General features: G+C 31.4%; 4 protein-coding genes across 4 annotated transcripts; 3 read left to right on the forward strand and 1 right to left on the reverse strand.

Annotated features, from left to right (window-relative positions):
* Positions 1 to 31,123: 31,123 nt before the first annotated feature.
* LOC132737990 (prestalk protein-like) lies at positions 31,124 to 51,722 on the forward strand. The gene is made up of 10 exons (XM_060725402.1): positions 31,124 to 31,279; positions 40,955 to 41,024; positions 42,658 to 42,807; positions 43,569 to 43,721; positions 44,034 to 44,159; positions 46,861 to 46,986; positions 47,411 to 47,533; positions 48,635 to 48,751; positions 50,594 to 50,709; positions 51,123 to 51,722. The coding sequence occupies exons 1-9, from the start codon at positions 31,274 to 31,276 to the stop codon at positions 50,683 to 50,685; spliced, it is 963 nt and encodes a 320-aa protein (XP_060581385.1). The 5' UTR covers positions 31,124 to 31,273; the 3' UTR covers positions 50,686 to 50,709; positions 51,123 to 51,722.
* Positions 51,723 to 58,229: 6,507 nt separating this feature from the next.
* LOC132737976 (uncharacterized) lies at positions 58,230 to 61,583 on the forward strand. Its single transcript, XM_060725375.1, has 2 exons — positions 58,230 to 58,969; positions 61,051 to 61,583. The coding sequence occupies exons 1-2, from the start codon at positions 58,309 to 58,311 to the stop codon at positions 61,518 to 61,520; spliced, it is 1,131 nt and encodes a 376-aa protein (XP_060581358.1). The 5' UTR covers positions 58,230 to 58,308; the 3' UTR covers positions 61,521 to 61,583.
* Positions 61,584 to 66,419: 4,836 nt separating this feature from the next.
* Positions 66,420 to 69,083, forward strand: LOC132737977 (uncharacterized). Its single transcript, XM_060725376.1, has 2 exons — positions 66,420 to 67,113; positions 68,117 to 69,083. The coding sequence occupies exons 1-2, from the start codon at positions 66,453 to 66,455 to the stop codon at positions 68,584 to 68,586; spliced, it is 1,131 nt and encodes a 376-aa protein (XP_060581359.1). The 5' UTR covers positions 66,420 to 66,452; the 3' UTR covers positions 68,587 to 69,083.
* An 8,618-nt stretch (positions 69,084 to 77,701) lies between these two features.
* LOC132737978 (gamma-aminobutyric acid type B receptor subunit 2-like) lies at positions 77,702 to 99,670 on the reverse strand. The gene is made up of 18 exons (XM_060725377.1): positions 99,156 to 99,670; positions 97,194 to 97,334; positions 93,730 to 93,900; positions 91,902 to 92,018; positions 90,280 to 90,345; positions 89,725 to 89,916; positions 88,360 to 88,468; positions 87,296 to 87,414; positions 85,514 to 85,577; positions 84,684 to 84,785; positions 84,058 to 84,205; positions 82,383 to 82,506; positions 81,835 to 81,942; positions 81,538 to 81,660; positions 80,499 to 80,834; positions 79,971 to 80,067; positions 79,173 to 79,276; positions 77,702 to 78,598 (listed from the first exon to the last, which is right to left on the reverse strand). The coding sequence occupies exons 1-18, from the start codon at positions 99,384 to 99,386 to the stop codon at positions 78,455 to 78,457; spliced, it is 2,496 nt and encodes an 831-aa protein (XP_060581360.1). The 5' UTR covers positions 99,387 to 99,670; the 3' UTR covers positions 77,702 to 78,454.
* Between the last annotated feature and the right edge of the window lie 44,509 nt (positions 99,671 to 144,179).

The raw sequence follows: 144,179 nt of genomic DNA on the forward strand, positions 1-144,179 counted from the left end.
AGGTAAAGGTTGACTTTACAACCATAACACAAATGAATCTTGAAGGAGTTTAAAGTCATGTTTATCAGATATTACAAAAATACATATATGTGGCTGAAAGAGATTGGCTCTTTCGTCATTATTGTTCTTATAAGGCCAATACTTTGCAAAATAAATGTAAAATTAAACATAAAGTCTGGTAGGGTAAAAAATGAAAGCGTTTCTATTGGTATAGACATAAAAATAACTAGCTTGGACGGTATTCCAAAACATCTTTCTGATTGTTGTAATTCTAGACAATTTTGGAAAATGATTGGCAACGTTGGTTTAAATTCATATAAAAAGCTATTCCAATGCAATTTACTTTCTTTCGGGGATTGTTGAACATCGAATGATGTTAAGACAGTTCAGTCAAAATGGTAAAACGACTTTTCTCTTACATGGTGACTGTACGCCGCTTTTCATGAAATAAGACAAACGTGTCACATTGAAGGTTCCATGATAACCGCCGTATACACACATCTGTGAATGTTCTAAATTATGAATTTCACCAATTTCATGTTTGAATGTTGACTCCTGCTAAAGCCTGTGCCAAGGGGGGCATGGACGGTACTTGCACTTTCCATAAATAGGCTCAATCAAACCGAGCCAGCAACATTTTTGTCGTTTTGAGCGTTCTTTATGGAAACCGCTTTTCTCTATCTTAATTTTCTAAATCTTTAATTCTGCTAATGAAATAATTAATTTTAATGATTTTACATATAATATTAATTATAATAAACTCACAGATACAGAAAGCCAAAACTTAGAAGGTGAAATAACTTATCATGAGGCATCATTTGTTTTAAAAAACATGTCAAACAACAAAAGCACCGGCTCACCTGGTTTTGAGCCGATTTTTTAAAAGTATTCTGGAAAAAAAGAGTCATTTTATTGTAAGAGCTCTAAATGAAGCATATAATGTCAATTAGTTATTCATTACTCAAACACAAGGAATAATTACATGTTTACCTAAGGTGGGGAAATCTAAACTTTTTCTTAAGAATTGGAGGCCAATAACTTTGTTAAATACTATATATAAGATTGGATCTGGATGCATTGCAAACAGAATTAAAATATTTTTAAATAAACTTATTAGCAAAAATCAGATGGGTTTTTTTATGAAAGGAAGGTATATCGGAGAAAATGTTAGACTGATATATGATATTATGAATTATACAGAAGAAAATGATATTCCTGGATTACTTCTTTTGATTGACTTTGAAAAAGCATTCGATTCGCTATCTTGGGATTTTGTACAGAATACCTTATCTTTTTTCAATTTTGGTGCATCAATTAAAAAATGGTTTAATATCTTTTATAAAATGCAACATCAGCTGTTTGTCAATGTGGATTCTTATCCAAATTTATCAATGTACAGCGAGGCTGTCGTCAAGGCGACCCTCTTTCATGTTATATATTTATATTATGTGCAGAAGTTCTTTCCCTTAAGTTGAAATCCGTAGAAAATATTAAAGGAATACGTATTAAACAGACTGAACATTTACTGTCACAGTTTGCTGATGATACCACTGTAATGTTAGATGGAACAGCACAATCTTTAAATGCCACTCTTGATGTTTTAACAGTTTTTGCTCAGATCTCGGGGCTCAGGGTGAACTTTGAGAAGACAAAGGTTGTTTGGATAGGCATTAAAAAGTACAGCAGTGATAGCATAAAAACTAGATGGAAACTCAATTGGAACGAAACTAGTTTCAAAATGCTTGGTATAACATTCCATGTGGATCTTGAAAAAATGGTAGATCTTAACTTAAAAGAAAAAATATCCAATATAGAAAAAATGATTAAACAATGGAATAGAAGAGCTTTGACTCCAATCGGAAAAATAACAGTAATAAAAACAATACTTATCTCACAACTAAACCATTTATTTATAATGTTGCCGAATCCTTCGGATAAATATATACAACAAATTAATGATACATTATATGCTTTTATTTGGAATGGAACTTCAAAAATTAATAAAAATGTGTTAGTTAAAGATTACATGGAAGGGGGTTTAAGAATGGTAAATATAAATGCTTTTATGAATGCGTTAAAACTTACATGGATAAGAAGAATTATTTCAAGTGATGGTTGTTGGATAAGTATTTTAAAACAGGGTATTGATGTACAAAAATTAGTCACGTGTGGAAAGCATTATGTCGAGAAAATGTCAAAATCTATTAAAAATGAATTCTGGAAACACACTTTAAATGCATTTTCATTGTTTATTGAGCATCAGAAATTTGATAAAGAAGACATTTGTAACTTACCTTTATTTTACAATCAGAACATTACTATTGGCAATAAAAGTATTTTTTGGAAATCTTGGTATGATAAGGGAATTCGTTGTATTTATGATATCTTACAAGACAATGGCCAGTTTTATACACCAGAAGAATTAGGCAAGATCTACAATATAAATATCAATCATCTTTTATATTTAGGAATTAAAAAAGCAGTTAAAAATTTTTTCAAAATGTCTGCTTCAACCCTTTAACTTTTAAGAGAGAAAAATTGCCAACAATTCCAATACACATTAAAGGGATACTTAAAGACCAAAAAGGTTCAAAATATGTATGATTCGCTTAATCTCAATTTCAGCAAGCCCGTTTGTCAGGTCAAATGGTCACAAAAACTATGCCTCCCAAAATAATGATGAATACTGGAAAAATATATATAATTTACCATTCAAATTGACAAAAGATACTTATTTACAATGGTTCCAAGTAAGACTTATCCATAGGATTTTAGGTACAAATAATCTTTTGTTCAAAAAGAAATATATTAACAGTCCCTTATGTAGCCTTTGTAATCTTCATGATGAAACTATAGAACATATCTTTTGGGAATGCATTCACAGCAATAAATTAATACACGAAATTTGTATAGATAAACTAAACATGCCAAACTTGAATAAAGAAACTATGCTTTTTGGTTACACTAAAGGAAACAATACAATAGATATTGTAAACAATTTAGTTCTTTTATATGTCAAAATGTATATTTTTAAATGTAAAACTAATAAAACAATGCTCTCTTTTGCTGGTGCTATAAAGTATATTTCATATGTTTTAAAGGTAAATGAAGAAAAAGCTATCCAATGTGGAAATATTGATCAATTTAAAAAAGACTGGCATACTATTTTAAATATATGTCATCAATCATCATAATATAATAGAGACCTATCCAAATTTTTTGTTCCAATCTGATAATGAATAATGTGAAAAATCATCGAAATACTGTTTCGTATGTTGATGTTAGGAGCGACCTTTGTCTTTTCAGTTTTCATACCTAGCTTTGTTTGAGCATACATGGAAGAATAAATTCATGTTTGTAGTATTTTTGAACGTGCCCTGGTCGCAAAGTATTTGTCTTTGATGTTTTTGTTTGTATAATATTGTTTTTTTCTTTTGTAAATAATCATCCTTTTTCGTATGTCTATTCATTCTATCGTCAAGCCTCCTAGCTAACCCCATTAGTATCATTAGTTTGTGTATTACTCATAAATATTGAAAAAAGTAATTATGTTTCTGTTTAAGGCATAATGTAGATTTAGTAATATTTTTCTATATCTTGAACTTATAACCTCCTTTACATATTCAATTTTTCAAAAAAAAAAAGTTTTGCCGTAAATTACTTTATGCAAATACTATGTTAACTTTTCATGTTTTAACACATTATTGTAAGACTGTTAAGGGATGGACCTCCGACCCTTAAATAGTCATGCGACGGAGGCAATAAATGGGGTCACCTTCGGGCCCTGAAAAAAAAAAAAAAAAAAAAAATTCTGCTGAGCGGAACATAATGGTCAATGATGTTTTTGATTGGAATATAACATTTTAGAAACAGTAAAGCTTTTAAAATATACAAATTAAACATAAACAGGGAGTATTGATAGACTCAGTGAGGGATAATTAACTACAAGCAAAATAGAAAAAAGGGTATTTTATTACAAGCAGGCCTAGTAGACCTACTTGCATTTGATTCAACAAATATTTCAAGATTGAAATGATAATGAGAAAGGCAAAAAGTCAAAAAGGGAAATTATTAAGAAATAATGGCTTTCAGGATTATCTGCCCCTTAGAAATGCATTTCAAATATGATTGTGGACGAGTGCTTATACTTACAGTGAATATCTTTAATACTTTTTGAGAAATGGCACTTAATAAGATTGCACAGTGGTGTGTATTAGTATCAACCGTCATTCTGATTTGTTTGTTTGTTTCATTTTACGCCTTTTTCCAATAGTATTTCAGTCATATAGGCGGGTAGTTTCCTAACCATCGTTCCTGGAGAGTTACACCAGTACTAGACTACCTTCCTCCGCGCTAAACTACCAAAGGATCTCTCGGGGATCGAACCCACGCCAGAGAGGTCACTGGCTTAGAAGTCATGGACTCTAACCCCTTGACCACGGAGGCGGTCCGTCATTCTGAACTCCACCTCAAATATTTTAATGTCGCAGATCGAAAATAAGTCAGTACTCGGTATCTAAGCATAACTCATATGACATCTTCAGAACTTTGGAACCCAAAACGCGTTGATATGTAGCATATAAACGCACTTTGGGGGTCAATATTTCGATTTTGACAACAAAGTGCGATGTTTCAAAGCAGTTATGTTGCAGTTATTCAGTGTCAGTGAATCTACTCGGGTGATCATGATCCCGATATTGTCTGATTTTTCCTCAACCACATTGATAAATTGAGTAATCACCCATTAAAGCAGTTATCTGAGCCAAAATGAAAAACAAATTATCAATTATTTAATAAATCATCAACCAATCAATCAATAATCAATCAACAAATTCAGTATAATCTAATGAATGATCATGATACTCAGAATGGACATAATATTTTCAGACGGTTAATTTTCAGAAGTCTTGTCTTACAGAACATACAGATATTTATTACAGAATCTAATAAAAGCTTTCAAAACAGTTTCAATTTCATGGCTGATGTTTGCTTTGTATAAGTGCGGTGTCAAATACCGCCACATATGATAAACTATCTATAGTGAATTCAGTGGTTGGTTTTAACGTCTCATTGTAAACAAGACATATTGTTATCAATGTTAACATTGTGAAATACGAGCAAAATTACCAGACACATCCTTGAAATATTTGTGCAAAAACTACAGATTCAGAGGAAAGTAAAATATTATCTTTTTTATTACCATTATGTATTCTTTATTTATATGATGTATTATCTGTGTATTTTAGGAAACCATGACCTTTAATTGCATCTTAAATCCAGAAATTTATTTAAATTTTCTATTTTAAATGTGATATTTAAGATTATATTGAATTTCACCTTAATTCTATCCATAAACACAAAAAGGTATCTAACCGCATCTAAATATATAACATCAGATTGTTATATATGTAATTGTGATAATTTTCATAGAAATATTATCATCAGATTTCAAGTAAAGGTGAACGAATATATTACTTATAGACGGACGCCTTTTAACACCTTTCATTAAATCAAGAATATTTTGAATCATCACTTTGTGGCATTTGATTTAAAATTCACAAAAGACCTAGGTATAAATGTATATTTCACATTTTGTAAAAAGTATAAATAATTCAGTGTTTTTTTTTTTTTGTTTGTTTGTTTTTTTTCTGTTGTTTTCTTTTTTTTTCTTTTTTCTTGCTATGGAAAAAGGAAAAATTTTGATTCTTGAAGTTAAAAAGCAAGACCTAGAAAAATTAGAATGAAGGTATTACATGACATATACAGAACCTTCTTTCTGAAGAGTATATATTTTCTTTAAGGATACTGTGTTCACGTGGGGCGTTTGTTCAACTTTGACGGCTAAGTCGGAGCCATTTTTCTACATGTACTTTTTTATTGTTTTTTGTCTGGTCAGATTACTTTTTACTTTTTTACTTTATTTTGTTTTCAATTTTCATTTTTTTTTTGAAAATGTTGAATTATGAAATATTTACATTTTAATATGGTTTTTTTGTGAAAATAGTTTTACAACTTAAAAGGTTGTATTTCCAAATTATGATGGAAAATCCCCATTTTTGCACAAATGTTCAGATTCGCCTCTAGATATTTAATATATAACATGTATAACGATAACCAGGTCTGAATCCACCACCTTCTTCTCTTTTATCAAATCTGACAAATGCCTGTCTGGATTAACCTCATTTTGTTTCTGAAATTATTTTGTTTTTATTTTAAAACAACGATTGTTTCTTACCACTTCTAAAATCAGATTTAGATGAAATTAGTAAAATTCATTTTTATTTACATGTTAATGAAAACAGTTTTGTTGTTGTTGTTGTATATAATTGATACAAAAGTTTAATTAAAAAGTCAATATATTTTTAAACAAGATCAAAAACTGTAATTTTTTGTATATGTGTGTAAAGAATATGATAAAGGTTTATAAATGTACAATTTTAGACGCTTTTTGAAACATTGTCGATAAATCTTACAGCTTACCCCACCTGTCATCAGTTTCCAAAGTCAGTTAAATTATTGATAAGTTCATACATGAGTTCTGCTTTGAAGTAAAAGCCTGAAACGAGAAGAGACACAAAGGAAAAGTTTCCTATTTGTATATCAAATATCGTTTTTGTAGTCACGTTAATAAAGATCACCTTTATAATGATTGAAAATCTTAGATTGTAGACATGAAATAGAAACCACTCAACTAAATGAGCAGAAAAACGACCGTTACACTTATAAAATAAAATACTTCACCTGTTCGAACTGCTAAGAATTAGCCTATCTTCCAACTTGCGGAAATATGCATAAAGTCAGACCAAACCTTTTGCTATTGGACGCTCAATATTTGTATTTTGATGTTGAAATCCCTAAAACATTATTAAAATGGACTTCGCTTGATATGCAAGAATTCCCTTCCCGAATTCGAGTATGTCGTTACAGTTTCACGGTGCAGTAGACTTCACAAAAGAAAAATCTATGTAAACACCCGTTATAAATTGCTGAAAAATACCGTTCTGACAACTTCTTACAGCCATGTTTATTAATTGTTCTCAAGCAAAAAGAATTTACGACAATGAGATTGCAGACTCATGTAAAACTCATTTTGGTTAATAAATACGGATGTCGATATGAAACCTGTATTTATGACTTAATGTAGCTATTCCTTGTTATTTAATGTAGAAAATACAGCTTTAATCTAACCTGAAACATGTATGATGTTTGATCGTTCTCAGTATATGATTGATTATGTACTACTGTGTACATGTACACGCCTCATGTATGATGCACTTAGATAACAACTTTGATTTGATTTGTTATAGCATATAAGCAGCTGTTATCTAACCTTTATTATGTAAATATAATGGTCAAAAATTCTATATTGAATGGTTTATTGCACACAACTACTATATAAAGTAGCGATATTATTGTATAATTTCGATAAACGATCAAATTACATAAAATATTTGCAAATTGTTGTCTTTACTTTTATTATGGTTATGTATTATTTACTAGTGATGTTTATTGAGCACGTGATTTTCACTGTATACGTTGTTATAGCACACGTCACCTTTTTTCACTGTGATTCTTTATAAAAGAGAGTCGTAAAGATTGGAGTTTTCCACTTAATTTGCTGTTTAAGTTGTAAAAGAATGTTACCATTTGAAATAGAAGACAATGATTATCATGCCTATCTTTATAGCTTTCAAAATTTCGAACAGTTACTTGATTTTATGTTCTTATGATTTATATTTCAAAAAGGGTCAGCAATTTCCCTACATTTTATTGCTTTATTTCTCCACCTGACTAAAATTTAAGTAGAAACTATGTTTAATTTCAATATATATATTTTACGGTTATATACGACATCCGATCTATTTTATTATTGCACTTAAAAATAGCAATTCTAAACGTAAAATACAAGTTTTATTGTGTCTATAGCATTGTCATCTCATTATCATGCTATTTGTTTGTGTTATTTTGGTACGATAATGGACTCTGGAAAACAAGCAACAAATTGTAACTTACCCATTGCTAAAATATAATCTGTTTAAGTCTTTTGACTGTCGCTGCATATAGGGTCAGGTTAAGCCCGGGGTCTTTTGATTCTTTCATATGAGGAAATTATCCAGCAAGCATAAATAGGCTTTTGTTCTTCTTGTACATTTATTTTCTATCATAAGTATGTGTCTAGTGCGGTGGCACAGAGGTGACATGTAAGTTTTCATTCATTGAGTATGCACGAGATACTCGAATTAAAAATGTAAAATCATTGTCCATATAAGAAAATTCATATATGTAGTGTAATTTCACTGGTTAATTATCTCGTTTGCATTACCATATTATCTCATGCGCACGACTTAGTAACTTGTGGCCACGACAAAGTATCTCGTGCGTACCACTTAATTATCTCGTGCGTACCACTTAATTATCTCGTGCGCACGACTTAGTAACTCGTTGCCAAGATATAGTAACTCTAGTATCTCGTGCGCATGAGATATAATAAAAGTGCACAAATGTGCATCAGTGCAACCGTAGTCTAGACTAAAACAAATTCTTCGGAGGATGGTATAATATAACAGTAAGTATTTTTGCAGAATTGTTCATTATCTTAAAATGTTTAGGGTTGTTTTTATTATTTTGGATTTTTTTATATTGAATCATAAAAATTTTTATTATCAATTATTGTTCTCACAACATAAACTTAACAAATCCTTTGAAATATATCACTAATTTAATTCAACTTGCCGGTGACATAATAAACATCTTGTCACTGTAATGTAAAACCAGTCGACAAGAAGAGAACGGATGATGCTTTTTCCGAGAACAGAATTTTTTTTTCATATGAAAATGAAAGTAAACATAATGTTAATACTATTCTTCAATATATAGGATGTGACAATGAATCACATTTCAGGTTATTTCACTAATAATTACTTTACATCATGTTTATTTACACGTTTTTTTGCATTCTTCAGACTATTAGATATTTATATCACAATTATTAACGGTTTTAAGTGGAAAGAGATGATAATGTTGTTATTGAATATACTCTTTTAAGGTAAATCGTGTCACAGTTTCGCAGGGCTATTAATAATTGTAATTACAATGAAATCAATATATTACTGAGGATGCTGTTAGGTTTTATGACTTGTTTGCAAGCCACTGTTTACAGTCATGTATAAAATGTTTCCGCCGCAATAAATGCCAAAGTTTATATTATGCAGTGAAAATTGTAATATTATCTTCAGAAATATTACCTTGAACAAAACGGCATAGCGAATTTTATTAACATATTCAGTGTCCGTTTTTAGGTTAATTGACAACAAATAAAACATTCGTTATGAAATTGTTTTGCAAGTCCTTATATTTATGTTGACAGACACTCCTCCATTCCAGGAAGTAAGCTGAAAAAATGTGAATCTCAGTTATAGCTTTTATAATTAATTTATTTAACGCAATTATTTTTTGTTGCAACAACAGCTGCAGGAACTTTTCTATCACACGTCGAAGCATGTTTTAAGAATTTATAAAACAATGCAATTTTAACAAATGTTATTTAAAAGTATACTCAACAATAGAACCTTTCAATACCAAGTGCATTTGATATTTCATATAAATTAGTAAAATGCTAAATAGGATAGACGAGTGAAATATACATTGTTATGTTATAAATACCAATCGGTAGCATAATTTACTAAGTTCGAGGTATCATTATTGGTTTGGTTTTACGTTGACAAACACATTAATCAGCAAATTTGCTACTTTCGAAAACCTCAGGTGTTCCTACACGAGTTATAACAGCCTTTGTAGAACCACCGACGTTTCGTTGATTAGCTTGATACCTTTCACATACGGAAGAATTCAAAGATCCTGGAACAGCGGTGATGGGCAATCGGTTTGAAGTAAACAACTTTAATCACTCGCCCACGGACGTCCCTTGTGTATCATAAAGGTTAGGCAACCATAATATGAACAAAGAGCAATAGACTATTTTTGTCATCTCACTGTCTTAATAAGATTTTAACTGAGTTTGCTCAATTTTCATGGTTATAAAAGAAAGTGTTGGTGTGACGTATAGCGACATATACGGACAACATTCACGCCATGTGATAAGTGGTAGCGGAGTAATCACTGCTACTGATTAACTGTTACAGTAAAACCTTTACATAACGTATCGTTATGAAAATTCATTGCCATTTTCCCTCTTCTTCAAAACTGAGTATTTTTTATTAGGCATAGGAAAAGATGAGTGCATTTTGACATTAAAAATCATATAAAAACTGCCCAGAAGTTATGCGCAATAACTGATTATATTTAAGCACGAATAGATCTTATATCACATAACATGCAATGACATTATACAGTATTAATAGTAAATGTTTATTTATAACTATGAATGCATGCAGCATAACTGTTGCACCCATCCCCCAAAAAGGAAGTCAATCCTGTAACAGCAAAAGGTGTTTTCATACAATTCTAAAAATAACTTAATGATACACCATAATGTGATGTTGATGTTGAACGAGCTAATATTTATTGTGAAATACTATGATTTATGAACTTATCGAAAAAGTTTCAAATGAATAAACAAAAAATCAATAAACATATCAAAAACATAATTTAATTTATATTTTAGTATTCAAAACATTTATAAATAAGATTTTGAAATGAAATGTTAGATACTGAGAAGTTATTCAGTAGGGTAATCATTTATTTGTCAAACTTTAACAAATCATCCGATATCAACAGTGTCTGGCCGAGTCTAGTAAGATTTATTATATTCGGGTGACTTTAAGAATTCTCTGAAATAGAGAGACAATCTCGGAAACAAGTGAAATATATAGCCTTTATCAAATGAAATCAATGTGCGCGAATATAAAGTTATATATATCTGCTGCAAGAAAAATGTTTTATGAATTTCCAAAAATAATACTTCCAAAATACCTTTCTGAAAGAAATATGTATATATCTTTCCTTAGGAGCGAATTATCCATGCAATAAATCGTTGTTAAATAGTTAAACGCTACTTAAAATAGTTGCATAATATTTTGTTCCAGAACATTTTCTGTCTATATGTGTTAGATAACCTTACATCTTATTCTACAATCGACCATAAGGTTATATAAACAATATAATTTTACTATTTAAAAATTAAGACAATTTTTTGCAGTAGATACAGCTTTACATCATTTAGATTACGTGCCCGTGCACTGATTGTACGATACTTTAGTACGATACTTGCGTTTATTAAACGCCGCCTTGTTTATCATATTTTACTCATTTCTATTTATACATGTAGTATTATGCTTTGGTGACATTTTTGTTTTATTTAATGTGTCTAATTTAAAACCAATCATTTTACACCCAAAATAAAATATCTCTGCTCCATAAACAAACAAAATAACATACTCAGCTACAAAAAGAAATATATTCATTTAAGGGGGCAGGGGACATATTCGAATGATGGCCCCGGTCAATTTTTTCAATAACTCAGACATGGTGTTTTTAAGGTACTGATAACTTCTGATATTTCTCTGTCATTGTAATTCTTTCTTGTTTGTGTGCAGGAAATGAGAAGTTTTTTTGGGTTTTTTACCCGAAACTAAGCATTTGTAGCTTTGTATGTATTTCTGACTCTCCGAATGGAGGTGAAAAAGTTAAAAAATCAAGCTTTGACAGTTGGCGCCAAACATGTAAGAAATTTCAGATAAATTTTGTGAAAAATCTAAACGTATGACAGACACTTTATTGGTCATTTCTGAAAATGCCATAGCTTACACTGCGTGTTACTGATATTTTTAAATGAATCGGGCGGATTCTCGAGTATGCTGCACCTTCATGAAGATTGCCCATATTGGTATATTTTAGGTGTGATTTTGGCTGGGTGGGGGTATATATAAATTGCTGTCAGTCTTTTTTTGAAGAAGCAACGCATGCAAACTATCATTTTCTTCAATGTATGTCATATATCATTGAATAATGCTGTACAACTGGTTATTTACCTGTGAAACAGATTTTGAAATATTTGGAATTGTGTTTCTGGTCACACTAAAATACAATTTTTTTTTTCATTTTAAGGTCCCCTGCCCCCTTAAGTAAAGATGAAGGGATAATTTTACTTGTTCAAATGAAAAAAAAAATCCCCCCCCCCCCCAAAAAAAAAAACCCATTTGAAGCATACCATAAAGTATCAAATGAAACGTTGAATTTCATTTATTTCATTTGTATTTAGAGTATCTGAATTGGTTTTGTTAATGAAATCGGAAAGAGCGATATAACAGCACTTAAAGGCACTTAATGCACCATAAACTAATAATCTTTTACCTTATTAAGATAGAACAAACCTTATTATATAACATTTGAATAACGGTTTAAGAGCATGTAAATGCTTATCACTGTAAGAAAGTAGAAGTTAACGAGATATTTGTTGTCTTTTGTGATGAAGGAAGCAAAGTTAAATTCTGACTTCATACAAAATATTAAATTACTTTGGACGAATTGCCAACAAGCAACAGAAGCAAAAAAAAAAATATAGATAAATAAAAAAATAAAAAGAAATACTACAAAATGTGAAAATCTACAAATCAATCAATAATCAATCAACAAATTCATTATATTCTAATGTATTATACTAAGAATAGACATGATATTTTCTGACAGTTAATTGTAACTAGTTGCACCTGTAAATCTTATTTTACAGAATTGACAGATATATATATAACAAATCTTATGAAAGCTTTCCAAACAATTTTAATTTCATGTATGATATAATGTACTTTTGCTATGTTAAAATAAGGTGTCAAATACCGCCACCTATTATACACTATTTATGATTATTTCAGTGTTTCGTTTATATGTCTCATTGTAAACTAGACATATTGTTATTAATGTTAACATCATGAAATACGTGCAAAATTACCAGACACATTCTTGTAATATTTGTGCAAAAAAAACTACAGATTAAAAGAAAAGTAAAATATATTTTTTTTTAATTATGTATTCTTTATTTATATGATGTATTAACGGTATATTTTAGGGAACCATGACCTTTGATTGCATCTTTACTCCAGAAATTTAATTTATTTTTCTATTTCAAATGTGATATTTAAGATTATATTGAATTTCACCTTAATTCTATCCATAAACACAAAATGGTATCTAACCGCATCTAAATATATATCATCAGTTTGTATTATATGTATTTGTGAGAATGTTTCATAGAAATATTATTATCAGATTTTAAGTTAAGGTGAACGAATATAAGACTCACAGTCTCCCTATAATACCTTTCTTTAAATCAAGAATAGTTTGAATCATTTAATTAAAAATTCACGAAAGACCCAGGTATAAATATATATTTCAAATAGTAAGTATGAAGTATAAATAATTCAGTCTTCGTTTTGCTAGGGAAATAGGGAAATATTGATTCTTAAAAACATAGGAAAATAAGAATGAAGGTATTACATGACTTATACAGTACCTCCTTTCTGAAGAGAATTCAATTTCAGTTCACGTGGGGCGTTTGTTCAAGGCTAAGTCGGAGCCGTTTTTTCTACTTTCTTTGTTTTTGTCTTGTCAGATTATTTATTTTGTTTCCAAATTTATCTTTTTTAGTGAAAATTAAAAGGTTTATATTTCAAAATCAGACTGGAAAACCTCAATTTTGCACAAAGTTCAGAATTGACTCAAGATATTTATTATATGACATATATAACGATGACCAGTTTATTGAATCCATCACCTTTCTTTTTTATTAAATCTGACAAATACCTGTTTCGTTTAATCTTATTTTTTTTTCAGAAATTATTTTGGTTTAATTTTAAAACAACGATTGTTTCTTACCTCTTCTAAAATCAGATTTAGATGAAATTAGTAAAATTTATCTTTATTTGATGAAAACATATTTGTCATTGTTGTTGTTGTTGTAAATATTTGATATAATACATTTATCTTAAAACGTCAATATATTTTAAAACAAGATCAAAGACTGTAGTTTTTTTGGTAAAGATGATAAAGTTTATTAACGTACAGTTTTAAATGGCTTTTGAAACATTGTCGATAAATCTTATACCTTACCACACTTTTCTTCAGGTTCGAAAGTCAGTTAAATTATTGATAAGTTCATATATGAGTTCTGCTTTGAAGTGTGGCTAAAAGCCTAAAACGAGTAGAGACACAATGTAAAAGTTCCGTACATGTATATCAAATATCGTTTTTGTAGTCATGTTATAAAGATCACCTGTATAATGATTGAAAATCTTACATTGTAGATATGAAATGAAATCCACTCAACTCAAATGAGCAGAAAAATGACCGTTTCACTTATAAAATAAAAAACCTTCACCTGTTCGAAGTGCTATGCATAAAGTCGGACCAAAACTTTTACTGTTGGACGCTCAATATTGAATTTTGATGTCGAAATCCCTAAAACATTATTTAAATGGACTTCTTTATATTCAAGGCTTGGCAAATCCATTATACAAAATCAACAGATTAAGGGTCTTAAAGAAGGAAGGTAATGAAACGAAACAGATATAACATAAAAAAAATTTAATGCACGTAACCTTTTTGTCAGAACATCCAGAATGACCTTTTACTTAAGATATTTCTCATTCTTATGATTACAGGAATAAATGAAATAAAAAAAACTAAATAATGTTATAGTATGGCCAATTTATATATATAATAGAAAATTAATAGACAGCAATCCCGACTATTCTCAATACTTGTCAGTAAGAATAGGGTTATGACTCTGTATGGCTCATAGTGTAGGAAACGAGGACCGGTTTGTAGGACCCTACCGGTCTATGTCTAGGAACAGTAAGTTTTATATACCAAAATGTTCACAAGGGTTCACAGAATACGATACGGTATTTCGTTTTTACCCAAATGGTCGGACAATCAAGAAATCAAAGATGGCGTCCAAGATGGCCGCCAAAATTCCCTAAAAACAGTAATTATTATAATTTGGCATTTTTTAAAACATTGTCTATGTCACTTTTGTCTTTACATATGAATATGACAGACAATACATGTTAACTGTAAATAAATTGGTTTTTGATCACTTTTATGGGAGAAATGTAAAATGTTTGAAAGATTATCATGGAAAATGTGTAAAAAAAGACCTAAAAATTAAATTTGATATAAATTTTCATTTCCATGACAACACATTTCTATTTTTATTTCCATATTGTACTTTTGTGCAAAAATATAACTTCAACTATTATCATTTATGACAGTTTTGATGTTTATTGACACTTCTGCTATGGACGTATTATGATTTTAAACGGGTGGGGTATAATTTAATTCAGCTAAAATTTAACATCTCTAAAATTGCGCCTATTTCTGATAATTTATTTTCCATTTTTTTTTGTATTTGTTCTGTTGATGACTGACTTGTTTTCTCTTAAATACATATAATAGAAAGTGTGATGATAGCAAATATTGAAATTTTGATCAGTTATCATTGTTGCCATGGTAACATTTTATAAAAAGATAACATTTTATAGAAATATTAATCTTACGTTATAGAAATATTTAAGCAGCTTTTTACAAACTATGAATGATTCATAATCACAAAATTTTTCAAATGACCATTATAGGTGTAATAATAAATTAATTGGCTTCTCTTGACACTTTCACGATTTGTAATAATAGGCCTAGATCTACTGCAGATTACATTAATTGGTTTGCATAAAGAGATGATGCTGTAAAAGGTTTCATAACATAAATCCAATTAGTTATTATTATTAATGTTGTTTTATCATTATTATATGTATATACCAAAATAAATTGAAGGCTATGTTTAAGATTAAGTACAGTCTGCATGAATATTAAACAAGTGTCATAGTACTCGGATATGCTTAAATTTTGCCACTTGAATATGTTTAAAATCAAGATAATGTGTGTCCACACTCAGATTGTTTATAATTATACAATATTCTTTCAGAGCATGAGTACTAAGACCTAAAAGTTTCATTTTTACGTATTCAGACATCATTGCTCCAGTTTAAATGCCTTGAGCAGGTCAGTAAAATGTTTGCATGGGTTCATAAAATACAAAACGAAATTTTGTTTCAAACAAAATTGTCAGATAATCAAAAAAATACAAGATTACATCAAGATAGGGATAACAGGCAAATACATGGATTGTAACTTGTTGTTTATTGCACAAATCTTGTGAAAACATTTGTTTATAATGGTTGCATGCATATCCATCATTATTTGACACATCAAAATTAGCACTCTTTCTTTTATATGAATATTACTCAGAATAGTATACAAAAACATTGTCATTTACATACACGTGCATACCATATACATTCATTTAAACGCATGTTAAACATTAATCAACAGATTCATTTGATACAGTGTATTTCTAAGATGTTAGACCTGAACATTAAGCAACAATATCATATCAAATCACAACAGAGCCGAAAAGTGAACATAACCCAATACACATTTGACTAAAACTCGCAGAGAGATATCCGGTGATTTATTTTTAAATACACAATAACATATCATTTTTTTAAGAATTTGGTTTATAAATTAACATGATTTACATGCACACATAGAATTCATCGGCAGATTTATCACAATATTTTATAGTATGTTAAAAAAATCAAAAAGAAGTATACAGCATAAGCATAAGAATAGAGAAAATAAGAATCTATAAAGAAAGCCCAGGACGGCAAAATTGAAAATATTGCAGGCTCGGTTTGATTGAGCCTGTTCATCGACGGTACTGTCAAGTGCAAACTACTGTCCACGTCCCCTAGCACTGGCTTAAGCAGAATTCAACATTAAAAAGTTTGAATTTAGAAACATCCGCAGATGTGCTAAGTACTATTTACAATACATTCTTGAAAAAGTTTTTTCATGCAATATTTCAATTCATGGCTTCATATAGAAATTTGGCAAGTTTTAATAAGATTTACTTTTTATAAGTTGAAAGCAGAAAAGAAACTTTTTGATTAAAGGGCAAGAAATTGGCATTAAATATCTATAGCGTATATTTTTTAATCTTTAAAAGTTCTCTATAGACAGGCAAATCTGGTACTCCCAAAATATTTATGCACAATCCGATATCCAGCTGGTCGATTTCTTTCATTTTATAAGAACCACATAAAAATATGGAACAACAACACAATTAAATAAATGCAATTTAGTTTTGCTATCTAACGTGATTCAAATGACTATAAAAGGATATGATAAGCTCTAAAAACTTGGTCAGACAAAATCACAACTCTTGCTTCTTAAGTACCAGTAACCATGATAAGTGAAACTATCTACCCGATCAATCTAAACACACCCGTACTAAACGGTGGCTCTTTTGGTTATGTGTTTTAATGCTATCAAAACATAGTTGGAAAAGGTAAACACAGTTTCTAAAAATATCTGTTGTTTAAAAAATTGTTTTAGAGCATGTAAATGAAGGTTATGACACATAAAAGTAAGAAAAGCTAATCAGTAGAACTTTTTTATTTGCTTAAAATCCGTTATTTAAAAATATACATGTACATTGTACTTGTTTTTCTAACATCGAGGAATACTTTGCCACGTAGAACATATTTCTTATCATTTTAGATGCAGTTTAAATACGAAAAACCTCAGAATGACGTTGCTTTAACACAATGTCAAGATGTTGTTTTTTTTTTGTTTTTTTTTTAATATTTCCACAAATTCAAATGTGATGGTGCCATCGATATGGTGTTTGCGCAATCAGGAATGTGATTGAGCCAACCCAACCATTCAGTAAGAATAGGTATTGTGCAATTATGCCAATTGATGTTCATGGTTAAATTAAAAAAGACTCTTCAAATTGTTTGAGATAGTATCTGCTATATTCGTATATCTGTAAAAAGTATAAAATGTGCCATTTTCAATTACTTCTTCATCACTAATTGGACTTTCTTTTTAATGATTTCCTATGTGTAGAATGCTTTATTTGCAAACAAAGCGTCTTTAATCTAGATTATTAATATTTGATTTATCTTTTGCAATGTGTTTTCTTATATTGGATTTCGACGGTGTGGTACGTCAACCATTTATCCTTTTGTTCAATGTTTACAGTAACTTTTACATCGTGTTGAATTGCTTTGGCAAAATTCACTTCTTGCTATATGCCACACTTAAACATTTTATATGAACACAATGAAAGTAATTTATATTAACTAATGTAACTTTGTCTATAAATGAATATTAATGACAAACTTTCCACAATATCACCACTGATTGAATGGTTGGGTTGGCTCAATGATATTCGCGAGGGCTCTTTCTCATTGCAGATGGCGCCAGCACCGTCTTGATGGCTCGATCACATTTAAATAAATGTTAGCCTAGCTCTGTGAAATATTATTTGTGTTGAGCCAAAGGGGGTGTTGGTTCAATGTTACATGGACGGTTAAGTTGGTCAACATTACCTTATTTGTAGAGAAATCACTCAAAACATGTATCCTTGTAAAAGAAAACATGTGAGTTGATATTTGACAAAAACTCTTGCAACGTCATGTTGCGGTATTTCGTATCGATATTGCATCCAAAATGATGAGTAAAATTTCAGAGTTATGAGAACTGTGCCCATCATATAGGAACAGGTATGTTATATGTTCCGACCAATTCGTTTCAGTAGTATTTGAGAACAAACCTGTACGCTGAAACGTAATCAAATTGTGACGGCCGCTCCGACACATTGGTGTGTATATATGAATTTTAACATTCAAATTTCAGCTATAATTATCGCGTACAAGCGCACAGACAATCGAAACGTAACAGTATGAAACTTTTAAAATTCAATAGTTGTTATCTGGGACACGAGTTGGCAAATACGAGATTAATAATTTCTATCATATGTTGCGAAAAACTTGCAAAATTTGTTTATCTGGCCTTTAAAGATTATCTGGCTTTAAAGAAGAGAAATTAGAGTGTTGTATGTATTTCTTTAAACCATTTGCCATATTTATGATGCATATTATTAGATATGTTAAATATGCCATGACTTGTATTGTATGTGTTTATGTGTACTTAAATATGCCCAACTTTTGTAAAAACACGAAAATGAAACATGATTTATATATTTTCATACTCTTCACTATTATATTACTGTTGTAAATCTAACCGCCAATTATGTGTAGCGTTAAACAAGTATATATGTTTATGCTAATAAATACTTTGACTTTGGTTCAGATCGGAAAACCCGTCCCGAGGTGACCTGCCTGATATGCATAGAATAGAATTCTCTATCCAATTTGGGTGTGCCGTTACAGCTTCAAGGTGAAGTAGGCTTTACAAAAGAGAAAGCTATGAAACATCCGTTATAAATTGCGGAAATATACCGTTCTGACAGTTACTTACAGCTATGTTTGTTAATTGTGAAAGTGTACTTTCGATTTTACCACAATAAGGTTGTAGACAATTACGCATATAAAATTCATTTTGATTGTCTTGACATCAAAATGAATACGTGGTCGATATGAAACCCATATTAATAACTAAATGTAGCCATTCCGTTTTTTATGTAATTTATGACATGCAGCTTTAATCTGAACTGAATTATGCATAATGTGTGATCGTTCTATATGATTGTTATGACCTGCTGTATACATGTACATACCTCATGTACATTGCACTTAGATAACAAGTTAGATTTGAATTGATTTGTTATAGCATATAAGCAGCTGTTGTCTAACTTTTATTATATCAATATTATGGTCTCCTACAATTCTATATAGAATGATTGGTTGCAGACAATTACTATATATAGTAGAGTTTTTATTGTACAATTTCGATAAACGATCAAATTACATATCTTTTTTGCAAATTGTCGTCTTTACTTTTATTATGGTTATGTATTATGTACTAGTGATGTTTATTGAGTACGTGATTTTCACTATATACGTCGTTATAGCGCAAGTACGTGTCACCTTTTCTCACTGTGATTCGTTACATGATCTGTCAATAAAAGCTTTTATCAACATAAGTAAAGATTGGAGTTTTCCACTTAATTTGCTATTAAATTTGTAAAAGAATGTTACCATTTGAAATAGAAGACTATGATTATCATGCCTATCTTTACAGCTTTCAAAATTTCGAACAGTTACATGATTTTATGTTCTTATGATATACGATATATATATTTAAAAAAGGGTCAGCAATTTCCCCTACATTTTATTGCTTTATTTTCTCCACCTGACTAAAATTTCAGTAGGAACTATGTATAATTAACCTTATATATTTTACCGTTATATACGCCATCTGATCTATTTTATTATTGCACTTACAAATAGCAATTCTTAACGTAAAATACAAATTTTATTGTGTCTATATCATTGTCAACTCATTATCATGCCGTTTGTGCGTGTTTATTTTGGTACGATAATGGACTCTGGAAAACGAGCGACACATTGTAACTTACTCAGTGCTAAAATATACCCGTTTAAGTATTTTGCATTTTTTGATTCTTTCATATGAGGAAATTATCCAGCAAGCATAAATAGATAGGCCTTTTGTTCTTCTTGTACATTTATTTTCTATCATAAGTATGCGTCTAGTTCGGTGGCACATAGGTGACGTATGATTTTTTCATTCATCGCGTATGCACAAGATACCATGTCGTTAGTACGAGTTACTAAGTCGAATTGAAAAAGTAAAATCATTGTCCAACCAATAACTTGTAAATATGGCACTGTGACAAGCAGCTGAAGCAGAGACCTCATATAAGATAATTCATATATTTAGTTTAATTTGCTTCGTGAATTATCTCGTTCGCACTATTAATTATCTCATGTGCACGACTTAGTAACTCGTGGCCACGACAAAGTATCTCGTGCGCACCACTTAATTACATCGTCCGCACGACTTAATAACTCGTTGCCTCGATATAGTATCTCTAGAATCTCGTGCGCTCGAAATAAATGAAAACGCACAAATTTACATCTGTGCAACCGTAGACTAGACTAAAGCAACTTAGAAATTCTTTGGGAGGGGGATAATATAACAATAAGTCTTTTTGAAAAATTGTTCATCAACTTAATAAGTTTGGGGTTGTTTTTATTATTTAGGATTTTTTATATTGAATTACAAAACATTCTTTAATATCAATTATTGGTATCATATAATATATATAATAACCAATCCTTTGAAATATATCACTGGGGAAATAATGAACATCTTGTCACTGTAATGTAAAACCAGTCGACAAGAAGAGAAGGGATGATGCTTTTTCCGAGAACAGAAATTTATTTTCATATGAAAATGAAAGTAAACATAATGTTAGTTTCAACTTTTTCTTCAATATATAGGATGTTACAATGAATAACGAACATTTCAGGTTATTTCACTAATAACTACTTTACATGATGTTTATTTACACGCTTTATTGCATTTTTCAGACTATTAGATATTTATATCACAATTATTAGCGGTTTTAAGTGGAAAGAGATGATAATGTAGTTATTGAATATACTTTTTTTAGGTTAATCGTGCTACAGCTTCGCAAGGCTATTAATAATTGTAATTACAATGAAACCAATATATTACTGAGGATGCTGTAATAAAAACAGAAGCTTATATGACTTATTTGCATGCCACTGTTTACATGTATAAAATGTTTCCACCGCAATAAATGCCAATGGTTTTATTACGCAGTGAAAATTGTCATACGATCTTCAGAAACATTACTCTAAACAAAACGGCAAGGTTCCTCTACACGAGTTATTATATGCCTGAACTGGCACCGTAGTAGAAATACCGACTATTCGTTAGTTAGCTTGACGGAAGAATCCAAAGTTCCTGGATGGATTTGAACTCACAGCGATGTTGGGCTAAGGGTTTGAAGTCAACAACTTTAATTTCTCGCCTACGGACGACCCCGGTGTATCATAAAGGTTATGCAAGCATAATATAAACAAAGAGCAGTAAAATATTTTTGTCATCTCACTGTTTTAATAAGAATTTAACGGAGTTTGCTCAATTTTCACGGTTATAAAAGAAAGTGTTGGTGGAACGTATAGCGACATATACGGACAACATTACATGTGATAAGTTGTAGCGGACAAATCACTGCTACTGATTAACTGTTTCAGTAAATCATTTGCATAAAGTATCGTTATAAAAATCATTGCTATTTTTCTTCTACTTCAAAATCGAGCATTTTGATTGGGCATACGAAAAGATGAATACATTTTGACGATGCATTTTATAATAAGAAATCATATCCATAACTACCCAGAGGTTTTGCACAATAACTGATTATAGTTATGTATGAAGAGTCCATATATCACATATCATTGCAATGACATTTTACAGTATAATCAGTCAATGTTTATTTATAACTATGAAACATGCACCCATCCCCCAAAAAGGAAGTTAATCCTGTAACAGCAAAAGGTGTTTTCAAACAATTCTAAAAATAACGTAATGATACACCATAATGTGATGTTGATGTTGAACGAGCTAATATTTGTTGTGAAATACTATGATTAATAAACTTATCGAAAAAGCCCCATCCGCTCCAAAATGAATAAATAAACAAATCAATAAACAAATCAATCAACACACACATAATTTAATTTAATATTTAAAACATTTATATGAACGATTTTGAAATACAATGTTAGATAATGTGAAATGACTCAGCGGGGTAAACATTAATTTGTCAAACTTTGACATATTACCCGATATCAACAGTATCTGGTCGAGTATAGCAAAATATTTTATAATACCAGTCAAGGTGACTTTAAGAATTTCTGAAATAAAGAGGTAACTCTGGAAAACAAGTTAGAAAATATATATAGCCTAAATCAAAAGAAATCAATGTGCGTGAGAATAAAGTTATATATACGAGTATCTACTAGAACAAAAAAAAATGTATACATTTTGAAAAAGAATACGTACAAAATATCTTTCTGAAAGAAATATGTATCTTTCCTTAAGAGTGAATTACCAATGCAGTAAATCGTTGCTGAACAGTACAAAAAAGCAAGAATAAAGATCAACAAGGCAAAGGCAACGTTCAAAGGACGCAGCCCCACCCCGCCTGACACACCCAAGTAGGGCACCCAGAAGGCACCAAACCCAACCCGGGATCCTACTTAAAATAGTTGCATAAAATTTTGTTCTAGAACATTTTCTGTGTACGTACCATATTTTTACGTGTTAGATAACCTTACATCTTTTGCGACAATCGACTATAGTAAGGTTATATAAACAATATTATTTTACTGTTAAAATGTAGACAGTTTTTTGAAGTAAATATAGCTTTACATCTTTAAAATAGTTAACATAATTTACGTGCCCGTGCACTGATTGAACGATACTTTAGTCATTTCTATTTATAGTACTATATTGAAACATGTGTTGTAAGGTATGCTTTGATGACATAAATGTGTCTAATTTAAAAAGTAAAAGTTGTCCAATCATTTTACACACACAAAAAGATAAATATCACATGCGCCTTAAACTTACAAAATTACAAATTCAGCTATAAAAAGAAATATGTTCATTTAAGTATAGATAAAGGGATAATTTTACTTGTACAAATGAAAAAAGAAGAAAAATAGAAAACAATTGAAGCATATCATGAAGTATCAAATGAAACGTTGAATTTCATTGATTACATTTTTATTTAGAGTATATGCATAGGTTTTGTTAATGAAATTTGTATGTGTGAAATATCTGCACTTAAAGGCACTTAATGCATCAGAAACTAATAATCTTTTCCCTTCTTTAGATAGGGCAAACATTCATATTATAAAATTTGAGTAACGGTTGAAGAGCATCACCATAAGAAAGTAAAGATGAGTGAGAAAATATTGCCATTAAATAAGCAAATAGATAAATACAGAATCCCTAAGGAAAGCCCAACACGGCAAAATTGAAAATGTTGCAGGCTCGGTTTGATTGAGCCTGTTCGTCGACGGTACCGGAAAGTGCAAGTTACCGTCCACGCCCCCTAGCACCGGCTTAAGCAGAATTCAACATTTTTTCAAGGATCGAAAATATAACATCATTGATTAAATGTACGGGTAGAGTTTTTACAGCCGCCACACGGCACAAATAACACGGATGTGATCATAAAATAGATAAATACAGAATCCCTAAAGAAAGCCCAACACGGCAAAATTGAAAATGTGTCAGTTATATTCTGACTCCGTACATATTTTTAACCACTTTGTACGAATTGCCAACCAGCAACAACAGCGAAAATATCTTACAATGGACAAGTATGTATCTTTTTGGATAATAATAACAGGACAGCAAACATAATATGCTGTTTTGTAAATTAAGATTTCAAGCTTTTTTTTTTTTGGAACATATAAGGCCTTTAAATTTAACAATCTAGTACACTTCTAAAGGTTTCCCTATTAGCTATAAGGAAATTTGTTTTAACATGAAACCAGATATATTTGCCTCTTTGTGGCTAAAATTTCAGTTATGTTTCGTATAATTATTAACTTTTGCTTTAAATTGCTCTCGACATATTGAATATGAGACGTAGCAATATTAATACTGAGCCACTCGTCGTGTCTTTTCTATTCATTTCTTTTTCTTCACAAAAAATTATCTTGTTCTGTAAAGAGTTTTTTTTCTAAATATTGCTATATTTCATTTCAAAGAGTTTGTATGACTTTTAGAGTGACATTATGCATTATTTTCATTGTCACGTTGCGTTAATTTGTCTTTCAAAAGATTAACTGTTATAATGTTGATTAACTAACAGTTGGAAATGTTTATTAATATTTATATTAAAATCTGCCCTAAAAGTAAAAATACTATACCCAACTCTTTTTTATAAATGAACATTACCTGAAGTTTTTGATGTATATTTATCAAAATTTCCTTAGGCCATGTGAGTTATTTGTCGTTCATGCGAAGTAAAATAGAGAAAAACAGAATCCCTAAAGAACGCCCAAAACGGCAAAATTAAAAAAAAATGTTGCAGTCACACAACATGTATACACAACAATTAAGTCGTGCTGAACGATCTCCAAGGATCGGAAATATACATCTTTGATTAAAAGTACGGGGAGACTTTTTACAGCCGCCACCCGGCACAAAGTAAATTGATGTGACAATAAAATATGGAAAAAACAGAACAAGTTTTAAAATTGAAAGGAATTATGGAAAAATGCAAACTTATTTTGACTTTAACCTGAGAACTCACTTTATACATTTCCATGGTCATAATGCCACATTAATGATTATACTGAAAATATGGAATCAGGCAAAATTTGTACTACATGCTCACTGGCTATCACACATTGTTTCATCTTATATTATACTTCTAGTATAACATGTGGTGTTCCCCAGGGTTCAATCCTTGGGCCCCTCCTCTTTTTAATTTACGTCAATGACATGTCAGCAGTAGTGAAAAATAGACTATTGCTATATGCTGATGACTCTGGAATACTTGTTTCTGGAAAAAATTTATCTGAGGTGGAAATTTCTGTATCTGAAGATTTGTCCCCAGTAAGTCAATGGTTAATTGATAATAAGTTATCGTTGCACTTAAGTAAAACTGAGTCCATTGTGTTTGGGTCTAAAAAGAAACTCAGGTCACATTCCAAATTAAACATAAATTGTAATGGCACTGCAATAGAAGCATCCACATCCATCAAATATCTTGGGTTAACTATTGATCAGCACCTGTCCTTTGGTTACATGGCAGACTCAGTAATTCAGAAGGCTAACGCCAGGTTAAAGTTCCTTTACCGTAAGAAAGATTTCCTTACACAGCATACCAAAAAACTGCTTGTCAATTCATTAATTCAGTGCCACTTCGACTATGCCTGCTGTGTCTGGTATAATGGTTTAAACTCAGGTCTTGATAAATAAATTACAGACAACACAAAATAAAATGATGAGATTTGTTCTAAACCTTGATTCCAGAGTTCATATTGGCCCTTCCCATTTTAAATCCCTTAATTGGTTACCAGTTTGTAAAAGAGTTGAACAAATCATGTTATGTCACGTTTTTAAGGTTAAAAACCAAATGACCCCAGAGTACTTAAGTGATTATTTTGTTTCTCAGGAATCTATGCATTCTTATTGCACCAGACTGAGCAAAAAAGGAGGGTATTGACTTCCTAAGGTTAAAGGTTCCGGGTCAAAGTCTTTCAGTTTTATTGGTGCTAAACTATGGAACAGTCTTCCAACTTGCATAACTGAAATTAACAAATTTCATCGTTTTAAGGTAGCCGTCAAAAGTCACTTTTTAAGTAGCATCTAAGTGTTTTTCTTAAAATTTCTTGCAAGAAATTTTTATGTTTTAATTTTTTTTATTGTATTATTTTTCGGCTCAGGTTTACTGTTTCATTTTTTGATATTTGTTTTAATTTTTTTATTAAGACTTTAAAAACTTTATCTTTTTTTTAATAGTGCAATCTATGGAATGTTCTTTCCTTACATACTCATAACAACTGTGATAATTTTTTTTTATGTAATGCTTACTTACTATGCACATACTTATTTTTTTAATGTGATAATGACTTTTTATCTACAATACCTTACATCTTAAATTGTGATGATTTCAAATGATATCCTTCATTAATGTGATTAATCTTATAATTTGTGATATTTTTGTTCTTTTATGAAATACCTCTCTATGTCATGCCACCAAATGCTAAGGACCACAATGGAAATAAGAGCTTGCTCTTTTTTGTGTTATCCTTGGTTTTGGGAACATGTCATGGTTTTACACAATATAGTATTAATTCATTTATTTATTTTTTATTTGTAATTGTGTTAATCTATATTGTATTTGTTTGTTTATCATGCCTGCCTGCCTGCCTGCCTGCCTACCTACCTACCTACCCCTCCCTCCCTCTCTCTCTCCCTCTCTCTCTCTCTCCCTCTCCCTCTCCCTCTCTCTCTCCCTCTCCCTCCCTCTCTCTCTCTTTCTCTCTCTCTCTCTCTCTCTCTCTCTCTCTCTCTCATCATCTTGCTAAACGATGCTAAGGTGTTACCTATCTGTCGGCGGCAGACATACAGTTAAAAGTATCACGTACAAACGCCTCAGTTGGGTATAAACATTTAAATGTATCGTGTATATAACTTTAAGAAATAAAAGAAGTATTCAATATTTTCTACTCTGATCTTATGTTACCACTGATTCAAAAGAGCGGTGCTAAGTGCAGCGCTTGTGTGGTTGTGAACATGTTTGCCTCTCAACACAGGAATTATGGGTTCGAGCTCTTTTTGTACACACCATGTTCCCAAGTATGGCACTAGTACTGGTTAGTTCCAGAAATCATGATAAAGGTGATAAATAATAAGTTGCAAGAACTTGTTTCACAATCGAGATTTAATAAATATTTTTAAACTTTATGAAAAGAATGGCGCTTATTTTTGTCCGCTCAAGCATATATATTAGTCAAATGTCGGGATATAATGACCTCAAACTAGTCTTCAATTTCCACAACGGTTTGTTTGCATTGATCTCACGGTATCTCATTTATTCAAAAACTCCGATTACTGATAGGAAAGCAATCAGTGGTGTGATATATGACATGTTTTTAGTTACTTTTTTGTATCTGACAATAAGGCACGTTTCTTGATTTCAACCGAATTAAAGAAGCAACAAAAGTATATAAATTCTCACAAGTAGCAATCTTCTTCCAAGCATATTTTTTATATAACATGTATTGTAGTCCTTTTCTTGTCATATCCTCAGATACACCTAAATGTCTGAAATTGCACAAACTTAACAAAGCATCTTTTAAGAACATGGAGCTAAACAATGGTTTAAGAGTTGCAGGAAAAAGAGATTACATTTTCTTAAGCATTTAAAAGACTCATAATATATTCATATAGCTCTGTAACACACACTTCCTGTTTTTGCCATTATTATTCATCAAGACAAATGGTGATATTCGGCCGTAATTATACCAAGCCGATTTATCTTATATCTTTATTCTATATAATTATACTCAAGATGTGAAGCATGTTCAAATGAAGCATCCAGTATATATTGGAAAACAGATGTTCATAATTTTTCCTAAACGTTTAACTTAGGTGATAATTATCGTGATTATTGAGTGACCTTACATAATTTTACGTATAGGAAAAAATACAAACATTAAACCTAGTTAAAGCAGCATGCCTCCAGACTCATGCTTATTTTCATGAAAATTTTAGAAAAAAATAATGTATTGAAAAGTAAAATATTGTGAGGTGAACAAAGAAAGTAATTTTCACATTGCAAATGGCACTTACAATCCAAGTTTTACTTTAATCTTTCTTATAACTTTATGAACAGAAAGGTTGCAAAATTAGCATCTAATATAATACTTTTGAATTCAGTAAATTTTGTCTTCTTTTGTGTTTGTTAAGATCAACATTTATAGATAATGTTTACTAGGCACCTTATAAGCTGATGATTTTTAAAACTGAGGATAGTATCAAAATAAATCACAGCTATAAGCGCGTATAAAATAGGTATATTGTGATACTTTCCGTACGTTCTGAAGCTCAAATTAGATCGATACGAGCAACACTAATCAGTAACGGAAACAACAAAGGAAATCAGTTTGAGAGTGATAAGTAGATCTTAAGGTAGCTACATTTAATAAGAATATGTTTTTCTATTCTGTTACAAGGTAAAATTAAGTTATTCTACTTAGAGAATTATGAATGAATATAGTTTAAAGCATTAGAATCGGTTCATTATACAATTTACCCTGACTTTTTTGAAGATACTTTGTTAATAGTATCATTTTTTAAATGAACGGTTTCAATGAATATTTCATACCATTCTCTTTGTTGGGTTGGCCTTAAATCCAAAAATAAATCAATGCTCTTTTCGTGTTTTGGTAACCACTGTAAACAAAATATTACAATGCTTTAAGTCTCTTATTAACGTTGTCAAATATATACTTGTATGTATTTGTGGCAGACAAACGCCATGATATATCCCAAATGGTTCTTATCTTATCTCTATTCAAACACTGTATATCAATTCGTAATACTTTCATTACCATACTAAGATACTTTTATATCAATTTCCAAAACCTTTCATTCCTATATTCTCTTTCACTTTCAATTTTCTTCTTTTTCATGTTCAAACACTCTCATAACTATTAAATCCGATTCCTCACACTTACATATCTATATATTCAATTACTTTCAAATTTAAAAAAAAACAACATTCATTCAATTCCCAAAAACTTACATGTTTATTTTCAAATACTTTCATATCAATTAGCAAACACTTTTTATCCAAACACTTCCAAACTTTCAATAACTTTTTCATCCATTGTTATCAATATTCAAACACAGTACATCAATTTTGAAATAATTTCAAAACACTTCCCTATCCATTCGTATCCATCTTCAAACGCTGTACATCAATTTCCAAACACGTTTATAACAAAATTCAAACACTCATCAATTTCTAAAAGAAATTCATGCCTATATTCCAACACATTCCAACACTTTCTAATCCATATTCGAACACTTTCATAACAAGATCTTAACACTTTTGGATCGATTTCAAATATACACATATCTATATTCAAACACTTTCAAATTTCAAAACACATTCATATCCATTCTCATCCGTATCGAAACACATTCAAACACTTTCTTATCCATATTCAAACACTCTTATAGCCATATCTAAACACTCTTATATTGACTTTAAAAAAACTTACACATCTATATTCAAACACTCAAATTTCAAAACAATTTCGTATCCATTGTTATCCGTATCGAAATACCACTGTACTACAATTTCTTTAAAGGCCTCACAACTATATTCAAACACTGATCAATTTCTAAAATATTTCATTCCTATATTCAAAAACATTCAAACACTTTCTTATCCATAATCAAACACAATCAAACACTTTCTATTCCATAATCAAACACATTCAAACACTTTCTTATACATATTCAAAAAAATTCATTACAAGATTATCTGAATCGATTAAAAAAAACTTAAACATCTATATTCAAACACATTCAAACACTTTCTATCCATATTCAGACACTTTCAATACCATTTCTAAACACTTTTATATCAATTTCCAAACACTTTTATATCAATTTCCAAACACTTTTATATCAATTTCCAAAAAATTTAATTCATATATTCAAACAATTTCAAACACTTTGTTATCTATATCTAGACACTCTCATAATCATGTCTATATACTTTTATATCTATTTCCAAACAATTTTATAGCTATATTCAAACACTGTCAGTAGACCATCTAGCGGAAACCTTTGACATGTCGTAGTTGCCTCAACTGAACCACAGATCATACCCACTTCCCTAGCAATGCTTCGCAGGTCTCGCTTCTGTCGCACCTGGCCATATCGTGCACAGCTTCGGCAGTTTCATCGTTGGTGCCCTTTTTTGGTCGCCTAGGCCGCTCATCATCTCCAATGCTCTCTCTGTCCCTCTTTAATTCAGCAGCCCATTTTTTTCACAGTGCTATAGGAAGGGAACTCCTTTCAAAGAGTATCGTCTTGAAGTTCATGGATTTCCTTGGGTGACATCCCTTTCTTACAGAGGTACTTAATAACGGCTTTGATTTCAACTTTCTCCATCCGGTCTAAATGACACACCCCTCTTCTTATCAAAGTGTGTTTTACGTCACTTAATATGTGGTGTAAAATCGCGTGTTACTCGTCAGTTATCCTTAATAAGATGTCGGTCTCGACATATCGTGTTTTGATGTCAGTATAGTGGCTAGAAGTATATCGGGCCGAGAACATCGTAAACCACCGGTCAATTGAAATTTCTGTCCCCATTGTGTGATATAGGGCAGTCGGAATTTTGAATGGATAGCTAAAGCCATGTCAAAGGTCCTGTCAGAAAGTTAATTTTCCATCCAAATAATGGGCGTATTTGTGAATAATTTTGCACCAAAACGAAACCACACAGTAACCCTAAAAAAGGGACATATTACAGGTAAAAACTTCCACCGCACTTTCCCTTGTTTCGGATTGGAGCCGGGTCTACAATATTACATACTGGTGCATTTTAATGTTTTTTGTAGCTCTACTTATACGTAAAGTAATTTACCTAGTATAAAGTAGATATTAACTGTTTTCACAATTTCGTGATCATGTCACATTTCGTCATTATTGACTTAAGCTGATTCATTTGGTTTGTATCTAAGAATCAATCGTACACAGATGTCGCCTAACCTGCATAATATAAACCCCAGGTTAAAATGAGACAGTCTGTCACGTGACTACTCAATTAGACGGGTTTATAGCTTTTAATGCTAGGCGACATATTCTTACCTGGCGTTCATTAGGATTGGTTTGACATTGTATTATGGCGGTAAGATGATTTTATTTACAAGTATTATTTCTTTTTTATTCATTTTGATTACTCTATAAGACTTAGCGTAGAGAAAGCTATTTGATTTTTATCTTTTTGTTGGATAAAATATATCATTAATTTGTGAGTTTCTTAAAACTACACGTTCATAAGTTTCTGTCAGTTGCCGATGTTTAAACGAGAAATATGTAAAAAATATAAAGCATTATATAAACTTTGCAATGACAGTATGTTACGTGCGACAGGCGGTTAGAATGATATTGATTTAACATTGCGATTTTATATAAAGTAACATTATAGAAAATAATACTAGGATTTTTTCTGTAAAATGAATTTAATTATCTTCAAAATTTAAGTTATTGCAATGTAGGATCTTGTATGATGGAAGTGATTGTTTATTTTTTTTCTTTCTTTCTTTTCTTTTTTTAAAGTATACATATAATTATCATTTGTTTAGGTCCATGGCTATTTGATGATTGATGATTTATGTATTGATTTCTAAAATGATTATTTGTGGTTCAGACCCGTTCTTGATTTGATTTCTTCGTAACAAAAATCCCAGTTAATGATATTTATATCAATGATATTTATTTTTTGGATATGAAAGTGTTTTTTTAACCAAACTGCTTTAATTAATACCCCTTCTATGCACAGCCGGCAGTATCAGTGTTTGGACACCCCAAAAACAACAGCACTACAGAGTGGAAGGGGGGTTTATTGGGGGATTTAATCACTTGACTAACAAGCTTAGGGTATAAAAAGAAAATCCCAACTATTGCTGGGGGATTTACTGATAAATAAGGAAAAAAAACAATTACGGTGACTCAACTTTCCGACTTCCCGGATGACTAAAAAAAAACTTAAACGTCAATCATTCACGGTTCAACGTATTAAATTTGACAACGCAAACCATTAAAATTCCGGGAAGTTGGGAGTATTCTTTTTCAAGTAAGATACATTTCTAAGATCTAAGGAATTTCTAATTAGAGCTAATGGAAACATTTTAGTGGACGGAAACGAAAGACATGTTCACCAATAAGCGACATATTGGAAAGAAACGTGCTCACTAATAATTTCCGTGCTTGCATATTTTTATTTTTTTCTGCCATAAATTAGATAAATTCTAAACGGAGTCTACAAGGTTTTTTTTTATTGAAATAACGTGACTATAAATATTTTTTCAAGATTTGTGTACCATTTGACGTTGGTTTGGAACAATAACTTGAGGGCAAAAATTTCAATTATTCCCTCATACAGTTTTTCAAGAATAATCATTTTAATTCTGCAATGAGACCCGTAAATGTATAGCGTTGGAAAGATTTTCACTCCAATCGCGCTAAAATTTTCACACAAGATGGATATTCAATTTAATTCTGAATATATCTCTGTAGTAGCATATGCAGAATTTTCCCCCATTGAAGTGCCTCACTTAATCGATATATAAGAATTTCAAAGTTTTGTGTTTCGGGAATGTTTGACCCCAATGGAGCTTCTTTTAATTGAATACTTGGTCTATTCAACAATAATAAGAACGAGTCGTATGTTTTACATTTTTACCGGATCTGACTTTTTTCACTACATTATTTTCCTCAATACTCCGATTACATATGTGTATGTATGATATTTTGTTCACTAAATCTTTATTGTTGCGATGTTTAAATAATGAAAATTGCGGAGTATGGTTTATGCACGTTAAAACAGGGTTTTAACAGAATATCAAGTCCAAATTTGACTAGTAGACATTCAGGAAAACAAAATTCACAAAAATGGTATGGAGAGTGGTATAAGTCCGAATGAAATGCTGTAGTCGCAAGTTCGAACATTATTTCTTTGTAATACAGCTCATTATCTTTTATTAGCGCGCGGAATTCTTAGCCTTTTGGGATGAAAGTGGCCTGTAAGTAGATATATGGAAGAGACTGAGTTTTCTTCATGAGAAATGAAATACATATAAAGATACCCAAGATCGCAAAGGTTGAAGCTGAAAGGTCGCGACTAAACAGTCAGTTCATTTGACAATTAAAGGAGATTTTTTCAGAATATGATATTCTGCAACTGAAACCAGACGCCAACGGACGTCAGGGATGGCCAGTAAATAATGTGAATGTTTATGCACATGTGGTATTCTAGCACATAGAACAGTTGTCTAATTGTGATTAGTTATATCGCCAGGCAAGTGTATGGGATGCTCGTTATTACACCCGATTTATTCAATTTCTCCGGACCATAATATTAAAATGTTAAAGGGACGAAACTCCCGGTAAGAATGTTGCTAAATAAAACTTTAAATTATTTTGATATGTTACAGAACTGTCACAAAATACAGGTTTCTTCATAAAAATGATTTCATACACGCAGGAAAAATATAAGCCTGTGCGGAAAAATGCGCATGCGCAAAAAATAGCAAATCTCGTTTTATCTGCTGTTGTGAATTTCAGTTGTCAATCTTTCCTCGGAATTTGCCATTATTTCTTTGAATTAATTGCATACTGTCGTGTAGACATCGTGCATCAAACAGAGAATAATGTATCTTATGATTTGAGAAAACCGAATACTTAAAAGAAAAAAGAAATACGCCATTGGAGTACTGATCAGCCAATGACTTGTTTCGTGTATATATAAAATAACAGCTACTTATCAAATAAAAACTTTACTGTAATGTCGCAGGTGCACTGAAATAAAAGTGTAATAATACAAAGATTTATAACGTCTTTATTGAAAATCTTGCACGTGTGAAATAGAAAATTTGTTCATGAACATCTGCAGGAGTAAAGCCAGGGCCCACATGGCGATGCATTGAATAATATCGGAGGCTTCTGTAGTTGTCTACGTGCGCAAAAATGTGCAATATCTTTGCATAAAAATACTACGCGTTTCGTTCATTGTTTTTCGTATGTACAAATAAAGAAACCTTCAGATATCTTCAATATGTTTGTTTTACACGTATGATTAACTTTGAAATTACAGGAGCCGTCATTGCAATCCAAGCCGCGCCGAGTCAAGTATATTGAAACATGCAAGCCGCCCCGAGTCAAGTATATTAAAACATGCAAGCCGCCCGAGTCAAGTATATTAAAACATGCAAGCCGCCCCGAGTCAAGTATATTAAAACATGCAAGCCGCCCCGAGTCAAGTATATTAAAACACGCCAAAAGAAACGTCGCATGCTCCCCTGATGTTATACGTTAATGTGAAGCTTCGTGCGCATTTTTATGCAAGAATAAAGAATTATCATTCATTTAATCGTTGGATCACTTTTGGCATGTACATGTACTGAAGACGGCGTAGCTTTGAGTAGACGACTTTATTATTCTTGTGCCTGCCAATATAAATTAGGTCAGAATCCACCGTATTTTTCCCCTCCCATTTTATATAACACCGAAACAAGTCTATTTTAATACATACAACTTCAAGATGCCCATTGTGTTTCGCAAGTCACGATTCTCTTATTTAACATGCATTTAACTTTGAAACACGGGAGATGAAGACCGATGATAAAGGGTTAAAAATAAAGCATTCCCGTTACCATGGTTATTGGAAAATCATATAGTTTATCGCTAAATTTATACATAATTACACTGACTGCTATTTACAATCGCTCAATAATGATAAAGCGGACAAGAGCACGTTATTTTCCTATATTTTATTGCTTTCCACATGGGAGATGCAGTTGATGCAATTTAATCAAGTGGTCATATTTCGCACAATCATTTCTAAACCTGAAATTAAAACAAAAATTAATCACAATTCTCCCTCCAGATTGCTGTTAGATAATCAATACAACAAATTTACGTTTTAAAAGCATATTAAAATATAAAGCTTACATCTTTTTTGTTGTACACTGATAACATTACGTCATCACTTAAATTCAGCCAAACCGGTACATCCAAATTAGTTTGTCCAGACTTGTTCGTGTTGGCATCTTCAACTTGAAATACCTTAGACTTACATACAAGTAACATTTCTAATGAGACAGGATTGGACTATTAATGAACAACTTTGTTTTTGTTTTACAGACATGTAATATTTGCTAAAAGTTGTTTTTGACCTTCCGGTTATTTTAAGAAAACTAGATTTAATATATATCGTAGTAAAACCTTCCATTTAATCCAATCATGCCAGGAATAAAAATAATGACGGAGAAATTCTCCCTTATTCTTCTCTTCTTTCTGTCTTTCTTTTTTATGCTCCCCGAAAAATTTCGGGAGAGCATATAGTCGCCGGATTGTCCGTCCGTCCGTCCATCCGTCAGTCCTTCCTTCTGTAAGTTCGTACGTCCCGAATTCGTGTCCGGCCCATAACTTCGTTATTTGAAGTCGGATTGTACAACTTTTTCACACAAATGATCACAATATTGAGACGACGTGTCGCGCGCAACATTTGGGTCGCTACCTTGAAGGTCAAGGTCACAGCATGACCTTGCAGCAAAATAGTGTCCGGCCCATAACTTTGTCATTTGAAGTCGGATTTTACAACTATTTCACAGATGTGATCACCATATTGAGACGATGTGTCGCGCACAATATCTGGGTCGCTACCTTGAATGTCAAGGTCACAGCATGACCTTGCAGCAAAATCGTGTCTGGCCCATAACTTTGTTATTTGAAGTCGAATTTTACAACTATTTCACAGGAATGATCACCATATTGAGACAACGTGTCGCGTTTAACACTTGGGTCGCTACATTGAAGGTCAAGGTCACAGCATGACCTTGCAGCAACATTGTCGAAGTTGAGGTAAATCAACATAGAACGATTTAAAGAAACTTTCTTGGGCCACATGAGATAGTCGTAAATCATAAAATTTTAAAGGATTTTTTTTATTTTCACCTGTTCTATTACAAATAACATCTTGTTGGGTATTATGTCACTTTAATGTTGGTTTGTAGCGGAAATAAGCTTCGAGAAAACTTTAATTTGCCGGGTATATGATAACATCTATTGTTAAGCAACAAAAAATAGTTCCGTTTAAACGTAAATTTATACCATTATTTTTCCCAGATTTTCTCACGCATAGATTTTATTTATTTGTATGCCTTTAGAAGCTGGTATAATGCTCTTATATATACTTTGACGTACATAACAGACTCTACTTATATCTGCGAATGTACGATAAGTTGAGAACTAATATGCTAATAAGGGAAATTACTTTAAACTGTTATAACTTTGATCAATTTAAGCGACGATGTGAAGATACTCGTCATTCGTTGTAGAAGTTATTTAGCTAGTTCCTTTAACAATACAGAAGTTATTAAGCTAAATTTATATAACAATGTAGAAGATACTGAGCTTAATTACTATAATTACAATGTAGTAGTTATTAGTCTAGTTTCTTTAAAAATGTAGAAGTTATAAGGCTTAGTTTCTATAACAATATAGAAGTTATTAAACTTAGTTTCTATAACAATGTAGAAGTAATAAAACTTGTTTCAATGACATTATGGAAGTTATCAAGCTCAGTTTCTATAACAATGTATAAGTTATTAAGCTTGTTTCTATAACGATATAGAAGCGATTAAGCATATTTCTACAACAATATATAAGTGATTAAGCTATGTTTCTATAACACTGTAGAAGTTATAAAACTTAGGTTTTATAACAATGTAAATTGTTAACCTAGTTTCTATAACAATGTAGATGTTATTAAGCTTAGTTTTAATAACAATGTGGAAGTTATCAAGCTTAGTTGCTATTTCAATAAAGCAGTTCTTAATCTTTTTTTCATTACGATGTAGAATTCATTACGCTAGTTGTTTACGATATGTAGCAGCTATTATGCTTAGTTTCTATAACAGTGTGGTGTTTTGAAATATTTAAAAATGGTACAGCTTATTTTGTATAACAATGTAGTGTATAACAATATGCAGAAGTTATAAAGCTTATTTACTATAACAATGTAGTGTATAATAATATGTAGATTTTATTAAGCTTAGTTTCTATAACAATGTAGTGTATTACGATATGTAATTTTTTTAAGCTTAGTTTCTATAACAATGTTGTGTCTAATAATATGTAGATTTTATTAAGCTTAGTTTCTATAACAATATAGTGTATTACGATATGTAGATTTCATTAAGCTTAGTTTCTTTAACAATGTAGTGTATGACAATATGTAAATTTTTTTAAGCTTAGTTTCTTTAACATTGCAGTGGTTTACAAAATGTAGAAATTATAAAGATTAGTTTCTATAACAGTATAGTGTATTACAATATATAGATGTTATTAAGCTTTGTTCATACTTAAAAGTTATTAAAATTTATTTCTTTCCCAAAGCTGTTTTTCTTGCAACCTATATGCATTATTCACATAATGTGAAATTCTATGGCATTATTAACATATATCGGTAATATATGAATTGACTCAAAATGATATATGTAGATAAACCGTTAAATGTGTATAACACACAATGATTATTATCATTATTACAATGTTTAAGATGTCTGGTGACTTATAGGCCCATGGGGAAGAATGCTAAGTTATTTTCTCTTGTATATATGTAATGTAATAGATATGCATATCTCACGATAATAAAATATTTACTTTCTTTTTGCTATTGCGATGTAAAGTTATATGATACAAATATTTTTGCGTAAACTTTTAAATGTAAGTACAACTAAACTGAAGTTGCATATATTGTAAAACTGAACTTCCCGGTCAAAATAATGTTAGAAAATTCAGTAATAAATACCTTACAAAGCTATGAAGCTACTAGCATTGGCATTTATTAAGTATTAATTACATTCACTATTGAAAAAAACAACACTTTTCACGGCAAATATTTTAAAGCTTTATACTACTTCATCGAAGAGTTTCATTCAGGAAGTCTCCCCGACGGAAATGCAAAAACCGGAACTGATATTGACATGTAGATAACTTTGATTAAAGTTAACAAAGAAAAATTCTGGTCAGGCTGTTACCTGTGTAAACTAAACTGCTAACTTGAGACACATTGCATTACTATGGATTACCGTTAGGGCCATCGTGGTTACACTTTATAATCCAGAGAGCGACAATTCGACAGTGCGATAGTGCGATGACGACATTACGACAGTGCGATGACGACAATTCGATAGTGAGATGGCAACAACGCGATATTACTGTCGCACTATCGTAGCATCGCCATCGAATTACCGCACTGTCGCCATCGCATTTTCGCCATGGTATTATCGCATTGTCGAATTATCGTACTGTCGTCATTGCGTTATCGCACTGTCGCCATCGCACTATCGCATTGTCTTCATCGCATTGTCGTCATCGCACTATCGCACTGTTCCATTGTTACCCTCTGTATTTTAACGTATAACCACGATGGCCCTAACGATATTCTGTGTATTGCTGATGTGAAACAAGTAATTGCTCAACAGTCCGTCATCTGCTGTGATCTGATAAGATAGAACATACTACAATATTATGGTGATCATTACATGTTTACAGGAATTGTATCTAATCGATACGTAGCCGTATGTAAACAATGACGTGAACTATCATGTTAAAAACTATGTGTTCAGGCAATACGCAAGCTGTGCATCTTAATCAATTTAGAACACTAAAATAGATATTCAGTTGTAAATAAGATACATGTATATCAGTTTGAATTATTTTGTTGTTGTTCTTGGGGTTATTTTTAGGGATTATTTTCTTGTTACATTTTTTTATTATTTGATTTTTTATTGGCGGGCGTTTGAGGGTTTTGTTGTTGTTGTTGAAGTTCGTTCGTTTTGGCTTTAAAACAAATAACTATGATTTACTAGGTTCATTACAATTTGAAGGTGAACAATGTTATCTATGCGATTGCACCAACACGTTTCTGTCATTCTTTTTTTTTTAAATTCACTAACAGCTTCACATTTATATAATTTATGTCAACTCTTTATTTTCTTAATTTTTAGGATTTGTTCGTAAGATTTATAAAAGTTTTGCTTTCTGAATTTTCATTTGTTTTTTTTTTCTTCATCTGTATTAATCTTGAAAGGTTTTGCTAATTTGTATATTAGCATTTGATATTAATCTATCAGTACTTGAAAGGTTAAAATTTAACACTCGCCTTCTGTAGTAGCAACAATGGATTTTTTTGTCTGAGGATCGAGCTAACGTGTCTTTGGTTAATGTGAAGACATCATCTTATTTCCTTGTATATCAAACAATTACTTTGAAAATGTTGCCCTTTCTCAAGGGACTTTTTTATTTATTTATTTTTTATCATTTGAATGCAAGTCCTTTTCTCATAAACGTTTTTTTTAATACCTTGTGATACCTTGTGAAATATGGGAAACTTTATTAGTATTACGCTATTAGGTCTTGCGTAATACGATTGATTATGAAGATTAAAGTAATGACTATTGTCAAGAGATTGTGTTGCCTAGCAACTGTTTTGCGGCGCTATGTTCTATGATGTGATATAATTGCTTTGTGGTACAGAGCCACGATAAAACCTTCAAAATAAGAGCTCTGGAAAACTTATAGTCTTTGTGTTGAGATCTGTTTTGGATAATTGTTTCATACAAATTTCATATAAACAAGCAGCTTCATTTTAAAACCAAATGAGCCACGTCATGACAAAGCCAACATAGTGTGTTTGCAACCAGCATGGATCCAGACCAGCCTGCGCATCCGCGCAGTCTGATCAGGATCCATGCTGTTCGCTTACCAACAATATTACAAGTAGAGAAACTGATAGCGAACAGCATGGATCCTGATCAGACTGCGCGGATGCGCAGGCTGGTCTGGATCCATGCTGGTCACAAACCCATTATGTTGGTTTTGTCGTGACGCGGCTCAAATAAGTATTTTCCCAGTCTGTTCCTGACGTATGATCATAGCATATTCTCTTGCGACAGAAAGCTAAAGGGCAAGGTCACTAGCACATATGGTTGGTTTTTTGTTCTTTATTTCAACTATTCACATAAAATCTAACCAAATGAAAGGAAAGCCTTCATTCACAGTTTGATATTTTCTCTCCACTGTCCAATTTACTATGTTTGAAGTTGAGTAAGTGAAAATAAATCTATAAAGTGCGTCGTAATTTCCATACATTTTAAAAGTCGTTGCAAATATACACGTATATCACATATCCTATAATGAATAAATAAGACATAACCCTTTGCGTTGCACATAGGGTTTACATTTTCATAAAGCTGCATTTTTGTAACATCAAGTGTAATTCGATAATCATGATTTATATTAAATCTTTATAAAAAGCTTCTGTAAGTTTTGTGTTTCCCTTTAACAAAGGAATCTTGGTCTATAAAAGGTCTCTGACAGGTTATATGGCCAATATTATCGGTTGCATGTTTATATGATCCGAGGATATGAATGAAATGTTATACAATGCAGAAAACAGATATGCCTAACAAAGCAAGTGCACAAATTAGTATTTAAGTGACATTCTGCAGTGCATGCTTTTCTCTTTCAATCGGCTTCCGCTTTAGTTTACTTACCTAAGAACTGTGTTTTGTGAGATTTCGGTAATTGCATGTACGAATGATTAGATTTATCCACATGTAAGCCTAGAACACATTAAGTAAATAAGATTGGATTATTATTTAGTGGATCAAACTTTCCTTTGGACTATGTTTTGGTGTTATTGTTTGTGTAATTTGGAAAGTATGTTAAAATTGCTTTTGTAAATCAACAGGCAGAATAACTAACTCATATAATTCATTTTAATGTATTTCAGGGACAGGTATTAAGACAGAGTTGTGCTTTACTGGCAGTGTTGTGTGTGATATATCAGGCAACGGCTGAAGGTAATCACTCGAAAATGAACTTTATAGCCACTCAATGACACTTTGTTATATTTTTGAACTTTTTTTTATTTATATCATCAAATCTTATAAGAACTATAAAGTTCATATGGAACGTCAAAACTGCCTTTTGTTCACAGGTACTGATGTGATTGCTTTGTTTATCCATTATTTATGTTTGTTTGATATGTAAAAAGTTATAAGCTTAAGGACACTCTCGATTCCGTTCCTGAAACCAACCGGTAGTAAAAAATAAATGTACAATTTTGTGTGTGCGTGTGTGTGTGTGTGTGTGTGCGTGTGTGTGTGTGTGTGTGTGTTTTTCTTTTGATTAAATGAACAACGACCTGCCCCTTAACGGGTCTGAACACAAGCTTCTCGTGAACCTTGAATTTCAATTCAATATCGTTAACCACTCGGGAATGCCGCCACAATTTTGTTACTTGGCAGTTCGTTGAGTCGAGCCGGCATTATGTGGAGTAATATGAGAATTATGATAGTAATGCTATAAAGAGGCAAGTCTACACTAAGTCTAAAAAAATTTATGATATGGTTTTATGATATTAGTCAAGGTGGTGGCTGTATATTGGGTCAAACTGGCTTAAGGTCGATTCTTAACTGCTGAAAGTTGGTTCAAAATTGCATTTCGTTTTGTCCGGATGGTATAATAATAAGTCATATCGACATTATGTTGGTGAAATAACCAAAATATTGAGCTAATTACGGTTAAAGGTGAGCCAAGTTGGCATTCTGTTTGGTCAAAAAGCAATTTAATTGTATTAAGTTGGCCTAATAGTCGGTCAAATTATCAAAAGCTTGAGTAAGAATCCCATTAGTTTCAGTAAAGTTTTTTTATGTGTCAGATAAGCATTATGTTGAATCATTTTGAGTCAAGTTTGCTTAAGGTTGTATCCATTTTTATTTTGTTTGGCAATTTATGATGATACATGATGCTTAAATTGCTTTCAAATGCTCAGGAACGATGCCAGAATATGCAAACTGGTCTGATTCTATTCTTTAAACACATAACGTCAATAGCCATACATCAGTACTAAGAGAAAAGATAAAGTATCAGTAATTTAATTATAATTACGTGTACTTGTATACTTTGTTTTCTTTTTATTCTAATTTCTTATCGCATGATTATGCACCTTCCCAAAATTAAAATATGAACCAAAATGATTAATGTTTTCAATTGACCTTTCCAGTGTTACATGTTCATGCAAATTGGCTGAATGGCTTCCCTTGGACAACACATACCCTGGTTGACCTGGTTTACACAAATGACACAATTGTTTTTTGTGATAATTTTAGTGAGAAATTTACCTGGAATTGGACAGAAACGTCGAGGCTAAATTTTCACAGTACTTTAATTCGAAAGGGAGTAAATGCGACATTTTTTATCAACGCATTGTTGTGTCGTCATCGCATCGTTAATGATAACATAAAGAGTATGTTAGATTATAACGATGATGACGATGATGATAATGATGTTGTTCATGATAATGCTAATGATCATGATGATTATAATTGTGATGCTAATAATAATGGTTATGATGGTATTATAAGTATGCATAAGAATTAAATACAATGAAAACACACGCAAAAGAAATAGATAAAACACTTGTTGTTTCAGATATCAGCGCAGTGGCCTGTAACCCCGATTCAGGTGGAACAGCCGAGTGCGCAGCTAAGGACTCCAACGCAGAATGTAAAACTGGCGAAGTCAAGTGCTCGTGTGCTGCTAATTACATTTTCAAAACTGATAAATCAGCATGCACAGCAAGTAATGCGGACTTTTCATGAGATATGATCAATTTAAAGGGTTACATTATGACTTTCAATATATCGAGATAGCACACCATCAGTTTGCATATATATTCAGGCTAGAAATTGCACCTACCTAGAAACCACAAACCTTCCGTTTATCATGAATGCTCTCTTATGTGTAAAAGTAAAAATACTATACGACGTGATTCGAAGTCATAAAAGATCGAGTCTGTATTCTTCAACTCTTTTTTCCGATTGGTTTATAGCGAATTTATTTTAGTTCGATTGTATAGGATGCTATAAGCTTGTATCCGTCCCTGGAACTAACTAGTACTGAGCAATGAGTAAAGTGTCTTGCTCAAGGAAACAACGGCTTGCCCCTGATTGGGTTTGAACCCATGCAGCTAGCGATCATTAGATTACTAGTCCAACACGTTAATCACTCAGCCCTGCCGCCACTGAATTTGAAGGATATCTTAATTTCTTTACTCTCAACAGCAGTAAGTAAGTGTTATTCAACTGTAAAAAGTAGCCAAATACTTCATACTTTTGTTGTTGAAATATTTTTCTTTTCCAACGGGAAGATTTATTCCAATAGTTATTGCAGCAGTGTGAACATTGATTAACCCGGTGTTGGAGGGTATTAGAGATATTTCACCTTCAATTATCTTTTATAAACATGCCCTTCAATACATTTTTTCATACTCTTTGTTCAGTTATCTCTTGTGATATACCCTCTCCATTATAGATATTAATCTATGATTGCATCTATTGCAGCAATTAGTTCGGTGTCATGTAATCCTACCAGCGATGGGACTGCAACTTGTGTAGCTGTCAATGCCAATGCTGAATGTAAAACAGATGCTACGACATGCTCGTGTAAAGATGGATATGTACAAGACCCAGACACAGAAAATGGTTGCATGAAAGGTTGAAATATTAAAAACAACATTACAGTATTGATAAAGAATGTCAAAACATTATTATCATTAATTGTGTTATAACAAGAACATTCGAGGTGTTTATCAAATATCCAAATGATCACCGTATGCCTATTTCTCACTTTGTTTTCTTACGTTTTAGTTATATATAAGGAGAAAGGTATGCCGTTGCCTAAGACCCGGGTTCTTCAAAACTGAAGTTTAAAATACTTAAGATCAACATAGGAATGATACAAATTTCAAGATGTTTTCCCCGAATTTTAATCATGATTTTAACACTGACCTTTTATCATTTAAATAGACACAGCTGTTGGCAAGGCATGCACGAGCAATGCTGACTGTGCCGCTGATACTAACTCTGAATGCACGGATGACACCTGCTCATGTAAAATGAATTACATGGAAATGGACAGTATGTGCGAGAAAAGTAGGTGTTTTTTTGTATTGTGAAAAGAGTGTTATTTTTGATTTATTGTTGCAGCTAAGTAAATTCTTTGTAAACTGTATAAAAAAGGTGCATAAGCAAAGAAAATGCTTTATCAACTGGAAAAAGGTTCATTAGCAAAGTAACTGCCTTATTAACTATAAAAAAAGGGTGCATAAGCAAAGTAAATGCTTTATTCACAGTATAAAAAGGGTGCATGAGGAAAATAAATGCTTTATTAACTATATAAAAAGGGTGCATAAGCAAAGTAAACGCTTTATTAATTGTAAAAAGGGTGCATAAGCAAAGTTAATGCTTTATTAACTATATAAAAAGGATGCATAAGCAAAGAAAATGCTTTATTAACTATAAAAAGGGTACATAAGCAAAGTAAATGCTTTATTAACTGTATAAAAAGGGTGCATAAGCAATGAAAATGCTTTATTAATTATAAAAAGGGTGCATAAGCAAAGTTAATGCTTTATTCACTATCTAAAAAGGGTGCATAAGCAAAGTAAATTCTTTATTAACTATATCAAAAGGGTGCATAAGCAAAGGTAATGCCTTAATAACTGTATCAAAGAGGGAACATAAGCAAAGTAGTCCTTTATTAACTTTATCAAAAGGGTATATAAGCAAAGGAACTGTATTAAAGAGGGAACATAAGCAAAGTAAATCCTTTATTAACTTTATCAAAAGGGTGCATAAGCAAAGAAAATGCTTTATTAACTATAAAAAGGTCACATAAGCAAATGAAATGCTTTATTAACTGTATAAAAAGGGTGCATAAGCAAAGAAAATAAATGCTTTATTAACTGTAAAAAAGGTGAATAAGCAATGAAAATGCTTTATTTACTATAAAAAGGATGTATAAGGAAAGTAAATTCTTTATTAACTATATCAAAAGGGTGCATAAGCAAAGGTAATGCTTTAATAACTGTATAAAAGAGGGGACATAAGCAAAGTAAATCCTTTATTAACTTTATAAAAAGGGTACATAAGCAAAGAAATTGCTTTATTTACTGTATTAAAAAGGTGAATAAACAATGAAAATGCTTTATGTACTACAAAAAGAGTACATAAACAAAGAAAATGCTTTATTAACAATATAGAGCATTGTATGAGCACTGTCACTTACTGATCGTCCATGTACAAATAATCAAAGAGTTTAATTTATAGTTAAAAAGTTGGTTCTGTTGTTTGATATTTTAGTAAAATGAGTTGTTGCTCTACTGTTAAAACAAACAGTGTGCATTATCAAAGTGAAAAACTTGATAACTGTATAAATATTTGGCAAGCAAAGTAAGCGTCTGCTTAATTGTTTAACTTGTTAGTAAAGTAAGACCTATTAGGGACACGACTATATTTCCTCATATGATACCTGTATAAGTTAGTTCAAGGACGTGTTCAAATTAAATTAAAGTTTTTGTCGAGTTTTAACTTCTTTGAATTTACAATGGAATTGTCAATGTTACAAAGTGACTTCCGTGCTTTACTGGCGGAGATGCTCCACAAAGTGTCTGTTTTCAGTGAACACTATTCTGTACTAACAGAATGTGCGATTAACTTAAATGTCTGTCCTACTGTACAAACAGTATGTGCGAGCATGTAAGTGTCTGTCCTACTGTATAAACAATACTTGCGTGCAGAAAATTGTCTGTTCTACTTTTCTAACAGTGTGTGCGAGCAGATAAATGTCTGTCCTACTGTATAAACAGTATGTGCGAACAGGTAAGTGTCTGTCCTACTGTATAAACAGTATGTGTGAGCAGATAAATGTCTATCCTACTGTATAAACAGAATGTGCGAGCAGATAAATGTCAACTGCATGTGTGAGCAAACGAAATGATAATATTATCAACGGTATTTGAGATCAAAATACATGATATAAGCAATGGTATGTGTGAGCAAAAGAAATGATATGATAAACGGTATGTGTGAGCAAAATTAATGATAATATATGATAATATTATCAACGGTATGTGCGAGCAAAAAGAAATGATATAATCTAAGGTCCAAGGTCTGTGTGAACAAATACATGATCAACTAAACGGTATGTGTGAGCAAAAGAAATGATAATATAATAAACGGTATGTGTGAGCAAAAGAAATGATAATCTAATAAACGGTATGTATGAGCAAAAGAAATGACAATGTAATCATTTGTATATATGAGCAAAGACATGATATGATAAAAGGTATGTGTGAGCAAAAGAGATGATTATATAATTAACGGTATGTGTGAGCAAAATAATTTTATGTGTTTGCTTTACTGCGTATACTTAGCTCTTTTACCTGCTTTTAGAACACTCATGTGAAAGTGTAAAAAATTTCGATATACAAAACATTACAAGATTCAAGCTTTCAACAGTATAGAGTATTATTAGACTGTACAGATATGCAAGCTTGTCTGGCTTTTTGCTGCTGGCAAAGGGTAATAACTTGAGGTTTTGGCAGATTGAGGGTTAACTTCTTATAGCATGTTATTTTTATTATAAAAATATATACATATAATGTGAAATGTTATCAAAAATAAGGCAGCAAAAGTATTTCTCTATGTTAATTACATTAATTGAAATTAAAGTGGAAAAAACACACAGTTATCTTGTCTATACAGAAGTAACCCATGTGTTCAAGTGTTGTTATTGGTCATATAATTAGTGTTGTTGTTTTTACACATTTTCATGATCTGATTTCTTTTACAGTTTTAGGAAAAGCATGTACAGCTGCTAACGAAGCCACCGTCTGCAAGGTTAACAATTCAAAATGCGAATCAGACACGTGTCAATGTACGACAGGATACACTGAGGCAACAGCAATGTGTTCCATGGGTATGTTTCTATAAATAGTAACAAAAGAATAGGTTAAAGGAGAATCCCTATAAAAAGTACAAAACAACAAAATTGAAAATGTTGCAGGCTCCTGTCCATGGACACAGACGCTTGGGGGTCAGATTCTGCCCGCTCCCCAACGTGATACGCCCCTGTAAACCCTCTATCAAAACTATTTTAATATTTAAACACGAATGGGACATCTATTACATCATAAAACTGGTTTTCAAACAATGTTTACATATATGAAAAAATACAGTATACCATCAAGTCTTATGTGAAAAATGATGAACATTTTTATACGCCTGTGTCGAACATTTTTAAGACTAAATGTAAGATAGGTCAAACTAAACTTGAATGTATGAATAAAATGGGCTATGTTTCTGCATCAAAATTAAAGAAATAATTTATTTTATGTTTACAGTTCTGGATATGACATGTGCACAAGATTCAGATTGCTCCACTAAGATGACAAATACCGCATGCAAAACCACCAAATGCGCATGCGCAGATAACTACGTAAAGGAAGGTGTCTTCTGCAAGAAAGGTATGTATCATAAGTCTGTCAATCACAAGTATACGCACACACTTAAGAGACTATTTCAAGTTACCTATCTGATATTAATGATTAAGTTGGTGCTTATACATCTATTATGCTTTTGTTGTTTGTCTTTCTCAACGTCTGTTGGTCGTTAGATATCTTCATTTAGTAAGCTAAAAACGACATGACAGTTGTGTCTGTGCATATCTTACTATCTATCTCCCTTTTATATACATTTACATGTGTTTGTCTATTTAATGGTCACCAATTATTACCAAAGTTCCAAGTTCAAATTTTAATTACCAATTAGGATATGTATCCTGCTTTTTTTTAAATTTTGCCTTTTGACGACTGTGATATATAATTCATAACATCTGATCCTCTCATAAAGATCCTATAACTCAATTTGTTTATGTTTTTATATGATAAATATAATGATCAAATGAAGATTTATCAATATTGTAAGTTCCAAAAAGCATTATATTTGTAAAGATATTACTGAATTTACATTTCATTTTAATAAAGGGAGGTAATTAGAAATTTATTTTCTATAAAGTCCATGTCAAATTTTCAATAAGAAATGAATGCATATATTTTAATGATTACACATAATCTGGACAAATAGTTTCAGTACATATTTTACATATTCTTCGATGTTAGAAGCATAATTGTATACATAAATAAAATTTCACTGAAGTGTGGTAACAACCTTAATTACAACATACAGGATCTTTAAAATTTGATGACCACACTTATCCTTTTCCTGGTCGGACACTGTTCATGTAATTGCAATTACATGTCCTATTGAAACTTTTATAATCATCGACGTATACATAATCTTTGGACGTTTCACGTTTCTAATTTAATCATTTTATTCTGTCGTCATGCCCATGCATAATTGTTGAATACTGCTTAAACCGGTGTTAGGTGGCGAGGATTGAAAATTTCATCTCCCAGTACTATTCACTAACAGGCGCAATAAAACCGAACAGGCGTTGCCGTTTATTAATTTTGTGTTCTCAAGGAATTCGGTATTTTCTATTTTAGTTTCTGATCAACTGTATAGATAGAATATTAACCTTAGTTTGTTCCTTTATCTCTCTGCAGCCATTGGTCAAGCCTGCACTGCAAATACTGATTGCGTCGGCAATGCAGAGTGTGGTACAGACAAGAAGTGCATGTGTAAAACTGACTATATGGCAAATAGTGATAATAGTGTTTGTGGTAAGTCTGTTATCAAATGTTGTAATTGTTTATCAAAACATGTGATGATGATGATGGTGGTGGTGATGATGATGATGATGTTGATGATGATGATGATGATGATGATGATGGTGATGATGGTCATGATGATGATGGTAATGATTATGATAATGATGATGCTACTGATGATGATGGTTATGATTATGATGATGATTATGATGATGATGATGATGATTATGATAATGATGATGATGATGATAATGATGATGATTATAATAATAATGATGATGATGATAATGATGGTGATGATGATGATAATGATGATGATGATGATGATGATGATGATGATGATGATGATGATGATGATGATGATGATGATGATGATGATTATAATATAATAATAATGATAATAATAATAATGGTAATAATTATGATGATAATAATTATAATAGAAATACTGTTCTTGTTTGATGCAAACAACTTTTACAAAAATGCAGTTAGTTAAGAAAAATACAGCACTTGATATATATCAGAAACACATCTTGTTGACTATTATATTAAAATGTATTATTTTATTCATTGACTGGAAGTTATAATAATGCAAGACATATTTTCTTGAGACGTGCTATATAAGTCTAGTTTTATAATTGTGTTTGTTGCTGTCGTTAGTTAAAAATACGTTTGTTTAAGAGAAAACATTTAATTCAGATTCATACGACTATTCCCCCAAGCAGAGCTATTCAAAAGTGTCTTCTTACGCCTGTAAGATCCATGTAGATTTAGTACAGTTGAAATAGAGGTTACCTGCTTTGGCCACTTATTGACATGCAAGATTTTTTTCTAAAAGTCTTGCCCTGCCTTTCTATATTTTAAAAGATAAAGTAGCAAGATTTTACATTCTCGTATGAAGTTCTCATGCTTAACTTTAAACCTTGCAAGAATCAAAATGTAACAAGAGCCCGGTTTGAGCCGGGTGATGCTCCCCGAATAGGTTTTGGACACAGGAAAGTATACCTCTGGTAGTTTCAGAGTTATGTCCCTGGAAAAAGTTCAAAGTGCAATAATTCAAAAATTAGGCAAGGCAGAGTTACTGTTCTTTGCATTGCACTTCTTATCAATGTGATCTATCAACCTACAAAGATTCTTGATAGTCTATATTCTTGAAGTAATAAACCTTTATGGACTGCTCTAAGATTGAGACTATTTAACAACTGGTTATATACATTCATATCGTTTACAAGCAGATCGTAACGTTTACGAAATTGACCGACTAAAGGGTCAAATGCAAGAGTGCCAGATCAATATTGCTGGACAGGTCGCAATCAAAATATGTGGCGACAAAGGTTTATTCAATAAATATTCATATAAAAGATGAATGTTTCTATTTATATTGTATTTTGTTGAATAAAGTATTATTATGATGCAAAATATATACAGTATGTGTAGCTATCATGCAGTACATGTGGCTATTTCAGGCACATTTTATTTTTTAGCTATCAAAGTATTTCGTGAAACCTTTCGAAACTTTAACAAGCAAACAATAATATAGGTTATGCACGTGAAGGCTTGTCTTAGATTTTCGCGGGTTCTTATACTTGACTTGAATTCTTTTTTAATGGGTAAATTATGATAGCAACCCCTTTCATTTGAGTTATTCTTAAATAAGTGATTAAGATCTAGAATTGATATCATTTTCCTCTGTCCGAGTGTGTTTTTGAATTCCAACATTCACTTTAGAATCTTTCATGAGAGGATCTACAAAACTGATTAATGACAGACCGATGAATTTACTTAAGTGGCTAAAAAGATAATTCTAAGTGGCCAAAAAGATAAATGATTTTCTTACAATTACACGTCTTTCAGAGAAAGAGGACTCCAATGCAGCCGAGTCAATTGCTGCTCCAGGCGTCTTGTTGCTGGCATCAGCCTTTCTAACATTAAAGGGCATTTGTTAATGGAACAAAGGATCGGCTAGATAGGTATATATTATAATACTTATATTGCTTTAAGAAATCATTTCGCTAAGACTCAATACGCCAACAGTTCATGAAAACTTCATTAATGCATTAAATATTGCAAATCACTTTTGTTTTCAAAATATAGACAAATATCCAAGTAAATTATAAAGACAGTATGAAATGAAAAGAAATTAGAATAAAAAAGATTAACAAGGAAAGTTGGCACTTTATAAACGCAACCCCCAAGACAACCCAGCAACACCGGACTGCCGGAAAGGAGCCCAGCAGGGCACAAGGGCAAAGCGCACTTAACTATATGTGATTTAAATCTTTATAAATTTGTGTCATTGTCATATGATAACAGACATTTTTATTTTTTTGTTTGTTTTTTTTTACAAAATATGTACTTGAATTGAAGATTTTTTATTTTTCAGATCGCTGTTTATCCGCATCCGAGGAATGAAATTCTATTATACTTCTTTTCTCAAATATAGCTCAACAAGTGAAATCCATTTTTACTATTTTTACATTTCGGTGTGTTTTCTATCCAGATTTTGTTTCCATAGTACGTATCTGTAACATTTTTTTTGTATTCAACAGCACTGAAACAGAACTGTTAATTTTAATAACGACAACTTATTTCTTCAAAGGTAATGTGTACTTGTAAGGGTATTTGTTACAATTTTTCAAATTCTAATCGTCGGTTTCAATGGAAAAGGTCTTAAAGAAATGACGTCTGCTTATTTCTTTGTTGATGAAAGTGAATCACGGTCACATGATATACCAAATGCATATGACATAGGCCCGTTATATTTGTCATTTTATTTGTTGTTTTTTTGTGTCTAGATTTTACTTTTTAAATGTATTCTTGTTTTAATGTTTATATGTTTTAAATGTGTACTGTAGAAGTGCTTGAATAATTTGGGTTACAATTGAAACTTTGAAATTTCATAACCATCATGTCTTGCCATTATGACGGCACGTTTACATGGAACATCATATTGTGTAACATTAAAGCTGCATGCCTCCATACACCAAAAAAGTAAAACAACAGCAACGACAAAAGAAAAAACTTTTTTTTAAAGATACAACCTGAATATGAAATGAATACAAACTAAAAAAAAACATAATAAAGGAAATTCCACTCCATGTGACATTTTTTTGAACTTTTAAGTAAATTTTGTTGTTATTTTTTACTCTTAGTATTTAATAATCATTTTTACACCTTAATGAGTAGTGACTCTTTTTTTAGAATATTTGAATACCAGAAAATTTTATTCTAATCTTATTGAATAACCGACACATTATATGTGACTTTTGGATTTTATGATCCTAGCAAGTGCCTTAGATTAACTCTAACTACTTAATTTCTTTTCATTTGGGATTTTGGATACTTTCTAAAAGTTGTTTATAAATATTTGCTGTTAATAAATATTTTTGCATGAACTTGGAGGCGTGTCGCTAGAAGCTTAAACATACAATGTGAAAGCATATGTTTGCGTGTACATGTGATAATAGTACATGTTTTATATCTTTCAATATATTTATGTTATAATGTATATAATACAATGTAGAAAATTGCTCCAAGTGATAAATGCGCCATATTGTCTGTAATTGTAATTACATTAATTGAAGATAAAATAGGACTTATTTAAAAACCATCTTATTTTTTCAGAGCTTAAGCTTTATTTAAATCATTAATTCTTAAAGTCGGTATGTAATAGAGAATAAGATTTCAAAATAATTTTAACACTTGCAATGTAGTAGAAAAATGCATGCGATGCAACTTCGAAATGTAATTGGATGATATCAAATTAAACTTTGAACCATGTCCCAATGGACTATGCCCATCATACTGATGCAAACTTAGTTTTGGAAAATTATATTTTGTTAAAAAGAAAATGGACATTTACACACCTATGTGAAAAGTGCTTATTTTTATGATTTACAAATTGCGCATTTTTTTGTGTGTAAAAATGTAATGATAAAAGCACGCGTGAGTAAACGTGACATTGAAGAATGTTTATATTTGAGATGTTTTTAGGTTCTTTTCGTCTAATTAAAACAAAATCATTGCAAATAAATGTTAATTCAAAATGCTGCATAAAACATTTTGTAATTTCAATGCAGAGAACTTCGCAGAAGAACTTCAACCTCTCAAAGTTAAATATTTTTATTATCTCCGAAACGAAATCTTGTTATGTTCGGGTATGGGTATGTGTTTGTGAAATATTTACTAGAGACATTTTGATCGCCCATTATTTTGTAAAAAAAAATAGGCAAATTATTATATTAAAATGACAATTTTATAAAAGTACATAATTTCATTGAAATCAATAACCCATGTGAAAATAAATGGCTAATATTTAAATAAAAAAAAATGCTAAATTAAAAATAAGATTTTAATAATTGATTTTTTCAATATCGAATATTACATGGTCTGCATTACAAGGATGTTACTTATTGGCATTATTATGAAAAGTTTAATACCTTTACTTGGTATAACATGTTTCAGTGGAAGGAGAATATGTTATGAAATGTTCACGTTGAAAGCTGTATGACCGTAGGTTTCTGGAAGCAATAAAACATTGAAAAATTAAATACAGACTTTTTCTTTTGTTATTTTAATTACTCTCGAGTTATGTTATAAAAGTGTATGTACAAGAAAATGTGTGTTCTACCGTAATTATAATCAAACACTCTTACACGAACAACGTGTAAAGAAACGTGTATAAATAGCGAATATATATATAACGTAGCTGGTATCTCTCACAACATATTTCCCTTTATAAAGACAACAAGCATGTACAGGATTTGTAATAACTGGCAACACTCACATCGATCTTCCCTTTATATAAATCAAAACACGTGCACATGATTGCTTAATAAACGGCGTTCTTTATTACAATTTAAACCCTTAAAGGAGGTGATAATTTGATTACTGGAGTCTCCTGAAAATCTTTCTATTTTACATACTTCACGTATGTACTTCATTGTTTGATAAATGACGTCTCACATTATAATCTTCGCCTCATATAGTGTGCACATATGTACACATAAAGGGTACATACACGTACATAATTAACTGATATCTATCACAAAAAACTACCCCTTAAAGAGGCTACAACATGTACGTAATTATTTAAAAAATAAAGCGTTTAACAATAACCTTCTGGTTAAAGAAGCTACACGCATGTATACAGACCTCATGCATACACATAATTGATTGATAACTCGTGTCTCTCATAACAATCTTCCACATGTACGCTATTTTGTAGTCTGTCACAACGACGTTTATTAAAAGCGGCTACTAACCCTACTGTTGCATCCAGGTTCTGTCATGAACACATATTTACCCCATCATTTTGCATTATGTTGATATACATATATCGGACTGGCGTTGTATAATGCTATGTTCTCACCGCCGATCAGATCAACTCGAACGTCCCGATCACATTAATTCCCCGATGAAGCCCGACCAAGCTGGATTGAATGCACATTCACAATTCCTACACGACCCCAAGTCGACCTACACGACGTTTTACGACTTCTTCTCGACGACAACCCGACCAGCATCCCGACTTCTTCTCGATCACCCAGACCTATACGCGAGTCATACACGATCTCAACTAGACTAACTAGACCTATGCTGGATCGTTGCCAGATTTCCGACCGACCGGATCGTAATGATCGTAATCAAGTCGTGAATAATACTCGAGTAGAAGTTAAGATGATCGTGTACAGATCGGGTAAGAGATGTATATCCGACCAAACTAGATCGTTAGACGATTTATTCTCGATCAACTAGATCTTCTACTCGATCACTATACGATCGCTTCTCGACGCTTATCTACTCCATCGCTTCTCGATTTTTTTTGACATGTCAAAAAAATTCGGGTAGGAAGCCCGATCCATGCCGACCAAGGTAAACCGCTCCGACCACCCCCGATCACGCATGCAGACCGAGCTAGACCGGAACCCGATCGCTTGATCTTGCTTGATCGAGTTGATCTGATCGGTGGTGAGAACACAGCATAAGGAAGATACACCTATTTTGCATTTTTTCTGTATGGCACACACACACATTTTGCAATATTTTCGTTCATTTATAATTAACTTCGGATAAACGTTAAATAATTTACTTGGCCCAAGGAAATATCGTCCGAAATTTACCTGTGTTCAATTTATCAGAAGTGGGACAGTCTTTTTATATTATACTCAGATTTATAGTTTATCCTGATAATTTTCCTGTATCAACTATTGGTCTAATACCATAACAACAGTAAATCTTTTGAAATATATAGGCAATTCAAATACCTTAAAAATACAAAGAAAATATTAGCATAATACCACTTTTATGTTTTAATAGAAACGGAAATGTTTCATTATTAAGGGAGAAAACTACCAAATACACTTTTGGAATAGATACGGATGAATTAATTTTCTTCTTTCTAATATATAATGTTTGAACATTTAACTTTAGGTCTCCATTTTTCGAAAATATGTTTGTCATAAGATAAATTAAATGAACAAAGACTTTTACTTTCGATGAGGTGGAATATTCTGTTCTTAAATTGTATTTAAAGAGCAATAAAACTAAACTTTAGATGAGCCAAACACTAAAAGTTCATGTTTTATATGAGTATAGAAAAAAATGGAGTATATGGGCTAGTGTTAAGGGTGGTAAGCACATACAACTAAAGCTGTATTACGAAATTTATAAAAGAAAACAAGCCCTTTTTATGCCATTCATGTACATTTTTATACCATGTGACATGTCGTTACAACAAATTTATGGTATTACTTCTTTTTTGATTGAATTGACAAAAGCCGCATTCTTCAATTCAAGTACTACTCTAACCTTATCATCCGAAGGAGACTCTGAACAAGTCTACTCCTTTTAGGCAAATCTGTCCCGAGCCTAGAGACTGGTCGTGTTTACCATGCACATGCCTCTTCTTTTATGTTTCTAACTGCAGCACACATTCCTTTACCGGTTTTCTTTTTACATTTGCATATTTTTATCACACCATCCAGTCAAAATCGGAATCAATTGATGTTTTGCAGGATGTACATGCAGCAGATGAAGATTGTTACAGAGTATAGGATTTGATTAGAACGGTTTATAGATTCACGTTATTACTATAAGTGCTAACAATGCATTTGTTTCTTGGTCAATTAACTTTATACAATACAAGCGAATAAGTCTTATTATAAACAAAACCTAACAATTTTAATATACAGAAGGACCATACAATTGTTTTATTCCAAAAACCACATATTTTATTCATCACTTCTAATGTATTTAAAGTTTTCACAGCGAATCAGCCATTTTCTTTATGGTTCAATATTTCATCTCGGGTCTAAAAGACGTTCCATGCTTCTGGCAACCAAACGCTCTCCGCTTCTACATACACAATACTGTTTTATGCTCTCCGGTCCGTAGAAGGGAGGGGGCATATTGTTTTTGTTTCTTTTTATGTCTCTATGTATTTAAGTTTACCATAAATCCTTCCACTTACAAGTGCATTGATGAGCTAAACAAACGAGAAAAAAGATCAAAAAGGCAAAGGCAACGTTCACAGGACGCGGCCTCCTGACACACCCAAGCAGGGCACCAAACCAAAACCGGAAGCGGACGCAAGGGCGCCGAGAGGAGGGGACACGTTATGTGTGAAATGATAAAAACTAAAACGGGCACATTTGCGAATTAATGGATTCAGGGCCGTTATGGTGATATTGGGAGGGGGGGGGGGAAAAAACGGGAGGGGGAGGGGTGAGAAAATACCTACCGTCAACGACAATACAACAAAGCAGACATCACAAAGCATGTAAACATTCAAAACAAGTAACAATACAGACTTGAAAAACACGTGAAGAAACACACAGAGGGGTACCGCCTTTGAATGGACAGTGGTGGCGCCAAATCTCACTCTTAGCCCCAATATGTTCCGAAATGGCACAAAGTGTAAATAAAATACTAATAAGGCCTCCTGCAAGTGCATAGGACCAGCGATCAGGATCATCCCGATCAACGTCCAGGTCTGGGACTTTGCTTTCTTTAGAACATATCGCACATGTGCATATAACCTCAAGCATATTGACGATTTAACCCCAGTTCCAACCAGAACAAAAACATGTCAAAATAATGTCTTTCCTCTAAATATTTGTACCTGGAATATTCTCTTCCTGAAACTCGTAGATCTAGTCCCACTGCAAGCTCTTTAAAGACCAAAATAAATCAGAACATCAAAAGTTCTCAGTCTTACTATAATACAAGCACACGCAAAGATCAAATCCCTCACACAAGATTTAGAAAATGTTGTAGTTCATTGAATGAGGATTTGCTCCGAGGGTCTATTGCGGATATCTCTATAGCGGATAGCCCAACATCGGCATGCGGAAAGAGAGAAAACATATCTCATATTTTTATTGTTAGTACAGAAATTTACGTCAGATATTTCTCATTTATTTAAATTGTACGGTCACAGTAAATAACTTTCTTTACGGAAACTAACATCTCTCTTTTGTTGAAAACATAATTACCTATTTCAGAATGTCCAAAATTGTTTCACAACCAACACGCTTTTTGTAAGAATTTATATCCGTACGCTTATATTCCTTATATTCCTTCACATATTTATCTTTAAGTTAGGTATTTAAAATTCGACTAAATTCAATCATATTTCTCCTCAATTTTTTCTGTTCTTCTAGCTTTTCTCCATAAGTTAACTTAGTTACACATTCAAAGAGCTTACATCAAACCGCCACATTTTTGTTTCTTTATAATGAAAATTTACTTATACTGGAGAGGAACTGATATAAATATTACATTATTTGTTTTCGAATCCAGTCGGAATAACTTTGTTGTTAAATGTTTGAAAATGTTATTTCATGTATAATTTTTAAATAAATAAGATATAACTCATATCAATGAGTATTAAAACTTGTTTTAGTCAATACAGTCAGAAAATTATTTATGACAATATTTTTATCCTAAAGATAACTATACATCAGCTAGCAGCTACAGGAGAGCGTACATCCTCAATTTGAACAATTTGTGAATGTCAGTAATTTCGTAACACTCCCTAATAGTTTATTGAAGATTGTTTGTAGTAATTTGTGCAACTTGCAAGACCACTTTTGAGATAAACAAATGCCGAGAAAATATCAGATATGCACACTATAGACTGCACAGTCTGTTAAACATATTCATCTTATTTTGTTTAACTTAGAGAAAGAAAATGTTATTTTCAAATGTTATAGATTTTAGTATTATAGAAACTTAACAAAGTGACAAGCGACGATATGATACAAAATGAAATAATGTCTTATGTATATAACAGAAGTGATATTTTATATTCAGAATATATACATGTTTAAGTTTCTGTTACAGTTTCAAGACATAATATTGTCCTTTTACTAAGTTGAACAAAAGATAATGTTTATAGTTCATTTTAGACCTATAAAATAATCAGGTCATTACGTCAACAATACGTCAACAATACCTTATCTGACATGTCACCATAAAACATGTATAAGTAAAAATAAAATCTCATTATCAACGAAACAGAGCCAATTAGAATACTTACACGTATTTTATAGTCTTGAACCGATGAAATGGTTTTTGACAAATTTGTAGTTTTACTTGTTTTATTCGCTGGTGGCTTCTCGACAGCTGTGGAAGATGCAACAGGACAAAAGCCGGAAACATCCTTGGACACATGGCAGTTAAAACCTGGTTTGAAAACGAATAATCAACGAGAAAACCAGCTTCATATGCGTGTAGATTACTTTGAGAAGCGAGAGGATGATATTCTCAAACGAATGGACCATCTCGAGACACTAGAAAAGAATATTCTTCTGCGTATGAAAAGCCTAGAGATTCAAGAAGAGAATATTCTAAGGCGCCTGGAGAATTTAGAGATACGAGAGAAAGAAATGAAAACTCGCATGGAACGTATCGAAATTCAGGAAAATGAAATCAATGGTCGCATGGAACATCTTGAGACTCGAGAAAAAGAAATAAATAGGCGATTGAATCATCTTGAATCACAAGAAAACGAGGCTCTCTCGCGGATGGAACATCTTTTGTCACGAGAAATAAATCACAGCGAACGTATGCATACCCTCGAGGCACACGAAAAAAAGACAGGTATGAAGGATGAGTCTATAAAATGGCACAATGACAAGGTAGTACAAACGTTGCTGAAGAACCCCGGTGATGAAGAAGAAATCATTGCATCGAGAAAGGACAAAGACATGCCTGTAGTTGTAAGAGGTATATTTTTTGGAATTTATTATACATACTTATTCAAGTATTTGCTTTTGCAGAATATATAAAAATTTCTTTTACTTTTGCTCGTGTCATTTCTCTGCTAAGTAGGGAGAGTATTTGTAACTCAAAGGTCGATTGTTCTATCCTCGATCGAGGCGAAATTTCTCCTTAACAATTCTTGATCCCTGACATTGTGTCTAATAACCAATTGACTCTCACCGCTTCTTTAGAAATCAGGTGGGATATCCAGGGATTCTGGTGATATATTTTGATCAAACACCGAGATATGAGAAAATTAATCATTAAAATCGACGTTATAACAAACAAATGAGTATCAATTGGTATTTTTGATTTTGTGAACCTTATTTGCCTTTTCAAACATTGTAAAATAAGTCAAATGCACAATTCAATACTTCGATAGAGTTACAGACCTTTCGCAAACTTTACCGCGCGCAATTTCCGAATCATGAAAAGACTATTTTAAATAGTAACCTAAAGTACACAAGATTAGGTTTAACACACTGAAGTATGAAAGGAGCAAAGTTTAATTATTAACGTTTTCTGTGTATAATTGTGCCTACTTATCTTAGCGCGTCACATTTTAGTGGTTACGTCACACGCATAATGATTATGTCACAGTTCTAAATATAGAACGTCAACAGTGATTTTATTGCATATTCTAACACAACCCGCAGTTTTCCCCGATTGAATATTGAAGAACCGAAAGTGTGTGCTATTTGAGAAATAATATATCGCAAACAATGATTTTATCACTAAAAATCACTGTTTGGAGATCGGATGTGAGGAATTGTAACACGAGGGCGCAGCCCGAGTGATATAATGATGCGCATCCGAACGACAAACAGTGATGTTATCAAGCGATAAAACCACTGATCTTGATATATAATTTCGATTCTAACACGACATCAACAAATAAATGCTACCGTACATGCCGTACCTGACATTTAGCTAAATTGCGTCTGATTCGTTTCCGTACTTATTTTCAGCGCGTCAAATTTAAGTGGTTACGTCAAGTGTATAATGATTACGTCACATGTCTATGAACTAAACGTCAAACTGTGATTTTATAGCATAATAACACACACTTTCGGTTTTTCTATATTTAATAGGAAAAAACGCAGAACGTGTTAGAATATATATTCTAACATGACCCGCATTTTTCCCTATTGCACTTAGAAGACCGAAAAGTATATATTAATTTAAGAAATAATAGTTTCTATAGATCTATCCCAAACTATGTTTTTATTGCTCAATGAAATTACTGTTTTGATTTCGGATTTATTATATCACGAGGGCGTAGCCCAAGTGAAATAATGATGCGCATTCGAACGACAAACAGTGATCTTGATATATTATTTCGATTCTAACACGACATCAACAAATAAATGCTACCGTACCTGACATTAAGCTAAAATGCGTTTGATTTGTTTCCGTACTTGTTTTCAGCGCGTCGCATTCACATGTCTAATGATTACGTCACATGTCTATGTATAGAACGTCAATAGTGATTTTATTCCATAATAACCACACACTTTCGATTCTTCTATGTTTAATAGGGAAAAATTTGGGTCGTGTAAGAATATGCAATAAAGTCACTGTTGACGTTCTATATTTTGACATGTGACGTTATCATTATCCATTTGACGTTACCACAGTACGCAAACAATTTAAATGCAATTTAGCTTAATATCAGGTACGGCAGCATTCATTTGATGTCGTGTTAGAATCGAGATAGTATATCCAAATTGGTGATTTTATCGCTTGATAAAATCACTGCTTGTTGTTCGGATGCGCATCATTATATCACTCGGGCTACGCCCTCGTGATATGATTCCTTACATCAGAACTCTAAACAGTGATTTTATTGAGTGATAAAATCACTGTTTGGGATATATTATTTCTTTGGGACCTGTGAAACACTTGGTTCTCAATATTTGGATTTATAAATTTAACAAAATATGTTTGACGCCATTTATATGTCACATCAGTGATATTTGAACATGTGTTTATTTGTAGAACTATTTATCATTTATAAAGCAGTATTTTCATGTGCATTTTTTCAGATATAATACAAGCACCTTATATAAAACAAAGAGTTCGACGTGATCAAACTCCTCAGGCCTTTTTTGCAACCCTCAGCCGTGATGTACTTCGTGCAGGGGTTCATCAGATTTACGTATTTGACAACGTTATCACGAATCTAGGCCATGGCTACAATAACCATAACGGCAATTTTGTCGCGCCCATGGACGGAACTTATGTTTTCTCCGCTACACTAATGTCTATGTATAAAAGAAATACGCGTGCCGCGTTCTTCCGAAATGGGAAACTTGTAAGTCAGATGTACCTCACCGGAATTGACTCCGCGCATGCAACAGCAAGTCAGACTATCATACTTCAGCTACGTCAATGGGATGACGTAAGCATCCATAACCTAGATGCTGACACCGGCCTGGCTGGATCACACTATAGTGTGTTTTCTGGATATTTACTCTACGAGGGATATCCCACTCCACCGGTGGTAGGAAAGTAGTATCAATTGGACTTGTTATATTTATTTCATACAACAATACAAACGAAAATAAATATTTTCATATAACAATGGTCTTGAAAGTATTTCAAAATATAGTATAATTGGTCATATACTTGAAAATAACAAAATCCCGTTCATGTTTTGATAGTGAAAGATTTATTGACATAGATAATATTAATTTTATTATTTATGATATTATAATATATCTATTAATTTATATGTATATAATATTTATGCAAAACAGAAAAAAGTACAATAATACACTATTGAGCGAATGATTAATCGTGAAAATATCATGTTACATTTCGAAATGAAATGAAGTTAGTAAAAGAAAATAGAAATTAACTTTTCGTATCTTGAGTCGTAAGACAATAGACAAAATGATGTGCCGAGAAATAGATAGCGGGAGTTTTGAAGAAGGGAGACTACCATTTTTTCCGAAATGTAACTCTTATTTTGGTCATAATTGTGATACATACGAGTGGCTTTCCAAAATTAATTTTACTTTTTGTTTTCTCTTTGATGTAAGTCGTTAAGATCACTTAAACTTGCCCTGCCGCTCAAAGTACTCCTCATCTACCCGAATGCACTTTTCAGCCGATCAATCCATTCTGATTCAGTTTTCGTACTGTTCAATGTATACTCATAAGATACTGGTAAATGGCAGAGCCCAGAGCATAACTTGATTTGTATTTTTTTCCAGACAGTGTAATTTTAGTTTTTGGAACAAGAAATAGTCACAGGAGGCTAGGTCTGGTGGGGAGGACCCCTTCAAAAACTCCGTAACAATTTGTGCCTTGTGAGCTGTCGTATTGTCATAAGCCTTAGGTACTTCAAACCTGTTTATGGGCGGCGGCGTTTATTGTGTTTCTTAAGTTTGCGAAGTACAACGTCTCTGTAGTACTTGCCTGTTTCGGCGCAAGGATTTGCACGACTGGGCCCTTGTTATCAAAGAATTTTACATAGAAAACCTTTCTAACGGTTCGTATTTTTTTAGCAATGCTAGGACGCCATGTGGTTTTGGTGGCCCAGATTTAATTAGAGCATTTTCTTTTGGGTTCGGAAAAAAACACCCCTGTTTCGTCATCTTTGACCTAGTTGCCGAAAGCCTTTTTTCTGTATTTCGGGTATTTCTTTAACAAAAGTTGATTAATCTTAATCTTACTAAGCCCAAAATGTTTCTTTAAACTGCAATAAACACGTGCTAAAGGCAAGTTTGTCATTCTAGCTAACTGCCTGACAGTGTTTCTTGCGTCTTTCTTCAGGATTTGTCGAATTCTTTCAATGTTCTGTTTTGTCGTTGTTGTTGTAGGGCGTCCTGTGTGAGCAGCATCTTTCAGCTGCTAATGTCCCGATTTAAATCGACCAACCCATCTACAAACAGTCATATACGACATTTGACCCTCCCCATAAATAACACACACTCCGCGATGAATATCATTCGCTTTAAGCCAAGCTGAGGCCTACCTTTAATAAAGGCCCTAATTACAACCACGTTTTCAGCTCTCTTTCCAACCATATATGTGTGGGTGTAACGAGTACGCTGCAAAACAATGTACACAGTACCAAGGTTAGTGTAATTGTGAGCGAGATATTGACCAAAACTACTCTCCAGGTATCACGCTATCGACATGTATTGGATTTGAGTTCCTATAGCACGATTTCGACGAGATAGAACCCGAGTAACTTTAATTTTGGAACACCCTCGTAACCTAGTTGCTAGCAGCTAAATTTTCGTCATTAACTAGTGCATTTACACATTTAGAACAGCGCGTTACACTCAAACTGCACAAAGAATAAATGACCTTGCTCTTTACTGATAATTCAGAAACGGACATTTATAAGGGGAGAACACTCGGATATCCTTCTGCAATAGTTAAGGGTTTATTAATTCCCTTCCGATGAGCCAAAAACGAATAGATCACATATATATTAAGACGGTGTTACACCGACTGTTGGTTTGGCATGTATTTTTGCCGGAAATGCGAATCCGTCACCTGGTCCGGGTTTCTTACAGCCGAGTCGCTAAGTGCTGAAATTGGACTCGTAGATTTCTCAAATCTTAAAAACACACAGTTATAATTTTTCGTAAAATCGACTCCGGGATTCAGGATAGGTAGCACAAAGGCACAGTATAATAAAAATGATAATTACATGTAAATATTAAATTGCGCTCCAAGAAACGTTCTCGGTTTTCTACAGTCAGGTCGCACTTTTAATTAAAAAGGCCGGTCTCAGTTGGAGTATAATTTTTGCAAAGCTTGAGCTCTGTACTAGACCAATAACGGAATCACGTAGAAACACTGTTTTAAATTAGAAAATGATTGCTTTTAAATAAATGATAGACTAACAAGGGACTCCACTAACGTTATTCTGGAGGGGAAAAAACATTTCTCAAAATTTGCATGTTATTTGATGTAGCACTAGACCAACAATTTGTGTGCATAGTTCATGAACAATCATCAACTCCGTTTCCAAAATAATCATAATAATGATGATTTTAATTGTGAAATTAAAAGGGTTTTTGAAAAAAAGAAAACAAACTAAATTTGGACTTAGAAACACACAAAAATGATTTTAATTTTTTTGGTTTTAACCTTTTTCCGTTTTAAGTGCCTCTACGGATGAATTGATTTTCTTTCGTCTAAACATTTAATTTTAGTTCAACATTTTGCGAAAAGATATTTTACATAAAATAAATTAATTGAACAAAGTCTTTTACTTTCGATAAGCTACAAAATACTGTTCTTAAACTGTATTCAAAGAATAAACTAAACTTTCGATAAGGCTAAACACGAATAGATCATTTTTATTTGAGCATAGAAAAAACACGGATTATATGGGCTAGTGTTAACGGCTGTAAGCATATACAACAAAATCTGTATTACGATATTTATAAAGAAAACAAGCCTTAATATGGAACTGTTGTACATAATTTTATCACCTGACATGTCGTTAAAACAAATTTATGGTATTGCTTTTTATTTATTTTTGATTGAGTTGCAGAAGCCGCATTTCTTAATTATAACATTGCCCTATCTCAAGCAAAGTACTACTCTAACCTTTAATCCTACGGACTGAAATGCTCCGAACCTGCTTGCTCCTATTGGGCAAATCTGTCCCAAGGTGTATGAATATTCTCTGAGAGACTGGCCGTGGTCACCATGTACACACACCTCTACTTTTATGTTTCTAACTGCTGTACACAGACCATTACCGGTTTACTTTCTACAATATCACAGATTTCTTTTAATACACCATCCAGTCATAATCGGAAATCAGTTGATGTATGACATGATTTATTTGCAGCAAATGAGCAGATGAGCAGTTTTACATGCAGATTGTTATATTCCAAATTCCACAGATTTTATTCATCACTTCTAATGTACTAAAAGCTTTCACAGCGAATCAGTCCTTTTCCTCGGGTCTAAATGATACGAGGGGTGTTCAAATATAAATACAACTGGGTCAATTTTCAGTAGTGCTTAAAATAGCCGAACCGAGATTTTTTAGGCGTTTGATTTCTTCCAGCAAGATGTTTTATGAGCCTCGGAAATAAGAAAAAGGTCACAAGGGGCAAGATATGATATGGCGAAAAAGGAGGGTGAGGAAGCTCGACAACGTTTTTCTGTTTGAGATATTCTTCGACGATGGTCGCTTTGTGTGACGAAGCATTGTCATGCAAAAACCTGACACCACGGAGACCAGTCGCTGGCCGACGGTTTTTTAATTTTTTCTTTAATTAATGAAGGACCCTGTCTTTGTAAAATTTAGCATTTACAGATTTACCCTTTGTAATGTCACTTTGAATAGCAGGACCTTGATTGGTAAAGAAAATTACACACATGACCTTTTTGACGCTCATGGTGCTTTTTGCTATAAAAGATCTTTGACTTCATTTAGATGCCCATACTTTGTTATGTATCTTTCGCTTTGGCACATAAAAGTGAACCCACGTCTCATTACCAGTGATGTTATTGTATTTAGGGAACTGTTTCAACAATTGTTTGGGGATTCCTATCCGAGCAAGCTTTTGCTCTTTTGTAAGGAGATGGGATATCCATCTGGCATTTATCCTTCTCATTTTTAAATCACGTCTGAGAATTGAATGAGTGGCTCCTACAGAGATACCAACGCATTTAGCTATATACATAATCAGCAGCAATCAAAACCTTTATTTTTTCAACCATTTTGCAGTTTTCGGACGGCGTGCATGAAGTGCATGCTTTACTGAATCCACACCACTTTTAAATTTCAAACACCACCGTTTGAAATATGAACAATAAAGTTCATTGTTCCAATAAACATAAATGTTCGCCTGTGTATCAAGAATACAGCGGTTTTTGATATAGGACCGTAGTTGGTCAGTGAAAGGAGACCTTTTCCCAACCATTTAAGTTTGAACAGTAAATGTCATTAATTTCATATCACTCCCTAATATTTTATTAATTTGAACATTTTTGTAGTACTTTTTGCTACTGTTATATGTACTTCTTGCAAGAACATTAAACCTCTAAACGAATATGGAGAAAAAACCCGATATGTAAACCATCGACTGCATAGTTGGTTAAACATATACAACTTATTTTGTTTAATTAATAAAAACTAAACAAAGTGACGAGTGACGATATGCTACAATATGAACAATTTCTTATGCATATAAAAGAACTGACATTTTATATTCAGAACATATATACATGTTTAAGTTTATGTTACAAATTCAAGACATAATACTGTCCTTTTACTAAGTGGAACAAAAGATAATGTTTAAAGTTCATTTAAGACCTATAAAATAATCAGGCCATTACGTAAACAATTCCTTATCTGTCATGTCACCATAAAATATGTATAAGTAAAAATAAAATATCATTATCAACGAAAGACCGACAATTAGTATCATTACACGTATTTCATGGTCTTGGACCCGATGAAATGGTTTTTGACAAATTTGTTGTTTTACTTGCTCTATCCGCTGGTGGCTTCTCGGCAGCTGTGGAAGATGCAACCGGACAAAAGCCGGAGATAACCTCGGACACATGGCTGTTACAACATGGTTTGATAACAAATAATCAAAAAGTAAACCAGCTTCATACGCGTATAGAATACTTTGAGTCGCGAGAGGATGATATTCTCAAACGAATGGAGCATCTCGAAACATTAGATAAGAATATTTTTCTGCAAATGAAAAGCCTAGAGACACAAGAAGAGAATTTTCTGAGACGCCTTGAAAATCTAGAGATACGAGAGAAAGAAATTGTAAACCGCTTAAAACATATTGAGATACAGGAAGATGAAATCAATGGTCGCATGGAATATCTTGAGACTCGAGAAAAAGAAATACGTATGCGATTGAATCATCTTGAATCACAAGAAAACGAGGCTCTCTCGCGGATGGAACATCTTATGTCACGAGACATTAATCTCAGCGGACGTATGCATACCTTAGAGGCACACGAAAAAAAGAAAACTATGAAGGATGAGTCTATAATGAGGCAAAATGACAAGGTAGTAGAAACGTTGCTGAAGAACCCCAGTGATGAAGAAGAAAGCATTGCTCCAAGAAAGAACAAAGACATGCCTGTTGTCGTACGAGGTATATTTTCGGAATTTATATACATAATTATTCAATAATGTGCTTTTTGAATTTTGAGTATGTAAAATTTCTTTTAATTTTACTTGTGTCATTTCTCTGCTCAATAGGGATAGCATTTGTAACCCAAAGGTTGCTTGTCCAATCCTCGATCGAGGCGAGCTTTCTGCCTAACAATTCAAGATCCCTGACATTGTGTCTAACAACCAATTCGCTCTCACCGCTTTTTTAGAAATCAGGTGAGATATCCAGGGATTCTGGTTAAGTCTTTTGCTTTACCTCCGAGATATAACAATATTAATAATAAACATACAAACGAGTGTCAATTAGTCCTTTGATTGTATGAACCTAATTTGATTTTTACACATTGTAAAACGGACCAGACTTCCCATCCAATACTTCAATAGAACCAATGATCGTCTGCAAAACTTACCGTGCAATTTCCTAAACGCCTATTACGGAGATGGATTGACGATTTCAAACAGTGACCTTAACTGTCACGTCCAATCACTTGATTTGAAATGTTTTCATTTGTTGCTTTTTGGTGCATGTGGACCATTTTCCGGAACAAGATGTAAATCTACATACATTTTTGAAGCGTATGAATTAACAAAATATTTTTACTTGATTTATCTCCCACAAGATTAGGTTCAACACATTTAAGTATTTAAGGAGCAAAGTCACTATTTTTCTTTAAAATATCGGCCTGCATCGAACTTTTTTCTGTGATATGTATCCAAGCACTAGGTTTTGTGTAAATTTAGTTTATTGCAGCTAAATTTGTATGAAGCGCAAAAGTCGTAATATCGATCTTGTGTCTGTGTCCTATTATTCCGCGTGAAACTTGCTAATTGTTACACTTGGTTTTCCATATTTCGATTTGTAAAGTTAACAGCATATATTTAACGCTTTTTACATGTCACATCAGTGATATTTGAACATGTTTATATTTGTAGAACTCATAATCGCTTATAAAGCAGCAGTTTCTTTTGCATCTTTTTTCCAGATATAAGACAAGCACCAAATATAAAACAAAGGGTTCGACGAGATCAAACTTCACAGGCTTTTTTTGCAACCCTCAGCAGTGATATACACCATGCAGGGGTTCATCAGATTTACGTATTTGACAACGTTATCACAAAGATAGGCCATGGCTACAATAACCATAACGGCAATTTTGTCGCGCCCATGGACGGAACTTATGTTTTCTCCGCTACACTTATGTCTATGTATAACAGGAATACCCATGCCGCGTTCGTCCGAAATGGGAGACCTGTTAGTTATATGTACCTCACCGGAAGTGCCTCTGGGCATGCAACAGCTAGTCAGACTATCATACTTCAGTTACATCAATATGATGATGTAAGCATCCATAACCTAGATATTGACACCACCCTGGCAGGATCACACTATAGTGTGTTTTCGGGATATTTACTCTACGAGGGATATCCTAGTCCTCCGGTTGTAGGGAAATAGTATAAATTGAACTTGATGAATATACAACACTATAATAAAAATTATTATTTTCATAATGTAATAATGGTCGTGATATTATTTCAAAACTTTATAGTATAATTGGTCATATTCTTGAAATTGACAAAATCTCGTTCATATTTTGATAGTGAAAGATTTATTGACATAGATAACATTTATTTCTAATGATACTCTACTAAAAAGATAAAAAAGTACAATAATACACGTTTGAGCGAAATATGCAAATGTGATTAATCGTGAAAGTACCTTAATATCAAGTAACATTTCTAAATGAAATGAAGTTTGTAAACGAAAATAGAAATTAACACAACATTTTGTATCTTAAGTCGTAAGACAATAATTTAAAAGACAAAATGATATGCCGAGGAATAGTTCGCGGGAATTTTGAAGAAGGGAGTCTACCATTTTCTCCTGAATGTTTTTCTTTTTTGGGTCATATTTGTGATACAGGTGTGAGGGGTGTTCCAAAATAAATGTTACTTTTGTGTTTTCTCTTTGATATAAGTCGTTAAGATCATTTAAACTTGCACTGTCCCTCAAAGTACTCCCCATCTACCCGAATACACGTTTTCAGCCGATCAATCCACTTTTTTAGAACAGTTTTCGTACTGTTCAATGGGTATACTCATAACATACTGGTAAATGGCGGAGTCGAAATCATTTCTTGATTTGTATTTATTTCGAAACAGGTAAAATTTTAGTTTTGGGAATAAGAAACAGACACAGGGGGCTAGGTCTGGTGATAAAGCAGGATATGGGAGGACTGTGACCTTTTTCGTCTTCAAAAACTCCGTAACAATTCGTGCCTTATGAGCTGGCGCATTGTCATGCAAGAGTCTGGGGTACTTTAAACCTGTTTATGGGCGGCGGCGTTTATTGTGTTTTTTAAGTTTGCGAAGTACAACGTCTCTGTAGTACTTGCCTGTTTCGGCACAAGGATTTGCACGACTGGGCCCTTGTTATCAAAGAATATTACATACAAAACCTTTCTAACGGTTCGTATTTTTTAGCAATGCTAGAACGCCTTGGTGGCCCAGATTTTATTAGAGCATTTTCATTTGACTTCGGAAAAAAACCACCCCTGTTTCGTCACCTTTGACCTAATTGCCGAAAGCCTTTTTGCTGAACCCAAGATGTTTCTTCAAAATGCAATAAACACGTGCTAAAGGCAAGTTTGTCATTCTAGCTAACTGCCTGACAGTGTTTCTTGCTTCTTTCTTCAGGATTTGTCGAATTCTTTCAATGTTCTGTTTTGTCGTTGTTGTTGCAGGGCGTCCTGTGTGAGCAGCATCTTTCAGCTGCTAAAGTCCCGATTTAAATCGACCAATCCTCCTACAAACAGTCATAATTATACGACATTTGACTCTCCCCATAAATAACACACACCTCGCTATGAATATCATTCGGCTTTAAGCCAAGCAGAGACCTACCTTTAATAACAGGTATTGAATTTGAGTTCATATAGCACGATTTCCACGAGTCAGAACCCGAGTAACATTAATTTTGGAACACCCCTCGTAATCTAGTTGCTAGCAGCTTAATTTCTGCATTAACCTTACCCATTTAGAACAGCACGTTACACTCAAACTGCACAGAAAGAATAAATGGTTTAGCTCTTTACTGATGTTATGGTTTTCTAAATTCAGAAACGAACTTTTATAAAGGGAGAACACTCGCATTTCCTTCTGCAATAGTTTAGGGTTAATTAATACGCTTTCAATGAGTCAAAAATGAATAGATCACTAAAATATTAAGACGGTGTTACATCGACTGTTACATCGTTGGTTGGGCATGTATTTTTGCCGAAAATGCGAGTCCGTCACCTGGTCCCGTCTTTCTACAGCCGAGTCGCTTAGTGCTGTAATTATCGTAGATTTCTCAAATCTTAAAAACACACAGGTATAATTTTTTTGAGATCGACTCCGGTAACACAAAGGTACGACATAATCAAAAGTAATGGTGTGACTTAAAATGTAATGAACAAACAGTTGCCGCAATTATGATTATGAGTTGCAATTTTGATTTTGACAAACATTATTGACTAATGGCTGTGAGATCTGTTAATGAGCATTTTGCAGGAATGCGGTTCTTTTGTCATACAATCAGGTCTGAAATTTTAGTATACTCGTTACTGTGCACATAATTATATGCTCACAGTAATATATGTTTTCAATTTAAAAGAACTCAACTGAGGTTCAAAGACCCAAAACATAAAATTTGTAATAAATGAAGCACCTTACACGGGAAACCCTACAAAGCATAACACAAATTATTCTCAGAATTAAATGAAGATAAGACCTTATAATCACCAGTTTTCAGTTCTGATCCCTTTTCCATGTATGTCATGTGTTGAAAAGTTTCATTTGTAAATTGTAAATGTGTATACTTGTTTGAGGTAAACTAAATTTAAACTGAATTTAATCGAAAATCGTTCGTTTTTTATTTGGTTCGATTCTTAGCAGGATTGGAATAATAAGCATAACATTACAACGCTTTTCCTTTTTTTGTCATTTATTACAATAAAAACAATAATTTTCAAAAATAGGGTTGAGGATATTAAGCTGAAAATGTACACACACGCCTACATCAATAAGTACACAAATCTGAGGAAGATATTTGCGTGAGCAAAATGTAAAACTCCAGAGGTTTCTGATGCACAAAATTTGTTCAGAAAAACGTTAGTTAAACCTTTGCGAAAGTTAATTATATTATTTTCCAAACCAATGCAGTAATCCTGTAATAACATGGAATACTTAATTAAGTTCTTGTTGTTGGATAGTCTTACAGTACTAGATTATGTACATTGCAAACATGTCATTATAAATGTTATATAAAAGGGTGTCTAATTTGATACCCATTAAATAATGTTATACAATAATAGAGTAATAGATAGAAATATATTTTTAAGCAGTAACGAAGCTGTTTTGTGTTGTATTATCATTTATTTTGTTACCATGAATTTTCTCCCATAACAAATTCAATCAATTGTGAGCGTTTGATAATCATTTCCAGTAAATATAATTAAATGCAGTGGTATTACGTAAGCTATGATTATAGTCATTTGCACCAATATACTACATGAGCTGAATTAGTTTAGTTTAGCTGAACTGAATTACATCAATGTCATTATATAATATAATGTAGATGATAAATGCTGTAAATATGGTCAGAGTTTTGATTCAATGTAACAGATAAAGTAATTGTATAGGAGCTGGAGCTAGATCCTGTAGTACGTTTCAAATTCATCATGATGAGCGTTTGGTATAATCATGGGAATCATTAAAGTTTCATTGAAAAAATAAAAAAAGTTTTGATAATGCTGTACTGTCATGAGCTTTCCATTAGGTAATCTAAACAAGTAATTTCTAAATTGTAGATATAAATTGACCCAATCTTTTTTTCCAAATATTTTAGAAAAGATCTTATTCAAGTTAAAAACATTCTTTTTTAAATTAAATATATTTGCAGTTGTTTAATGTATTTAGCATACTCTAGGGTTACGGCAAACGTAATTTGTTTGGGGGGAGACCTTAGTTCCTCTCCATGAATTTTTTAAGGCACGACTGAGCATCTGAGTATAAAAATCAACGTTCCTATAGCTTTTTCACATGAAAGAATCAAAAATCCAACAGCGGTTAGGTTTGAAATTGACATTCTTTACCACTCGAAGTGCTTTTATATCATGTAAATTTCTATGAAATATTATAATTTATTAAATTGTTAAGCTAGTTAAGTCATGTTACTAACTTCAATTTAAGCAAAACATACGACACTACATGAATTACCAATAAATGTCTCAACGTGTACATGTATTCTACTAAGTAACGGTTAAGTATCTTGTTAAATTCATTAAATTGAGACCGCCTCCGTGGTCGAGGGGTTAGAGTCTATGACTTCTAATCCAGTTACCTCTCTGGCGTGGGTATGATCCCCGGGAGATGCTTTGGCAGTTTAGCGCGGAGGAAGGTAGTCTAGTACTGGTGTTACTCTCCAGGAACGATGGTTAGGAAACTACCCGCCTATATGACTGAAATACTATTGGGAAAAGGCTTAAAATCAAACAAACAAACAAACAATCATTAAATTGAACAGATTTGTGTACATAGCGTGTAACTGATAATGAACACAACATGTTACGCGGGGCGTCCGTGGCCGAGTGGTTAAGGTCGTTGACTTCAAACCACTTGCCCCTCACCGCTGTGGGTTCGAATCCCGACAGGGACTTTGGATTCTTTCATGTGAGGAAGCTATCCAGCTAGCTTACGGAACGTCGGTGGTTCTACTCAGGTGCCCGTTCGTGCCTGAAATAATGCACGGAAGGGCACCTGAGGTCTTCCTCCACCAGTAAAGCTGGAACGTCTTGATATGACCTATACTGTGTCGATGTGACGTAAAACCCAAAACAAACAAACAAAACAGGTTACGTTACTTTAATCCCTAATTATTTTACTATAGTTATTTTTCCGCTCATATGGAGGAGAGTACAACTTTCAGGGAAGACCCGTTGCTAATGTTGAGGGAATTTGTGGGTAAATATGTCATGTCATTGTATTGTAACTGTCTACATGTATGTAAATGTTTTATTTTTGGCAATGAAAAATGTTTTAATCAGTACACCTTTAATTGTGTTTATATTGCCACAAGTATTGTCACAAGTAAATGGTCAAGAGCATTGTCCCTATTTTTTACATTTGTACAGTAAAACTTAAAGCTTTCATAGCGAATATATACTGTCATTAACGTCAATTAGGTTAATGACTGTCAATTAAATATAAACTCTAAATTCTAATTATCATAATTCTATTTTCCCGCTAGAAAATGCATTACTTTAATTATCATCACAATTAATCATCTCTAGAGCATTTGTCTATTCACTGAACTTCTATAAAAGCTTCGGGCATAGTTTTACCATTAATGATTTACAGATTGTGGCTAAATTAATAGGGTTAAAACGGTTCTACTCATATTGCGTGAACTTGAAACGAAATGGCTATACGTGTCGCAGTAAAGAATCCATGCTAACCACCATATGAACGCATCTGCGGATGTTTCAAATTTCAAAATTTTGCTAGTTCATGTGAAATGTTGATTTCTGCCGGTGTTAGAGGGCGTTGAAGGTAGCATGCAATTACCATTACCTTTTATAAACGGTTCAATCAAAGCGAGCTTGCAACATTTTCAGTCTTGTCGTATTTGTCTTTCTTTAGGGATTCTGTTTTTCTTTATTTTTATATCATGTGTTTTTTTAAGTTTGGAAATATCAGTTCCCAAACGTCTTTGTCTCTAAAGCACCTGTTCATGTTGCACAAATGTTTAGTGATGCATCATAAAGTAATAATAATTTCACAATAACATCGGCATCATTTTTTGACAGGTTTATTCGCTTAAATCGTCCAAATCTTTAAAATATCCTTTGAAATTGATTCATGTTTTTAAAAAGGATATATATCTGAAATTGCTTTAATATCTTAATAGATTAATTATTTTTTCATAATTTTTTAATTCCCTTATAGTGAGACTAATATGTCGTCAACTTTATGATACTATAAACTTTCCTTGCGAATATCAATCAAATTATGCTTTCATTGATATAAATATACTGTAAATAATTCAAATCTATTGCATTTACTATTTATTATCTATTCATAAATCAAAATATTCGAAATAGACATACTAATCCTTTTAGAATAATTATAAAAACAAAACATAAGCGATGAATTCCGGGAGTTAATTTTTAAAATCATAATTAGATGCGTTCGACGGAAAGCAAGATAAAAATGCTAGATTAAAGATTAATTTCCGGACACTTCGTGAGTACATTGTAGTTTCATGCGAGAAATGTTTAGTATAGCACATATTTTTGACGTATTCAAAACGTTTTTTTTTTTGTATTTTCCAGAATGTTTTTTTCAAGGCTCATCGTCAATAGCCTTTTGGTCAGATTTCTTTGTTGATTAGCTAATGAAATAGCTTGGAGTTCCCCTTCTCGTTTTTGGAAACACACCGTGTTGGCTTAAAGGGACTCCTCTAAGATTTTTTTACATGAGTGGACCGGAAAGTGTTGCGATATGCGTGTACTATTTGATGTAGGTCTAGGCCAATAACTGCAAATTTTTAGATCATTTAATAAGCCCGTTTTTCCACAAGAATAATTGTTATCGTGCACAATGACCAACAAATGAATAGCGTTGGAACGCTTTGCAAAGAAAATTCGCGCCAAAATCAATATTCACTTTGATTCTAAGTATATTGCCTTATTAACATATGCATAATTTTCCATTTTAAATGATTCGCAGGATCTATCATGAATTTTAATATCGGCCAAACAACTGTGGTTTCAATAACAAAGCCAAAAAAGATATGTAAGACATTTTAACATACAGTTTGCTCTCCATAACAAGTTTGCTTAAATTTTTGTATTTTGATGTCTTCTTTATACAACAAAATCGTTTTAAATAGACCCCACTCCAATCTGTATCCTTTAAAAAGCCAAATTGTCAACTCTCGTTCTTGTTATTTCTTTTATGATGGTAATTGAAATATTTCAAAGAAATACCCGATTCATTCTAACAAAACACACATTTTCTTTATAACAATTTTATTAACATTTCTGTAATGAAATACACAATCTAGGAGCGAATACATTCTACATTAATCAGGTAATATATTCTTATAGGATAACTGCATTGACTTTTAAAATATAATTAATGTCCAGGAAAGGTTTGAATAACGTTCTATTGAACAAATAAGTGTGTGTGTGCATGAGAAATGCAATGATTTCTTTTCTTTGCTCTAAAATTTCATTAGATATCATAATTGGATATCTCCTGTAAATCTTCTTTTAAAGTTATTTTGGTTTTGCAAGTTCAAGTTAAGTCCATGAAGAAAAAAGGAAATCGCATATCGCATGAAAAAAATTTGTGAACAATTTTCACATTTTTTTATACGTTACATAAGCAAGCCTATACTTCCTATGCATTTTCTTGAGAACCTAAAGGAAGGTGGATTGTACTAGTATTTGAACTTTTAGATTTTTGTAGGGTATAAGTTAAGAAAGTAGAAAATTATTCCTGATCTATATGACTAAGATTACTGCTATACTGACAAATTTAAATACATATTCTATACATATTGTACCCATTTTACTTGTGACCAAATGCTTTGAAAAAATATGGCAAAAGAAGTTTTTTGGGAAACTCACAAACATGAAATAGTTATTACACTTACGCTCCCTGCAAGGATTTTACTTAATTCCTATAAATCCAATTAAAATGGGAAATTGCTATATATTTCACAGGTATTTATCATGATAAAATGGAAAAGCATGTAACTGTTTTGATGGAACTGTCTATAATTCCCTGTATAACCGCTTTGATCTAAATTACTTCGATAAAATGTATGCTATAATGATTATAAAATATCAATTTACAAATAATCCTTACAAAAAGAGTCTGTCTAATGTAGTTTCTATTTCAATCAACATCATGGTTGTTATTAAGAAATAAATTATTCAAAGTGAATTTATTCTAACTTTATATAGTATTATTTTTGATATAACAGCAATTCATAACCAAAACGAAAAACAAGTAAACACGAAATTATAGATAAAAATCAGACATGTTTACAATTATATATAATTGTCCAAAGGTTATAAAAACAATTTCGTGAACGTTTATATTTATTTACAAATATACCAAAATTTCATATTTTCTTTTCCATGTGAGAATATATACACACTTATACTAAAATCTCACACTATCTATTTCGAGTGAGTATATATACACAATTATACTTAAGGTTAACAATTTCTTTTATGTTTTACTATTACCACGGTACATGTTCCTCCTTTTTAGTTTGTGTCATAATCAGTAGAGTTAATACAAACACAGAACTTTGATAATGTCTGGCAGAGCAAGACGTCTTTATTGTCTAAGAATAGATTATGATGTAATCAAAAGATTAATAACCAAAAACTTCAAATACGCTTTCATACAGAAAACAATTGTAGCAAACGTTATAATTTCTTTTTCGTGTGAGCATATTTACATAACCATTTTAGACTTCAAAACATTTTGTGTGAGTTTATATGCGCTACGATACTCAATTTAATCACATTTTTGTCATGTAAATACATGAATACAATCATACAAAAATTGAAAACATATGTATTCCTAATGTATATAAAATAAAAAAAAACATTAAACAATATTGTTAACAAAAACTAATATAATGGAGGAGTGACAATGGGCTTCACTGAAATCTAAAAGACTAAATTCGTAAATAAATTATATTATACGTTCATACATATATACATATTATACAACTGGGGCACTTTAAATTTTACAATATGCAGACGATAATATAGGACAAAACTTTAAAATGAATTGATTATTTTATGTGAGATTCTAAGCCCGAATTTGCGCAATTAAAATGGTTATGCTGGACTTCAGTGCATTCCTTTATAATTGAAAAGAAATGATAATTTTATTATGGAATAAACATACATCAAACTTCTTTTGTATTTTTCCATACTTTTATTCAATTGATTTACAAATATCAATTTTCATGTTCAAAATTCTTGTCTTTAATTGCCAGGTGGTGAATTCAAAAACTTCCTAAGTATCTACGTTTCAATAGATTTCACAGTATACGGAATATCACTTTTTATAGAAAAAGAATTAACCGTCAACTCGTAGAACAAAAAATACTAAAACTTATGGACGAGCTACACACATTATTGAAAACCTGAAAGAGGAACTTCAATATTAATTGAAAATAAAATAGACGAATTGTAGCAATTCGCAAACAATAATGGAACCTAGAATAGGAGATGCAAACATTTATGAAAACATAAAAGACGAATTGCAAACATAATTTAAGACCTAATAGAGGAAATGAAATTCATAATTGAATAAATAAATGAGGGACTTCAAAAGTAATTAAAAATCTACAAGACAGACTGCAAATATTATTGAAAACTTAAAAGACGAAATTCTATTATAATTATAATAAAGATAACAAGATTCTATAATAATCTTAAACATAGAAACGAGATTATGTCATAACTGATAATAAAAAAAACAAATTAGAACATAATTCAGAACAAGGAAACGAAATAATGTCATTATTAAAACATTAGCGCATTGAATTCTGTTATAAAAAAAGGAAAATTCTATATTTAGTTGAACACAAAGAACATTATTTGAAAACTTTGGCAAACAAAATTGTAAATTAAGAACTGACATGAAATGCTTGAACTTTACACCAGATTATTTATGAAAGTAAAGTATGAAATAATACGCATGGCATATAAAAATAATAAAAAGAACTTGAATATAATTCAACTTTTTAAACTATAATTATCTCCTGGTATAGATTATCTTTATTAGTTTAAACATATTTTATTTCTCAGAATATATATACATGTTACAATTTACAATATACAGAGAGCAATTCAAATATTCTTAAAAACAGGATTAGAATGAAAGACAACATGTCTTCTTCATTGCACAATAAGGCAAATCATGATATGTAGATAAAAACAAATTTAAATAAAACCAAATGAGATTTCCAAACAATCACGTGGCCATTGTAAGTAAGGTATCACTTCTTTTGTAATCAATTATTTTTGATCTTACTTTTAGAAATAAAATACATTTTGTACTTTTATTTTAAATCCACCACTTTCCATGTAATTAAAAGGGAACTTATCCAAAGTTATAATTGAATGATAGCTTCATTTTAGTTGCTTGGATAGAGAATATACAAATCTTTCATTTCCATTGTCGACAGAGTTTTATAAGCATGACATATGTTATATTTTGTCACAGATATAAGCATGTTCCACTGTTTATGCAAAGTCAACATTACTTTCTTGCAAACCATTATCCGTGTTCTTCCTGAACACGACGTACTTGTCATTGCTCTTGTATATATGTAAATCTCCGGTCATATCTAACAAGGTTTTCCTTAGTTTAGCCATAGCAATAGCTTCCTGAAATTGTAATGGCATTTGTATTATAAGAGTACGAATAATATGATTAAAACAAATTTCAGTTGTGTGGATTATATGAACATTGTATGATAACAACATGATAATTGTATTCATAAAATGCCATTAGATAATGTTTGTATTGTTTGATTTTAAGTAACACCAATACTATAAAAGTAAAGGGTCTACATTTCAGCTTTACCTGTGGTGGAATACCTCAGTTATCTCTTACTATATTATTTCAGGAGAGATTGGGCACCCCAGATAAACATTCGACCTTTCGAAACCTGGCTGGATTGAAATAATTCAAAATTCCTTACGAGATCCAAACTCGCGGCAAAGAAAGGCAAGTGATTTGAAAAAAAATAGAGAAGAACAGAATCCCTAAAGAAAGCCCTTTGAAGTCGGCAACCATATCAACTCTGGCACGGAAGCCCAAACTTTTCTAAATATTAAGCAAGCTTAAAGAGTAAACAAAATGAGTCCTCAGATAAGGAATTGGACTAATATCTGTGGTTTAGAACTGCTTGAAACGTAAAAAGATGTCATAAGGATTGGTAAAATCATATAGTTTTACTTTGGCTATCTGCATTCTCAGAGTCTCGTTTTCTTCCTTAATATCTTCCATAGATTTTTCTTCAGTTGTGTTTTGACCAGTACATATTACCCTTGAATCATCAGCTGAAATTTAAGATACATACTTTTTTAACAGTCTTAATAAGTGTTTTGTCTTCAATTTGTCAGATATAATAGGATTTTTCATTGCCTTATAATGATTTGTAGCTTAAACATTTGAATGTTGCCATTCCTGGATCTCACGAAAATGAGTCACCACAAAAAAGCGCACAATATAACAATTCGAATTGTACTTATATATCTAATTGCGTACTTGTTTTACGTCTGCAACACATTTTGGGTCACATTAAAAAAATCGACTTTTTTTAAACAATGCCGTTTTTTCTAAAGTGCAAATCTTTGTCAGTTGAATGCATGTTAAGTTACCGACGTTATTCTTACTTTTTATTAGAAAACCTATAACCATAGACAAAAATGAAAAGTCAGAATAATGAGACGGAGCAGTCAGAAAGTAGCAGAAAGTAAAGGAGGGGGCAAACGCCAAAGAAATCCACCAAAGCATGACTAATGTGTGTGTGATATAGAAGCAAAAAGTATTCAACAATGGGAAAATGGTCAAAAGAAGAATTTAAATAAGTTGCGAGAATGCTGTCTTGGGTAACAAATGTCTGAGACACATTTAATTCACATCTTAAAAACAATTTTTTTCCTACATTCTTGCAAGCTTCAGAAAACCATTTGTAATCAATTTTGAATTTAACAAGCAAGTTTTGTTTAAGATAAAGACTTGCTCGCATACCATAACTATTTTTTGTAAAACGTCGTGAACAATCGCTGCTACTCGCATTTAGCGAAGGAATTATAAACTTTCCATGGACTTGATTCCGATTTCGAATCTGTAAATAGAAAAATGCAGACAACCTAGTATTGACTAAACGAAAACATATCTAAGAACCATCGACAGAATTAAAATTTTAAATGATTTTACAGCAAAAGTTCCAAATAACTGTATTTAAAATCAGATGCTTTTCATGTGCATGTGTAGGAAATTGAATAACTTTATAAAATTTGCATATTTAACAATAAAGCTCTCTTGTAAAATGAACATATCTTCAATTTTGTTCTATGTCCGGTAGTTATATTTATGTTTGTGACAATGTGCAATCGCAAAGAAACTATATTCTGGTGTACAACATAAAAGCTGGGGACATTTTAATTAACGTAACATTTAATTCTTTAAATACCATTCTATAAAAATAAACGTTTTATACAAATAAAAAATGCCTATATTATTTGAAAAGATAAAATGAAAAAATATAAAGCATACCTTTGGAATAAAGATTATACATTGACAAATTGTTGTACAAAATATGATGAGACACGAATTCAAAACAAATGAAATAGTCATCTGTTGCACTGACAGCACGTGGGCTAGTGGTACTCCAAACACGCAAATAACGACCACGTTGTATATACATGCACCGATGAATTTAGAATCGTTTAATTCTGCCACATGCACAGTCCTTGTTTCCCAAGCTAGGAACGTTCCAATGACGAGAAGAAGGCCTTTATAAATGTAGAGAATACCGAACCAATAAACTTCATAGTCCCCATTACAATGTAGGTACACAGTGTAGTGAAGCACATTCTTATTCTCGATTTTCTGAAATTGAATAAATTATATAGTCGAATATATCGTCTTGATATGCCGTTTCTATGAGATACTGAAATATACATAATTTAAATTTTACTCATATCACACTATTTGATAAAATATATAACTCGTACAATATCCAAAACACTGCAAATTAGAGAAGAAATTGCGGATACAGACGTTAATATAGAAATAAATGTCATTTTTTTACCATTATTGACAGAATGTAATGTTTGACTAAATTTAAAAGATAAGGCAAAAGAAATACTGTCACTACGTACAAAAAAAAATAATGGCAGAAAAAAATATAATAATGAACAATTTTTACTTCTCACTCGCGCTGTTTCGATATTTTCAATTACACTTAGTTATCTTGATTAGTTATCTTGATAACAGTAAAAGGATTCCCACTCCTTCGAAAAGATTAAAAGAAAAACGAAAAGTAAAATATTATCCTTGCATATATGAACATAATGTAAGGGAAATTAGGATCATAAATGAACACTATCATATTCTGAATTATGGAAAGACATTACGACATTATTACAGGAAACCCCTAGTGAATAATTGCAATATCAGTGGTTTAGATGTCAGTGTGCGGCTATGTATAATTTGTACGTTGTCACTGGAATATGAAGTAATATGACGTTCCTTTTCATTTTCTATGGTCCCTTATTCATTTTCTGTGTCATTTAACGAAATCAATACTTACTTTGTCAAGTTCGGAGAATTCTTTCATAACTTGAGGATGAAATATGGTCCAAGGAATCAGTATGATAGAATCAATGGCAAGTAAAACACCAACTTTCGCAATTAATTGATAATCTTTTATAATCTACAAAATAAAGTTACATATAATTGCGCATTTCTCATATTAACTACCCCAAATTTGCATTTTGGAATTTCATTCAATATGTACTTGGTTATAAATAGGTGATATAAGTTTTATAAAACTTTTAAATATTTTGAAAATAGATATCGATATAAAACAGACGTGCAGTAAGTATACCTTTAATTTCAATCTTCCGTCCCTAAAAATGGCATATATCCTGTATGTCTTTGAGAATAAAGCACCAAACAATGTTGTAAAACCTATTGCCATCATCCATGTTCTGATCTAAAATGATGATAAAAAGACACGTGGAACTAATCACCAAAAGTTGAAGCTTGAAACGTTTTATACTCGTATAGACAAATTAGATAATTTTATAATAATAACATCCAAAGATTAACATTTTTGATATTTAAACTTGAACATTGAAATTTCAGAATGTTATATCAGTACACGAACTGTATATAGTAATAGAAACGATAAATTAAAATCGTAATAATATTGAATACCAATATGAATATTAATTACTGTCAAAATATCGTGCATATAAATATGTAACTTTAAATTCAACGTGTAGAAAAAGTAGTGATTGCAACGTTCAGTCATGTCAATCAAGTTGGATATGGACTTTCAAAAAAAATTAAATAATCGAAATGCTTTTATCACTATATTTCCAAATTAACAAAGTTTAAAAATAAGGAAAATGAAGACTAAAATGATCTTACCATACATGTGTCGGTTTTCATTACCCTATAATAACTAAAAGATGACAGCAAAACTTCCACGTACAGTAAAATACAACCAGATATAATCACATTGTTCATGACAGGGCTCGACATTTTTATGGATCTACAAAATAATACATATATTATATGTTTACACGTGTTATATGTAAACAATTAACTTGCTTGCTAGTTTGTGTATGTATTGAGTAACTTCACACGTAAACAATACATTTATAAATGCATTTTTCGGCATAGAGGCTAAACATCTGTTTTGACAGAAAATTTTTGAAGCACATAAATCATGCGTTTTAATTTCCGGCACAAGTATTTTGGAAGTTTCCAACGTTATGTTAATTAATAGTAATAATGCAACATTTTAGCTATCTGAAACATATGAGTTTGTTTTGGTTTTGAAGCATTACATTTTCTATGCAATTGTATTTGTCCTTGATCGTAAACAATAGAGCTTTATTATCAAAATTGTATGATACAAGGCGATTGATATATACCTAGCCCCATCGGGGCATATTTAAAGAATATTTAAATCAATATACATGTATAATGTATAAATGACTTATAGAAAACAAAAGTACTTTTGTCTACCATTTTCATTCGAACTACACTACAAGAATATTTTAATCACATTTTGTTACTGAACAACAAGTCCTTGAACGTTCTGGTGAAATTTGACAGAATAAAGTAAGATTTCAAATAATTACAACTACAGTTAAATACGCAAGTGATATTATTGCGAAGTTACTTCTTTAATCATGATTCCATGAAGCCAAAAGGTCAGTTACCTAAACATATTAAACAAGTACGTGTATATTTTGGGATCATCTTTAAATAACAATCATTTAAGATATAATAGATAAATGGAGAGACAGAAATAACTGTATGCGATGATACATTAAAGTGAAAGTATAATGGGCAAAACAAGAAGAACCACTAGAAGCATTTAATTACTTAATGTTCTAAGTATTTACATTAGTATATTTACATTACAAAAGATCAAAATATATCTTAGCTATAACTGCAATTTAAGCACTCAGAAAGCGTAAATAATTGACCATCATGTATATATTGTGAAAACATATTTGCCTTTTGGTATTTAACATATAACTCCATTTAAACGAAAAGTGTTTTTAACAGATACAAAGTAAGTGATAAAATATTTTCTTTACCATAACAGCAATTGATTTCTTTCAATTTCATTGAGATTTCATTATATCAGAAGGCTCTAAAGATTTGACCGTACATTGTGACCTTAACAATTCAGAAAAGAAGTATTTGACTGTATACCCAAATATCACCCTTTGTACAATAACGTAATCTAGAAGACAAATAATTTTGCCATTACAATACATTGATTAAGACGCGTTTGTCCGCCTTGAGTTCCGCTAAAACCGGTGCTAGGGGGCGTGAGGGACGTTGCACTGTTTCATTATCCCTCATGTACGGACTCAATTAAACCAAGTCATGTAATTTTCATGTGATTTGCTGTGTTTAATGCTTCCGAGGGATCGCTTTTTTCCAGATATTTATTGAAAAATATTCCCTTTGAACTCTGTTTGGCGAATAAACATATAATTAAGTCATTGTAATCAGCAAGATATGTGTAATTCATTAAAATAACAATAAATCCCTTGTCATACTACATTTATCATTGATTTACCTTTGGTTTCTGTAATAAATATTAAATGCAAGAAAAGCTCCAGACATAATAAGGCCAGCAGTCAAGAAAGCCAACACGAGTCCGAATGCTACTCCATTTGTTGAAATTAAAGTATATTTTGTCATAAAGCGGTCCAATGGCCAACCATCTACAACGAAAGAAAAAATATGTGACATTTCATTGCAATTATTTTTCAAATTGTATGTTAACACGATTCTTTAAATGTACAAATATAAAAGGCATTAAAATATAAAGGTGTTTGTATAAAAAAGCTGTATTTTCAAATTCTAGATTATCTGAAATGTTCTTTTTTGTTGTTGTTTTCCATTACTCAAATCATAAACAGGAATATACAATTGGCATACAATGATAGACATTTTAGTCACCTATGTGTCATGTAAAATACTCTATTCATACCTTGCTAAGCATCAATACATGTATGTCAATTTATGTCATGTCATATTCTCATTTATATCTGACCATATACCTAAGCATCATTACATGTTTAGACATTTGTGTCATGTAAGATGCACAATAGATGTACATACCCGATCTATTTATGGCAGGTACAGTCTGACTAAGCATCAATATTATTTCATATGTCTTGTAAAAAGCATAGATCATACCTGGCCAAGGATCATTTTTAAGGATAAAGTTGTAGGATTCATTTCCGTACGTGCTGTTGTCAAGCAGAAATGAGGCAATATATGTCCGACTGTTTCCTCCTTCTAAAAAAAGAAATCAATCAAAAGCAATAAAAAGTACATGTTTAATATGAATGGGAGATTCTGCAAAATGCTATTCAGACAATAGTAACACCTTTTGAAGATTATTGTTAAATATTTACGCAGCCCCATATTTAAAGGCACCTTAATTTGTCAGTACACACAGCCAGCCCACATAGCTCAATCGGTTAGAGCGCGAGACTTGTTATCTCGATATTGTGGGATCGATTCCCGGGCTAGCCAACTAAGATTAATAAAAGCAGTCTTTCGGATGAGACTTTAAATCGAGGTCCCGTGTATGGGTGCTTAAACACTTGGCACGCTAAAGAACCAGGAGAAGCTTCTGGAATTGGGGCATCTTTTCTGTATCTGTAATTGCACTATCCTCCAAAAAAATGACTAATACTCTACTGGAGGACTCGTCCATATGGACAACCGGTGGTGAGTATAAATAAACGCAAATACATACACTCATAAGTATACACTCTCAATATATATACATTTATTTGTGAACTATAAAACAATAATTATACATTGAGTTTATATTATCTCTCAGCCATATCAATTGATTAATTTCTACAAACAGTTGTTACTGAGTATTTTTTACAGTCTTTATAGTTTTGTTTAGCCATTTATATATTCATATCATAAAGCTCTTTTTCATGCCTTTTTATGCGTTTGTTTTTACATTGCAATAACTAGAACTCTTCTTTCATTTAAGACATAATTACCTTTGTTTCTTTCAATGTACGAGTCGCCTTTTCTGAATCTCGTTCCAGCGAAGTTTACTCGTCCCTTTAAATAAACAAATTTTCAAGATATTAAAAGATAATTACTAAGCAGATAACAGATTATTTTTTTGTTTCAAGAAAATAAAAGATATTTTATGTATTGGGATTTTGTACTAACGAAAAGGTACAATTCATTACTTCTTTTTGTAAAATTTCTGTGAATGGGACAATATTAACGAGGAGTAATATTTACTAATTAAGTTTTATAAGTATTTGAAATATTAATGAATGATTTAGCATTGAATGAATTTTGTCAAACAAAAGGAATAGTTTCAGTAAAGTGTTGCTTTATATCTGAAAATTTCGTGCCATAAAAGCCTTGAAATACCCTAAATTAACAAAGGTATTAATGATGCTCGCACATGAATACTTCTCGTAGAATTAAAACAATTACTGGTAATTTAAAATAATAACAAAAATAATATACAGTTACAGCGAGCAGAATATTTCTTAATACTAGATTACCTCATAATAAAAAATATAATAATGATAAATTACACAAAGGATTACAAAAGATGAATCAACTAAAACTTAGTAAAAATAATGAGTCTGTCCATTATTTCATTTTCTCATTTTAGATATTAACACTGTTACTAAAATTGCTGATATTAATTTATCTTTTCTGAAAATGTGGACCTTTTACTTAAAATATCAAGGTATAAGATGCCTTTGACTATAATAGATAGGATTATGTTGTAAATCTAGCTTCAAAGAAATAACTGAATTAGCTTGATGCGGATTAACTTATTAGATAATAAAATGGTATTCTGCACACATAATTCATATTTTTGATGAAAGGATTTTCATCGGGTTCAATGCTCGATAGTAAGTTGTACAGTTAGCAAAAATAAGAATAAACAATTTTATTCAAAAAGTCTGCGTACGTTAATTCTATTTTTAGATGTTTATCAATACATTATAACAAACAATAATCCAGATCTTAGAATTGATCTAGTTTTTAATTTTTTATCCAGTTGTTATTGTAATATGCACGAAAAACAATAATTCATATCCCCAAACATGTGGCTTTATTGTAAACCAGCATTCAACGTCCCTTTTAGCTTCAACTGAATACAAATTCTTCTTTAATAATTGATTTAGAGCATTTTATCACCCGAAGATGGCAGCTTTAATAGTGAAACATTTAATCAAAAAAGTAGAAAAATATTAACAAAGACGTATTTTGTGTTTCGTGACTGTAACTTTACTTATAACCAATTCTTTAAGTGTATATGAGCAGACATAGCTAACCCATTTAAACTATTTGTACACGCTAACGAAACACAAAAAGTAAGACGATTTTGTAAAATAAAAAAGATCTTTTCAAGGAACATTTGCGGAGGAAGGCGGAGCGGCTTAATAGACCTTTTGGATTTTAAAAATGAACCATTTAAAGTGTTTTTATCAATGAAGCCTTTAAGAGCAACTTTAACAAAACAGAGCAAATGGATTCTGATTTGATTTTGCGTCAGGGGATGACTAGTTTTCAAATGTCAAACTGCCCACTACGACTTAGATCTAGAAACTTACTTAGTCTTATTTGCCTGCCGGTATGATTAATGTGAAAAACTAAAAGCTGCTCATGACAAAAGCTATTCATGAAAATAAAACGAAAAACGGTTATCAATTTCTAATCGACATATGTCTAATTTCCTCATCTTAGCACTTCTGAATCAAAGTTATAGTTTGACACCGACTCCGGGAAACATATACAATACATACTGACATCCCATTGAAATCGACGTCTTTCATCCCCGCTGTAATTGCATTCAAATAATAATCACTATAGTTGTATCTGTTCAGTCCTGATTGATCAAGGTATTTCAAACTGTTGTTCAAACCTGGAATAAAATTTATCTGTTGAGGTGCATATACAAGAGTATCAAATAAAAACTATTTACTTATTAGTTATTACAAAGTAATTATGTAGAGTTTACAACAGTCCTAAATATAGCTTATTTTCTAAGGATTCTCAAAACCTTCTAAATTTGTGAAATGGATATGAGCAATTTTAGTATCAAAGACCTAAATGTTTTCAGCAATAAAATACTTGTCTCAATGTGGAATCCGATGAAAGGGTCGTTTGCTATCAGACAGGAATAATGATGGAAACATTAATATCTACAAGCCACTAAATGTTATCTGTATCTCAATAAATAAACAGATATACATCACTGACAAATGATATACAAAATAAAAAGATTGATGTACTTGAGGTTGTTCACATTAACAGTACATTAACATAACCTCTCACGATCTGTTACATAATTTCTCAGAGAATGTCTGTAAAAGCTTTTCAAGAGCCTTTTTTAAACAAAGAGACACAAAGCCGTATATTAAAAATATCTTTGATAATAGATATAAAAGTAATAAGGTTTCCTAAGAACAGAGATGTCAAAGCTAAAATATTTGTCATTATTTTGTCACGCAATGTTTCATAAAAAAGATATAAAAAAAACAACTTCTTAACAAAGTTACACTTCATCCATTGAAAAAAGTTTAATCATTCATATACTGCTTGTGTGCAACAGGTTTATCCCGATTTTTTGAATTTGGAACAGTTTATTGAAATTCTATCTTTTTCTAATAAACCAATATTCAAATCTGAGCTGCCAATATTATAAAGCCTGGGTAAACTGTACAGATGGATGTGGCAGCTTGTCTGGCTCTTAACTGATGACACCTGAAAACACCTTCTAAAGATGATATAAATTTAACGTAACATAGCTTAAGCCACTTTTATGTAGAAACACCGACAAAGACAGTAATGTATAAGCATAACTTACCTATAGCAAGAGCCCAGACCATGTCATATATCCACCCAGTGTATGTGACTAAGGTCAAATTTTGTTTCTGAGCTTGTTTCTCCAGATCATTCCAAATATCCTGTGCAGTCTTATTAATAAAACAATTATAATTTAATTAAATAGGATATTCGTTTCCGGAAGGAAACATGTACACGTAAAAAATGATTGACAACATTTTAAAAAAAACAGGCTTGAATTGATGTTTATTATATAACCTTAATTAAGAAACACAATTGATAAAAGTAAAATTTATTGGACACCTTGATATATATGCAGAACAAAGTTCAAACAGTACAAACAAATTTAAACTGAATGTTTAAATCTAAATCAATAGCACATACATGGCAGTGTAAAAGCCTACTTATAAATATGCACTTTGGCTTTTGTAAATGAGAAAGAACAGAGATGATCTTTCTTAAAACGATTTTTTGACACAAAGAGAATCAAGACAAACATTTAGCGAATGGTAAGCATGTCATGAACAAATTAGAAGGCCATCTGTACTCCTATCAAATCATCCCTTCGAATGTAGATCTTTTTGCGCATTTTAATATATTAAAAGTTATTTTAAAAGGTTTCTATTTTTAGCGACACTCATTACGGTAACATGTGTTGTTTATCGTACTTCACATTTTCACATTTGCTGACTGATCAATACTGTCTCTAAATATTTTTTTAAAAGCATGTAGTCAAATGCTTGCTATATTAACAATTTCTTGGAAACATCTCTTGGGTTTATTTCGCACAAAGACTTTAGAAAATGTTTCTATGGAATACCTTAAAAGGAACATGTTTTCTTTTTTATATAAGCTTTTACTTAATTCGAAGTTAAAACAAGTACACGAAGTTGTGTTATTTTGAATCATGACTATCTTTTTTAAGCTCATTCAACAGTAAATAAGGCCATTGGGTACATTTCGCACAAATCTCTTTAAAAATCCATAAAACGTACATGTACTTTATTTTATAAAATTGGTAATTAATTCGGAAGTTGATACTTGTTCACCACCGACAGGGGTGTTATTTTGAATATAAACTAAATTAGAGATCTGTTAACAAAATAAATCCGGCCAGTGTGCTCATTTTGCACAAAAACATTGTGGATGGTATCTTTAGAAATCTTAAAACGTTAATATACTTTTTCATTTTATAAAATGGATAGTTAATTGTTCTTTCATATACATGTATGTGTACCACAGACGTGTTAATTTGAATCATAATTTATCAGAGTTCTTATAACAAAATAAATAAGGTCATTATCTTTGTCGTGTAAAGGATATTACATAAATATCAACTTTTCAAAAGAAAAAAAAACTTTGAAGATGCATGCTCGCTGTATATTACCTGCCCATTGACAGTCGTGACCTCCGTTTGGCCAATCGGATGATAATCAAGTGTGAAGTAGCCGTCACTGGCTGTAACAAGCTCAGCTTCGGTGCAATCTGTAAGAGAGGCCTTGTTTGTCCAGTCCTTGTACATGTTAGGACCAGATAATATCCACACGTAACTATTGCCATACATACCTTGCTTATAAGCCTACAATCATTGATGATGATGATGATAATAATAATAATAATAATACTAATAATAATAATAAAATGTAATAATAATTATACTAATAATAATGATAATAATAAAATTTATAATTGATTACAGCAAATAACTGAAAAAATTAAAGCAGTTGTATAAAGTATAGATCTAGATCTATCATAAATACATTAAAAATGGATTAAAGAATTGAAAGAATATTTCCTCTTCATGAGTCTATGGAAACTCAAATTTCAGTATATGATTGCTCAAGACCTAAACCTCTGTCTTTCATAAAAAGTTGTAACCGCACTGGATTATATAACAGAACGCGCTATATAGAAAATTGCTCAAGATAACCATTTATTTTACCTCGCAAAATACGTATGGTGCATATGTACTTGAAAAAACAGCGTGAATAATTCTCACATTGTTTTCCTGAAAATAAAAGAAAGAAAAACGATAAAAATTATCTTAATATCGGAAATTAATTCTTGTCGCAAAGAACATAAAATTGTTCAATAATAGTTATTTTATGGTGTGGAATGGAGATAAATGTATGTTTAGTGAAAAACTTAATGTGATGTACTTTAGAAAAATATAATTATTTTATATGTTACGTGTTTGTTTTATGGATGTTTGCATTAAAATATGTGATAAACTGTTGTTGTTGTTTTTGTAATATGCGGCAAAATAATGACGGGAAAATAAAAAGAAAATCAGCATCTGCACTTTCTTTTTTACACCGATTTTGACATGTATGAAAATCTTTTTCGACAAACTAGTAGTCGCTTTACACCAACAAGATAGGTACTTTTTCATAACAACGTAGCCAACACCGTATAAGACAATAGACAGTTTGGTATGAGCCAACCCGTTGTAGTCATCATACCAACAGTTTACAATTTTGATGTAGACACTAAAATGTAATACATAATTTGATTGGCCATACAATCAGTGTTTGTATTGCATGTTTGTAGTTTTGGTGTTATGTCTGATGTCTGATAACTTTAGCAGATATTATATATGTATTCTCAAGGACATATTTTCTTGGCGGAAAAATAAATATGTTCAACTAGCCAGGAGATATGCCTTTTTTTAACATAATAATTTCAGCACTGACAATAACAATGGAATGGTTAAACTAACATGTTCTGGGCCTCATTTGAATTACATGGCTTTAAATCTGAAGAGAGTATACATGTATTTCTAAACAAGGATTTTTGAACTCCGCAATTATCCTCAAATATAACTGATTGACTGTGAAATATAGACGGTGAGACCTCAGACGGCCGACGAAAGACTAAATCTTTATCTTTATCACTCCGCCGGTATATTGCAAAGAGATGCCAATTAAAAGGCGTTATGCTCTCTTCCACTCAAGACATCTATGTTGCTGATGTCCTCATTCAAGCCGAGAGGGAATAAGGAACGACAATGAAGAAAACTATAAAAATGCTTTAGTACGTAGGGACAGCTTCAAAGAGCAGACCTTTTTTTGGCTACCTCCTACATTTATGTTAACCGCCCTCGTGTTTCGTTTTCAAATTTATATCTTCACTACTTTCAAATTTTTAAATAAATATTTTCGCAACAGCTTTTGATTTTATTCCTTGCGTCTGGGTTCTTTCCTTTCTAAAATTCATGCAGCAATTTGGTATATGATACTACTTCAGAAGGTTAAGCTGTTATATTGCGCATGCGCCATAGTTTTTCCGTAAGTATCATTATCGGGCACTATTGTATAATATTCAATAAAATTCAAAATAAAACATTCTCCCAATTATGTCAACCTAAGCCTTATACTCATTGTTATGACAAAGATACAAAAGGGCAGTCTGACAAATTAATTTATTGATTTATAAAAATGACACTGCAATGCATGATGTTATTGACAAGTTATTGTTCAATGTATAGTCATGACATATAACCAAATTTTTAAACCATTTGATATAAATAGATCTACAATCTTTAGAATTGCACGAAACACGTACCTTGAATCGTTCAATTGCGTATTTAATGTTACTGTTGTTTGCAACAATTGCTGTAGCCACCAACTCAATATCAGCGTCTTTAATTATATTAAGATGCTTGTGAAATGAGTCAATTTGCTGAAAAAGAAACATTTCAATAATAAATAAAACATCATGATTTTATATCTTTTATATATCAATTATATCTTTTCCAATATTTTTACAATTCTTTAAGTGTTATTTCATATATACGAAACAAACCAAACATGAATTTTGCTGAAATAGTTTTGCTTTATTGTAAATAATTACATTCTTGTTTTAATAAATGTTTCAGAGACTTCTATGCCTGCTCAAAACTACAGTGTTAAATATGTTACTGTGTAGAAAATATTAAATCTGCAAGGTTACATCGAGAGACTGAATCACGTTTTAAACTTAAGAATTTAATATGCTTCACTGACTTATGTCATACAATTTACCCTGTAAGCCTTACTTAATTAATGTTTAATGATATTAGCGATTGTATTACATTCAGCTATTATGATAATGAAAATCCGATTTGATAACTGATACTTTTAAGTATAATAATGTTTATCTAAACTAAGAAAGCAATGCTTTGCGTAACAACATAGAATGTTTGCCTTGTTTCTTGACTTATTTTTCTCATTTTGATATACAAGGAAAAAGGGAAAAAAACGTTTTCTTTATTCTGGCCGGGAATATATTTTATAAAACATAGAAAATATGCATTTCGTTTTGAGATATAAGAAACCTTAACTGATAAAAAAAAACTAATGTTGTTTATAATGATTTCTTTACAGCATAGTTAATAAGCTTATTGGGCCTCCGCATTTTTCAATAAGAAAAATCGATGATTGTGTTACAATCATATAACATTCAAAAACAACAATTGGAAGTACAAAATAACATATAAATGTATAGTGTATATACAAGCGTGGGCAGACAAAGTCAATATTTGAAAAAATTAGGTGAGGACACTTATATCTCAAACGAATGTAGGGTAGTAACAGTCGTTTAAAAGCATTTCCTTTTTCACATGTCTCTGAATTGCATGTCATACAAAAGTCACATAAATCCTGCTCTGTTGATAAATAGGATCATTAGATCATTTTGAGTAAAAATAAATAAGGAAACGTCTATGTTTTGATATATGTAAAAGGTCTGTATACGCACAGGGTGTTATTGAAGTTTCTGATTTCCAAAATATTTCACGAAAGAACTATTTCAAATTGAATTTAAATGGAGTGTTTTCATTTCTCACTTATCTAGGTATTAATTTTCCTTTAGTTTGTTTGACTGTAAATGTCTGTCTGTTTTTAATGCCGCTTTCAACATATTGTTGGTCATACCTTGGCGGCCGGTCTATCTTATTTGCTTTTTATTAGTTGTGAGTGACAAATATACATTAGACACAATGTCCAAGGTCAATTTTCACGGATATATTTCACCTAGATCGAGGATCGAACAAGCTATGCCTGGATTAAAGAATCCGATGCCTTCCACGTTGAGTTAAGCGGGCGGACATATTTTCTATCAAAGCAAAGGTATGCATCCATAAATAAAACATGATACTTTTCAGTATCAAATGAGCAATACAAATAAATACAAAAAAGTATTATTATGAAAGAATGTTTTCGGTATTTCAGAGGTGTTACTGAGTGATATAAAACTACTCTACAGTCGATGACATATTAAAGAGATTTTAATCTACCGATCCCATATATGTTCATAATGACACCTTTTGAGAGAAGTAGGTTTTTCGTTATTTTCCCATAAATGTTGCCTGTAATTTATTGTCGTTATGAATTTACGATTACAACACACTTACTGACGTTGAATATTCTTTTTGAAAAGCTAAAGTTCCTATAAGCTTCCATCCAAAGTAGCGAGTCATCTCCACTCTTAATTTGTCCAATGTATGAGGAACTTGGTTGACTGTAAAAACTGTTGGATATAGGTCTTCATTCTCGGTGGTGGCCGTCGTTGCCACGCAAGATAGCTTGAAAAATGACCACACATGTTTCATCATTAAAAGTACAAACAAAAATTTGTTCAACTAATAATAGAATAATAATTATAAGAGTAAATAATTAATAACGAATCTGCCTTCATAAAATAATCTGCGTATGACCTTTATAATACATATAACTTTAGCGCCTGACAATAAACCTCTTACCAAAGACGGATTTTTATGAAGCACGTAAAACATGACCTCCAACAAATTATTACTGTATATGTAAAGAAAGAATAATAAATATTCTGCTAAATAATGCAAAACAAAATTTAAAACTATTCCTAAATCGTGGCTAAACGTGTCTATAAACAAGAAGAATGGACCCTATACCAGGATTGCTACATCCTCTAAAATATAAGAAGCAGATCACTTGTAATAGTACATTGCCTATATTGTCCTATTCAAATTAAAAACAAACCAGTTATATGTGAGATATAGTTTTGTAAATGATAATGATTCTTGTGTTTATCATCCCTTTGAGATAATATCAAATAATAGGAGATGAAAGCCCTACCTTAGAGCAATGTATAGAGTTTAATTATTCATACTGTTTGATCGTTTAATTCTTGCTTTCATGAAGAAGATGATATTTTAAAGCTCTTACAACACCATTTTTTTCTTGAACTGTTATTGACCTATCAAAATTTTCCCTTTTTTATCATTGTTTTTTATAACTGTTGCAAAACTTAAGATTATGATTTGCTATTGGTGGAGTTTAAAGGAATGTAAAAACTTTAACATATCTATGCATCTTATTTACTTTAATTTATAATTTTATTTTTACAAAAGCCTTTAAAATGATAAAAATTTCAGTAAGCATTTGGTGACAAGTATTTCCACACTACGAGCACTTTTTATTATTTAGTATTTGGACACAAATGAAAAATCATTAATTTCATTAAGTCCATATGTGTAAATAAAGTTTCAATACACGTATTTAAATTTCAATGTTGTTATGTAAATTGTCGACGTATCTAATTTAACAAATGTCATAAACTGGTTAACTTTATCATGATAAACAATTGCTTTTTCATCGCTTGAATTACAAACGATAAGATATACTTATGTGCATACAGTGCAAGTTATCAAAGAAATAAGATGCGTTGAGAGATCGTTGTATCAAACTCAAACAAAAAGCTAAACCACTTCAGAAATTAAGACGAAAATGAGATTTGTCTAAAACCACTTTATCACTTGCTAAATCAGTATCCATTAATCTGGTTATCAGAAATGAAATACACTGGAACTAATGGTCCCTAAGGACTAGAATATATATCGGTATTGTATGATATATAAAATATTCACCACACTTCCCTTATAAACTGTTGTTCAGAGTATATGAATTCTAAATGAGCCGCGTCATGACAAAACCAACATAATTGGTTTGCGACCAGCATGGATCCAGACCAGTCTGCGCATCCGCGCAGTCTGATCAGGATCCATGCTGTTCGCTTACAAACCCTATAACAAGTAGAGAAACTGATAGCGAACAGCATGGATCCTGATGAGACTGCGCGGATGCGCAGGCTGATCTGGATCCATGCTGGTCGCAAACCCATTATGTTGGTTTTGTCGTGGCGCGGCTCAAATGAAGCTTTTGAGAAGACATTTTCTAATAACGGTCACTAATAGGCTAGATATAAGATAATTGCTTGATGATATCTCTGGCAAGTAAGTCGTGTTAATGTCACTGTTTAGCACCTCAACATAAAAAATCTACAGTAATTGTAACTTAGGGTGTAATTAATTTATTCACGTGAACATACTCATACACAAAAAGATAAACTAGTATATTTCAGTTAATCTTTTTTCAAACATTAAACTGTCGCAAATGGATAAATAATTTTTTTGAGTATGTGATTATTTTAAATATGCTGAAAATTGTAAGAAAATTACACACACTCTTTACAAAATGTACCGCAGGGATTTGGCTGTTGATGGGCACATTATAACATAACGTCAACATATGACTTCTGGGATTTGATATACACCATACATCTATGAAAGAAAAACTATTTGCATACAAAAGTGGACTACAGTCAAAGTGAAAATCGGTAGATAGAGCGAAATGTTGATATCTTTCTGTAAACGTTTTTAAAAGACATCCGTTATAATATTCATAGCGTCTTGCTGTGCTCTTATTTTAAATTTCTCTCCTTTTATAAACCAATCTGTTAATAATTCTATGAGGGTAACTGTGGATAAAATGAATTGATCAACATTAAAAACATATAAAAATCAGCCGTCCTACACCTCATGATCGCACTTAATGGACGCCCAGTAACCTTTCCGTAGGTAATGATTTAAAAGGAAAAGTCAAATAAGCTTGTAGCGAGGAAGACCAAACAAAAAACAGGACAAGCTACAATTAATATGTATTTCACAGATATGTATGTAACAATGTTTTCCAAATTAATAAACGAGTTGTATAATTCTTACAAAGTTCCGGACATACATGTATGATAAGCTTAAGTCGACACATATTCCATGGCACTAATTAGAACATAGTGTCGCATGTAATTGTCTGGAATATCGTACATTATTTTATTGAATATCTAATTAGTTTTTAGACGTAAACATACATTCGATCATATCATAATGAGATTAGAATTACTGCTAAATGCCAGATTAATTATAATGCGATTCTTGATTCTGATTCAGTTATTAATAGGATTATTTGTAACACTCAAAGTCAATATTGTGTCTATGTATTGTGTGTAAACTATTATTTACATATAACAAATCTAATTAAATTCTTGCTTTGTCGTGATTATTAGATCAAATAACAAATATTAATTTCGAAGGCATGACGTTGCTTTTTGATCCTTGTTTATTAAACCATTATATGAACGTTAAACTGAGTCATTTGGAGCAATAGATGCTTATTTTGTAAATACATGGGAATACTTTATTAATTTAATTCTTTTATTTTGCATTTTACATAAGTAATAAAACTTAATTATAGCTTTTTGCTCTCCATGGTCAGCATTAAATATAATTTGCAACAATGTATACATTACTTTCTTACTTTCTGTTATAAACTAAAATTTTATTGTAACATGTATACCAATAAACTGTTGTTGTTGTCTAAGTCTTTGTTTATATTAAAAACAATTAAGTAAAACATTTTTATATATTAGAAACTGTTATTAACATTAACTTTAAAGCTTATGAATTGTTTAAAGAGAAGAAAATTATTACCTTATTGCTAAAACCAAATGCTTGAGAGGACGGTTAGTGAAAATATCCGTGTGATTTTTACATGCAAATAATCTTACCTGTATTACTTTAAGAAAAGGTGCCAGTTGACCTGTGACTATAAGTTCCCTCGATAGACTTGGCCCGAGAATTGCAATTTTCGGGCGGTCTTTTCCCTGGACCATCTCAATCATCTGAGTGGCGGCATATCCGTTTTGTCCCTGTTTATAAAAATGTCATTGTCAAAACCTTTAAATAAGGCTAAATAATATTTTTCATTCCTTATTTCTATATATGTTTTTATATGTTTATCCAAAATATACGCTCTGATATTACTGGTTGAACATGTTCTCGTAAAATTGGTTGCAATTTGATTTTAGTATGGTTTACGTATAACTCAAATGTATACATATATATTTCAGCTGGTCTGTATATTGCTATTCAGAAATATTGCAAGTTATCATAATTTGTAATTTGAATTCAGTCCGTATACTTCATTTATGGACCACGTTTGATACAATTAATGTTTTTGTTTTATAAAATTATTAATACACTTTCCGAGAATTATCAATACACTTTCCGAGACAATTTTTTGTATGATATTATTTGTCGAATAACAAAAATCGAAGAATGCTATTCCGTGTAGAATAGGTTTAATTAAGTTTTCCAGGATAATTAATATCAGATCAAAAAATAGTTTATGACGGAAATGCATGATAATTATTATGCAATACCGCTCTTACTCATTTTACATTATGCTTTCTCTCTTTATCAGACTTCACAATGCGAATCTGCAATTTTTAATGCTCTTGGGGAATCACCTTCCAGATATTTAAATTGAAATTTTAATTACATTATCTTTGGACTAGCTGAAAAAGTGGATAGATACATTTATAGACAATCGTAGCATGGGCGTGGTACAATGTACATGCTATCTGCACTTGTTTGGATTGCCACAAAATTGTACTCATTGCAGCGACAGAATTCCTTCAATTTTAATTTGCAGGTAACACTTGATGCACTTGGTTTAGACGTCTAATTGACATGGTAAAAACGACGGTAAAGGATTCGTTAACGACTTACTTTACAATATCGTCGCCCTTGTCATATTTAGGAAACCTAAACAATTTTTTTGTTTTTAATGTTTTTGTTGATAGTATAAAGAGACAACTTAGACATTAAGTAGAGTTCTTGCTGCTCTTCTTGAAACAGATTTATTAGTAATTTTCTTAATCAGATAAAGGGATATAATTTAACCAAACTATTTACAGAAGAGGGACCTTAAATTGTTGGGGTGTTTTTATAATACAAACATTAAATTCATGTATTCTTACATTAAATGAACAAAAAGAAACTTAATGACATCTTACTGTTGTTTCCCCCATAAAATGATTAAAAGTGATTCTGGAACTTTCACAATCAACAAATATCTCAAAACTCTAGCAATTATTTTGTTACCTGACATCTACTTAAATTTTTTAAGTAGAAACTTGCAATGCTTTACCTTGCAGTAAAATCCACATATATGTTCAAATGATTTCTTGGAAATTTATCTAACTTTTTTCTTTGCTTTATTATTATGTAAGTGTTAATTTACCTCATTTGTTAAATATTTCTCGGTACATCATAAGTTCTTGCACTTTTTTGATATGTCTAATTTACTGGGACAGACTTTTCAGAAAAAATCAAAAATAGTTTTCGTAGAAAACATATTTCACAGATTTTGTATTGCCGTGGTATGCTTAATAAAAAGGGTTATCATTTAAAACCAACATATAAACGAACAATTTGTACGGATTTGCATTAAGATAGGTTTGCTTAAGATCTTACAGGTATAGATACTTTAAAAATGTATTTCCTTAGCTTACCTTTCTTTGAGATGATATATCAAATCATGCAATAGAATATGAAATATTTAAGAATTTGGAAAAAAAGGAGGTCGTTCTAAAGCAATGAAAGCAAATAAAAATGCAGAACTGGTTTGATCGAGTCTGTTCATGAGGTTCATGTAATTAGTACAACCGGTCTAAAGTAACTTGTACCTTTGTATCTCCATATTCAATCTGAAGATCGTAGTCCTGCAGAATGTCGGTTCTGTTTTGTATTCCTTTCACAGCATGTTCGATTATTTTCGGGAAAAATGGCGTATAATCCTTGAACCAATGCTCAGAAAATTCGAACAAAGCACCAACGTACAACGGAGTCCGGGCGTCAACAAAACCACATATTCCCAGAAGAGATGCTAACTGCAATATCAGCATTTTGCTGTGCATCAACAATAGTTTCTTGAATCATAAATATGTTACCAAGCATTTATTTTGTCATTTTGCAACCTACATTTTATTCTGATATCCTTGTATTTATTTTTACAATAAATTATTTTTACAATAACAATAAAGATGCGCGTGTAAATGTAACATACGGTGTAATGTAGTTTTCTATATTGACAAGGCGCAATGCTGGGTAACTTTCAAAGCGGTAAATATCGGAGGGAAAATAAAATAAAAATGCAATGTCCGCGTGAATTAATTATGCATTACGCTTATCTAATCCTTTCGGTAAGGAATATATATGAATACTCATCCGGAATTTTACAACGTAGTTAGCCCTTGCAAGTATGACAAATACACCACTTCCAATATTTAATACTCGTTCGCGATTATATACGCGGCGAATGAAATCCTTGAAAATCTGCGACAACAGTAAATCCATTCCTACAGACTTAATGGCTCAATCGCAGTGAAGCACATGAAATATTGTATATTTAAAATATTATGCTAGTTTCTCAGTACGCAGTATAACAATAAGCTCGAAGTTTGTTGAATTGTTTATATATTTTAAGGTCCATCAATTCGCCGCACCTCTTTTTATTTTCTTTTTTGTTAAACCGATATGTTCGGCTTTGGTTTATTTGAAATTACATTTTAATAATATATACTGACTTCTAATTTCTCTAAAGAACTGAATGTTATATGGAAGCTTCATTTCAAATATTCGACATATCTGATGCTGATGTAGTTCTGTTAGTAACTTAAGAATGATTGCTTAATAAAAACATTAAAATGTGTAAGATATCTAAAGGCTTTTAATGCATGTAATGTAAAGGAATCCCAAATACACTGTGTCAGATTATTTCAACATTCTTATTTCTTACCTCTGATCCAATCAGTGTAAGGTTTTTATTAAAGATCCTGTAAATCAATTTTAATGGTTTAATATCATAAATATAATGCTCAAATGAAGATTTATCAATATTGTAAGTTCCAGAAAGCATTATTTGTATAGATATAACCAAATCTACATTTCATGTAAATAAAGGGAGTTGATTAAAAATGTATTTTCTATAAAGTCTAAACCATTTTTTTTTTCAATAAAAAATGAATGTATATACTTAAGTGATTATATTTAATGCGTGTAAAAATATGCAGTACATATTCAACATATTCTTGGATGTTTGAAAATTGTTTTAGAAGAATAATTATATACAAATACATATATTAATTCTCACGTAAGTGATGGTACATCCTTAATTTCAACATACAGGATCTTTAAGCTTGGATTTGTGATAAGAAAAAAAAATTAAAATAGACATCTGTCTTCAAAAACTTTATTATGAAAAGTTGCCATTGATCAGTTGTATGTATCGATAAGAAAGACATGTTTACTCATATAAACACATATAAGCATGTGAATTAATGTTTATTGCACAAACCTATAGCAGTAAAGATACTATTGTTTGGCATTTTCTGTTATAAATCAGTGATGTTAAAGACAGTTGGCATGATTTAAAACTCTTATTCTATTTTTGATCTCCCTTAATAGATGAAAACAATTTCCTTTTAAATCATAAAAACAAATCAGCTGTTATTGAAAGCATGTTTATTTTCTGCAGTGAAATGTTTACAAGCCCACAATATCAATATCGTTTTATAAATTAAAACGTTTTTGTTACCAACGTAATGAAAGATTTTTTAGATAACAGTGAGGGAACAAAATAGGTAAAACATTCGCTAGTTAAGTATTTTGATGGGAAAACATTTAATTAATTTAGGATGCACTGAAAAGAGTCATTGCACTTAGAGACAAGATTTTGCGGTCAATTATATGGCTTAATTGATCATATTTAGCAAAGATTCAATTGAAAGCGGAAAATAAATCTGGCGCGTAGGTAATACTTTAAGTGGTTTCCTAATTTCTTACATTATTTTAAATGAATCAATTGATGTTGTCGGCATTAATGCCTTTTATAAATTGAATATTAAATTCAGAAATAAATCTATCATTTGTGTCATCAAATTTCATTCGAAATCTGTAAGCCATAATACTTTTAAAACAATTTTGGATAGAGTGGAGAGCCCCTTTTCAAAAAATATTCGAGACTATAAGGTGCCTATAAAATCTTTGTCAACAATTAGTGTCCAACATTTCCCTGATACTTATGAGTTCAACATTAAAAGCACATTATCAAATTTATTAATAAATTCGCCAATTAATGTCAGTTTACGGAAGCAGTTGATAATTTATTTATTTCACTAATATTACCTGTTTGAAATTAATCATGTTTTCTTGTAGTTTGTTAGGGACAGTCTTTTCAACAGTATATTTGTAACCATTATCTTGTATCAGTATTTTTATCGTTAATTCATAGAAAGACATGTCTTGTTAGATTTACACATTCTTTGTTTAAGTGTAGTTAAACTAGAATTATTCAATTACATTATTCTTCAGTGATGTTTTCCTTTTAAGATACCTTTAATAATGTCTAAATATCTTACTAGTTTTAATGATTTAATTATTCTGAAGGTTCGTCTACAGTTATACATTACATTTACTTCCATGCTGTTAAAGTGCAAGACCGTTTCATATAGATGATAACACAAGTAAACATTGCTTCTCTCATAGGAACAGATGTCAGATTCTATCAGCAATTCTTGTCATGTGACACAATTTTTCTCAAGGGACAACATATGTTGGCGGAAATTAATTATAGAAAACGAAAATGTTTGGGAACAACATAGATTTCTGTTAATTCTTTCTGCCATGGTAAAATATATATAGGAAAATTAGTCTAAATCGTCAAATTCATTTTTGTTCCAATTACACTTGTCACTAGATATTTAATAAAATCATATTGTAAACAATGCTCTACTTTTTTCCCTAATTTAAATTAAGAGTTATTATTACTTTTTTCCACTTTTTTATTTATTCAAGTTAATTGGTATTTACTTGATCTATTCATAGTAAGTATTGTTTTAATCAAGATAGGACACAAATATATAGTAACTTTAATGGCTTATATCCTTCTTAACGGCGTAATCAGAGACGCTTTTATTCATTATGTTCTGTATTGTAAATGAAATGTGATATATATTTCTTTGTTTATGCTTTAACAAAAAGATAATTAAAACCTTAACTCATACCCTTTCCAAAGAGTTCATTATCAAAAATTGACAGACATATGCCTTATATTGCTAAGCTGTAACTCATTTTACTTCTTCTATTAAAGTTTTGATTGCTCTTTAAAGTGGTAACATATGTCGTAAATATTCTGACAAATAAAGGAAAGAAATCATAAAAGCAAAATCCAGTACATTTAGGTATTAATATTAAATGGTATTTACTAATTTCTCATGAGACAAAGTCGAATATAGACATTCCATGTCTAATATATAAAACCCCTAAGGCATTGTAACTTATTTCACTAATGATTAAAAATTGGAGGCTTCATAAATATGCTGGTAAATACCAGAAAGTTGGAAATACATGTAATTAATTAAAGGCATATATGCCTCAAAAATTCATATTTTTCAATTCTTTAGAAATGTGAAACATGTGCTTGATGATGTTTAAATAATAGATTCAGAACACCTGAAAAAGTAGCACTTAACTTGCATAAATGTGTCGAAAAGGCAGCAAAATGTTAACAATGTAGTAATTTGATTTCCATACACTAAGTACAGTTGCAGACATATTTAAAGCTATGTTTCCCTGATGTTTATAATTTCGCTGCTCCGTATAATATTACTATAAGCAGATATCCTAGATTTATATAAATTTTGAACAGTATATTGTTAATGTAAGTATTTTATAGCAAATTTTAAAGAAGTACTGCTGTTCAAACATCAAACAGGTCTATGTTACCCAACACCAAGTTTTGTAATACCAAACTGTTCGCCTGGGTCATTATATTCCGGAATTAAAGTTCATTCGGCTCAAGTCCGGTAAAAAGCTAAGAAATCTAAGATGGCGTACAAGATGCCTACAGAAACCGTAGAAAATCTAGGATATTATTGTTGTTGGCTAACTTTTAAATCCACGTTTATATTTCGAGTAATATTTTGTACACAAGTTGTATTGTTTATACGATAAAAATAATGACATTTTGTAGATGCTATATGCATAAACAAATATGTAAGCATCAATTCACATAGACGATAATATTATAATTGGACGGTACGACCTAAACAAATGAAATTTTCAGTTAAAGGATCTTCGTCTAACATCATAGAAATATTAAACAATTTATATCAAATAAATAAGAATTTTTCTCGTCCCTATCATCTTTTTTTAACGATTTTGGATATTACACCTCTAATTATTTATTATTTGATTGAATATAACGTTCATGTAAAAATATCAGATTGAATATTTCAATAAAAACCGTTAAAACATATCATAATTATTATGTTTTGTTTCTGTGTGTATGACTTATTACTTTAAACTATTCACCAAAACTTTGCCTCTTTAAACTCAGGAAAACGTGCTTAGATTACAAGTTTTCTAAAAATAACAATCATGCAAAACGTTTGTGAATATTTATAATTTATTGACTAGCTGGATATCAGCAAGAAAAGACAGATACAATTAATTATGGGTCGCGCTCTAGCATCATGAAAATGAGTAGAGTAAGTTTCGAGTTCTACGAAAAAATAACTATCTGTCATTTTGTTGAAAACTTGTAAATTCCTTAACTTAAGCAAAATACAAACTTGGTAAAATTACATGTTTAATTTTACCAATGAGTGTTATAATCTTTTCAACTCCACGATTTAAAACAACAGCTGCAAAATCGCTTATAACATGTAAATTTATTGACTTAAAATTGAGTTACAATAACCAAACCTTGAATTAATAGGATGTTGGTATTAGTCAGTAGGTTTTAATATATCTGTGACAGTACAAAGTGTCACGTGAATTTCCTAAGTGTTTGTTGAGATAGATCTGGTCGATCCAGGTTTGTACACATATTGCCTTTCATGGAGAATAACATGTACGTGTATCTAACTGTTGAAATACTTTTTTTGCTCGATGAGACAAAATATATTTATGTAATTATTTTTCGATACTGGTATTGGCTTCAGGTTTGAGCTTGATTAAGAAATTGGGTGCAACTGTGTTTATTGTTAGCAAACCATACTAGTATTCATTTTTAAACTTTCGACATCTGAACTGTAGGTTACTGTTCAGACCCAAAAGCTCTTGCACGATTTTTAACAGAATTATATTTGTTTTTGAATTAAATGAATTCCGGGGCAAGATCTATCTCCATAACAACAAAGGGAATGGACGTGAAAATCATAATAATGTAACATAATTGTTCACTGAATAATATCATAATGCAGTTAAACGAGTTAAAGTTAATAAACATTTATGAACAAAATTGCTGTAATGTGTATTTATTCAGATATTTTCAGAAATTAGTTAATACTAGATGTTTCTTTTCATCTTTATGTCTAAAATATTTTCAATTGAATACATGCGATTAAACAAGGAGGGTTGTGTTTGAAGTAATTGGAATTTTAATATCAAACATGATAAAGGTGAAATTACATGTAAAACTATAATGTCAGTCTGACATTTGAAATAGCTATTAAAAATAAGTTAAACTTTAATCATCGCTAGACTAGACAACGTGAAAATGATCTATTAGTAAGATAGAATTACATTTGATGTCATTTCTCTTATCACTTTTGTATATAAGATATTATATTAAAAGAATGTTATAATGAAATAGTATTTAAACAGCACGTACAAATTTTCTCATCCTCAGCCACCTTTTCCTGGTTCAGATATTCTTGTACAATGACAGCTTTGTGTGACTAAGCATTGTCATGCAACAACCTGACACCACGGAGACCAGGTCCTGGTCGACAGTTTTTAAAATATTTCTTTTATTTATGAAGGACCTTGCCTTTATTAAACTTGGCATTTACAAATTTACCCTTTTGTACCAGGACCTTGATTGGTAAGGAAAATTACATACATGACCTTTTTGACGCTCATGGTGCGTTTTGCTATGCAAGGTCTTTGACCTCCTATTTGTTTCCATTTTTCGTTTGGGCTAATTGATATTTGCGAAAGATCGATTGTTGTATTTGTGGAACTGTTTTAGCAATTAAGTTGAGATTCTTACCAGAGCTTTTTTGCTCTTTTGTTAGGAGACCGGGTATCTATCTGGCACTTATCCCACTCATTTTTAAATCACGTCTGAGAATTGTATGAGCGACTTGTACAATGATACCAACACATTAAGCTATATACCTTATAGATGTAAATCTTACATCTGTAGCAATCAAATCCTTTACTTTTTCAACCATTTTTTTCGAAGTTGCAGTATTCGGATGGCGTGCATGAGGTGCATCTTTTACTGAATCCATACACTTTTAAATTTCTTACACCACCGTGCGACAGATGAAAACCAGGAATAAAGTGGTCTTTAATATAGAACCGTATTTGCTCAATGTAAGGAGACATTTTCCATACCAATTTAGCTTAAGTATACACGATTAGATAGCGTTTATCAAGCTATTTTCAAAGCAAGCTAAACTGATTTACAGAGACGTTATACAACCATCTATGCGATCAATGTACATAGTTTGTGCAAAACTTAAAAGCAAGATACTGGCCTAGTTGCATTCATATTTGAACACACTTTGTGCTACGTAAATATCGTATTAGTAGTACATGTTATAGGCTCAAATAGAGAAAAGACGCCTAAAACGACATAATTGTAAACTCTGTTTGATTAAGCCTGTTCATGGATGTTACTGACAAGTCACCGTCCACGTCCCATACCACCGGCTTAAGCCGAATTTAACATATCAACACGAAAACGGTGTAATTTAGAATCCGGAAACATCCGAAGATGTGTTTATGCTAAAGATGATACTAAAATATAGATTGTTCATTCATGCTACCGTTAACAGTATCGTTTAAATCTAGATAGGTAAAAACAGATGATATTTGTGCAGATTATGACAAGTCAATGTTGAAATAAGATATTCTTCATTTAATCCATCGGAACCATTTATTCTAATTCTATTTATGATGCTTAAGCTGGAGGTAGATTGCGCAGGAAAGGTTGCTCATTCTTTTGTCTCTAATTATGAGTGTACACTAAGTAAGTTACTTATATGTATGGTAGTTATCTTGAAGGAGGCCGTGTGACAGTAATCGTACGTATGACAAGTTAGTTGAGTATTATTTTCAAATTTTAGTGACAAATGTCTCTCTCTATTCAGACATTGTATGTTTTAATGGTTAAACTAGCTATACACTATCTTAATGTGAAACTAATGCATTATATCCCTTACCTATGCACACGATAACATTTACTGATATACATATTGAGTGTGGAAACAACTGACAAGTGTACAGTTACTCAGAGAAGGATAAAATGCTTACGTACGACGTTGTTGAAAATGCAATATCTTTCACAACCATCAATGTACAATCAGTGTGTTTTTTCGTGAGACTTTATGACGCTTGCAATAAAGTAACGAACAGACGAATGAACTAAATATGTGACAAAACGAACACATATAAAACAGAAATTAACGTTTTCGTTCAGAAAACAATTTTTATTAATAAATGCATATGCACTAAGTTTCATTCAAAAATTACATGATAAAGATTATTTTTAGTCTACAATTATTTTATACCAAAAAATATAAATTGATACCTCGTTCAATAACTCTACAATGATAAATACAAAAGCGTTGTCATGGCTACATGCAGTTAGTGCTCTCATTGGTAAATTACGTCTTTAATGTTGGTTATCTATTACCTGTTTTCTAATTTCAAGTAATGTGATTGAGTTTTGAAATCACATTTCTGTTTCGATCCGATTATACATGAATGACATACACTCGCATCTATCAGCCAACGGAAATTTGTTAAAAGCCTAGTATAAAGATGGCCGATTGAAGCATGCTTAATGCCAAAAAAGTCACTTAAAGATTATAATGCTTATGGTACTTTTATCATTGCAATTTATCTTCCTTTTTTCATTTCTGTACACAAGAAATGCATTTCGTTATGTTTTTTGTTGTTGTTTTTTATTTCAACTTGTTTTATTTTTGGTATGTTTCAATTTATGATGTATAAAAAACGAGAGAAAAAATATCAAAATATATGCTTATTGCAATTATTATTCGTTTCAAAATGACGTTTATAATGATTATTTGATGATTATGCAGTTTGAATATATAATTTTTAAGTTCAATAAAACTTTTGTTTGACTTTATAGTGTTTTTTATATCTGAATATAACTATACAATAATACATAATTCATTAAAAACATCTTGTCTCCACTATTTTTGTTCCGATTTGTTCAGCAAAGTAGACTGGTCTAGAAGTTTATGACAAATTTACATTTTACGTTTTAAATAAGTCAATATTTAAAGTGCATATAAAAGTACAAATATGTTTAATGTCTTTTTGATGTCTTATATCTAATAACATCTATTGACATGCAATGTTCACATGATTTATTTAACATTATATAAGAAAAACAAAATCAAAAATAATTTCTAATAATATGATTGTCAGATATACCAATATGTAATTACCAATTATTTATTTTATGCTATTCAGTGGAATACAGATTTATCCGTGAAAACTATATTTGATAATTTCACAGTGAAAATTATCAAAATATAATTTCACACTTTTCAATGACGAAACTACATTTTTTAAGATTTTCCTATTGTTGTTCCTCAATTTTATTTTTGCTGACAATTCTGACAATGTCAGGCTGTTTCAAGAAAACGCAAGGCTGAAATTGATAAATAACTTTAATGCCAAAAGTAATAAAAAGAAGAAAACTTACTTCTATTCATTCAAATTCCAATCACAAATTTCGTCTCTAATTTTTTTGTTTCTTTTTTACAGTCTGAAAAATACATTCCTTCAACATGCAGAACTGCTCTTGATGACATTTGGGCATATTAAAGTATCCTACGAGCAATAACTGCCGTATGCTTTATGAAAAATTGAAAAGCAATGACAGCCATCAGCTCGAAGAATAAGTAAACAACCCAGCGTTCCTGAGCCAGCTTCCAAGTTTTCCATTTTCCTAGCTGCTTTTTTGAATGTTTTCACATCTGTCAACACTTATTTTTTGTCTGTTACAATCCTCAAATAAGTTTTCTTTCTTTTAAAAAGGTGTATGACTAACAAATCCAAATGATATCCCTCTGAATCAAACACAATTATTTTCCTCCCGTGAAATACACAACTTTAAGAAATGGCTGCCGCTTACATTTAACAAAGCCTGGTCTAAAATAAATTCGCAGTAAGTAACAGAAATATGGATGGATCGTTGGACTTTTTCTCCTACAAGAATTATTTGTTTTATTATTAAAACAAGCGACCATTGATATTTTTTAATTAAATGAATAATATCACCGTCATTTAACGTTGATTGTCGGGCTTATTTTTCAGCTCAAGACTTCTTGTTTTAATGAGAAATTCCGACTAAATGGGGCTCTCAATGGGGAAAACAGATTTTAATATTAACGTTAATATTATGGAAATTTCGTTTTAACTTGTTTTTAAGCATAAAATAAAAATGTGTGAGATGAAATTTTATTTCATCGAGTGGGCTTTAAAAACAGTATTCTCATGAGTGGCGTAGCCACAAACAAACAAATATCCTCTGTATATTTTTTATAATTAATAACAAGAATTTTTGTACCACATGAGTAGATCCATATTCTATTTATATTGTAATGCTGTATACATGTAGCAATATTCTAATTGAAACATTCTGATTTTATTTGACAAAGTTTTTATTTCCGCTTTAAATAACGTTACGTTCCGTATATTTAATTTATTTAGCGTACATTTAAAGGGAAGTTGCGTCATTTGTCTAAGAAATAATATCGGTCTCAGCGGTGTTAATCGACTATCTAACATCGGTTTGGAGTTTTAATGCGTAAGAATTGACCACAGAGGCCGTAGGCCTTAGTGGTTAACTTTTTCGCATCGAACATCGAACTTAAATAGCCGATTAACACCACTCAGGCAGCGAGGAGCGTTAGAATATTTTATAAACGTCTAGTTTTTTTAAGAAAACTGAAAAACGCGTATGTTTTTATTGAACTTATTATATGTGTTATCAAGGAATTTACTTTAAAGTGTGATATATCCTTATTTAACACACGTTGTTAAATAAATATGTTAAACTATTAAGTTTGTTAATCGTCTTTGTCATAATGGTATTTTGTAGTTAAAATGTACTTAAACAAGCATTGTCTGCCCGTTTATATTAAACTATAGCATTCTCTTTCTTAATTGGAACCATGGAAAGATCTTAAGTTTCTTAGTCTTTTAAAATAAGTCCTAAAAGTGTCTGTCACAAAATTATATAATAAAAGACCTAGACCTGAAATGATGACTTCCTGAGTACTTTCTTTGTTTTTATCCCTTTCTACAAAGACATACCGCTCCTATTTAGAAAATAGCTACTATGATTTAAATGTTGACATTTGTCTTAACGTCAGAATTTCCTAACAGAATATGACAGGCGTAGAGTCTTGTGGATAGAGGATATTGAATGAATGTTCAATACTGAGATTATTGCGCGAGTTGAATAAAATTATAGATCTATTATGCGAGCCTCTGGCGAGCATAATATTTTTTTATTCAATGAGTTCAAAAAAGTTCAGTAATGAATTTACACGAATTTAATAATCTATTTATCACATGCACAAAATAAAGACCGTTTCAAGTGAAAAAAATTACGCGCCGTTAGTATAACGCTTACATTTAGCGCGTCTTTACACTTAATAACACGCTAATGACGTCACGTCAAAATATATGCACGGCCGTGCAATACGATTTTTACTGAGTCGCAAAGTCGGCACGGGTATGTGATAAATAAATTTAATGAACGCAGATAAAACTTCTTTAACAAGGCTATCTTAATCATCAATTACGTACACATTTACAAATGTCTACCGTCATAATTTATATCTAACTATAAAATTTAATTGTAATTTAAGTACTTTTAAAAGTGACATATTCATTATGCTCATTTTTTTAACTTCAAGTTGAGCGGAATTAACAATATATATCAAAACATTGACTGTTATAATGGTGATTGACCAACACTTGACATTGAAAAATGTTTAGAATAAAATATACTTCTTTTGAAAACTGAACGTTACAGGTAATTTGCGAATGTTTTTTTAGAAAAATCCATGGGCAATGCGAATTATTTATATATTACATGCGAAATAAGATTATAAATTTAAAAGGAATAATTGCAAAATGTAAGCTTATTTTGATTTTCACCAGTTCACTCACTATATACTCTTGGATGGGCAAAATGTCACTTTAACAACAAGGTATAGTAAGTCTGATTTCTATTGATATGTGGTTTATAAACTTCGTAGGATCATGGGTCATAGTAATTTTTCTATTGTCTTTGCTAAAATTATCCATCCTTAAAAGAAGTTTTATCATACTGCATGTATACTAAGTTATAAAGACGGTCTGCACGCTTAGTGTTACTGCTTACTAAGTGTTTTACATTTGGACACTACGCTTTAATTTTTTATTACATCTGACGGACCGAGCGAAAGACTATGATGAATGATGAATAGTTATTAATTCTCTTCGGACTGACTTTTCTTAAATTTCGTCTTCTGTTTTGCTTCGTCCTTGATTATATCGATATATCTATATCAATTAATTTCATCATAGAATATATACATTTCTAATCAATTATGTAAATTTCTCGTACTAATGCAGAGTGTTGATAATACTATTATTTCACTATAATTATACATTTAAACAGCAGCACATCGTCTTAACCGTCTTTATCATACCAGCTATTAAGATTTTTACAGACACAAATTGTAGGGCTCTTAAATAAAAATTGATTTTTATGTCTGTAAAAGCATCCTTTCCCCGTTGTAACATGTACAAATATAAGCCGTATATTTTGTGGAATAAAGAAAATGTTCTTGATCTGCATTTGAAGCTTAAGAATATAAAAAAGGATAATAACACTATTGAATGATATCTTTAAGCAATATTTCTTTTTCCATACTATATTTGACATGTGTGTATAAGACACTTTCTCATTATTTCCTTTACGTAAATTTACATTCTTTTATATTTTAAGATGTCTTTGTAGATTAATCCTTTAGGGTGAATAGATAAATCATATCTGCCTTACAATTAACCTTTTGAGAAAAAATGGTGAATAACATATGTTGTAGAATATATTGTCTATTTTCACGATACAATCTTATAAAAATTACCATTTTCTAAACTTTTATTATTATTATTGTATGTTATTTTAATAACAAAGTCACTATACGAAGCTATTTTTTTAATATAAAAATGTCGATTAACTTAATAAATGCAGCTAAATTCACTTGATCACAACTAAAGGCTTATGTGCTATCATATCAGCATTCATCAAGCGGACGCATTATTTCACTAAATGGGCATAATCCCATTGTTTCAGGATGACCTTGGTCTTAATTTCATCAATTACATCCCGGATGTGTTAAATATTGTTGTTTTTCTTAAGTATATCCTCCTCATTATAGAACTGACACAAATAGAATGTATTGTAAAAAAATGTATTGGAACAATTGTTACAGTATTTGAAAACAGGATATTAAGTTCTTCCATCCGCTATGCTAACTTAAAATACGTTTTTCAAAGAAGACTTAATTTGCACACTGCACGTGAAAAAATAGATAGGCCTGATGGAATCGGAAATAAAACTAAAGAAGCTTCTCTAGCAACTTTTGTTCCTTATGTCACCTATTTAACTACTGTCTCACAAGATGTAGCATACCTTTGTCTTGGACAGTCTCTTGTTACTCATGGCATTTGTAATTTTCATAGAATGTGGACCTAATAACAATCGTCCTACTTCACTTCTTACCACCACGGAGAAAGTATTTGAAATACTTATATTCAAACATCTTTTAATCATTTACAAAGAACAACCTCCTTACTCTCGTCCATTTAGGATTTATACTGGGCGATTCAACAGTCAATTAATTAAAGTCTATTTTCGATTCTCTCTGCAAAAACCCTTGATAATACGCTAGAAATTTGAGTTATCTTCTTTGACATTAGTAAAGCTTTCTATAAGGTATGGCATAAGGGTTTACTCACTAAATTGAAATTTGCTTGAATATTTGGAAAGGCCTTTATTCGGTAACTCCAATATGTAAGAGATAGACAACGTTTTTTTCTATTTTAATTATAAATTGTCTGTTGGCTGTCTTTCGACTGGTATTCCCCAGGGTTAATTCTTGGTCCTCTTCTCTTTCTCGTATTTATAAACGGTATTGCATCAATTTATACTCTGGTGACACTTATAGTCATTATTTTGATGTTGAAAATCCACATATAGCTGCTACCACATTACAGTCAGATATAAACAGAATTTCTGTATGGGCAGATTCATGACTTGTTTCAATTAATCATATTAATCTGCGTCTTTGTAAGTCTCTAGAAAGAGATACCAAATTCAGCATCAAGAAACATAAATGGTTAATAAGACTATTACTGATGTGTTTGACCACACACATTTTGGAGTTAGAGGAACTAAACAACTTTGCCGTTTTGTTTGTTTGTTATTGTTGTTGTTGTTTTAACATATCAGAGTCGCCTTTACGTTTTCACACGGCTCGACGACTGCTACTTCGCAATTTGAATAATGTTCACATTGATTTGAATTTTTACTTTTTAGGCAACCCAAACCTTCCTGACCAAACTAATGACATATTTTTTTCACACGTTCACACTAACATCCAAGAGATTAAATAGGTTCATTTAACTCTCAAGTATATAACTATCATATTCTATATCTGAGACACCTCTTTATTAATCTTTAAATTTCCCTTTCTTCACTACCTTTTCATTTGTCTGTGTTCTTATCAAATACTATTCCATTTTGTATGCTTATATAAATATAAATATTTATTCGAATAATACATGTCTTTAAATGTATTAGATGGGAGATATACTATCTTTCTTGAAAGATTAAGATACATATCTGTGTTTTCTTTTTATTAATATAAACTCAGTAATTTGCAAATTTAGCATGCAGGTCATTCGTATATAATTACAATATTTTAAAAATGATGGTAATAAATAGAATCTTTTTAATGTTTTGAAATGTAGATACATTATTATATACATAATCATTTGTCATGCTTTAGATGAACGTAAAAGATACATAATTTGTAATGTTCTGTTATTTATAGGTAATGTAAATGAAATTGTTATGTTTCAGATTTTATGATCATTTATATATATCAAAGTAATGTTTTAGAACTGGTTAATGGTATTGAAGTTGTAATGTAATACGTATTGTAATGTGATATGTAATGTAATAATACGTACATCATTTATAGATTTGTAATGTTTTAGAATATTAGGCATTTTTTATTTATAATATTTAGAATGTAGGTATAATGTGTATTGTTTAATTTAATTAATACATGTTTAATTTGTCATATTTTAGAATACAGGTAATAGATAAATCATATATAATGTTTTTTATTGCAGGTTAAATTTATTCACATATATCTTTAGAATGTTTTAGAATGTAATTTATACATTTTTCATTAGTAATATTTTAAGTACACATGTTATGAATATATAATTTGTAATGTTAAAAGGGACTCCGCTGAGGTTTTTTGAAATGAAAGGGCCAAAAATATTTTTTTCGAGATTTTTGTGTAACTAGATGTATGCTTTGACCAATAACTCATGTACAAAATTTCAGATCATTCGCTTACTCCGTTTTCCAGAAAAAATCAATTTTATTGTGCAAATTGGCCCAATAAATGAAAACAGTTTCAACGCCTTTCACTCAGATCGGCCAAAAAATCGCATAAAAATCGGTTATCAATTTACTGCCGTGTATATGTATGCATCATCTATCGCTCGGTTTCAAATTTAAATAGACCAGTTGATTTCAGAAAGAATTTCAAAATTTATTATTTTAGGCTATTGGACCTCAGTGGAGTTCCTTTAAAGCTAAATAGTCTCAATGTTTTTTTAGGACACATTGCGCATCGGAAATGAATACAAGTTTCCTTCTTAAGAAAGACAAACATGAGTTTAAATATGTTTATGGTTTATTTGCATGTTATATGCTAATGATATGAAAAAATAGCGCTGCATTTGGAATTATTTGACATAAAAGTAGCAAATGTAAACAATGTACTATTGTGACTTTCAATCAAAATATAATAACTGTAACAAATTACCAAAAAGGCAACACAAGCATAAATTGGCAAGGTAATTGGGCAAGGAACAGGAACTTAAAATAAAAGCTATCTTTATCTAGCTTTATTGTTCCTTCACATGGTAAAAATCAAAGCCAGTGGCGGGATTCTGACGAGCATTTATAAAAGGTCAGCGATTAAATCGCTCGGTTACGGTCGTGTCTATAAAATAAATACTGAACGAAAGCCTCCTTTTTGAAGCATATAGAAATGATAACGTCAATGTACTCTTATGTGCCGATATCTGAATTGAGAGAAAAAATATTTTAAAAAGAGTGGCCAAGTAACAATAAATAAGAAAGGGAAATGAAAGGAAATGGACATATTTGGTCTAAAATATTTTTCTTGATATAAAGCTAATATTATCGTACGTTTTCAATTAACAGCGTAATGCAAGTCCTGTATTACTATAAACATGATTTTTCTTTCAAAATGCCTTAATTAAGGATTTTAAGCAAAGCAAAAAAAGGAATAATTGTAATTGACGCCTTTGATTAAACATGATATTCTTACTGATATTAGAATAGATACAATCTTTTGTAGGTACAATGTAATTGGTATTTCACGATCTTTTGTAGATACAATGTAATTGGTCTTTCACGTAGTGCTCCTAGGTTACAATTGACAATGTTTTCACTCTTTCTAAATATTTAGATATTGAGCAATTTAGACAGCTAACTGTTATAATATTATTTCTTTCCAATATTCGTGTTTTATAAAATGTTGTTTGTCAGTAAAAGGTTTCTCAAAATTAATTCTTTTGGTTTTATTAAAGTAGTACAAAGCTGTTACAAAATAATGAGGATGATATTAAACCTACAGTTTAAAACACTCACGTTACTGGTTGTTATGAGGAAAATGATATTTAAACATCTGTTTTTTATTTCAAAAGTCCACAAAACTTTACAAAAAAAAGACATGAAAATATTTCTAAATCATCAAAAATGGCCGCACTTAAAAATAATACGTTTTCCATTAAATTTTGTTGATTCGTCCAAAGTGATAATACGAAAAATCATTTAAATGGATGCGGAAAGTTTTCATAACGAAATATAATTATCATAAAATACTTCATCGCCATTTGAAACACATAGGAAGATCAAATAAAATTTATAATGAATTCTTCAAGGGATGCATATTCTAAAAATAAATGAATTAATTCATTTACCGTATTGTAAAATAGCTTATACAAAGACAAATAAAAATTGCTAAAGAATTGATAAGTTTTTACTATTAAAGCATTGAAAAAAAAACAATTTCCGTTCATAAAACATTTCATATAATAGTCTTTTTAATCCATGTTCAGTCTTTTCAGTCCAACACTTTATTTATCCTTATCATTATACTTTTGATGTAAACTTATCAGTTCCAAGATTTCACACTGGATGTCAAGTCAAACAAATGATAAAACCTTTTACATGCAAAGGAATGACGGATCTCTAACAGTGCAACAGATGATGGTTTACTTAACAGTCCAATAAATAAATGTATTTATTGCAGGTTAAGAGTTATTATTGTCCGGTTTGAGGTATAACATTGTAAGCAAGAATATTTCGTGGTCGCCGGTATTGATATGGATACATAATTGAAAGGCGGGTAAATCGCAACTCGAGGACTTCTCATTGCAGTGAACACATCGTATCCCATCCGCCCATCCCAAAGCAATGTTTTAGTTAGCCATATTTTTCGCATCCATTGATTGGTTGTTAGCGAAAAGTGTTTGTTTTGTTTGAATCAACACGAATTCGATATAATAGTTTTATTCCGGAGGTTGTGAGTTCCCATGATTGCATGTCCAGAGATTATGATATATGGATCCATCTAACTCACAGAAATACCAGTTATTATTTGTTTTAATTTGTATACAACGATATTGAAACAATGCGAAGGCCTTTATTCACAACTCTTATTAGATGATAAATAATTTATTTTTTCGGTTAAAATATCGTTGCATAACAAAAGGAGGGCATTCAAAATTAAAACAGATTTATTACCAATGGTTTCATGACAAAATATTCAATGCAATTATAGCTACCAGTTTTTATTGATTACTTGTTATTAAAAAGTAACTTTATCAGTCTATAATTCATGCATTTACTTGAATTGTCAGTAGAAAAATATTTCTATTAAAATTATCAAATACCTTAATTTTGTTCACCTTATACCATTGTACTGTAGCTAATTCAGATATGCAGTCTTTAAATTTAGAATAAAACAAACGTGGTAACTTGATTTTGGTATGGCTTGGTCAAGCCAATACGAAACAAGCTTAGTTTCAATTAAAAGTGGTTTGACATTCAACTTCTGGACTGTTATATAAAACTGTAAGCTTTACTCTTTTAGTACAATCAATATCGCTTGTACCCCTTATTTCACTTCCATAAAGTAATACACGTTTGATAATTTGTTAAATACTTCGATTTGCGTGTCAGTTGGTACTTCTAATATTTTATATTCTAAAAGGCTAAACATAGCTTTGTGTCTGGCTAGAGATGAGTTTGCTTGAGAAAAGACCAAAATCTGCTGTGAACAGCAACCAACGTTTTTCATAACCATCTACAATTTCTAGAAGTTCATTTTCTAAAGTAAAACTATATGACATTCGTCGACCATTTGTAAACGCCTATACTTGTGTTGTATTGTGTATAAGCCTAGTAATACTAGAATCACGATTACCTTTACAAGTTGAAGCCATATCTGACACATGAAACCTCAAAAGTGGTGCCAATGACTCAGAACATTTTAGTATTACGCATAAATTGCCCCAGAAAGAAAGTAAACATACCGGATATTTTTTTCTGATAATTAATATTTTACCATCAATTGACTGATCGTGAATAAGATCATGTCTTGCGCATGACCGTTTAATGATACCACCATGGTGATAATCCGGCTCTGTGTGCAATACATATTTAAATTCACTCATGCCAAGAAATTCATTTCACCGCGTATTATCATCTCGTATTTTCAAAATCAAAATCAAACCAAAGGTTTCTTTACAAGAAAAGCAATCCAAGTTTGCTTTTTTTTTTCATTTCAGAACAAAGTATAAGAAAGAAGTTAGTGAGGTATAACGACCGAAAAAGACCGGTGTTAAACTGCCAATAAACACTTGGACTACATGTATACGCGGTTGTTCCAGTTTTCTCCTTCCGGTATGATGGTTAACAAAGTCTTAAAGACAACGATAATATCGCATTTTTATTTTTATTTTTCCGCTCTTATCTTGTTTTCTTTTCATATCATGCTAAAATAACATTTCACATACGTTGATAATTCTAATAAGAAAAATCTACTCCAATAAGTAAGCGACATCGTGACGTCATTCTTAGTCTGCAATTTATTCATAAAGACGACAGAACGACGTCATTGTAAACTGATATAGGTTGCGTTTGAATAATGTTTAATCGAAAATCGATGAAAACACAGACCAATATACTACTAGTCTGATTTGTTATTTTAGATTGTTGTAAAAAAATAATAATCAAATAATAAATTGAAACATTTTATTATTATTTCTTTTGTTTAATATTTTTATAACTCAGGGACAGTAGGGTGCAAAATGCATTAATTGGCAGCGGTAATAATAATCCGCTTAAAAAAGCCTAAGTTTTCCCTTATTTTGTCCTGTTAGAATAGAAATAAAATCGGTCTGAGCGGTGTTTACGACCTTAAGACAATTAAGAATAATATCATACTCATCCAGACATGAACTAAATTCAAATTATTCAGAAGATTTTCATCATTCCCAACCAATATAAAACTTGTTTCCAATTTAAAGTCAAAAACGATTTAAGCCTGACTACCATTCACCACTGAAGAAAATGCCGATGTTAACGAAAGCTCATCCCAAAGCAGTGAAGAACAAATGAAAATCAATACACTGAACGACTCTTGGAAAACTAAATGCAGTGCAGAAAAACCGTTGTCTGATATTTATGACAAATGCTATGGAATAGGTCAGCCAATGGTTAGTGGACAATAAGTTGTCATTTCACTTTGGTAAAACCGAGTCAATTTTATTTGGGTCCAGGCAAAAGCTAAGGTCACAATCTAACCTGCATATAACCTGTCCCGTTACATCCATTGAATCAATTTCATCTATCTTGGGATGACTATAGACAAAAATCTGTCATTTTGCCCATGGCAGTGTCTGTTCTTAAGTAGGCCAACTCTCGCTTAAAATTCCTTTACTGCAAGAAAGAGTTTCTTTCTCAGCATACCAAAAAACTTCTGGTTATGTCTCTTATTCATTGTCACTATGATTATGCATGCTCTGTTTTGTATAATAGCTTGACACAGTCTTTAAAATATAAGTTACAAACTTGTCAAAATTAAAAAATGAGATTTGTACTTGACTTTGATTCCAGAGCCTATATTGGCCCATCCCCATTTAAGTCCCTTAACTGGTTACCGGTCCACAGAAGAGTTGAACTGATAATGTTGTGTCATGTTTTTAAGATTGAAAATTGCCTTTCTCCGGATTACATTTCTGAACACTTTATTTCGCAAGATTCCGTTCATAATTATGGTACATGACTTAGTCAAAAGGGTGGGTATTGTCTACATAAGTTCAGGGTTCTCAATCCTATGCTTTCTTTGGTATTTAAATTATGGAATGATTTACCTTGTAGAGATCAACAGGTTACAAAATCTTAAGGTTGCCATCAAAAGTCATCTTATGAACAGTATTTATTTTCGATACCATGTTTTTACATATTTCGGCTCAGGATTTTAAATCGTATGCTTATTACCTTTTTACAATTTTACTAATGTGTTTTAATTCCTTACTGTAAACAGGAGTATCATTTACTCAAGAATTGACTGTGATAAACTTTTTTTATGATTTATTAATATCTTTAAACATGATTACATTTAAGTCTGCCTCTCTATGTCATGCCGCCAATACAAAGGACCACAATGGAAATAAAAGCTTTTTTGCCCTTTTTGGGTTATCCTTGGTTTTGGCAAGCATATCATTGTTTTCTCGTTATGTGATATAGTATTTAATAATGCTATTATTTTATCCTATGTTATATTGTCAACTATGTATATGCTTCCTTTGCCGAAATCTATCCATCCAGCCCGCCATCCATCTATCTATCTATATATCTATCTATCTATCTATCTATGAAAACCAGGAATACAGCTGTCCTTAATATAAAACCGTATTTGGTCAATGTAAGGAGACATTTTCCTGACTTAAGTAGACCCGAGTACATAGCCTCTATCGAGCTGTTTTCAAGGCAAGCTTTACTGATTTACAGAGAGCTTATGCAACCATCTATGCGATCAATATACAAAATTTGTGTAAACTTAACTTAAAAGTGAGATATTGGCCTAGTTGCATTAATATTTGAACACCCTTCGTACTACGTAAATATATATTAGAAGTTCATGTTATAGGCTCAAATAGAGAAAAGACGCCCAAACGACAAAATTGTAAACTCGGTTTGATTAAGCCTGTTCATGGATGTTACTGACAAGTCACCGTCCATGTCCCATAGCACCGGCTTAAAAAGAATTAAACATATCAACACGAAAATGGTGTAATTTTGAGTCCTGAAACATCCGAAGATGTGTTTATACTAAAGATGATACTAAAATATAGGTTGTTCATTCATGCTACCGTAAATAGTATCGTTTATATCTAAATAGGTAAAAACAGTTTATCTTTGTGCAGATTATGACAAGTCAATGTTGAAATAAGATTTTCTCCATTTTATCCATCGGAACCATTAATTCTTATTCTATTTATGATGCTTAAGCTGGAAGTACGATTACGCAGGATAGATTGCTCAATCATTTGTCTCTAATTATGAGTGTACATTAAGTTAGTTACTTATATGTATGGTTGTGTTCCTGAAGGAGGCCGTTTACACATAACAGTAAGTGTACATATGACAATTAGGTGAACATTATTCTAAAATTATGGTGACAAATGTCTCTCCCTATTCAGACATTGTTTGTTTGAAATGTTAAACTAACTATACACTATCTTAATGTGAAACAGATGCATTATATCCCTTACCCATGCACACGATAACATTTACTAATATGCATATTGAGTGTGGAAACAACTGACAAGTGTACAGTTACACAGAGAAAGATAATATGCTTACATACGACGTTGTTGAAATGAAATATCTTTCACATGCTTCAATGTTCAATCGAGACTTTATGGCGCTTGCAATAAAGTAACGAACAGACGAATGAACTAAATATGTGACAAAACGAACACATATAAAACAGAATTGAAAGGTTTCGTTCAAAAAATAAAAGCGTATGCACTAAGTTTCATTCAAAAATAACATAATGAAGATTAGTTTTAATCTACAATTATTTTAAACCAAAAAAAATTAATTAATTCCTCGTTCAATTACTCTGCAAAGATAATAACTAAGCCGTTGTCATGACAACAAGCTGTTAGTGCTCCCATGGGTAAATTACGTTTTTAATGCTGGTTATCTATTACCTGTTTTCTAATTTCAAGTAATGTGATTGCGTTTTGAAATCACATTTCTTTTTCGACCCGATTAAACATGAATGGCATACATTCACATCTATCATTCAACGGAAATTGTTAAAAGCCTAGTGTAAAGATAATCGTATTATATTAATCACTGAAGCATGCTTAATGCCCAAAAAGTCACTTAAAGAGTATAATTCTTATGGAACTTATATGACCTTAATTTATCTTCTCTTTTTTTTTCATGTCTGTACACGAGGAATGCAATTCATTATGTGTTGTTGTTGTTTCTTTTTATTTCATCTTGTTTAATAGTTGGTATGTTTCAATTTATGTTGTATAACGAAAACGAAAAAAAAAACTTATTAAATGATATGCTTATTGCAATTTGCTTAAAATGACGTGTATAATAATGATATTTGATGATATATGCAGTTTGAATTTATAATTTTAAACTTCAATAAAACATTTTGTTTGACTTTATTGTGTGTTCATATCTGGATATAACTATCAATGATACATAATTCATTAAAAACGACACAAAACAAAAAAAAATCAACAACAACAATAAACAACAACAACTGTTGTCCAATTCTCTGCTCTGATTTTTTTCATAATTTAAGCAAAGTAGACTGGTCTAGAAGTTTTTGACAAACTTACATGTTACGTTTTAGATTAAGTCAATAGCTAAAAGTGCACGATAAAAGTACGAATATGTTTAATGTCTTTTTGATGTCTTAAATCTAAAATATTCTGATTTTGTTTTACAAAGCTTTTATTTCCACTTTAAATAACGTTTCGTTCCGTATATTTAATGTATTAAGTAAACGGAAGTTGCGTCATTTGTCAAAAAAATAATCATAATTATGGTCCTGCCAAACTGGTGTTAATTGACCGATTTACACCGCTCAGATGGCGAGGAATGTTAGAATATTTTGTAAACGTCAACTTTTTTTTAGCAGAAAAAAATGACGAAAAATAAAAAAATGCGTATGTATTTATTGAACTGATGATATATCTTATCATGGAATTTACTTAAAAGTGTGATATACCCTAATTTAACGCACGTTGTTAAATAAATATGTTTAACTAAATAAGTATTAGGTTTGTAATTCGACTTCGTCATAATGGCATTTTGTAACTGAAATGTAAATTCACCAGCATTATTTGCCCGTTTATATTAAACGGTACCATTCTCATTCTTAATGGGAACCATGGAATGATCTTTAGTTTCTAAGTATTTTAAAATAAGTCTTAAAAGTATCTGTCATAAAATGATATATAATATAATAACTGATGAAAGGCCTGAAATGATGACTTCCTGAGACAGAGTACTTTCTTTGTTTTTATCTCTTTCTACAAAGACATTCCGCTCCTATTAAAAAAATATCTACTTTGATTAAAATGTTGACATTTTTCTTAACGTCAAACGTTCCCAACATACTTAGACAGGCGTATATGTGTCGTGTGGATATATTTAATGAACGTTGTTAAAATTCCTCCAACAAGGCTATCTTCAATATCAATTACGAACATATTTTATAAATTCTACCGTCATACTTTACAACTAATTGTAATTTAATGACTCAGTAACGACTAGGTATAGTGATTTCTATAGATATGTGGTTTATAAACTTTGTAGGCTCATATGTAATAGTACAGATTATATTTTTGTGCTGTCTTCGCTAACATTTTCAAACGTTAGAAGAGGTTATGACTTTTCTACATGTACGTATACTAACTTATTTAGTCGTACTGCATGATAAGCGTTTAATTTTTTAATAGTTTGACACTACGTCCGTACCGCAAAACGTACATATACGGACGTTTTGCGGCGCATATCGTCCAAATTTTTCTGACGTACATTTTGCGGCAAAAATGCATGGTCCTGCCGCATATTATCATCAGGTGTTATTGTGTGTTAATTTTACCTTAGTATGCGCCAAATTTAGCTTGTTACCACTCTATTAATTTTACCTTAGTTTGCGCCAAATTTAGCTTGTTACCACTCTATGATTTGAACATATTTTATTGCCAAAAATAAGACATATACATACATGTAGACAGTTACAATACAATGACATGACATATTTGGCAAAAGGGTTGACCCACAAGTTCAAGTTACCACTCTAGCATCCACATACCCTAAACAACATGGCCAGAGTTATTTGCCCTTGAATTACAATATGTGTTAATATCACATTGTTACCACTCCAACGCTTTCATTTCTTCTTCAATCTTGACGATTTTCAAGAGAATATATATGACAATAGAATCTCAACAAGTTCTCAAGTAAGATTATAGGTTAAATATAAAAAACAAAACAAAAAAACGCGCTATATTTCACCTTGTTTGTGCTATCGTTTCTTCTCAATTCTTAATTTTTTTATTCAGAATATGTATAACAATAAGGTCTCGATCAATTCATTTATGAGCTAAGAGGATTCCAATCCCAAACCCCGCTCCCCGCGACGAAAGCTCTCTTGCTTAATAATGACTAGGCGACTTAAAGACCCTTGACAATATAGCTCTCTCGTTCAAATATGACTACGCTCCATCCCCCGTAAAACCAAACCGTCATAGTCAACAAGAACACAAAAAAATCCCCACTTCTTGATACAATTATATTAAAAGCTATTGTCAAAAGCTGAGCATGATTTTAATATTTTTTGTCATTCACTCAGTCCAATCCCCGGTTCGTCCGTCCGTATAGCCGTCCTTTTCTGTATGTCTATAAGTTTACATTTATTTCAATATCATCGTTTCTATTTGTTTGGATCGTCAGATCAAACAAAAAATGGTAGCGAAATTTCAAACTCTAATGCTGTTAATTGCAAATACCGAAAGTACTCCACTTTTTTGAAGCGGTACTTCCACTAAGGCCGAACAATTCAGGGGAGGTCAATGCGTAAATATGGTCACATGACATGCGCATTAATTTTCAAGCAAAATAGTTCAGGAATGGTAGAAAATTTCTAAATTTGTTTTATTCTTTATAGATATACATGCTTCTGGTAAGCGAACAAGTGTTAAACAACAGTTAGCGTCTACAAAAACCCTAATTTAGAATTATATGGTTTTCTTCAAGCCGTTTTATATGTAAATTAACCGTGGGCGAGTGGTTTGCGCGCCCGCTTAGGAAGCGAGAGGTCTGGAGTTCAAATCCCAGTTTAGGCAACTCTTTTTTTTCTTCAAAATGTTTAAGTCAAATAAACATTGGATTGAATATCAGTGTTGCAATTAGTCTTATAACCAATCTACTACAATTAAAACATTGGAGAGCATTGGTGGCACTTTACAAAAAAACATTGTTTTATAATCTCACAACCTTCACCTTTCTGACATTCTGAGACCCAAACAAATTCAGTGCGTTCTGTGCTTTGAATATATCTGCTGCTGCTGCTGCTGCTTCTACATGGTTCTATTCCATAACAAATCTATTCGAAAAACATCATCGGCTTAAGCTTATTTCTTTTTTTTTAAAATATTGCACTTTAATGTTTATTTCGTCATATCTTTACCTGAAAGAATATGAAAGTGACAGAACCAATAAAAGTAACGTTTATAATGAATATATTTTATAACAGAAAATATGGACGATATGCGACGCAAATACACACTTTCACCACAAAATGTACCAAGTACGATATGCACCGCAAAACGTCCACATGTGTACGATATGCGACGCAAAACGTCCACACGCGTACGTTTTGCGGTACGGACGTTTTTCGGTGTTACAACGCTTTAATAATTTGATTAAATCTGACGGACCAAGCGAAAGACTCTATGATGAATAGTTATTAATTCTCTTCAGACTGACTTTTCTTAAATTTCCTCTTCTGTTTTGCTTCGTGGGGACCTTGATTATATCGATATATCGATATCAATTAATTTCATCATAGAATATATACATTTCTAATCAATTAAGTAAATTTCTCTAACTAATGCAGAATGTTGATCATACTATTATTTCACTATCATACATTTAATCAGCAGCACATCGTCTTAACCGTCTTTACCCTTGTGCATATCATACCAGCTATAAAGATTTTTACAGGCACAAATTGTAGGGCTCTTCAATAAGCATTGATTTATTATGTATAAAAGTTGTAAGATGTACAAATATAAGCCGTATTTGTGGAATAAAGAAAATGTTCTTGATCTGCATTTGAAGCTTAAGAATATAAAAAAGGATAATAGCACTAGTGATGATATCTTTAAGCAATTTTTCTTTTTCCATACTATATTTAAAATGTGTGTACAAGACACTTTCTCATTATTTCTTTTATGTAAATTTACATTCTTTTATATTTTAAGATGTCTTTGTAGATTAATCCTTTAGGGTGAATAGATAAATCATATCTGCCTAACAATTAACCTTTTGAGAAAAAATGGTGAATAACATATATTGTAGAATATATTGTCTATTTTCACGATACAATCTTATAAAAATTACCATTTTCTAAACTTTTATTATTATTATTGTATGTCATTTTAATAACAAAGTCACTATACGAAGCTAATAATTTTAATTTAAAAATGTCAATTTAATTAATAAATGCAGCTAAATTCACTTGATCACAACTAAAGGCTTATGTGCTATCATATCAGCATTCATCAAGCGGACGCATTATTTCACTAAATAGGCATAATCCCATTGTTTCAGGATGACCCTGGTCTTAATTTAATCAATTTTCATCCCGGATGTGTTAAATATTGTTGTTTTTCCTAAGTATATCCTCCTCATCATAGAACTGACACAAATAGAATGTATTGAGAAAATGTATTGGAACAATTGTTACAATATTTGAAAACAGGATATTAAGTTCTTCCATCCGCTATTCTAACTTAAATTACGTTTTTCAAAGAAGACTTAATTTGCATACTGCACGTGAAAGAATAGATAGGCCTGATGGAATCAGAAATAAAACTAAAGAAGCTTCTCTAGAACCTTTTGTTCCTTATGTCACCTATTTAACTACTGTCTCACAAGATGTAGCATACCTTTGACTTGGACAGGCTCTTGTTACTCATGGCATTTGTAATTTTCATAAAATGTGATCCTTCTTTATGCCCCGTTCACATATTCACGGATAATGCCACGGAAGAGCTACGGTCTAATCGTTCACGGATTACTACGGAAATGTGAAAATCCGTAGTCCGCTACGGTTCCAGTACGGACACACAACGGTATGAGTACGCAGACAGACGGATTTACCAACAAAAGCCCCCGGAGAGACACGGATTGTTACGGACCAACACGGTTTGATACGGAGCGACACGAATCAGGACGTGCGCACTACGGATACACTACGGTCTGCTTCGGTATAAGCACGGGTCAGTACGAATAAGTACGGTCTGATACGGAGAAGAACGAATTGATACGGAGAAGAAAGAATTACCACGGATCTATACGGACCTAATTCATCCGTCCACAACCTCTTGTATACTCATTTCAAAATGCCTCATAAGAAAAGAACATATAGAAAACGAATTGCTTAGTTCAAAGATTTGGACGGAGAGGATTTGGCCTAATCGTGTCCGAATTCCGAGACACAAAAGGTATGATTAAAGTGAATTTCTTGAATTACAAGTTCGGACACGAGAGTCAATACTAAACATGAAGCGGCCTTCGTAAAAGCCCATCTCTAGTCCACCACCTTGTCTGTCTTCTCTTACCTGATTATACATGGACTAGTAATCAATTATGAAAAATGTTGATCAATACTACTTCTCTTTTAATTTTAACGTTTGCTGTTCATTTTACAATTACATTAATTATCGAGAATGTTAATGTTTTAAAATATGTAAAAAGCTCGTTATATATTTTGACCTCTATGCATGTCATCATGCAGATCGACCATTGCCTCCGCATTCTGAACCATTTCAAAATAAAATTCCAGCCAGTTAATTGCAATTATCATTTATGGAATGTTCTCGCAAAAATGTCTGTTTTTAACAAGAATGTAGTATTTATACCATTGAAAAGGTACATGATACTTAATTCATCCGTACTAAACAGTGGTGGACCGTACCATTCCTTACCGTTCCGTGTTGCAACGCAATAAACTATATAAGACCGTGCTAATCCCTGCCTCTCCGTAGTACAACGTATTACGATCGTGGCTTTCCGTGACAAAGCCGTATTAATCCGTATTGAAACCGTAGCTTATACGTAGGGTTACCGTACAAAAACGTAGTCAGAATCAGTACGGTATAGTACAGTTTTCGTACGGACCAGTACGTATCAGTACGGTTTTGTGCGGACTAGCAGGGATACGCTACGGTTGATTTTTCCGTAGCAAATTTTTGTGCATGTTCAAAAGTTGTCACGGATCGCTACGGATATACAAGGATTACGGTTACAATACGGAGAGCTACTGACCAGTGCGTGTAGCTACGGACGAAGCCGAATTAATCCGTGGCTCTTCCGTGGGCGTATTCCGTGAATGTGTGACCTGGGTATTACCTAATAACAATCGTCCTACTTCACTTCTTACCACCACGGAGAAAGTATTTGAAATACTTATATTCAAACATCTTTTAATCATTTACAAAGAACAACCTCCTTACTCTCGTCCATTTAGGATTTATACTGGGCGATTCAACAGTCAATCAATTAAAGTCTATTTACGATACTCTCTGCAAAAACCCTTGATAATACGCTAGAAATTTGAGTTATCTTCTTTGACATTAGTAAAGCTTTCTATAAGGTATGGCATAAGGGTTTACTCACTAAATTGAAATTTGCTGGAATATTTGGAAAGGCCTTTATTCGGTAACTCCAATATTTAAGAGATAGACAACGTTTTTTTCTATTTTAATCATAAATAGTCGGTTGGCTGTCTTTCAACTGGTATTCCCCAGGGTTAATTCTTGGTCCTCTTCTCTTTCTCGTATTTATAAACGGTATTGCATCAATTTATACTCTGGTGACACTTATAGTCATTATCTTGATGTTGAAAATCCACATATAGCTGCTACCACATTACAGTCAGATATAGACAGAATTTCTGTATGGGCAGATTCATGACTTGTTTCAATTTATCATATTTATCTGCGTCTTTGTAAGTCTCTAGAAAGAGATACCAAAATCAGCATCCAGAACCATAAATGGATAATAAGACTGTAACTGATGTGTTTGACCACACGCATTTTGGAGTTAGAGGAACTTAACAACTTTGCCGTTTTGTTTGTTTGTTTGTTTGTTATTGTTGTTGTTGTTGTTTTAACATATCAGAGTCGCCTTTACGTTTTCACACGGCTCGACGACTGCTACTTCGCAATTTGAATAATGTTCACATTGATTTGAATTTTTACTTTTTAGGCAACCCAAACCTTCCTGACCAAACTAATGACATAATTTTTTCACACGTTCACACTAACATCCAAGAGATTAAATAGGTTCATTTAACTCTCAAGTATATAACTATCATATTCTATATCTGAGACACCTCTTTATTAATCTTTAAATTTCCCTTTCTTCACTTCCTTTTCATTTGTCTGTGTTCTTATCAAATACTATTCCATTTTGTATGTTTATATAAATATTTATTAGAATAATACATGTCTTTAAATGTATAAGATGGAACATACACTATCTTTCTTGAAAGATTTAGATACATATCTGTGTTTTCTTTTTTCTAATATAAAGTCAGCATGGAGGTCATTCGTATATAATCACAATATTTTAAAAATGATTGTAATAAATAGAATTTTTTTAATGTTTTGAAATGTAGACATAATCATTTGTCATGCTTTAGATGAACGTAAAAGATACATAATTTGTAATGTTCTGTAATTTATAGGTAGTGTAAATGAAATTGTTATGTTTTAGATTGTATGTTCATTTATGTATATCAAAGTAATGTTTTAGAAATGGTTAATGGTATTGAAGTTGTAATGTAATACGTATTGTAATGTGATATGTAATTTAATATTATTGTAATACGTACATCATTTATAGATTTGTAATGTTTTAGAATATTAGGCATTTTTTATTAATAATATTTAGAATGTAGGTATAATGTGTATTGTTTAATATAATTAATACATGTTTAATTTGTCATATATTAGAATACAGGTAATAGATAAATCATATATAATGTTTTTTATTGCAGGTTAAATTTATTCACATATATCTTTAGAATGTTTTAGAATGTAATTTATACATTTTTCATTAGTAATATTTTAAGTACACATGTTATGAATATATAATTTGTAATGTTTAAAGGGACTCCGCTGAGGTTTTTTGAAATGAAAGGGCCGAAAATATTTTTTTCGAGATTTTTGTGTAACTAGATGTATGCTTTGACCAATAACTCATGTACAAAATTTCAGATCATTCGCTTACTCCGTTTTCCAGAAAAAATCAATTTTATTGTGCAAATTGGCCCAATAAATGAAAACAGTTTCAACGCCTTTCACTCAGATCGGCCAAAAAATCGCATAAAAATCGGTTATCAATTTACTGCCGTGTATATGTATGCATCATCTATCGCTTGGTTTCAAATTTAAATAGACCAGTTGATTTCAGAAAGAATTTCAAAATTTATTATTTTAGGCTATTGGACCTCAGTGGAGTTCCTTTAAAGCTAAATAGTCTCAATGTTTTTTTTAGGACACATTGCGCATCGGAAATGAATACAAGTTTCCTTCTTAAGAAAGACAAACATGAGTTTAAATATGTTTACGGTTTATTTGCATGTTATATGCTAATGATATGAAAAAATAGCGCTACATTTGGAATTATTTGACATAAAAGTAGCAAATGTAAACAATGTACTATTGTGATTTTCAATCAAAATATAATAACTGTAACAAATTACCAAAAGGCAACAAAAGCATAAATTGGCAAGGTAATTGGGCAAGGAACAGGAACTAAAAATAAATGCTATCTTTATCTAGCTTTATTGTTCCTTCACATGGTAAAAATCAAAGCCAGTGGCGGGATTCTGACGAGCATTTATATAAGGTCAGCGATTAAATCGCTCGGTTACGGTCGTGTCTATAAAATAAATACTGAACGAAAGCCTCCTTTTTGAAGCATATAGAAATGATAACGTCAATGTACTCTTATGTGCCGATATCTGAAGTGAGAGAAAAAATATTTTAAAAAGAGTGGCCAAGTAACATTAAATAAGAAAGGGAAATGAAAGGAAATGGACATATTTGGTCTAAAATATTTTTCTTGATATAAAGCTAATATTATCGTACGTTTTCAATTAACAGCGTAATGCAAGTCCTGTATTACTATAAACATGATTTTTCTTTCAAAATGCCTTAATTAAGGATTTTAAGCAAAGCAAAAAAAAGGAATAATTGTAATTGACGCCTTTGATTAAACATGATATTCTTACTGATATTAGAATAGATACAATCTTTTGTAGATACAATGTAATTGGTATTTCACGATCTTTTGTAGGTACAATGTAATTGGTATTTCACGTAGTGCTCCTAGGTTACAATTGACAATGTTTTCACTCTTTCTAAATATTTAGATATTGAGCAATTTAGACAGCTAACTGTTATAATATTATTTCTTTCCAATATTCGTGTTTTATAAAATGTTGTTTGTCAGTAAAAGGTTTCTCAAAATTAATTCTTTTGGTTTTATTAAAGTGGTACAAAGCTGTTACAAAATAATGAGGATGATATTAAACCTACAGTTTAAAACACTCACGTTACTGGTTGTTATGAGGAAAATGATATTTAAACATCTGTTTTTTATTTCAAAAGTCCATAAAAATTTACAAAAAAAAGACATGAAAATATTTCTAAATCATCAAAAATGGCCGCACTTAAAAATAATACGTTTTCCATTAAATTTTGTTGATTCGTCCAAAGTGATAATACGAAAAATTCTTTTAATGGATGCGGAAAGTTTTCATAACGAAATATAATTATCATAAAATACTTCATCGCCATTTGAAACACATAGGAAGATCAAATAAAATTTATAATGAATTCTTCAAGGGATACATATTCTAAAAATAAATGAATTAATTCATTTACCGTATTGCAAAATAGCTTATACAAAGACAAATAAAAATTGCTAAAGAATTGATAAGTTTTCACTATTAAAGCATTGAGAAAAAAAAACAATTTCAGTTCATAAAACATTTCATATAAGAGTCTTTTTAATCCGTGTTCAGTCTTTTCAGTCCAACACTTTATTGATCCTTATCATTATACTGTTGATGTAAACTTATCAGTTCCAAGATTTCACACTGGATGTCAAGTCAAACAAATGATAAAACCTTTTGCATGCAAAGGAATCTTTAACGGATCTCTAACAGTGCAACAGATGATGGTTTACTTAACAGTCCAATAAATAAATGTATTTATTGCAGGTTAAGAGTTATAATTGTCCGGTTTGAGGTATAACATTGTTAGCAAGAATATTTCGTGGTCGCCGGTATTGATATGGATACATAATTGAAAGGCGGGTAAATCGCCACTCGAGGACTTCGCATTGCAGTGAACACATCGTATCCCATCCGCCCATCCCAAAGCAATGTTTTAGTAAGCCATATTTTCGCATCCATTGATTGGTTGTTAGCGAAAAGTGTTTGTTTTGTTTGAATCAACACGAATTCGATATAATAGTTTATTCCGGAGGTTGTGAGTTTCCATGATTGCATGTCCAGAGATTATGATATATGGATCCATCTAACTCACAGAAATACCAGTTATTATTTGTTTTAATTTGTATACAACGATATTGAAACAATGCGAAGGCCTTTATTCACAACTCTTATTAGATGATAAATAATTTATTTTCGGTTAAAATATCGTTGCATAACAAAAGGAGGGCATTCAAAATTAAAACAGATTTATTACCAATGGTTTCATGACAAAATATTCAATGCAATTATAGCTACCAGTTTTTATTGATTACTTGTTATTAAAAAGTAACTTTATCAGTCTATAATTCATGCATTTACTTGAATTGTCAGTAGAAAAATATTTCTATTAAAATTATCAATACCTTAATTTTTGTTCACCTTATACCATTGTACGGTAGCTAATTCAGATATGCAGTCTTTAAATTTAGAATAAAACAAACGTGGTAACTTGATTTTGGTATGGCTTGGTCAAGCCAATACGAAACAAGCTTAGTTTCAATTAAAAGTGGTTTGACATTCAACTTCTGGACTATATAAAACTGTAAGCTTTACTCTTTTAGTACAATCAATATCGCTTGTACCCCTTATTTCACTACCATAAAGTAATACACGTTTGATAATTTGTTAAATACTTCGATTTGCGTGTCAGTTGGTACTTCTAATATTTTATATTCTAAAAGGCTAAACATAGCTTTGTGTCTGGCTAGAGATGAGTTTGCTTGAGAAAAGACCAAATCTGCTGTGAACAGCAACCAACGTTTTTCATAACCATCTACAATTTCTAGAAGTTCATTTTCTAAAGTAAAACTATATGACATTCGTCGACCATTTGTAAACGCCTATACTTGTGTTGTATTGTGTATAAGCTTAGTAATACAAGTATCACTATAACCTTTACAAGACATTTTTAATATACAAAGCGTCAAGTTGAAGTCATATTTGACACATGAACCTCAAAAGTGGTGCCAATGTCTCAGAACATTATAGTATTACGCATAAATTGCCCCAGAAAGAAAGTAAACATGCCGGATATATTTTCTGATAATTTTTTACCATTAATTGACTGATCTTAACTAAAATTACTAATCAGTCTTTCGGATGAGACTTTAAATCGAGGTCCCGTGTATGGGTGCTTAAACACTTGGCACGCTAAAGAACCAGGAGAAGCTTCTGGAATTGGGGCATCTTTCTGTATCTGTAATTGCACTATCCTCCAAAAATCTAAAATGACTAATACTCTTCTGGAGGACTCGCCCATATGGGCAACCGGTGGCGAGTATAAATAAACGCAAATACACACACAAGATCATGTCTTGCGCATGACCGTTTAATGATACCACACCATGGTGATAATCCCGCTCTGTGTCAATACATATTTAAATTCACTCATGCCAAGAAATTCATTTCATCGCGTATTATCATCTCGTATTTTTAATATCAAAATTAATCCAAAGGTTTATTTACAAGAAAAGCAATCTATGTGTGTTTTTCTTTATACTCAGAAGAAAGTATAAGAAAGAAGTTAGTGAACATTCCTTTAAAGGTATAACGACGGAAAAAGACCGGTGTTTTACTGCCAATAAACATTTGGACAAAATGTACACGCGGTTTTTCCATTTTTTCTCCTTCCAGTATGACGGTTAACAAAGCCTTTAAGGCAACGATAATATAGCATTTGTATTGCTATTTTCCGCTCTTATCTTGTTTTCTTTTCATATCATGGTTAATAAAATTTCACATACCCTAGCCCTTATCTACGCCAATAACTTAGCGGCGCAGTGACGCAGCTCATTCATAAAGGCACCAGAACGACGTCATTGTAAACTGACATAAATAGGGTTTAAATAATGTTTAATCGAACATTGTTGAAAACACAGACCAATGTACTATTAGTTTGATTTGTAATTTTAGATTTTTGTAAAAAAATAATTCTTGAATAATAAATTGAAACATCTTTTTATTATTTCTCGTGTTTAATATTTTTATACCTTTACGACAGTAGGGTGCGAAATAAAAAAGCCTAAGTGTTCCCTAATTTTGTCCTATTAGAATGTTAGAATTGAAATAATATCGGTCTGAGTGGTGTTTACGACCTTAAGACAATTAAGAATAATATCATACTCATCCAGACATGAACTAAATTCAAATTATTCAAAAATATTTCATCATTTCAAACCAATATAAAAAAAAGTTTCAAAGTAGGTGTCAAAAAACGGTTTAAGCCTGACTACCATTTACCACTGAAGAAAATGCACATGTTGACGAAAGCTCATCCCAGAGCAGTGAAGAACAGATGAATATCAATACACTGCACGACTCTGCAGTGCAAAAAAACCGTTGTCTGATATTTATGACAAATGCTACTGCTGACTCAACCCATGTATATTTCTAAACATGTCGCTTAGTCTTCAAATAAAGCATAAAATTAAAGCTACTTCTCTTACGAGGCATTCATATCAGTTTTGTATATTTATTTCAAACTAAAAGCTCACTATTCTTACTGTCTCAATGGCTTCTCCTTTCATTGCAAAATATTCATCAACGTCAGCAATTTTATAGGATTCATCTGTCAAGGTAAGCTTAAATTAAAAGATCACTTGGTAATATAACCCTTTAATATTTTATCTGTCACCAGTAGTACCAGATTCTGTAAACACAATGGTCGTTGAAAATTAACAAAAACAAGGAAATCTTACTTTTCTAAAACAATGATATTCACACGTCAATTTTCACACATTCTAAATGAAGGCTAAAATACAAGTTCATTTTTTAATGTGATTATAGCTCAAAAGTGGTTAAAATGTCAGATCAAATCACAGAATGCACTGAATTTGCCTGTGTCCCAAATGTCAGAAAAGTGAAGGTTGTGAGATTATAAACCAATTTGTTTGTATAGTGTCATTAATGCTGTTTTCAGTGTTGTAACTATAGTAAATTTGTTATAAGACTAATTGCAACACTGCACTGATATTCAATTCATTATACATTTTGCTTAAAATAAAAGTTGCCTGAAATGGGGAAATTGAACTCCAGACCTCTTGCTTCCAAAGCGAGCGTGTAGTCCCCTCGACCATGGATAGTTATAAGATTACAGCTTGAAGAATTCCATATCATTCTTAATTAGAGTTCGTAACCGTTATTAATTTCGATATATTTTGTTCACGGTAAACCTGTTATTTTACATTGAAGTAAATAATCATGGAGCTGACTATAAGCATGTATATCTATAAAAATAACACAATATTAGAAATCTTCGACCAATCGTGAACTAATTTTTCGTTACGAAAATTAATGCACTTGTCATTTGACAATCTTTACGCAGTGTTCTCCCCTTAAATTGTCGGCGTTTATGTAAATATGAAGAGAAGTAACCGTTTCGGGGAGTTTGCACTACTTTCGGCATTTGTAAATAAGAACACCAGGGTCTGAAAATTCGGTACCATTATTTGTTTGGTCTGACGACCCAAACAAATAATAAAATTGGATTCATGGCTGTGTTTAAGTCTTTCAAAACATGCGCATTAAATTGGCATCAAATTGCTTGTTTTACAAAGTGTTTGATACTTTGCTAGATTCTGTTTCATGAAAGTATTCTAATTACCTTTCTGATCAGCATGTGTTTAGTTTTACATTGCACCTAGTTCTGAGCACTTGAAGAATTGGGTATAACTAAGACTTGAAAGAAGCTTGGAAGGAAAGCTTGAGACACTTTGAGAGAGAAATGGAAGGGAAATATGAATACTGATGTAAATTAAGCTAAACATTCAATTATATTCAGAATGAAAATAGGAATAAAGAATTCAACTCCAATTATATAATATTTTTGTTTTATGATTACGTATATATTTCATAAAACGTCAACGTTCCTACTAAAATTGGTGCTTTATTTCTTGCACGCGAAAAAGAGCGAAATTGAAATTAAGGTAACTTGTCAAAACCTTCCTGTAAATTATTTAAATTGTACAAGCATTATGATATAGTTCAATTATTATCTAAACGTCTTTGTATAAAGGTTATACCGTAGTCATTAAATTACTAAACATCATGTATAGCCAAATCCATTTCCTGGCTTAGAATCCTGACAATTTTGTTAAAGGATAGATTTAATTAAAACAATATTATGAGTTATATGTCATATTGAACAAGACATTCCTGCTATAACTTTAAGACAGGAACATAATTACGGTAAAATAGAAAGTTCATCACGTTTATAAGGCTATAATAAAGGCTGTAGATTTTGTAATTATCCAGTGAAAATCGTTTAAAAGAAAATTAATGTCTGATCCTATTTCAAAGCAATTATTTATTTTGCTTCATAACATTTTGTTTTGTTATTAATAAAGCAATACGTATTATACAAGAATAAATTTCAATTTCAGAAACTAATTTAATTATATACGAAACTGAAATTCTAGAAAAAACTAGAAAATGAAAACTTGTATATCTGCACACATATTCAGTGTATAAACCATGACAATTTTAAAATATGACTCGAGATCATTTAGATTAACAAGTCCCGGGCCTATCTCCTCTTAGAAAAAATGTTTGACAAATCCTACAATTCCATAGTAGTAAAGAAAGTAGGCATTAGACATTTTATTTCATTCCAATAGGATTTAAATCCCATGTGGACACAAACAGGCAAAATAATGTAAGGCTGCAATATAATTATATACAAATTTTTACGATCTTCAAATATTTGATCATATTTTTATTGAAAACGAAAATACCGACACAAAGTTTCATTAGTAGTTACATAATGAATATGTTTTCATATCAAAATTAACGTATACACCACTAATCTAAGGGTTTGTTTATCAGACATTTAAACTTTAACGGAGGCCAGAGAGTAATCAATCAGTTGGTTTACATAGACCTGTACATGTGAAATGATTCTGAAAAAAACAACAAAAATTTGGATATTTTGCATGCAGCATTGTCTAGTGGATCCTTACATAAGTATATGGGGTAAACAAATGTAACACTTACAAGTTTACAAAGACTTGTTTAGTTGATATAAATTTCAAATATTTTCTTAAAAACACATGACATCCTAGATTGTAGTACTATGCGATGGATCTCCGCCAAAAAATATGATATTCTTTTACGGAAAGGTCATACAAACTGACAATTAACTCAATATTCGGTAACTTTAAATAACTTAAAAAAAAATTCATGATATTTGATGTCGGAAATTATTGGAAACTCTGACAGAAGGGGTGTTCATATATGAATATTAACTATTTTTTGCAATTCTTAAAACAGATGAAACAAAAAACAGCATCTATAAGTGGTTGATATCATTTGTTTATGTCTGCTGAACTCAGTACTTTATATGATTTGCTTTCAGTTAAAGTCCTGACCTGATATTTTCACAAATAAGTTTTGATGATATTGCTCAATACGTACAGCTATAAATATTCAGGATACTTTTCTTTGTCTTTTCGCTAAACTATTTTACATAAGAAGAATCAAATGAATTTTACCGACACTGTTATCGTTTGATAACATATTATGTATAGGTTAGATAAGTTAGTGCTTTTTGCGAGTAGTAAGGCGTTCGACCAATTTATAGGGTAAATGCTTACTTTTAAACACTTACTAATTCTAATGTTTCACATTATTTTTTACAGCATCAACATAGGAATTGCAATGAATGAAGGTTCAGCGTCCATAAATACAAAACCTAATCAGCGAGAATGATAAGTTACCAGGAAATTGTTTCTATATGAAGTATAAAAGATTGCTATATTAGATATGATATCACGAAACTAATTTAATATTGTCTTTCAATTTAATTTAAAACGTTGATTAACCAAAAAACATATGGGAATTTGAGATGTTCATCTTAATGCGTCGTTTACTAAAGTTTGCGTATTTTCATGAATAATGATATCCAAAATATTGTCAAAGAATAAAATCAAATCAAAATCTTCAATAATTGGGTTTAATTGCGTCAATAAGTACTCTTTAAGTACTCTTTTAGTATATCTTTAAAATTACCTCAGATGTTTTATGTCAGTCAATTCTATGGTAATTTTTCGAATCTCGTGGTTTGTTTTGGTGTAGGAGAACCTCAAGGTACACTCAAAACAAAATGTAAATTTAGAATTATACTCAAACAACGGGTTGATACCAATTACTCCTCAGAAACATTTTTTACTTCTTTAGAAAGGGCAAACACAAATTTTACGATGTCGATAAAGATTTTAGAGAATTTTAGAAGCTTGTTATCTGAAAAAGTAGCAAGAAATGTGAAATAATTTGTCATAAAAAAGCAAAAATGTAAACGTAGTAATTATACTTCCTTACAAAATACTTAACATACTTAACAGAATTAATTGCCAAAAAGTAACAGATACAAAAATAACAAATGTAAAAGATAAGATAATGAGTATATTTTTGTATACTATCAAAGTACACCAAAATTAAGAGACTTTTGAGAAATAAATATAAAAATATTTCTGAAGCATAATTGACTTTTTATGCCTCTATAACACCACACAATCGTTAGTTTCTTTCTTTGAAAGAAACTGTGTCTAATCGCACACTTAATAATGAATCATATATGTAAATTGAAGTATGCTCAGACATTTGTTGTCACTGTTTCCATAATGTTCCAGACAAAATGCTAATTTCTTGATATATAAGCGTTTATCGTGTCTTCAAGTCTTCAAATCACATCATATATAATGAAGTGGTTATGCAAAAGCTAAATATGTTTCACGATGGACATGATTGATGATAAAAATACATTTTGACACTAATAGAAATGCAAGAATAAATGCTTCTCTAAATGAATACGATCAAAATTATCTAAACCCAAAAGGAATCGGTGATTGCCATTACAAATATTATTGAATGGATCTTCTATTAAATTGTCTACCTTAGCTATATTGGCTGTTTAAAGCGACATGCATCTAGGTGCATGCTAATTGGTATGTGAAAATTTAAAGTAAACAATTATGAAGTGAACAAAGAAAGTAATTTACACATTGCAAATGTCAGCTGCAATAAAAAAAGTCAAAATATGCACACACAAAAAAAAGCCTTACTACGTTAGTCACATATAAGAAAGTTCGTCTTGCCAGTTATATTTGCTTGACCTGGACAATACATAAATACTGTATAATCAGTCATTAATCGCGCATTAAATTAGAATAATTACTTAAATTTTTATTCTTTTAACCTTCTATATACTGTATGTTTTTCTTGAAATACTTTGACTGATCTGGAGGCATGCAGCTTTAATGTTGTCTCTAATGTATGTACTGAATTAAATTATTGCTGATAAGTGTGTCTTGTTCTTAATGAGAAATTGTTCAAGCATTATTTTTCTTGCACTTTTATATTGTTCAATGTCGTAATAGTAAAATCAATCTGCTTGAATATTCCAAGAGCCTATATAGAACCATTAACATATTTATTAAAGCAAAGTCAGCATTTTCCGATCTTATTGCATTGAAAAATATCCCTATTTCAAACCCATTATTAAACATACCATAATCCGAAACAAGAGAATCAGAATTAAAGACCAGCAAAATGAGCTGTTTCATAAAGTTAACCATCATAAATATATTATAAGCTTTTGTAATTCAAGAACATTAAATGTAATGTCTGAAAGTTCTGGTTCTAGACTAGTAATAAAGTGTATTGACATATCAGCTTACTTGCTGTATTATGTTACGGTTGAATAACATTTAGCTGATAAAATACTCGCTTTCCATACACGTGTTGTCGGCATGTTACATAATAACTAGCAAATGTAAGACAGGGAAGTGAAAGGCAATATTGAATGTTTCAATTTTCAAGTGTATTACAAATATAATAGAAACGCTTGATTCACTGTTGATTTTAAAAATAAATATTGAATTGTTAGTTGTGACCACAGGCTGTCGGTGCGTGGTTCTTTTAATTTCATTCATATATACTATAAATAAAGACAAGGTAGAAAGGTTGATAGTTGCCTTACCTGTTTTAGTTGTTTGCATGCATCGTTATTATTAGAAATATTCAAAATCGTCTTCTTACGGCTCATTCAAGCGATGTCCGACCTAGACAAAATGCATTTTTGCTTTAAAAATCGATCTTTTTCTTTATAAACTAGTATAACATTTTACATTTCGAGAAACAGAAATCATTTCCGAGTCAATTGCACTTATTTGGTGAAAACTGGTTGAAAACTAACAAAGATCAAATACTTGATTAAAATAAGGCCGGGTGAATGTTCCGCCGGTGAACATTTCTACCTTGTCTATATTCAACAATCAAAGGACATAATTATTCGCCACTTTCAAAATGGCGGCCAATTACGCAATCTTACGCAACAAAAAGGAGACGGTCATTATAGGATCATAAGTAATCATCTGGTAGATAAAACTAAAAAGAACCACGCACCGACTGCCTATGGATGTGATAGATGTTGTTAATTCATTACAAAGACATTCACCTTAATGACGCATTAAAACAAAATGCCATTTACCTAGTAAAAATGAAATAGAATTTCATGTCATTTTCCTTAGAAATAATTTCATTTCAATTGTGTATCACTAATAATAAAGTAAATAAAATACTTTGCAACTTGAAGTCAATTTGAATTGCCCATTTAATAATTCAGTTCATACTTACATCACCTTTATTGTTGAATATTAGATGATATCAAACACTTATATAAGAATATCAGAAACAGTTGTTATTTGTAAAAAACGGTAAGAAATATTCTAGATTGTCATGAATACATCATGAAGTAAAAAAACAGTGTTTTATCGAAATATTTGGCGGATAAAGCATCATTTATTAATTCCTGTTTGTAAATTATAAATTATTTCGCTTAATTTAGACTAGAAATGTATCGGCACGAATAATAATATACGAAAGACGTTTATAAAAAAAAATGTCAATTGCTGTGTTTTAATTATTGAAAAGAAGTTTTGATATTTTAATCCTGCACTGTTTCATTTATTTATTTATTTATTTTATTTCTATTCATTTATTTATCATTTTGGGACACTTATCTCCGATAAATTAAAAATCATATTGCATTTTTTGAATAGTTTAGAATAAATACAAAATAAATACCTAAACAGGTATTATTCGAGTTTTGACAAAAAGAAAAAAGTCTCGAGACAAAAACTAAGGAAGAAGGTATGTGGGAAGACGATAACTTTCTCAGACTCCATAAAGGCCACAATGAGTAGAGAAGTTGTCATGTAAGAGGAAGATGTACTTGAATCAGTTTTGCTTTTTGTAGTAATACTTCAATATAAATCATCATAATATCCAATATCATCAAATTAGACCTATTATCATTAGTCCAGTCCAAATATCTATCAAATCACTATATCCGACTCGTCTCGTTTTCATTTTCAGAGTCCAATTTCCAATTTAAAATTATATTCTGTCAAAATAAATGGTGATGTGTTTTACTCTGTCTTTCAAAATGAGACTAGCGCCTTGGTCAATATAGGTTCGGCAGCTGGTACTCGTCTGATAGAGTTCAATACTGTACTCAACTATGTTTAATAATCTAATCATATACTGTAATAATGTATTTTTAGTAAGACAGTCAGCGTTGTTGTGTATTTTCAATATCATCAATATCACATACATTGTCAAAAGCTGCTTGACAAAAGTTTCATTCAGGGTGATCTTATTAGTGACAATCTTTGTTTATAGTCAGAAAAAATGTAGATTATGTGTCTGTTACCATTGCAACTATAATAACATTATAAACTATAAATTTCATTTTATTTTGTAAAAAAAATAAAAACAATAACAAAATATGAAATTATGAATTTTGAACAGACAGAGTGGGTGTGTTATCATTTTTGGAAGATGTTTTACTTTACATTGATATGGAGAAGGTCAACTGTGAAATCATATTCTATGTCTCACTTTTATACTATTCATATATCAAAATTGTACAAAATGTCAAAGATGTATTTTAAGACTTATTGACTGGCCCATTTTGCTTGTATCAAATAATTGGAAACTAATGACGTCTCGATGGCACGATGTCGAGGCAATCAGCACGTTCAATGCAAATTCGATTTGAAATGTCAAGGATATGTTATTTTCGCTTAAAGCAAATCATATTTCTATTTTGAGATAGGTGTATGTTTAGACTGATTAGAACGGGGAAACTTTTCATTTCTTACATGTAGTACTTAAATGACTTTGAAACAAAAGTCTCTAAAATAAGTTTTAAAAAAGGAATTGCTGCTAGTGTTTGAGTTAATGTTCTTATTCAATTTATAAACGTTTTCCGTTAAAGTCGAAAAGAATCACCATTTGCATATTTTTAATTTGAAAAAGAAAGCTGTTGGATTTGGATTGCATGGCCTCATCATTGTCACTGGGTTGAGTAAAGATTTCTTCTGTCATATGTGTTTGAAATATGTTTGTGATATAGCTTGACAAGAAAAAACATATTGAAAACTGTCATCAGAATAACTTCCACATATATTTGTATATTCAAAATAATTTTATTTAGAAGTTAAAGGAGTTAAAGAATCATAGAAAGACAGGTTCCTAGACAGGAAGAAAAAAAGATTATCATCATTTATACATTATGATCATCATCAGAAATTGTGTATGTGAACTTGCCTCAGTTGAAACATTCAATAAGAACTAAAGTAAAGTTCTTCAAACGAGTATAAGAGCCGTGTCACGACAAAACCAACATAGCGCGTTTGCGACCAGCATGGATCCAGACCAGCCTACGCATCCGCGCAGTCTGATCAGGACCCATGATGTTCGCTGTCAGTTTCTGTACTTGGTAAAGGGTTTGTAAGCGAACAGAATGGATCCTGATCAGACTAGGCGGATGCGCAGGCTGGTCTGGATCTATGCTGGTCGCAAACCCATTATGTTGGTTTTGTCATAACACGGCTCAATTATGTTCTTGAACGGCAATTGGACTAAAAAGGAGTTTTCGAATGCTTAACAACAACATTTTGATTTGGAAATAAAGACCTCCAAACCCAAAACACGACGAATTGTTGTACGTGTTATACAATTTATGGTCGTGTTTTGTTATTATACATTACATGTTTCAATCCTATCAGCATTAGAACAATTCATTTAATTTCAAAAATCTTCACATCTACTGTTTTACCAGTGCAGTAAATATTGCTGTCGTTCATATCTATATTTATTAAAAAAATTTAGAATAGGGTCACATGACCTTGATTTTGAGGTTGAAATTGTTTTGCAAGATTATTTATCTGTTTAGTCAGCAAGCACATACACAACACATAATAAAAATGCAATTGCAAGACGAGCAAATTAATACAGACAATATTGAACGTTTCAATTTTCAAGTGTTTTACAAATAGCTTATATGTACGAACAATTCTTTTGATTGTTTGTTAAGTATGTTAGATGTTATTGATTCTTGAAGAAAAGCAACATTAACCTAGCAATATTATAATAGGGTAACATATGTCATTTGCCCTAAAACTTTGAGATATTTTGTGTTGAACAGTTAGATATGTATAATATGTATTGCCTCAAACTACTTAACACAAATCACACTTAAATGACTTTTTTTTTCTAATATTCTAATTAAATTCCTGAATTCCATAAATAAACTTGTCAAGCTTACATTTATGGATCTCTCCGGATATCGAGTTAAGGAAAGGATAGAGCAAGGGCGAAATGTACAGGTGTGCGGAATGGTCTGGCTCTCAGCTGGCAGGAAAGGCCAATTACTTTTGGTTTCAGCAGGGTATAGTTATAGTTATAGATAGATTAATGGTATGACAAAAAAACGGTTTGCAGTTATGACATCGATACTGTTGAAATCATTTATTGTTCATCGTTTTATAGCCAATTCAATTAAACATGAAAAGTATCCGTACGAAAATATAGAATATACTACATCTAGTTGCTTTTACGAGCTGAATAAATAAAGCATTGATTACTAATTCTAAAATTTTTAAATACAAAAAATGTTTATATATACTGATTCGCAATTCAATTGAACACTCCACTGGAGCTTTTAAAACTATTATTTATACAAAATAGTGCTTATGACGCACGAGAGATTCGGAATTGAGAGACAGACAAATTCACAACTTGATCCTTGCACATGTACTTTATTGTGAGATGATCATAAAATACCGGTATATGCGAGCTTACATTTTAGAACCTCTAGTAGCTCAAAATTCCATTACTGTATATTCAGTGGCTATTTTATGCCATGGTTTCATTTTAATATAAACATCTGCAAATTCTATTTTTATAAGATATGTAATATACAGTTGTAAACAAGATTTTGTTCTTTTGTTTTTTTTTTTTTTGTTTCATTTTGTTTATGTTTATTTAAATGTTAATTTTCTTTTAGTTTTGATTGTTGTGAAATTTGGTGTTATTTTATCTTTCTTTCGATGTATGGTCCTGTACAATTTTAAACAA

Source organism: Ruditapes philippinarum, unplaced genomic scaffold (genome assembly GCF_026571515.1).
Source record: "Ruditapes philippinarum isolate M1 unplaced genomic scaffold, ASM2657151v2 ctg276_1_1_1_1, whole genome shotgun sequence".
NCBI classification, from domain to species: domain Eukaryota; kingdom Metazoa; phylum Mollusca; class Bivalvia; order Venerida; family Veneridae; genus Ruditapes; species Ruditapes philippinarum.

What these genes read in the sequence shown, in the direction of transcription:
- LOC132737976 (XM_060725375.1), top strand. Translation starts at nt 58,309, where the DNA reads ATGGTTTTTGACAAATTTGTAGTTTTACTTGTTTTATTCGCTGGTGGC. An exon ending in CATGCCTGTAGTTGTAAGAG is followed by an intron (nt 58,970 to 61,050) that starts GTATATTTTTTG and finishes GCATTTTTTCAG; the next exon opens with ATATAATACAAGCACCTTAT.
- LOC132737978 (XM_060725377.1), bottom strand. Translation starts at nt 99,386, where the DNA reads ATGCACAGCAAAATGCTGATATTGCAGTTAGCATCTCTTCTGGGAATA. An exon ending in TCACGACTGTCAATGGGCAG is followed by an intron (nt 88,469 to 89,724) that starts GTAATATACAGC and finishes TTTATTAATAAG; the next exon opens with ACTGCACAGGATATTTGGAA. An exon ending in TTTTACAAAAAATAGTTATG is followed by an intron (nt 79,277 to 79,970) that starts GTATGCGAGCAA and finishes CTTAAATTTCAG; the next exon opens with CTGATGATTCAAGGGTAATA.
- LOC132737990 (XM_060725402.1), top strand. An exon ending in TAAATCAGCATGCACAGCAA is followed by an intron (nt 42,808 to 43,568) that starts GTAATGCGGACT and finishes CATCTATTGCAG; the next exon opens with CAATTAGTTCGGTGTCATGT. An exon ending in TAGTGATAATAGTGTTTGTG is followed by an intron (nt 48,752 to 50,593) that starts GTAAGTCTGTTA and finishes CACGTCTTTCAG; the next exon opens with AGAAAGAGGACTCCAATGCA.
- LOC132737977 (XM_060725376.1), top strand. Translation starts at nt 66,453, where the DNA reads ATGGTTTTTGACAAATTTGTTGTTTTACTTGCTCTATCCGCTGGTGGC. An exon ending in CATGCCTGTTGTCGTACGAG is followed by an intron (nt 67,114 to 68,116) that starts GTATATTTTCGG and finishes TCTTTTTTCCAG; the next exon opens with ATATAAGACAAGCACCAAAT.